This window comes from Nansenia antarctica (assembly GCF_963989245.1).
Source record: "Nansenia antarctica genome assembly, chromosome: 5".
In the NCBI taxonomy this organism is placed as follows: Eukaryota; Metazoa; Chordata; class Actinopteri; order Argentiniformes; family Microstomatidae; genus Nansenia; species Nansenia antarctica.
Genome location: NC_137690.1, coordinates 21,309,446 through 21,447,022, shown reverse-complemented (window position 1 = coordinate 21,447,022; position 137,577 = coordinate 21,309,446). Strand labels below are relative to the sequence as shown.

Genomic DNA, 137,577 nt, shown 5'->3' with positions numbered 1-137,577 from the left:
CCCTACCATCTAGAACCGGTTCCAGGCTGACTATGGCGTGCTACGGCAGTCTGATCTCACCAGTCCTCCGAGAATCAACCTGGACCTCTGGCTTGAGAAGCAGAGGGGGCCAGACACAAGACTCTCATTTCTCACTAAGCAAACAAATGACCGTTTGTGTTGTCGTTGTATGTTTTCCCGCACACACCATTGAATGGCCCCTGTGAGGGAGCGGTCACTTAATGAGTGTGCGTGACATGAGGGGTGGAGAGTGAGGAAGGGGTTAAGCTTGCTAGAGAGTGGAAACAGAAAGGGGGGGGGGGGGGGGGCAGTAAGGGTTGATAGACTCCAGATGTGTCTGTGAGATAAACTGAAGGAACGGGGAGTGTTTGTATTGCAAGCTTAACTCAATCGTGGCTCTAGGGTTTATTGAAACGACGAGCAAACCCTCTCATAAGCTCATTACTAAACAGAATGCTTCATATGCCAGTAGTTCTTGAACACACATTCAGCAAACTTGATATGATTTCAATGGCATTTTTCTCCTCAAGAGCCTGAGGTTTCTCCATGTTTCCTTCCCCCCACTTCCGTTCTCACTCCTTCTCTGCTTTGCATCCCCCCCCCCCCACCTCCACCCCTCCTCTCCTTACCCAGTTCGCTCTCTGTCTCCCTGACGGTTCTACCACCCCCCTCTTTCGCTCACTACTTGTCTACAAGCTGGAGTACGCCCACTGGGTGAATATTCACACATTGCTTGTAATTGTTATCCTTTTCATTGATATTTTCTATGAAAGACATTGTGTGCCAGACCGTTCCCTATGGTAAAGTTGGCCCACTCTCAACCCTGAATGAAGTATTTCCAAACGAATGTCTACTAACTTATTGGCAGAGCTTTGAGAGGAGGTGGCCTATTGCTGGCTTTGTTTTTGTCTGCTTTTAAAATAGATTTTTTTTTATAGATTTACTACATTTTCATATTTTCATTGCCTGTTTTTATTTGGTCACAGATCCTTCTGTTCATTTATTACTGTATAGATATGGAACACAGAAAGACCATTTTCAGGATTAATTTCTCATCCACATAATGATGATAGACCTATTATAGACCTAGAGGGATGATGTTCAAATTGACATACACTGTACATTGTGCTGAAGACTGATTGCAATCAAGAGAGCAGTCAAAGTGAGTATCGCCCCCTTTGTAATGGGGAGAGCTGTTCCAGAAATAAGAGTTTGAGTCAATAACAGTCCATGGTTCCAGAGTTTTCCTTGGCAGAATGGTCTCCAGAACCCCTTGCAGCAGACTGTAGAAACATATAATCAACCTAAGAAATGTTACACTTCAAATAAAAGTATACATGGCTATTTCTGTATATCCTTCTCCCAACGAGCGGGCAGTCGGTACCACAGTTTAAATCACTGCCAGTGATGGCCAGAGCTGTGGGCCTTATTCATTCAGGTTTGTGCATAGTGGCAGTGCATGGTTGTCCATTCCCACTGTTGAAAATGTGTACTTCCTTTTGAGTTACACCAACTCAGATACAGTATTATGAGTATATTTCAGGTAGATCACTATTCAAGAAAGGATCTTAAATCACCTGGAAGATTTAGCTCCTTCACTGCATGTCCACCTGGGGGATGTGTGTGAGCCAGTGACCTCGTTTGATTGTATTTCCAAGGTTAATCATAGGCTTGTTTATCATTTGTCAGCAGGTCATTATCGATGTGAAAGAATAGGCTGTCAGTGGTTCCGAGCTACAGCTCAGGGGAATCAGCATGGCCAAAGTAACTGGTTTCCAGATGCACACCAGCAAACGTAGATTAGGGATCCAATCTGAGGGGAACCAGAAAAAGAAAATAAAGAAAATAATCTGTGGAAGGGGCAGGAAAGCAGGAAATTAGTAGAAAAACAAGAGCTCGGCAGATCCTGGTTTCCTGTTTTGGGGGGAAGGCAGGAGCAGGTTTGGGGGCTGTGTTACAGAGCCCCCATTGTGAGCAAGTGTGTTGAGGAGTGTAGGGGGGAAGGGGGGTCTGGGGGGCCATTACACAGGGCCGATTCTGTCTGAGTCCCCCAACCCCACCTGCCCCTCCCTACAGGGGAAAAGCAGCTAGTAAAAAAAAGAGAAAAAGGAAACTGTAAAAATAAACGAGCAAGGGCCTGTGCTGGAGACGCCAGCGAGACAGGAAATGACACGCAGCACAAAAATGGTCTCCACTGACCTCTGTCGGGACCGAGGTGCCAGTTAACTGCTCAAAGCCCTTCTCGTTCTTCTCTCTCTCTCTCTCTCTCTCTCTCTCTCTCTCTCTCTCTCTCTCTCTCTCTCTCTCTCTCTCTCTCTCTCTCTCTCTCTCTCTCTCTCTCACACACACACAACCCAAATAAACACTTGTTACATTGTGAAGGGTGATTCCCTGTGTTGTGTGGCATCTTGCAGATGGACAAAGGTACAATCTAGAATATGGGGAATGGAATGCTTTCTCTCTACCCCAAAAAAAAAAAAACTTCCCTAATGGAGTGAAACAGGAAATTCTTGATTCCAGTCTGCCGATAATGAGTGGCCGTTCCCTGGCTTCAGTCATTCTCCCAGCGCTCCCCAGGGCCACGGCCTGAACAATGTCACTGGAGCACTCCAGCCTCTGCCTCTGTGCTCCTGATAATGGAGCACTCCAGGGTTGGAGCGCTTTAGAGCCGTCGTCTTAATTATGACCCTCTAGCTGCCCTGCAAGCATGTCACTCCTCTCCCGCTTGGGCCCCAGGTGCTTGTGCCCTGTCCCGTCCCAGACAGAAATGACTCTTCAGAGCAGCGGAGGACCAGCCCCATTGATCAGGAGAAGACTGAGGGAAGAAATCGAGTCTTAAATGGCAGCCCCTGGTGTTAGGCCCAGCTGAAGCAGACAATGGCTGGTTTAGAGTGGTTGCAGGCTAGACACTGTCAAAGCCTAATCATGTGGTGTAGAGGAGAAAGGGTCCAGTTGGTAGACTGTAATTGTCATTAACATCGCCTAAGTTGTAGACACAAGGCCTCTGATATGTGTCATAATGCATGGATATAAAGTAACCTTTTTATTTCCATTATGTTCATGCAGCAAATAAGGAGGTGGTAAGTAGTATATACTGTAAGGACGTGAAATGACTCAGCAGCAGTACTTACAACACTTATTCAACAGTAATGTTTATGACATTGCAAACTCACTGAAGACCTACAGTAGGACTACAATTCCATGCTAGCAAGGTGACATGTATGCAAATGAGGCTTCTTGAATTCCTTAGGTCATTTCGTATCGTCTTCTTCTTCGGTGACAGCTGCTGTCATCAGTGTCAGGGCCATTGAGCTGTGAAGCCAATGCCTGGGAGGGTGATGCCTCAGAGGGCAGAGGGCCTGGGTGTGTGGCCTGCTGGGGCTGGGGCCGGGGCTGAGGCTGGGGCTGTAGGCTCTGTTGACTCTGGTGCTCCTCCACATTCCCCAGCTTAGTGATAAGAGAGTCTATCGGAGTGTTGGACTGTTGATATTCATAGGGCTAAAGCACACACTCTGCACTGTTGCTTCAAGGACTGTGTATGAAAGAGCAGATTGTGGGAAGTTCAGACATGTGGGGGCATATGTAACTTGATTTAGTAGCTATTTGAAAACTGCTGTTGACACATTGGGAATCGCGTTCACTTTTGAGCCTGGACGTGTGCGGGGGCTTTAGACCACAGTGCCTGTGTTTGTATGCAGCACATAGTGTGTGTTTCTTTGGCTTAGTGTCTTTGTGAAGCTTTGGCACAAGGGAGTGTCAGTCGTTGTGGAGTGTCTATGTTGAGTAATGTTAATATGTGTGTCTCTGTGGCACAGTGGAAGAATGTGTGTTTGCTCTTGGGTGCACAGATTTTGTCTATGAGGCACCATTTCTTATGGATGCACAACCTGTCTATACTGCTTTTGAATGACTGTGTGTGTGTGTGTGTGTGTGTGTGTGTGTGTGTGTGTGTGTGTGCCTGCATGCGTGCATGCATGCGTGCGTGCGTGTGTGCGTGTGCGTGCGTGTGTATGTGCGCATACTTGTGTGTGCCAACCTGCGTGTGTGTGTCTGGAACAGTATGTGTGTCTGAGACAATTATCAGCAGGAGGAAGTCGTGGGCAGTGCCCCTCTTTTCATCACTACACTAATGAGCCCCGAGACACGCCAGCCCGGAAACAGAAGCATTGTTCTTCCCTCCCTGATCAACAGCCCTACTACGGCTACTGACACACACACACACACACACACACACACACACACACACACACACACACTATGCAGGTTGAGATATTGACTCACCACCCACAAGCACAAATACTGTACATAGGCTTCTGTTATTTGCACATTCACACAGACTTCCCCCACCCTCTCTCTCACCCTCACTCTCTCCTTCTCTCTTGCCATGCATACTGTACATTGAATACTGTTTGCAGGTCAGCATTGCAGTGCATACCAAACAGATATGACAAGGTAGCGTTTTTCTGTGAGTCTGTTGTTCAGGGTAAACTTCAACCTCTATAAAGAGCTCTGAACTTGTTGCAAAGTATTCTGTCAGTGGGTCTGGCATGTGCTGAAAGAGCTGGTCTGCTCTGCCCAAGGCTGCCTTCTCTCAGACGGACACATCAGCCCTCAGGCCTCTGGTCCACAGCCAGATCACTTCAGCTCCATCATTATGATCTGTCTCTGATATATAATCCTGATTTGATTTATGGCCTTGACCAAAATGGATCCTGACCAACAAAGGCCAGATCTTACTATATTCCAGCCATGTTGTGCCCTCATATTTACTGGAAACCATTTTCAGGATGATCTTTCTCTGATTTGATGAAAATAGCTCTCATCTCCTGGACGGAGGACGAGAGTGGGGAAGGAGATGTCTGAGGTTTTAGGGACTCTCATTTTAAACAGTGTGAGGCGGTGTGGTTAGGAAAATATATCTACGATAATGCATTGTGGTATCGTGGACTGAAAAGTCCTGAAAGGTCCTGCCTACCACAATGGCATGCTGGGAAGGATTGGAATGGGGAAAAAATATGCCTGCCTAAATGTTGGTGTTGATGTCTGCGAGCTCCTGTAAGGAAATCCTCCTCTGTGGCTGTTCCTCTGGGAGCAGGCATTTTTCATGCTGTTGGAACAAGGATCACATTCCCAACACACGTCAGCCGTGTCCTGCCTATAACCATTTGTCTGATGACCCCCACCAGCCTTTCTATTCCCACCTGGCCAATAAAAAACCTTCTTGGAGTCTCAGAGGTTAATTTTCAGGCAGGTTGGCCAATGGAGAGGAGCATGTTGCTGAGTGGTTTAACACATGGGAATGGGCAAGGCAAGGGAAGAGGGTGGAGGGAAATGTGGTGGGTAGTATGAAAGTACATCTTCAAAGGTAGTTAAAGAAATTAATATTTATGGTTTGGCAATAGCTAGAGTAACTTTATCGTAGGAAGAGTGGTTTTCAAACGAGTACCAAAAGAGTAGCACTCCTTGCTAGCGAGCTTGGATTCCACCAATATTTTCTTTGGTCAAGTATTTGCATCTTTGCTTGAGCCAAGCCCAGGTGGCTGTTGGGGTAAGATTTCCAAGCCACCCCAAGGCAGAAATACCCCGCTGTTTTTTCTGGTGGGGCCATGTTTGGGGCATATGTATCCACTCCCAGTTATTATAAAGAGCACTTTCCTAGTACAGAAATGCTGAAATGGGCTGAATCTTGTACTGTGGTCAACTACTGTATTTACTGTTCATATTTACTGAAATTCGACAAATTAAACAAGTAGTTTAAGGCCTGAGCTTTTGAGTTTCTTCTCTGACCTCTAGTCTAATGTCTGTCTTTCTCCACAGGGACCTCAGGAGCAATCTGATCAGCACCATCATTCCTGGAGCTTTTCACACTTTGTCTGAGCTTCGAAAGCTGTAAGTGAATAATCCTTTAGAATCATGAAAAATGCGTATTCTCTTTATAAAATTGCTTGACTGTAGTCTTATTATTATAATGCAGCAATGTATTGTATAGTCGCCATTTTTTTCACATAAACATATTGTCATCATGCCAGTTAATGACAGATGTCCTGCTAAGCTATCTATGAGACAGCACTCTCAGTGCCACCACACAGGCCTGGGTTCCCTAAGCCTAGTGTTTTAGCTATGTTGCCGATCTCTGTGGGGGCCTGGGATGACATGTCTGGTGCCCCACTCCGCCGCCATGGAAACCTCAGGGCCGTGTGGAGGCTCCTCACATGTTATTTGATGTGACAGGGCAGCAGTTTGCGACCGGTCGTTGCTCACTCATTGTGTTTTTGGTCCGTGAGGTCTGGTCACGTCGCGGTCGCCTCTGGTCCTCTGTGCTGCACTGCGTGACTGTCTTTTTCCCTCCCTGCTTGTGTTTTCCCTGCAAGGTCTGGGGCTTTTCAAAACAAACAGGGAGAGATAAACACACGCTCTGGACAGCTCTCTACTGGGTTGTGTCAGAGGGGCATTAGGGCAGGGACCTCTTTGACAGTATCCTTACATGCAAACAGAGCATGCCTGGGCCTTAAAGTGCTTTTACTCCTTCTTTGGTGATAAGCCTCTACAGGGATCTGTATGGCCTAATGATAAGGCTAATTGACAGGCGACCAGAGTATTGCATAGTCAGTTGTGTGGCTTTTTACTTTCTTAAGTTTTGCTCTGGATAGCTAAATTAATGGAAACTACTGGGAAAGGTGCAGTCCAAGCCGCTTACGTCACTGTAAACAAATCACAATAACAAGCAGAAGTCTATTTTAGCTTTTTGGCAAATGTGCTGTAGTAGCCTTTTTTTGTCTTTTCCAATGAGATCACCAAAATAAAACAGATTTTCCCAATCTGCAACTAAATACGAAACAAATGTATGTCGATGACCACCAAAATTACAAATGTTCAATGTTATACCCCTATTTTTATCTTTCCTAGCGATCTGTCCAACAACCGCATTGGCTGCTTGACTCCAGACATGTTCCAGGGACTGACCAACCTCACCAAACTGTAAGGCACAAAGCAAGTCCAATAACAAAAAACACATCACAGTGTTGGTCTACACCTACTGGATTGATTGTTACATTGTGTATCTGTCTATTAGGAACCTATCTGGAAACATCTTATCTACCTTGGACCCAGGAGTCTTCCAGGAGCTCCCTTCTCTCAAGCTGGTGTGAGTACTGGTCACTGCCCCTCTCTCACAGCTCTTTCTCAAACATACCTCTAATACTCTAAGTATTAGAATATCACTGAAATCACTTTTTAAATGTTTGCTTCAGACAGTGTTTATATGAAGGCAAACCAGGCAATGTGAGCACAGTATTCTCCCTACACAAAGGCTTAGTGAGGCTTTGACTCGTAAAAAAACTGCAATGGACACCCTTTTGTCACATCTGACATGTTAATCCTATAATGGACCACCCGAGAATATACTCTTAAATATATCATCTTAAATGTTGTGCAACATGTGCCATTAGAGTGAAAGTGTACAACCTCCTCAGAATTATCTCCCATGATAAATTATGTTGTAAAACCTCCCCCCTGTTTTAATCAGGAACTTCAACTCTGACTTCCTGTCATGTGACTGTGGGCTGCGCTGGGTGCCAGGGTTCTTCCGCACTAGTTCTGCTCGGCTGGGGGATGAGACCCTCTGTGCCTATCCCAGAAATCTCCATGGAAAGCCCCTTCGTGGACTGAGGGAAAGTCAGCTGAGCTGTGGTCAGTGTCTGATAATAAACTAAATCCATTATGAATGAGATGGTTCACCACTATCGCTCCTCAGATACTACGAAAGCTTCAGTATGTGAATGACAGACAGTGTCTTCTCAAAATGTCCCAAAATGTGCGTACGTTTTTAGATGTCCCAAGTATGTTAGTTGCATATACAATATATATAGTGTAAGAGACTCAATTGAAAAAGAAAAGACCAATGTTTGATTGTGTTGTGTCTTCTGATCTACTCTGTTCCTACCAGGACGTTTAAGTTCTTCTCCTTGGCTTCTTCACTCAGTGGGCTGTATTTCCAAGTGCATCTCACTGTGTTTGCCTGTGTCTACTGTGGTTTTCCTCTATGAATTTGTGCTGTCTGCATCCAATATTCCTAAAACAGCAGACTCATAATGGCTTCCTCGAAAACATTTAGCTGAGGTTGAGTAATGAAAGAGAACCAGAAATAACCCAGAGTTATTTGATTTGGTCTCATCTGCCTTTCCTCTCTGTGTGTCCCTCAGACGGGCCTCTGGAGCTGCACACCCTGTCCCTCCTGCCCTCCCAACGCCAGGTGGTCTTCAAAGGGGACAGGCTGCCCTTCCACTGCACTGCTGCCCTGGTGGACAAAATCACTGCACTGCACTGGCGCCACAATGGTCAGCTGGTGGCCTCTGACCTTGAGCTGGGCGTCCAACTGGAGAGCAGTGTGGTACATGACTGCACCTTCATCACCAGGTACTGCATCACTAAGTTGCACGTTTTCTCTACTCTCATTGTCCCTCTCACCCTACGCCTGTTCTTTATATCAGCTGTGGTATATATGTATGTTTATTCCACATATCAAATGTGTTTATGATTTATGGTGATTTATGAGGCCAATATTTGGTTCATATAAATTGATGAAAATTGATGCGGTGTATGTGGTGATAGCAGTGTCTACTGTCTCCTTTTTGCAGTGAGCTCATCCTGTTCAATGTGCATGTGGAGGCCAGCGGAGAGTGGGAATGTGTGGTAGCCACTGGGCGGGGCAACACCTCCCGCAGTGTTGAGATAGTAGTGCTGGAGAACAGCGCCTCCTTCTGTCCAGAGGAGAGAGTAACCAACAACCGGGGGGAGTTCAGGTAAGGAGGAAAGCTCAAAATAACCACAAAAGTAACTGTCTCTTTGCTTGAATGCCCTTCATCATCCTACTTTGGCGTTGTTCCTAGGTGGCCGAGGACACTGGCAGGTATCACATCCTATCAGTACTGTCTCCAGCTGCGTTACCCATCCCTGTCAATGGGGGGCGGTGTAGAGCAGAAGAAGGCATCGCGCTACTGTGATCGCACAGGGAAATGGGAGGAAGGAGACTACTCTAAATGTCTCTACACCAACGACATTACACGTGTCCTCCACACCTTCATCCTGGTAAGAGCCAGTCATAGCAGGGGCTTATTGTGCTGTCCCAAGTTTGTTTACTCCACTGCCTCACCAACTTCAAACCAAATACTGTGCTTAGTATTAAACACATAAACAGTTTCCTGAAAGTTCAAATGTAACCTTACATCCAGCACTTACTAACAAGGTACTTTTCTCTCTCACTCTTTTTCCAGATGCCCATGAATGCCACTAATGCAGTCACTCTGGCACATCAGGTGCGCACGTACACCCTGGAGGCAGCAGGTTTCAGTGACACAGTGGATGTGCTCTACGTGGCCCAGATGATGGAGAAATTCATGGAATATGTCCGACAACTTCGAGAGGTGTGATGACTCTGCTCTGTAAAGGATGAGACTGTTATAAATGTATAGCGGTGCATGTCGCTTTTATTCATATTTTCCTTGTTTGTGCGTGTGTCAGCTGTCTGAGGTGCTGGTGGAGATGGGCAGTAACCTGATGCAGGTGGATGATCAGATCCTGGCTCACGCCCAGAGAGAAGAGAGGGCCTGCAGCTCCATAGTCCACTCTCTGGAGACCTTGGCCTGGCCTCAGCTCCACAGTCATAACCAGGACCTCTCCATGGTAGGACAAAAACTCATACTGTACTGTACCCTCAATACCGTTAACATACTAATAAGAGGTACTAGACTTCCGTGCTCCTCAATTTCAATCTATTGCCCTCTATCATGAGAATTGTTATGGATTTAATTAATCTATGTCCTATATGTATATAGGCTTCTGTAGCCATAACAGTATAGGAAGAGAGGAAGTTATAGCTTTCAGCTAACTTATTTCCAACTGATATTTTTACAAAGATCTCCAGGAACATTGTGATGGAGGCCCATCTCATCCGACCTGCCCACTTCACTGGCATGAGCTGCACGGCCTACCAACGGCGTGAGAGCTTAGTGGCCAGTCTGGGCATGGAGGGGGCAGAGCCCACCCACGAGCAGCAGCTCCGCTTCCGCTGCACTACAGGCACCCATAACACCTCCCTCAACTCCTTCCCACTGAAGGTGAGCAGTGTCTCCTTCACCCACACCTAAGCATTACCTACAGTACAACCAGACATGGCACAAGGAGCAGGGTTGACATACAGCACTGTAGATACTGTAGCATAATGTCAGCATGAAGCTGATATATGTATTAAATCCTGCTGAGATGAAACAAGTATAATATCAACGTTTATTTATTTATTTTTATTTCACATTTTGTTTCAAATTCCATATGACCAAATATCTTTGAAAACTGAAATCTTTGAAAACAAAAAGAGTGAGTTTCTCCTTCTCTCTCTCTCTCTCTCTCTCTCTCTCTCTCTCTCTCTCTCTCTCTCTCTCTCTCTCTCCAGAATTATTTGGCCCTGGCATCTGTGTCTCTCCCTGCCACGTTGTTCCCTCCGGATGCCCCCTCAGACTGTAAGCTCCAGTTTGTAGCATTCCGTACAGGACGGTTCTTTCCCTTCACTGGGAACTCCAGCAGTCCTGGAGAGCACACCCGCCGACGCAGCGTCAACACTCCTGTCATCTACGTGGGCCTAGGTATGGGAGCTGGCAGGCTGGCGCTGTGGAGGCACTCTTTCTACATGGACTGAATTGTTCGCTCCACCAACATAGCCGCAGATATTGTTTCATGTATAATGTTTACATAGTTCAATTCATTTTTCATAAACAAAGCAAACTGCTTTAAAAAAAAAAAGGAAAGAAAAGTGATCTGAAACTAAAATTGTCAGCCGGTGACAATGCTGATCATTTCCTTCTTTGCCTTGGCAGATGGGTGTAGCATGTGGAATCACTCAGAGCCCATCGTCGTGTCCCTGCGCCACTCGTCCCCGGGAAGTGACCCTGTGGCGGCCCACTGGAGCATGCAGGCCCTGGAGAAGCATGGGGGGTGGAGCCAGGAAGGCTGTCAGCTGGCCCACACTGACAGCACAGCCTCCACCCTGCGCTGCTCTCTGCTCAGCAACTACGCCGTGCTGCAGGTAGGGGAGGCGTGCCCTGTTCACTCACTCATGACAGATCTTGGCTGGATAACTTCACTGAAGGACTGTGTTCTTTTATCACTGTCCTCAATAACCTGTTTAAGACCAAGCCTGTTTGTACTTTTATTTCATTGCCTTTATTTGTTTTTCCTATAAGGTTCCTGATTTTCCAGACTCACTACCCATCTCAGGGAGGGTACTCCACCCTGTGGTCTACACTTGTACTGCAGTACTGCTCCTCTGCCTCTTCACAATCATCATAACACACATACTACACCACAGGTACAGTGTGTGTGTGTGTGTGTGTGTGTGTGTGTGTGTGTGTGTGTGTGCGTGTGTGTGTGTGTGTGTGTGTGTGTGTGCACGTTCATGTGTGTGTGTGCGTGTCGGTTTTATTTGAATTTGAGTCCTTCTAATACACTTTGTTTTCTTCGTCTGCAGCTCTATTCAAATATCCAGAAAGAGCTGGCATACATTACTCAATACCTGCTTCCACATTGCTATGACCACAGCCATTTATGCAGGGGGCATCACCCTGACCAGCTACCCGGTGGTGTGCCAAGCAGTAAGTTACTCCCCTCTCAGCCTGTTTTCTACTATGTAATGTGTGTGGGCTCTCTCTAAGATCTTCTATGATTTGTGGCAGGTGGGCATCGCTCTCCACTACTCCTCCTTGTCGACTCTGCTATGGATTGGGGTTAGTGCCAGAGTCATCTACAAAGAGGCTGTCTGGAGAATGCCACGGCAACCAGATGGAGAGTCTCCTGTTCCACCTACTCAGCGGCCAATGCTCAGGTCAGTGATGTCATAAGGGTGAGACAGACCTCGCCAGAACACTCTGTGAAACAGGTTTTTGATTGAGATGGATGAGAGAATTCTTTAAATGACTGGATTCATGTAAATGGACACCCAGACTGTGTCATATCAAAGACCACCATTGTGTGCAACAACCAAAGACCTTCTGTTTTTAGAGAACCTTGGAGGGAGCGAATGCTGCTAAGGCACAAAGGAGCTGTAGTGACAGATGCACAGAGCCCAGAGTGGGCTAGGAGTAGAATGTATGAGCAAAGGATAACAGAGGTTGAGGAGAACATCATAAATCTGGGCAGGGTGATACAGGGGGCACACTGTCCCTCATTAATGCCCCTCCCCCCCCTCCCCCCAATCTGCCCTGTTACTCCTCTAGTTGTGATCATGCACTGTACTGTTGACCTCTGTCACCCACATTCCAATTTAGGGTAGCCCTCCATGACACCTGACCCTAGGATAAATCCCCCCCCCCCACACACACACACACACACACACACACACACACACACACACACACACACACACACACACACACACACACATACAGTACATTCCCTGTATGTGGCCTTTTGCCCTTTGTTACACTGTCTCAGCTCAGAGAGGTAGCCCAACAAACAGCTCTGTTTAGATCACTGACAGCTATCTGCTGGGCCTTGGAATCACAGAAGCTTTGAATAGTTTCACATCCTAGCCTAAAACTACACAGATTACAAGAAATTGGACATCTTATTTGTCATGCACTCAAACATGTTTCATTGTTTTGACTGCATGACAAATCTCTCTTGTTACAATGCTACAGTAGTTTGCTTAGTGAGTTTCATTCTCAGTAACTTCCTTTTTGGTGTTTGGTCCCTCTAGTCTGATGGCGTGTGTCTGTCTTGATTTCAGGTTCTATCTGATAGCTGGTGGCGTTCCTCTGATCATATGTGGGATCACTGCAGCTGTCAACGTCAATAACTATGGGGACAATAGTCCTTAGTAAGTTCTGTTCATTTTACCCACTGGCACATTGACCCTTGACATTGTATCTTTTGATTTAGAGCTGAATTGGACATGTATGCTAGATATTTGAATAGACAGAGGTATGCTTGTATTGCTATGACCTTACTGACTTTTTTATTGCCTTTTTTATAGCTGCTGGCTGCTATGGAGGCCTAGTTTGGGAGCCTTCTTTGTCCCAGCAGGCTTGGTGGTGTTGGTGACTTGGATCTATTTTCTGTGCACTGTGTTCCGCTTGAGGCACCGGGTTTCCAAAGAGTGCACAGGATCCTCCCTGTCCGCCCCTCTGCCTGAAAGCCAACCAGCTCTGAGTGGAAGCACTAGTGTCCTGTCAACAGACTCTGTGGTGGGCACCATGCACGCAGTAATGGCTCCAGAGGACCAGTACTCCCTGAAGGTGCAGTTCCTGGTGCTGGTAGCCACCCATTTCCTGTTCCTGGCTCTGTGGGGCTGTGTAGCCATGGCCATGTGGTTTACAGGGCAGAGGAGTCTGTTGTTCAGCTGTTTCTATGGAGTGGCTGCCATAGTGTTGGGAGTCTTTTTAGTGGTGCACCACTGCTTCCGACGCATGGATGTGCAGGCATCCTGGCTGAGCTGTTGCCCAGGGTATCGCCGCTCCCAGCCAATGGCAGCCTACACACACACCTGCACCACTGGAAGTGGGGTGCAGACCACTTCTGAACAGGGATCTCAACTTTTCATCGGCTGCCATCCTCCAGGCGATCCTCACAACTCCTCATCGGCCAGGTCGTCCTCCACCCCCAGTGGGATCAGTATTGTGGGCCCTGGGCCCTGCAAGCTCACCAACCTGCTGCAGGTGGCACAAGACAATACCAACAATACTACACGTGCCCCTGCAGGCACCAACACCAGCACTAGTACTGACAACAACACTAAGCCAGCAAACAATCTGCTGCCCACGATAAGCTCTGCAGCCCCTGTGCAGCCCCCTCAGAGGAGGAAGGTCAGTGGCAGAACTAAGCAAGGGAGCAGCCAGTATCACCACCGGGGTGAAGGCAGAGGTCATTACCGTCTGAAAGCCCTGAGGACTGGTGGCGGAGGGGGCAGTATGGGAGCACTAGGACCCACAGGTATAGAGCATCACAACTCTGCCCATCCAAGTCACAAACAGGCCACTAGTGAGAATGGCAGCCTCCACCACAGCCACTCAGAGAGCCAGGCCAGCCCGCTAACTAATGGGAGGCGTGTAGGGGAGGTGGTGGCCACCAGTCCTTCTGAGGGTAGTGATGGGGGTAGTAGTGGCAGCCGTAAGCCCTTTCCCTTGCTCCCATCTGTTGCCAGCAGGATGGCTATGCAAGGTGCTCAGAGGCGAAGTGCCAGCCGAGACAATCTGAAATTGGCAGCGGCTGCTGAGCGGGATGCCAAGCGCTGCTCCTACCCCCTCAACTGCGTCACCACCACTGTGCCAGGGACCGCCCCTAATGGCACAGTGAAAGGACCTGTGCTGGAGCTGGAGCATGACACAAGCGGCACTGACCAATCCCAGAACTCTGTGGGGATGAAAAGTGGCATGTGGAAGAGTGAAACTACAGTGTGACACGCACCCTCTCAGAGCACCGCTCTACTGTGGGCCTTGACAGACATTTGATATGATTGGATTACAGTATGTCGTAATGGTCTCTTACACCTGATTTGAGGTTGGAAAAAAATCATAAAGGCAACCAGGACCGTAAACTCATACTCTTGCCTCTGTCACATGAAAAATAAAAATGGTCTGGGTATGAAATGCAACAAAAATAATAAGACCTGTCTTTTGTTTGTCATATTTCATCTAAAATGCTCATTTGTTATACTACATTTCACAGGAATTCTTACAAGCTATAGTAAATCTAAAATTGGCATGAGATGTTGATTTTGGATACCTTAAGGAAAACTATTGTTTCATTTGTATTATTTTTCTATGCATACCAACTATAGCACAAAATGGAGTCCAAGATTGTCCATTTCCACAGTACAACTATACGCATCTCCTCTGTGAAGAACCTTTTGCTCTTATATGTTTTCTTGTAGTTTGTGTAATTGTGTATGCACTTGTGTGTGTGTGTGTGTGGGGGGGGGGGGGGGGGGGGGGGGGTGCATGTGCGTGTGTGCATGCACGAACAATTGTGAATGTGTGGATCCAGAAAGCTAGAGAGAGAATATGCTTTTGAACATATAAACCTTCATTTTTTACAAAACATTGAGATACTCATCAGCACTGAGAGGGAACTCCCCATGCCTGGTAAACTCATAAGCAGGACTGACAGATGTCATGGTCTAGCAGCATTGGGGAGTTCTCGACTGCCCTATCCTTTTTGAGCGTTTTTTCTTTTTGTTGGTGCTCTTCCCAAATACCTTGTTTCTGGAGTCTCAGAATTACATCCAAACATAGACTGCCCCCTCCTGGAATTTAAACAGCACTGCTTATGCACTGTAAAGGACTCCACCAGATGTGCATGTTGCAATGCTTTATCATCTAATAATGTAAAGCATACAATTTTGCAATTATGCAGTTTTGATCTTAAGTATTGTTATGCAATACTTGTTTTAACTAATTTTACGGTGTTTACAAAACATTCTCAGCCCATCTTAGTGGAGCTTCTAAATTCAAATGTGTTCAGGGAATTATTATGCCAAAGAGTGAGAATTGGATGTGTTTAGCAAATGGAATGAGCTCCTTATAATGTTTATTCCATGAATATGTATCCTCATTCTAGACCAGCAAAATTCCCCTTCTGTCAAGTAAAACATGAAGAATCTAAGCTCAGATTTGTCGTAGTCTACAAAGTAAAACAAAATAGATCGATGTGCCCTATATAATTGAAAGACAAAAAAACATTGGTAGTGGCTGGCCACAACATAACATTACCTGTGATATGCCATTTAATTTTGTATGAGTGCCTTTCAAATCAGAACTGTAGGTAAATGTTCAAACAAATAGTTTACTGTAAACCTGCAAGCCCTTGTACAAATAGTTGAACATTTTAACTAAATGATGTGTGGAATGGCTTTCAGTGAAAATGTATATTTAGGGGGAAAAAAAATAGAATTTGCAAAACAGAGTCCAAAACGTGCCAGAACACAATGGTAGAATGTGTCTGTTTTTATTTTTCTATCATGGTTTGATCGTTAGCATATTTCATTCATTTATTAACATTCATTTGGTCTTTGAATGAAGTTATGTGTCCACTCTCATCTAGAAATGAAAAAGGGAGATTTCAAAACTTGTATGTATATTTATATTTTCATTTGTCACAATGATACCAGTAAGGAATGTTTGTTACAAGAACCTGTTTTTAATTCAGTAATATATTGTTCAAGAAATTCAAACTGTGCCTTATAAGAAAGTCTGATGCAACATGAAAATAAAAAATCAAATGAGTATCGTGTCAGTTTATTTTTACTCTACACTGAACGGATTATTTCTCGTATTATTCTTACATTCCTGAAATATATCCCCTGAATGCATTAGAGAGCTGAGGTCTCCCATGTAGTTTGGTTTGCCCTGTCACCTTATTTAACAACTGAGGGATGGGGCTGGATAAATGTAACCACTTTCAAATACACAGATGGAGGTGAATTTAAGGTCTCACCATCCATAAGATAAAAATTATATTTTTAAATGTACATTGTTTGTTTACAGTGTGTATTTTGCGTTCTGAGTGGGTAAGGCGGAGAGTTGAACGAAGCTCATGTCATGACTCATGAGGCATTATAGTTAGTTATATTCTTCAAGTCAATGTAAGATTGTATTATATCAATCATTTTTAACCCATTGATGTACCAATATATGTACCCCTAAATCATCATCAATTTAATTGTAGTCTGACATTTCGGCTAGTATAGACCATGCCAAGAAATACACCTGTAATCTACATTATTATATTATGCATGGCTTTCCCTAGAGGCGTTTATGAATATTACTATCATGGAAATGTAATTCATTATAGAATTCAAGGGGATGTCTTGCAAGAGTCGTTACTTTGGCAACAGGCACCACTGTCCAATAACAGAGGGCATTTACGTTATTGACGCACATTAGAGCCAATCAGAGAAGAATATCTGTGGGTATGGGCGGGAACCACCTTTGTTGATGAGGAAGTTTATTGTTCAACAAAGTCGGTATTTTAGAAAGATAGCTTACCAATAGCTTAGATATTGTATGCTATGGACAGGCGTGTTGTTATTTCACATGTTTGTTATTAGCCAGTAACATTTACGTTTACAGCTAAAATAATTCATGATAATACTTTTAGATTTTTGGGGGACGATATTTGAGCTAGCTAGCTAGAGAGCTATCTTGAATGCTAACAATAACTCTAGTTAACCAAATATTACTTGCACCTGTGATGGCTAGCTAATTGATTTGATGATAAATGGTAGTCTGCTGTGAACTGGCTTTATCGCTCGTGCTGGTTTGTCGTCGTGTAGGCCTACTAGTAGTGTAGTATTGTAGTAGCTATTCGGTTGTTAAAGAGTAAACTGGGGAGGAGTGTGTTACGACATCGCGGACAGGCTAACGTTGCCACCCTGCCTGAGTCATCTATCAGACGGCAAATGAGATAGCAGTCTTGCTCGGTCGCTCGAAGTGGATACAAAGGTCGTTGAGTTGTAATTTTAAAAACTATAATTGTAAAATCAGTCTGAGGAGCAGCTGTTTGCCAAAGCTTTGAGAATGTCTTTAGCTGATCAAAGCCAGCAGTGGTATCCCACGAGTATACAGGTAACCGTGTTCCAAGCTCGGAATTTGCGGATTAAGGGCAAGAATGGAACCAACGATGCGTATGCCATCATGCAGATGGCCAAAGACAAGTTTTCCACTTCTGTTGCCGAGAAATGTGTCGCACCGGTATGGAAGGAAGAGGCGACGTTTGACCTGCCACTCTTCCACCAAAGCAATGCTGAACGCTGCACACTTCATATCATTGTGATGCACCGTGCTCAGGTCGGACTGGACAAGCTCCTGGGACAAGCTGTGGTCAACCTACTGGATCTGCACGACAACACATCCCGCAAAAAAACAGAGTGAGTAACTCTAATGTTACATTGTCACCAGGGGAATTCCTTTTTAATTAAATTCAGGAAGTGTTTTGAAACTCCAAACTCCAACACTTACAATTTGCAGTAAAATGTAAAGAACACAGTGTTAATGCAGAGATGATTGTAGCTCTCTAGACAGTATACAGTATTTTCTCTTAAACACAAACAAACTGATTAGCACAGTATGGGGGAATTCCACCTCATTATTAGTGAAGCCTATCTCTGGTCTGGCCAGCTGGAGCAGCTCTGGACTGGCTCTATATCTCAGAAGGACTGGAGGTATATTACTCACATTCCTGGCATTCCCCATGTTCTTCCAGGCCGTGGCTATTTAAAGTTTTTCATCACACTCAACTGTGCTTAATGACTAGGGCTGGGACCCAGGAAGACACACAAACAATGATGCGATGTCATGGGTGTCATGGGCAAGCTAAAACAAAACAAACTTTTTTCAAGATGAGTTGAAGCAAAGTATACACACCCAACGCAAGCAGTGACTCGTCACATCATTGTTGTATTCACTGTTGTACACTGCTTTCTCACTATTGGCTGTTTCAAGGGCAGCCTTTGTACAGTACTTAAGTTACCTCATTCACATGTTGACTACTCTCTTATCTGGAATCTTATCTAATGTTTGCTCAGTCAGTTTGTGCAGCTGATTTTGTGACTGTTTATAGATACTGCCTTGTACCTTTCTCTCTTAACATGCCTCTCTTTTACCCTCTACCCTTTGTACTTGTTCTTTCTGACTCATTTTCTCTCACAGAGGAAAGGGTATTGAGTGTTGCTGTTTTCCCCTTGTGTCGGTGTTAGATTACTGCCCTCCTTCAGTGTAATACTGATATGTCAGGGTTTGACATTGAAGTAAGGCACTAGGTTCTCCTCCATTGGAGCACTTTGTCATCTCAATGGAGCTGAATGTTTTCTCAGCATGAGACAAAAAACCTGGTCTAGGTTTAAGTATTAGACATTTAGGCTATAGCTTATTATCAGTAGGCTATATAAAATGAAGCTTATTTGTTCTCCTAAAGGCACCAAACTGAAACAATTTATGATACAGTCGGTCCCTCGTCAACATTTAGCTGAATCTGAACCTCACATGTTAATCATTATTGCAGGGGAAGTGATTCCATCACTTTCTCTCACTGAGAGAACTGGTCTAACAGGACGGTCATTTATACTCTTGTATCAGGGGTGAGATTTTGTTACTCTGTGTACACACCATCATGTGTGCCATGTTAACTCATTGTTTCCCAAGTTCTCTACAGTGAACCCATGTTCAGACTAATGCCACAGATGCCACATATTGGAAACCTTTTCTTGAAAAATGGGACGCACATGAACAATGCACAGTTAATAGTTGCTGTTTTACTTGGCATAGCCTATTTAGAGTGAGTGCTAAGGAATGTTTGGAGAAAGCATAGTGCAGCTTTAATTACACCTCTTAGAAGGCCTCCCTACTGGTCTACTAGGCTTCATGGAATGTATGTTTACTCCCATGCCCATTTCCCAGAGGTTCTGGGAAATATGCATGGGAGTAAACATGCATTCCATGATGAAGCCTAGGCTTTCATAGCCTAATGTCTGATAAAGACCTAGGCCTGGAAGAGAGTAGGCAGAGCTGCTACACGTCTAAAGAATAACATTTGAGCAGTCGCTCTTCACGCTCTGGGGCAGTTTATTTGTTCATGGTGGTTTTCTTCTTCTATGGACATGAGGTCATCCAGGAAGAATGTGTGATATTAGATCCTGCTTATCTGTCAGAACTCTGACCCTCTGGATATTCTCCTTGTCCTAGTTGACTGAAACCATAAACCTGAAATTCAATGATGACGTTATCTATTTAACCAGGGTTTCACACCCGTACTAGTATCCTGAAGGTGAACACAGCCCCTCCTGAAAGCATAGTGTATTAATAAAGAGCTTGGGGAAGTTCAACTCAGTGAAGCTCAGCATAGGCCTAACATTACTGGATCAACCTGTCTGCTAATCAACTGCCCGAGATATGAGCAGCACTCTTTTGTTGTACAATAGCAGTCTCTACAATCACAGAAATGCACACAGTGTTATAGGGAAAAATTGCTTGTTTTGTCATGATTATGAAAAGGGCTCTCCAGAACACTCTTACCTTTCCTTTGTGCAGAGCAATGCTAGTTTTGTTGGACAGGGAGGAGATCAGGGCAGAGCCAGAACAAAGCTATAATTGTCTGCTTTATCTGTGGTTGGCCTGATGTTCCCAGTTGGTGCTGGAACAAGCGTCAGTAGCTGGCAGGTAGCAGTCTCAGGTCTTAAGGAGGGCTGTGATGGTCATGGAATTTAGGCTATGTTTTTGTAATTCTTTGTTTGCTCACATTTTCTATACAAGGGAGTTTTCTTTAACAAAACATAATGAACTGTTATTGCTAGTTCACTGTTAAGCTTTGGTGGACATTCCTGCAATTGCACACTCCCTCAACTAATTTTAGAGTGGCCTTTTATTGTGACCAGCCTAACATGTGCATTTGCTGTCTAATCAGCATCTGGATATGCCACACCTGTCAGGTGGATATGCCACACCTGTCAGGTGGATGGATTATCTTGACAATGGAGAAGTGCTCACTAACACAGATTTAAACAAATTTGTGAACACAATTTGAGAGAAATGGGCCTTTTGTGTACATAGAAAAAGTATTTGGTCTTTGATTTCAACTTGTGAAAAATTGGAGCAAAAACAAAAGTATTGTGTTTATATTTTTGTTCAGTGTAATTATAATTTTCTGACTCTATCCAAATGTCTTTTTGTCATTTTTAGTTGGTTCAAACTGCTGGATAAGCATGGGAAGGCAGACAAGGTCAGAGGAGAGGTGCTGTTGGATATACAGTTCATGAGGAATAACATAACAGCCAGCATGTTTGACCTTTCAATGGTGGATAAGCCTCGCTCCCGTATCGCCAAGCTAAAGGACAAAGTCCGTGGGAAGAAAAAGGACAGCTTCTCTGACTCTGCCTCAGCAATCGTACCCTCTGTCAGCCAGGTCCTGACAGACAGTGATGGTGAGGATGACACCCGCTCTGAATCGGGGGCCAAGAAGAAATCCAAGCTCAAGTCCCTCTTTGCACCTAAATCAAACTTGCACCGTAACATCTCCCAATCAATGTCCACACTGGGCTCTCTCCCTGAGAAGAACACCTCCCTCAGTAGCAGTCGCTCTTCTGGTCTCAATGTGGACTCTCCTGAAGGTAAGCTCCCTGCTATAAGTCCTTGACATTTGGCTTTTCTCTCTGTCATTGAGTAATAATAATTGACATGATTCCAATAACATCGTCTTCTACTCTTTCTCCACAGTTAAAAAGAAGTTCAAGTTCCTGACTCACAAGCGCACTGGAAGCAATGACAGCAAGGTGTCTCAGGGCCCATTCTCCTTACTGGGCCGATCCAAGCAGAGTGCTAACGATCAGAACAGCCTGTGCATCAACGGGAGCCATGTTTATGCAGAGGAGGCAGAGCCCAAGACTGGATCCACTCTCAGCCTCAACAGCTCAGGCCAGGGTTCTGTGGAAGATGTGCACAGGCACAACTCTGATGTCTCTGTAGACTCCCTCAAAGGCGCCTCTGTCCCCTCCTACAAGTGTGAGCCTGCAGATAGGGTTCTGCAGGAGCAACAGCGCCACCAGGAGGAGGAAGATGGGAGGCAGACTGAGGAGAGACGCAGGGCAGAGGCCAAAAGACAGCATGAAGAGGAAGAGGAACGCAAGCAACAGGATGAGCAGGAGATGAGGAGAAAAGTCCTGGAGGATGAAACTAGGAGGAGGAAGCAGCAGAAGGAGGTGGAGGAAGAGCGGAGGAGGCTCGAGGTGGAGGAGCGTCAGAGGCTCGAGGAGGACAAGCAGAGACAGCAGGAGGAAGCTAGGAGAGCAGAGGAGCAGAAACAACAGGAGGAGGCCTCAATGACTGACAGGCTGTCCTCTCTGTTTGGTATAATCAGAAAGAAGGATGAGAAGAAGGAGGAGGTGCAGCCGAGTAGCACTAAGGAAGAGGCACCCAAACCGGCCCCCCGTAGCTTTCCCAAAGATTTGGAGGTCGCCAGCCCTCACCATTCCAACAACCCATTTGAGGAGATCCCCCTCAATCCAGACCTACCAAAGCCCCTTGAGGAGAGCCAGGCAGATCGCCAGAAGACCCGCAGCAGCCCCCAAAACCCCTCTGCCATGGTCTTCCTCAACCGCACTGCTAAAGTGTCTGCTGTCAAGCCCAGGTAGGTGTCTTATTGCCCTGTCTTCATATACTCATCTTATATAAGGCCTTGAGATATCAGCCCACTGCTTTGATGAACCTTCTCACAGCACAACAGCTGGGGGGGGTTAGAATACACACAATGCACTTCATAACTTATCTAGTAACATTAAACAAATGTGATTTTGACGATGGGCTACATATTTCATGTAGCTAGATGTGGTTTCCAGTCCTGTGTATTCAGCTGTAATAGAATTGAGGCTCATTTAGTCACATTAACTGTCTTGTTATACCCAGTCATTTAACCATCTTCATCATGCTCTCCGATTGCCTGAACTCCTGTACTGATCTACTCCTGATCTGCTATCTGTTACTTCTTGTAACTCTCTCTGTAAATCTTAAAATCCATATTCGTCTTTCTTATTGTCCAACACCAGTGCTTTAGGGGTTTATTATTTACATATGGTTGTTGAGGATTAGTGATTAATATGGTGGTTTAGGATTCACTAATCTGTCTGACCAGATCATCATGTCTGACCAGGTCATGTCTCTCAATCTGAACTGGCAACAATTAGTCAATTGTTTCCTCTTTGTTCATCTTTTCTGTCTTAAAGCTCATAACTTTGACCAACATGAGCTTGGATAGCCAGAAACTTGCATTCCATTTGGCGCGTGATGGACCTGTTTGGCCGGTTTGGCGGCTGTGCTGATTGGTCCGCTGTGTGGAAAATGGGCGGGTGTGTTTGATGGGGTAGTTGGTATGATGTCGAACTGGTTGTGGAATGATGAACTAAGCTCACCAGGGTGACTATCTAACATTGTGACTGTCTGCTTAGGCTGATGAGGGCTTTGTTTTTCCACTCGTATAACTCTTGTTGTGGGATATTTTTAATCATTGCATCCAAATGGTGAGTGATTCATGTTTTCCTTCTACACTATCCACCGTATGATTTAGTTTTAAGGAAGGAAGATTGTTAGTTTTATTGACCGTCTATAAAGATTCCTTGAGTATGTAATTTAGAGACAAGTTTGATCCATTTACCAGAACATTATGACATAGGATCTAGGCTAGGCTAAGATAGCTTCTGTGTGGTGAGTTTGCAGAGGCAAGATGAAAGCTGTCTGATGTCTGCTAAAAATTATTTGTTAACAGAACAAACTTTACTGTTTGTACTCCCTTATAACCTTTCATTCCATCACAAAGACCTTATCAGGTGTGATGACTTGACCCTTATAGGAAATAATGTCAGGGAATACCTTCTATATGTATGATTTTACTTTGCAAGCATTATCTTAATCATCACTCTTGATAAGAGATTAATGGAATTAAATAGCCAACTCTTGCAAGTCTTCCAAGAGGTAGGCCTATTGGTTTGTTCAGCTGTGATGGACAGGCTCATAGTTTTGGGATGATGTGATGGTCAGACACTGACCCTTCAGGCTTTTGTTTTCACTCCCTGACAGATTGGTCGAATCTCTGAAGCCTGAAACCACTGACTCAGACTCCGATAGGCAGCAATCTCCCACTTTGTCCTCCACTGAATCCTCCCTCAGTTCTGTCCCCTCTGAGTCCCCTGGTATGTTCTCCAACCTTCACTCCTCCCTGGCTCCCCCTAAAACCAGGACGAGCACTTCAGAGTCTCCCTATGGCAGTACTGAGAACCTGGCTACCCTGGGATCCTCCTCAACTGTTTCTGAGAAGAAGCGGCGAGCTCCTCTGCCACCTTCGCCAGCTTCGACCAAGAGTGAAAACCGCCAACTTGCACATGGAGTACATCATGACATGCCCAACCAGATGCAACCACAAAGTCAAGCAGCTTCCAGAGGTGTTTCTGCTAAACCCGCTGCTGCAAATAGGTATCTGGCGCCTATTAGAGAGAACATAGGAGACACTGCAATGACTGGATCTGGCACAAGACCTCCGCTACCTCTTCCAGACTATGATTCCTTGTTCCCTCAGAAGAGGCATGGAGTACAAGGGCAGCCTCGGTGGGACCATATCATCGCAGAGGTGAATCAGAGACAGAGGGAGTACCCACCTCATCTTATCGGTAAAGAGATGAGTGTGGATTGTCCAAATGAGCATCCACACATTGATGAACCCTCCATCATGCAAGAGACGGCTGCAGGGCACCTAAATCAACAGCAGACACAACCTCAGGGAGCTCAAACTATCTCTTTGAAAAAAGTAGGGACCAGCAGCAGGCAGGCTCCCACCCCCCCGAAACCAATAGCTGCAGCTCCCCCTAGACTAGCGACAGTCTCCAACACAAGGCAAGATCGAAGCACTTTACAGGTTAACTCACCTGTAGAGCAGTCCAATACCTTTGTCTTGGGTTCTACAGACCGTGTGGCTTTAAGCAAAAAATCTCCATTTGCAAATAAGGTGTTCCTTACAGCTGTTACAGCCAGTGGTGGCAAATCTGTACTATCAACAGAAAAGCCGGAACCTGCTTCACGAGTAGTTAGGGATTCAAGTTCTGCCGCTGACCACAAAGGAATGACAGTCAACATTCCCAAAGAGATTCCCACAGCCAAACCGAGACAAAGGGTAGTCAAAGAACCAGTGAGGGAAGCTGATATTGTCAGAAATGAACCAGCGAGAGAAGCAGATATTGTCAGAAATGAACCAGCGAGAGAAGCAGATCCTGTCAGAAATGAACCAGCGAGAGAAGCAGATCCTGTCAGAAATGAACCAGCGAGAGAAGCAGATCCTGTCAGAAATGAACCAGCGAGAGAAGCAGATCATCTGCTGACATCACCAGGGTCTACCACTGAAGAGCAAGAGAACATACCAGTGATGGGGGCAGCTGTGACTGACACTTTAGACATGAGAGGGAGTGGTCCAGTGATGGCAGAGAATACTGAGAACGACATTGAGAAAAATCAAGAGACGTTTGCTGAACCTGGCCCTTTCTCCAGTGGTGAGGCCATTTCCGAAGACTCATGGGCACAACCAGAGCAGAGCCACAGTGGACCTGATGACCTGTTTACTGGGAGGATGCAGAAAGATGAGGAACTTGAAGAACAGGGAATGTCACCAGATGACTTGGATAAGCTTTTCATGCCAGAAAATCCAACAGAACCCTTCTCCAGATGTAATACCAATGACACTGAAAAACAACTTGAGCAGAAAAAAACAGATGACTCAAACAAGCACAGTCCTGCTTTACAAATTAAGAAACGAGCTCCCCAGCCTCCCACTAATTCAGATAACAAAGGAGCCATGGGGAATGGTGCACTGGATAGACAAGACCCTACACCTATGACACACATGGTAACCACTACTGGATCTCACAGGCTGGAACCACAACAGGATGCTACAAGGCAGAGTAATCTCTCTGGTAAAAAAAGAATGCAAATCCAAGCCAGGGAAGAACAGTTGGCAGCTAATCCTTTTGCCTTGTCCTCCACCCCCATGTCAGTGTTGGGAGAGCCCACCTCCCAGCCTGGGGTTCTGTCTGGGGGCAAGAGCCTATTACAGGCCAGGGTCTCACCCTCTGAAGTACAGCCACATGCTGTGATAAGTAGCAATGGAGGTGGGCCAGCCTCAACTCCACGCAGGTGAGACTGAATCCCTTTGAGGCTGTAGTGTTGTACAACCAACCTGTAGCAAATTGTATTACAGGACATGAGTGATTTCTGTTCGGAATGTAACAGTGAGTTGTGAAATTGCCATCATTCAAATGACTCATTTGTTAGAGGAATTAGACCTCACACTTCTAATACTTGTACTGCACAGTATGTGCATTTAGAGAGTAATATATTTGTTGCAAGTAGTTGTGTCAGTATTAATTCATTCACGGGCTGTAAAGGACATTCCCTTGACAACTTGATAATTGAAACAAAGCATTCAGGGAATATTTTGAGGATCTGGGTAGCTTTGGTTAAAGGGTATAATTGTGCTTTTGGTTGACAGTTGGTATGAAACGATATGCTGTTGGGAAAAGGGTATTGTTTTTTCTGTGCACATCTATATGATTCTAAATGTGCTTGGCTCGCAGTGAGGCTGAAAAGGCAGCTACGTAGCTCAAGAGTTTGAAGCAAATAGCAAATTAGTTTTCTCTCTTTCTCTTTCCTTCATTCCTTCAACTAACCTGTCTGCCATGACACATTTCTATTCTCCCCAAATGCAGCATTGTATATGTAATATATGCTTTGTTTTACAGACCTCACCCAGTGAAGCCTATGAGCTCCGCCGAGAGCCAGCCTTCCATCAGCACCCCTGCAGTGAGAGAGCTAAAGACTCATGAGAGCACCCTGGGGAAGATGAAGGTACAGCATGTTGATACTGTATGTGTAACAGCTCTATGAAGCAGTTAGCCCAGTCAACCATGTCAGTGAAATCTCCAGATTTGTATAGTTTTGATGGCTTCAACGTGTCTGCATGTAACGCCATAACACCATGAAAGCAGAATGTGATATGTGACACTGACTGTCCCATTTCCCTTAGCTGACAGGCACAATTATGGATAGTGGGCCATACACTCAGCTGACACAGGAGGAGCTGATCACACTGGTGGTGAAACAGCAGTCTGAGCTCTCAAAGAAGGACAACAAGATCGTCGAGCTGGAGGAGTACATAGACAACCTGCTGGTTCGTGTCATGGAGGAACAGCCCAGCATCCTGTCTGGCCTCACCTCTGCCAAGCAGGTCCAGTAGGGTGCAGGGAGTGGGCTAGGGATAGAGGGAGAGATTAAAGTTTCAACTCAAACTTTAGTTGGTGTAATCTTCTATTGCTGTCACTGTGTATTGGATCAAACAATCTCTGAAGGTCTTATTTCCTTCTAGCATATGCACTTTTTTTTCCTCCATCAAGAGTCTGACTGAGACTCATTAACTAGGTTTGTTTCAGAATGCTGGAAATTGTTTCTAGAAATAATGAACTAATGATCATGCATGGCTATATCATGTGAATCATCTTAATCAGTAATGATTTAAAAACTTTTGTTCCAACACTAAGGTACTGGAATTGCTTTTGATACTAAATTACTGTATGTGACAGTTTTCTTGTTGATTTGTGCTTTATTTATACAACTGGTTTAGCTTTCCTCATTATTCACAATAGAACTGGAATAATGTAAATTTCATTTATTATGCTGTTCCTTGTTCGGTTTTGTAGTCATTCCATGCTGCCTACAACCCGGTGACCTTATATTTGTTATACTATGGTATGTGCTTATTCCAAAGCCTTAACACAGCACATCAACTATAACATTCTAGTTGGAAGTGTAGGAGTTACAGTATACCTAATTCTCTTTGAATTGTTCACCTCCTCGGTTGTTTTTGGTAGGATTGTTTGCCATTGCTTTCAGTTTTAATTCTCATAATGTGTCTTGGGGCTGCTGCTATTCTTGGTGTTATCAATCAAACACAGCAGATCAAAGACTGAATCTGGTGTATAAAGATTAGGGCGACGCATGGTACATAACATCTAGCTTTACGTCCATGTTGCATAATGCTAGTGACATGCTGGACACACTGTGGTCTTTTTTGGTTTGTAGAAGCATTATTGAACCTGTCAAATCTGGCCCAAAACAGGTTTGAAAGGAAATGCTTATCCTTCGACATTCCTTACTTGATTTTGATCTTACCTCAATGTAATGTAACTAATGTGCTGCCATCTCCCTTAATTTTTTTTGCTGAGAACCTGGCACTGTGTAAAAGGAGAAGGCCAACATTTTGTAAAACCAGTGATTTGATTCAAATGGCCAGCCATGTAGTCCAGGTTTGAGGTAATATGAGTGGAATTGGGTCACTGATATTTCTTTTATTTATTATTGATTTATGTACTACTATATAATGACTTTGTACTCACTTGTCTGTGCAGAGCACAATCTTTTTCTCTTGTCAAATATATGCAATTTAACTAAATGCACATAATGATGTAAAATATTTATGCAAGTTTAACCAATAGTACGAAAGAAAGAGAATCTCCCAATATTATGACATTTTAAGCATTATGAATGTGGTTTATTACTGTAAAAATGATCCATACCATACCAAGATAAATTGAATGTTTGAATGTGATTTGTGATGTGTATGGTGAAAGGATCCTGCTACTATGCCTTCGAGTAATGTCATAGCAATAAGACGTATGCCTAGTAATATAAAATCATTAGAATGTCCTGAATTGTGCCTTCAATGATTTTCAATGTATCTTTTTGTGATTGCTGTAAATCTGGATTTCTTGACTTTTTTTACATTGGCTGGAGTTCAATCTTAACGGATCTGATGAATGTATAATTTAATATCAGAATATATGTATTTGTTGTCCCAAATTGATACTAGTCATACAATTTGAGAATTTCAGAATAGGGTGCCACTGTGTGCATTTATCTTATCTTTTCAATTGAAATAAAAGGACTCCTCATGCAATCTGGTGTTTGTGAATTCTATTGAAATACTGCAGGGTAAAATGCAGATGTAACCATGTTAAGATGGTAAACTCACTCCTCAAGTTGCAATACCACAACTCGTACCATCGATGTGTCAGCTTTTTGTGTAGCTGGTTTCCATCAGGTATTTTGGTGACTGTCGTGTGTTGGCAATACAGAGGATGCAAGTTCGAGAGAGCAAATTGTAGACAAATGACACTAAATATTACTCCCTAAAAATAGTAACATAACATCTGTTTCCATTATGCTGGGTCATTTTCAATAAATGCATCATTCTCTATTCTTCTCAAAGGTAGCTTCACACTAAAAGCACAGAAGAGTCTAATGAATCTGAATGGCTGAAAATGTATCTGATAAGTCTTGCCTGCCCTCTAGAGGATATTGAAGGTATTTGTGTGCTATACACAAATACCTATATTACATACACAAATTACAACACATTACAAAACCAATGAGAGGTCAACTGTCCAGTTGTCACCAAATCCCATGATAACTAAATTACCCTACATTTTGAACCATTCAGGTTGCTCAAATAGACATTCTCCGAATCTGCCGCTGTTCACAATTGAATTTCACGAAACACAGTTGGAATATTTTGCTAAATAACCCATTAAGGGAACCCATTCTTCCTTAATATTTTGTCTATTTTGTCTTTCGTCTGAAACTGGTCATGTCCAAATGGGCAACCACCTGCCCTCTCGATCATATCCTCTCCCCCCTTCTCCAATCCATTTCCAAAGACCTCCTTCCTTTCCTTACCACAATAATACATTCCTCTATCCACAGGATCTGTCCCAGCTACCTTTAAGACAGCCAGAGTCAAGCCTCTTCTTATGAAACCGACTCTTGACTGGTCTGTTGTCCATAACTACAGACCGGTATCCCTTCTCTCCTTCTTATCTACAACACTTGAACGCAGTCTCTAACTAAATGTCTCACTATCTCCTTCAGAACAACCTCCTTGACCCTCAAAAATCTGGCTTTAAGGCTGGGCACTCTACTGAAACTGCTCTTGGCTCTATACTTTTCTCACAGGGTTACTCCTACCAGTTCTACGCAGACAACACTCAACTCTTTCTCTCTTTCCACCCCTCTGACTCACAGATGGGGGCACTTGTCTCTGCATTTCTTCTTTGTGTCTCTGCATTTCTTCTTTGTGTCTCTGTGTTTCTTCTCTGCTTGGATGTCAGCCCACCACCTCAAGCTGAACCTTAACAAGACTGATCTACTCTTCCTCCTTGGGAAAGCATCACAGTAGATACTTCTACGGTGACCTCCTCACAGACAGCCAAGAACGTTGGAGTATTCTTTGACAACCACTTATCCTGTGCGACGAACATCACAGCGACAGCACGCTCCTGTAGATTCTTCCTCTCCAACCAAGAGGATACCTCCATTCGTCATCAGAGAAGCAACACAACTCTTGGTCCAGACACTTGTGATCTCCCGCCATGACTACTGCAACTACTGCACTTGACCTCTGCAGCTCATCCAGAATGCTGCAGCCCTTCTGGTGTTCAATCTCCCCAAATTCTCCCATGTCACCCCCCTCCTATGCACCCTTCACTGGCCCCCGGTAACAGCTCGCATCAGATTCAAGACACTGGTGCTCGCCTACCAGGCAGCAAAGGGAACAGCCCTTCCCTACTTGCAAGCGATAGTCAGACCCCAAACCCCTGCCCCCCTGGTCACTCCGCTCTTCCACCTCGGCTAAGTGCAGTCCATTTACCATTTACATGGATGCAGCAGTCGTTTTCTCAGTTTGTTAATCCTCTTTGATGTGTCTGCAAGTACACTATTCATAGCTTTCAGTCACGTGGTTTCTTCCCTAGCAACCACCAACCTGACGGGCAAAAAGTATCATAGCAACATCGCTCAACATGGCTGCCTACTATTTAGACCACCTCACTCATGAAGAACTATCAAGATACACGACGGTGATAGGAGTGGAGGATTGACACCATTCAAATAGTGTTGGATTCCCTGTCTTCTACTCTATCCGGACACGTTATTTTCCTAACCCCCGGAGAATCAAAGTTATTGACCTGCAAAGGGTGCCTCCTTGACCGGCTTTTCCCGTGAATAACACCGGTTATGGAGGTGGTACCAACATAAGACTATTATTGCTAAATTCACCATCAGTATACGGTCATTTTGAGCCCTTAACCACCGCGCTGACACCCCGAGAAGATATACTTTTAATATGAAACTCGATCAACCGGGCGTTCACCGGCTGCTGGACGAAACTCCCAACTCCCGCTGTCAGCGAGGCGAGGGAATATTTATATCCGGGAATTCGCTCCTTGCTGTGTCCACGGTGATAGGAGTGGAGGATCGACTCCATTCAAATAGTGTTGGATTCCCTGTCTTCTACTCTATCCGGACACGTTGGAATTATTTTCCTAACCCACGGGAAATCAAAGTTATTAACCCGCAAAAAGTGGGTTTTGCCCGCAAAAAGTGCCTTTTGCCCGTCAGGTGGGCGTTTCCACTATGCTGTGACGTCACATGAAAGCTATGAATTGAATACATCAAATCCACCCATACAGAAGGATGAGAGGAATATAGTATTGAATGTGTGTGACCATGGCAACAACTCTACTTCTCACAAATCGTTTATTTTTCTAATGTTCTTTTGGAGTAAAAACTCCAACTTGGAATAGACAGCTCCATACATTATTGATTACAATTAGATGTTAGTTAGATGTTTTTGACGACATTTGAAAAGGGCATTACAATCATGAACAATTAATTCACAGCTTTTTACAATATAAGTCAGTGCATACATCTCCCCATATTGTTGTACAGTTGCCTTATTTTATGCATGATGTCCTAACAGGACAACATAACAGGACAACATAACCAAAGAAAGTTAGTCTGCAAATACTGTGTGTTTAACCTAGAAACTCTTTCAAAATGAAAACTATTTTATTTTTCCTCTTGAAATCAATTTCAATTATCTTTGTCATATCAATTATCTTTGCTCAGAGACCTTGGATGCTCCAGTTAGGGCTTTAAGAATAAAGCACATACAAATCACCAAACAAAAATTACCTATTCAACCATCACTGTGCATGAGGAAACTGTATGATACTGTACTGAACATGTCCATATCTTGTTACAAACTGTACATTCACAAACCATTATGAATCACACCCATAGGGAAACATAGATGCTTTACAGAAGAAAGGGTCAGACAAGAATGAGCTATTAGGAGAATGAACATAGTAACATAATAGCCATTCTTATGCTTGACACAAAGCTCAATAGTGATCTAACATACACTGTGATCTAAAATACAGTACAGTACAGATGAGAGCGATCTTGCACCCCTGATCATTTCAAGACTTCCAGCTGCTTCCAAGCCTAATTAGCTCAGGGCAAGTGTGCGGGTGGGATGAAGGCCTTCACAACACCACACTGGCTGTGGTACAGTTGTTGGCAGGGATGCCAATGCGGCGGTGGCAAGTGAACATCTTGCGCAGCTCGGCACGGAAGCGGTCATGTAGCCAGGCATATAGGAAAGGGTTACAGCAGGACGAGCTCATGGCACACAGGTGGCACAGCAGCTGGATGAGCAGGAAGTAGCGCTTGTGGATGACGTCAATGTCGATATCACGCAGCACATTGAACACACTGATGGGCATCCAACAGACCCCGAAGGCAGCCACCACCAGGGTCACCAGACGGAAGGTCTTGCGTTTACGTGCGCGCTGGGCCTCGGCTTGACTCTGAGTGCGGTGGCCAGGTGCCACACAGTTACGCAGCTTGACAGAGATGCAGAGGTAAGAGATGCAGAGGGCAGACAGAGGTAGGACGTAGGTGATGAAGAGGGTGCTGTAAGCATAAGCCAGCCTCTCCCTCTCTTTGCCCATCCAGAACTCCTCACAGATGGTGAAGCCCTCACTCTTGAACTCCACATGGTAGGTGTGGGCCACGGCCGGGGCCACCAGCCCACAGGAGAGCAACCAGATCCCAGACAGGAGGTAGGTACACGCCAACACAGAGATGCGCTTCTTCAGAGGGTGTACTGTGGCATAGTACCTGAGGAGAAGGGGGAAGTTAGACCGTAGTTTAACACTAGAACATCCGTACCCATTTGACTTACTATTAGAGCCGCCTCAGGGGTCAAATGACCATAGTCTTTACAACGGGAAGCTGCTACTTACACACAAAGAGCACTAGTTGGTGCGTCTTGTAAATTAGCCTGCCTCCTACACAGAAAAACTGCAAAATAGCTTTATACTAGCTTATCCTAATGTGATTTTGAAAATGTAAGGATACTGGGTGGTAGAACGCACATATCTAGGAAAAGTCATGAAAGGAGAGTCCTGAAATTTGATCGAGTGCAAAGGTATACATTTTTTTTACTCACTTGGTCAAATGACCCCACCCATGGCTGTTCTATTGTTAACAGTAGTTTCCAAGCCTGAAAATATCAAACATGTAATTTGATACCTTCGGTTTTGAGTGCTCTTTTTCATCTAATCATAAGAATTTCATGTAAAACTTCCTGCTGTATATTTTCTCTGTTACTGACATACAGTACAGTACTGTATGAATCATCTCTGAGTTGTGACCAATTATAAAACCGAGTTACATTATGGTGCCCGAATAGATGAGGTTTTTCAAAAGTGCCTACGGTTGGAGTACTTGATTACATTTGATTATTCCATAACGCATTCCACAACTACCCAGACATCATCAAACCATGTACTGTATCTGTACGCAAGTTAAATTATTAATGAAATGGAAATGCAATCAAATCAACCAGTAGTTTTCACCAAACCGTACGCGTATGAGTGTACATTTATTTGAATCAATGTGAATCAACCCCCAGGTTGAAGCTAAAGCCACCCTATCTTACCTGTCTACGGCAATAGCAGTGAGAGTGAAGACAGACACATAGACGGTCACCGGCTGGATGAGGTACACCAGGTAGCACATGAAGCGGCCAAAGACCCAGCCGCGTGGGTTGAAGGCATATGCTAGTGTGAAGGGGACACAGGTGGCGCACATCAGCATGTCAGAGAAGGCCAGGTTGCCAATGAAGAAGTTGGTTACGTTGTGCATCTTGCGGGTGTGGCAGATGACGTAGAGCAGCAGGTAGTTTCCGAACACGCCTACCAGCACCACCAGGGCATAGCAGGGGATGATGAGCAGCTTAAAGGACTGCAGCAGCTCCACCCCCACAAACTGAGGGCTGCGTTCGGAGGAACCATTCTGCAACGCCACCTCAAAGACTGGCCCACTGCCGTTCCCCTCCACGCTGGACACACACGGTGGGGCCAGCTCTGCAGCCCACCCACTGCCACTGCCCTCCATCCCAGCAGGCAAATCGCGTCGCACTGGAGAAAGGTTCTGAGAGATGCCTAAATAGATAATACACAAATGAGACAATACATTACTATATCACTCCTTAGTTAGTTCCTGTAATCTCGTTTGGTCAGGTCAGGTCCATACAAATACCTTGTATAGGAGCCTTTACCCATGCTCTTATCCTTTCATGTCACACAACTCTTTCAGTAGCACATGAGAAGAAAATGTATATTTGAGCCGTCTGACATGCAATGTCTATATGCTGTTCAATTAGTATTATGTGTGCATTGATTGTAGATCTACTAAACTCAACTTGCTCAACTCAACATGTAATAAGTTAAAGATGTGCACTGTAAAGTATGAACTGAAAATTTGTCAAGAAAATATACATTAGCTTTTCAAAGCTAACAAAGGCATGTTTGATTAGAAAATGTTCTGTATTAAGAGTGCATGGACACAGCACACACAGTAAATGTGTCTAGTCATTTGAATTACTATAATTCACCGAGAAATCCATGCAGTTTTTGCTTTGAATTGTGACTGAAATGAGCAATTCAGCACTCAGACAAAACTGTGCAGTGACATTAGGTGAGCAGAAATCTCTTTAATTCAACAAGCCTCCAAACGCATAATCAAGCTTTGCTTAACAACAACAGAGTTATTGTGCCCTAAATAGCCAAGAACAAAAGCATTGTGTCACAGCCCCATTAGAGTAAGGTTCTACATACTGTGTAATCAGGTTGGTAAAACAGAAACTCATTATGATATTACAGTAAGAACAGAAACACAGATGGCATGAATTTGAGGAGTAACACATCTTTGTGACCAGCTTGTCAGGGAGCATTGTAATCCTGAAAGGCAATGATGCATTGAAGAAGAAACTGTAAACATGGGCTTTTCAATTAACATTTGGATGTATGAGGGTGGTAATATTGACAAGTCTTTTCAATCGGCCTAATCCTCATTCAGTGTGTTCATAAGAGAGAAGCTGCCTAAGAGACAGTTCAAACCACTACAACAGATAGATTCACTATTCTTTCTCACATTGTAAAATTATACTTACAATGCGTTTTTCTCAAAGGCCTTGGCTCTTCAGACATTGATTAGTCATGCTTCAAGCACAAGGAGTCCAGTGACAAGTGATGCATGGATATATCCTATTTAGAATAGAGTAATAATAATAATAATAATAATTCATTGGATTTATATAGCGCTTTTCCGAGGCTCAAAGACGCTGACAATATAGGGGATACGGAAAACACAAAAACAACAAGTAACATGGAACACAGAGTCAGCGAACGGGGAGGTGGGGGGGGGGAGGTGGTTAGGGGTAGGGGAGGCTGTATGCATATCAGGGGGGTGGCATGGGAGAACAGGTAGGTTTTGAGGTGGGATTTAAAAGTGAGAAGTGAGGGTGAGTCTCTGAGTGGTTGGGGGAGAGAGTTCCAGAGGCGGGGTGCAGCTCGTGAAAAGGCACGGTGACCGAAGCCTTTGAGTTTTGAGGGTGGGACAGTGAGGGGAACAATGGATGAGGATCGGAGGGTACGGGTAGGGCGGGGGAGAAGGAGGTCAGTCAGGTAAGGGGGGGCCAGGCTATGGAGGGCTTTGTATGTGAGGATGAGGATTTTGAATTGGATGCGTTCTTTGATGGGGAGCCAGTGGAGAGAGTGGAGGACAGGAGTGATGTGGTCACGGGAGCGGGTGTTTGAAAGGAGGCGTGCAGCAGAGTTTTGGACCATCTGGAGTCTATGGAGGGAGCGGGAGGTGATGCCGGTGAGTAGGGAGTTGCAGTAGTCAAGGCGGGAGGAGATGAAGGCGTGGATGAGGGATTCAGCAGCGGACGGGGAGAGGCAGTGTCTGATTTTTGCTATGTTGCGGAGGTGGAAGTAGGAGGTCTTGACGATGGAGCTGACGTGGGGATCAAATGAGAGGGTGGGGTCCAGGATGAAGCCGAGGTTGCGAGCCAGGGCCAGGGAGCCAGGGAGTAGGCTTTGTCCTTCGAAGTTAATTGACTTGTTGAGGCACTCTGATGGCTCTGCTGCAATGGTACCAAATACACACACTGTCTGTTGTTGGTCAGGAAGATACAGTATGTGGTATAGGGATATATACCTGTGGATATGGATGTTTCCTCTCTGTCTCATCATTACACCAAAGACCCACAGGTGGTCTAAACAGCCTCTTACTCTGAGATAGTCATGACTGGATCACTAGATATTCAAATCTGTCCTCTGACTTTGGTCAGAGCCAACATAATGTATGATGCTTCAATAACTAAATTCAGGGCAGAACATTCCAACAAATGTGACACGGTCTGGTGAAAAGATCTGTATATATGCAATCTCAAATGACCAAAAAGCGTCTTTTAAAAAATTAAATAAAAGTGTTTTCAGTTTTTTTCATATTACTAATGTTTAAGTGTTGAAGAGCCCACTCGATATAACAAACAACAGTTTTAGGATCACTAAATAATTTGTGAATTGGATTCACTGTGTCATCTGCTACTGGGTAAGTGATACATGGCTTGTAAACAAACGGTTTAGGACGTGTTCAAAAGCAAGGACTGTTTGATCATCTAATTATGTGTAGTTATGTGGTTTAGCATGTTGATGGTCTAACAGCATGTTGCGATTTGCTGAACATGCACTTAGATGTTCAAAGCGATAATATCATGTTATGCCTTCTTAGCTGCCAGCTACAAGCAGCTGTTTTGCGTGTGTTTCTCCCATTCTCTGAGATGTACCAACATTCGAATAAGCATACCTTCTTCACCTATTTTCAGATTTCAATGTATGACACATCATTTGAAAGTTTACAATCTGCACTTTCATAATCTGGCAAAAAATGAAAAATGACCGTGCCCTACTTGAGGACTTTTTCACCAGACCCAATGGTATTATATGATTCAATGTGATAACTCAATAGATGGAAACCATCTGCATCAATATAGGCACATTGTGAAATGTGTTCAAATCACTCTGTATATCAGTCTACTACTGTATCACTTTATATCTCTACTGTATATCTTGGTTATCTGGGTGCTTTTCGGTCTATGATAATGTCATGCCCCCTGCCACTCAAACCTTGTCCCTAATGAGATACGTAGGTCAGTTATATGTCTCTCTCTACTAGAGTGAGAGTGAGTCATTTATGACAGCAAATATAGGTCTCTGGCAGTGTTGAGCTGATAATGAATGTCTGAGACACAATACTGTACATTGATCTAAACAGTGGTTAAACACAAATGCTTGTTAGTTATAATAATATACAGCATTGTTCCCTTTTCCTCAGATCAAAATCGGACACAGAAAATAGATAAGATAGATAGATAGATAGATAGATAGATAGATAGATAGATAGATAGATAGATAGATAGATAGATAGATAGATAGATACTTTATTGAGGGGAAATGAAGGCGTTACAGCTATAATTGTCTACGCTCATCGTTAGAAAGGTCTAAAATCCATTGTACTGTATTGAGAGCTCTTATGTCTTATTTTGTCACTGGAACATAGGATTATCTTATTTCTTTACAACTCCAATTATGTTTTATTCAATAAATGTGCGAACTTTGTACGGGCACAAGGTAGACAGCATTTTCATGCAATGAATAGAGGGAAGTCTAGAGAAAGAGAACTTAATTTGGTCCTAACTGCCCAGACTACTCTAATTTTAAAGGGATTCCCCTTTGGATTTCAGGCAACATACACACCTCTAAAGCTTTTCGATTGTGGTAAATCGTGACGTTAGAATTATAAGGTTCTATCTCCATTTTGGTCAAAATTGAGTTTTTTTACATAATCTGATCCATTAGGTGTTTATTAATGCCTGTGTGGTGTTATTTTTAAAATGTTTATTTTTTTATTTTTTTTAGTAATTCATAAAATACAAAGGTTCCATCTCACAAAACATAATGGAATGTAAACACTTTGACGCTCAATATCTCTGAACTGCCCTAAACGGAGATAGAACCTTATAATTCTAAGCTCACGAAATGTTGTCGGTAAACCTTACCTTTGCAGCTGCCGTAGTCAAATATCGGTGCGAGACAGTGATTGTCAACTTCAACACATTGACATGGACAAGGCTCCACGCGTCCCGCGACTTCGGTAAGACAAGGATGCAGCACGAAAAAACAACAACATTGATACAGAATAACTTTTTGACAACGTTATTCAATGGATTTACATGATAGCCTGAATTGCTTCAAAGTATAATGCTGCCTGCCATTCTGTCTGAAAGTCCTAAAGATGTACAATACGCAGCGCTCTCTTGCAGACAGTGTGTCGTTGGCAACAGGTCGACAGAGTTGATACTGTGCAGGTAAGTCCACTCCAGTTGAAAACCAGAAAACTAACGGTCCAATTTCCAAAGCACTGAGAAACCATCTGTGCGGTGTCGGTCGCCTGTCCCTCAACTGTATGAAGACAACACGTACTGACAGCTCTCATAGTGCTCATAGTGTTTCATAGTTTTTTTTTTTTTTTTTATGAGTCCTGGTCCGGAGAATCCACCTGACTGTATTACAGTAGATTAAACATACAGCCTACACAATTCATATTTCAGGCTAACTTTTTTGGGTCTATTATTGTTTTACTTTGATCTACTTTAATAAGCAGTTCTATTGTAACATGTAACACAGTGCACTTCTCCTTACCTTGCAAGGTTTTCCCCTCAAAGACTTAGTCCAGCAGATAGAAATAAATCCCTGTATTTGTTGGAGGGATTTACTTACTGGTCGTGAATTAATGCACTAAGGACATCAGGACTAGCTGTGGTGTCCTGGGTGACCGGGGGGTGTATTCTATGTGACAGTTGCATTAATATCCTGCATTAACATCACGTTTGGGATCAATAGAGGTTAATTCTTTCTTTCGCTACGTGCTCAAACACGGTGGTCCTGTCTATACCACCTGGAGTGGGGGGCTGTTGAGAGGAACAGTGAGTGTGGGGTTTAAGTGTTGATTGAAAGTATATACGTAGGCAGGGATCCATGTAGTGCTGCATAGCAACAGCCCATTGCACAGCGAGACTAGAGCAAAACACCTGTGTGTTTTGTGACTTATCGTGCTCCTAAGAGTGAGAAGGCTGTATCATGCGCCTACCATAACAATCCAGATCTGTGTTCTCTTTATTAAGTATAATTAAATTATATAAGTAAAGCAAGCCATGGCAAGCAGTTATAATTATAAAGTTTTAAAGTTATTATTAACCATGGCAACAAATAATTGAATAGTTGAATTAAAGTACTTAGTTGTAAGATTTAGATTAAAGTCTGTCAAGACATTTGCTGACCAAAGGGTACTCCATGATCTCACAAGCTGTCCCCATCCTCATGTCCTGGTTTTTCCAAGTGATGGATGTGGCTAGTGGTGGGGAGTCCACCCCAAAATAGTAAACCCTCGACTCGAGTCTACTCCAATTTTGAAAGGGAGTAGAATTGACTCCAGCTGGAGTGACATCTAAGTCCTCTGCTACATAATTAAGGATGACAAAAACAGTAGATAATGTATTGTAGAGAACGGCACTCTTCTCCCAATGCATAGCTAGCCCAGTCAAATTGTTTTAAAGCACATACTATAATGCACACACCTGACAATGGAGTTTTAGTCATTTTGGGACAGTTATTACACTATTTTGGAGTCTGAGTTGAAAAAGAGTAAACTCCTTCGACTCCTAAAGCAGGAGTCTGAGTCAGGGTCGACTTCCAAAATCGAGTTGTACGCCACTAGATATGGCAGGGACAGCCACACAATCACATTGTTCTGACTGTGAAGTCACAGACATAGCCAGAGGCATCAGATATAATGAACACCCCAGGCACAAAGGACTCAGGTGTGAGGAGAATAATATACTTGCCCATAGCAACAAATAGACAAGAACATTTGACAAGACAAGGCACAGGGGATGAGAAACAGAATAGAATATCAATTATTCTAATATCCTATCCTCTAACATGTAAGGAGAGGCTAAGATGGTCATATGCAGTCCATAGTGCTAATAAAACATGTAATGAGTGGCAAAGATGGTCATATGCAGTCCATAGTGCTTATTGTAACATCACTGTCATTTGTCTGTCTACATTAAGATAAAGTTTGTTGTCCTCAAGAGGGAAATTGTCTTGCCGTTAATGTGGATACATCTCATATACATACACTAACCCTAAACTTACACTTTGCCCATTTTGTCACTGATTCACTGCACATACACAGTATGCATGTTTGCCCAGAAATATAGAGCTTGTTGCTTCTTATTACCGTTAATGTTCTGTTATTGAGGTAAAACATTTGGGTTATTTGTTCATCTTACATTGTGGGAGCTTATAGTTCCTGGCTGAGGGGAAAAGCTTGTATTCAAAATAAATGTAATATACAGTCTGTAATTACTTTCTTAGCTTGCCTTACTTGTATGATGATTAGTTCAAACTTAGCTTGAGGGAATGGATAGTGTCTAACATCTATGTCTCACTGCAAGTGTATCAGACGGGTAATTTGAGGAGTCACACTTGAATGAATGAATGAATGAATGAATGAATGAATGAATGAATGGTCTTTATTGTCATTGCTATAGTACAGGTACCAAACAACGAAATTTGGGAGGGGTGGCTCCCCTGGTGCTAGGAAAAAAAAGAAAGAAAAAAAAAGAAAAAACAGGAAGGGAAAGGAGCTGGAAGGCTATGTACACTGGAAGGCTATGTACACAGGCTATGTACACTGTCCACTATACTATACTGTACAGGTAAGACGACTAGGGTTGTCATATTGCACATAGTGTTATTGCACATTCATTTAAAGTGTCGCAGTTTGCAGGCTTGAAATGTACACATTTGTGCCTCAGCACTACACTTGATTTTTTCAATCCAGCAGCTGCCATCAATCCGTCCAGACTGTCCAGGGCCCAGAACCTAGGTCTTTGCTGTGTTCAGGGCCTGGATGGCCCTGGGGTAGAAGCTGTGCTTCAGTCTGTTTGTCCTTGCGGCCATGGTCCTGTACCGCCTTTTCGAGGGCAGCCGGGCAAAGTGTTCGTACCCAGGGTGGGTTGGGTCTCTGGAGATCTTGGAGGCCTTCCTGAGACAGCGTGTGTTGTACAGCTCTTCCAGAGAGGGGAGGGGGGCGCCGGTGATCTTCTGGGCTGTTCTCACGACTCTCTGTAGCGCATTTCTCTCCGCGGTTGTGCAGCTGGAGAACCAGTTGCAGATGCCGTAGGTGAGGATGCTCTCCACTGCGCCGCGGTAGAAGGCCACCAGTATCTCCTGCTTGTTGTGTTCCTTCCTGAGGACTCTCAGGAAGTAGAGCCGCTGTTGTGCCTTCTTGATGGTGGCTACTGTGTTGTTCTTCCAGGACAGGTCATCCTGTATGTGCACCCCCAGGAATCGGAGGGTTGAGACTCTCTCCACGCTCTCTCCGTCGATGAGCAGGGGCTGGATCTCAGATTTGTTCCTCCTGAAGTCCACGATGATTTCCTGGGTCTTTGACTTGTTCAGCAGCAGGTTGTTAACCTTGCACAGCTTGCTCAGCTGCTCTACCTCATCCCTGTACGCCGCCTCGTCCCCCCCCGAGATGCAGCCCACCACAGGCTTATGCCTAGTCTACATAAAGTGTGCTTTCCTAGTAAAAACATTGTAATTACATGTTGTTTCGCAGAAATATATTAAATATCTTCTATAGCCTGATATACACTCACCAAACACTTTATTAGGAACACCTGTACACCTTCTCATTCATTCAGGTGGTGTAATGGTGTGGGGAATGTTTTCTTTGCACACTTTGGTCACAAAGCAAAAGTAATCTCAAACTGGTTTCATGAACATGACATTGAGTTCAGGGTTCTTTAGTGCCTTCCCAGTCACCGGATCTGAATCCAATAGAACACCTTTGGGATGTGGTAGAACGGGAGATTCACAGTTTGAAAGTGTACCTGAAAAATCTGCAGGAATTGCGTGATGCAATCATGTCATCATAGACCAGAATCTCAAAAGAATGTTTCCAACATCTTCAATCAAAGAATTTAGGCTGTTTTGAGAGCAAAGGGAGGCCCTACCCAGTATTAGTATAGTGTTCCTAATAAAGTGTCCAGTGAGTGTACACTCATATACTTGAAATAACTGCCTTGTGGTACATTTTTCTTTGGATGACCACAGACTATTCGTCTCCTATAGATGTATTTCACCATTCCTTCATAAGGAGTACCATGAAATATTTATTCGAAGGGATCTCATTCCTTGATCGCTACTGATTAGTCATTACAACCATTAGGAAGACTTTTAGAACGCTTGAATGTTGCATTATTGCATATTTTGGCTAATTCATTATTAATTATTATTTCTAGTTCCAACCTTCATGATGAACCCTTGAAAATAAGGAGTTTGTCTGAGTTTGAGTAGGCTACTGTCACACAGTAATATTGAGTTCTGTGGAATTGAGGCTTTTAGGCTGATTAGAGGCTACATTAACCTTGAGTGTTGTAAAGACTCACCGGTGCACACAGTAGTGGAAATTCATTTAGTTTTACTAACAAATGTATTATCTTTTCCTGGTAGTTGAATAATGATAACACACACACCTAAGTTACACATATCACATGGGTACAGTAAACATGTTGTCTCCCACGAATGATTTAGTGCCCCTCTATGAAAGGAGAGTGATGAGAAGCCTGGGAAAGAAGCAAGATGTTTATTCTAGATTGTTTTACTATGACACTCTGGTTGTCACTGTTTTACAATGCTGTGTCCCCGTTGCACAAAGGGAGGGCTTTTTTCTTGGTGCTATCACCTTCTATGACCAAAGAGACCACCATTAGGCTACTATCGTTATTGATATGAGATGCCTTTACTTCAAACACCAATCGGCAAAGACTAAATATTTGCACAGGCAAATTATTTCGTTACAAATGTGACTGGCTATAAACCTTTCCGTATTTATATAGTTTCGGTATATATGCATAACAGACGCAGAAAATATTATTCCCAAATGCTTTAGGCTATAGACTTGCTGCATTAGGCTACGCTCCTACAGCTGCATTCATAGCCAGACTGAAAAGTTACCAGAACGTGTAGTGCTTATCTGATTCATTATCAGTCTCAAAGTGTGTGATGGCTACTAATCATTGATCTTTGCACCACTGCCCCTACTGAGCAACCCCACTCCTGAGGTCTAGGCCTGCTGACAGATCAATGGAGTAATTTACACCAGTGTTTTGTGGTGAAGAGAAGGTGTCATCTGCTCTCTGTGCACACTATGTGGTAACATATTTAAACAGATTGCCAGGTTAGGTTTCTTTATGTTCAATTCAACCATCAGCTTGACTACTACTTTGAAAACTGTTCAGAAAAAACTCCTTCAGAACAGTGGTCTTCACCACTGCTGGATTGAGAGAGAGACAGACAAGGTGGCAGGTACACTGAATTACTTGCTTGGATACAGCGAAATGTCTGGCTCCATATATGACCTGCTCAAGATTTGACCAGCTGTGCTCAGACTGAACAAATACTGCGTAATTAACTCTACCGTAACCCGTCAGCCTGATCCTCTCTCACTGTCTACTAAATGCACTTCAGTTAGTGGAGCCTCAGAGGAGAGCAGGTGTCCAGGGTGCTTTTTGAGATGGTGCAGCAAACCAAAGTGCTCTTGGACAGATTGCTAATGGCCGGGGTTACGGTAGATGTTAATTATGATCGTTGTTCCCCCTGTTAGTGCACTGGAAAAAGTGGTCCATTGCTTCCATTATGGGTCCTCTCTTCTTCACCTTTTTCTGTTGATGTTTTTGTGGTAGCAGCAGTGCATCTGAGTTCTTTCATTGTAAATGTGGTTGAGATCGATCTAGTACTAGACATCGGAACAGCCTGTCTTTAATTTGGTCCAGTAAAATAACAGACAGCAACAGTATCTAGTAGCTTTTTATGAATGTGAATTATGAAGTGATATACAATAACATCTTATTTTCTAATAAAACTTACCAGATTTATTAAACTTGCCTGATTTATTAAAGTGGATGCATCAAACTGCATTTTTTTATGTAGAACAACGTAAACAATGACATAAATAGAAATACTGTACAAGCATCTTAAATAGATATGACTGTAGCCTACTGTCAGTGTCAGGAAGCACAAACAGGTATTTCTGAAGAAGCAATTTATTCAGTAAACCTTGTTGTCTTGTAATTGGGAGCTGTGATCTGCTATATACACAAGGTCCTTTGTTGGGCACATATATCTTGGTTTTATATACGTGGGTGATATTAACAGCTGCAGAGTTGCTGCCACAGGGCTGGAGAGCATTTTTACGTGTCTCAGTGAGAGATTAATGTGCACTAGCCAGAGGCTTATCAGCTCCTATTATTTTCCTCAGGTTGTTTTCATTCTCTTGATTTAACATATACTGTAGATTGTGTTTGATGTCTCAATGTCTAGCACCACAGAACACTGCTGGCATACACATGACATGACTAAACAAAGATAAAGAAACTATACTGTCCTCTCTGTTGATTTCTACTTGTTTTATATTATCTTTCTTATTTCAAAGTGCTACTCAAAAATTATTGATTAAATAACATATATTTTCCTACATTTCCACACAGGCAGACTAGACAAAAGCCACCCCAAAAAGTGTCAGAGAATTATCTTTGTGTAGGAGTGAGGGGTGGTTTGATTTACCTTTGCTAAAACCATGTTTTATTTGAGGTGTAGGCATCTGTCTTGGTTGTTTCTTTTGTAAGTGATGTGATGTCTCCACACTGTCACACTGCTCATAATGTCACACTGAATTTAGAGACATTACGTAAAACAGATATGTCAGTTTCAATATTAGGGTTGAATAAAGCATTAAGAAGGGAATATGGAACAGGATGAAACAGGAAGGACTCTAGAGAGAGTTAGGCCTCCTGTCAGTAGCTTTCTTAGCATTTCTTGCCAACAAAGACTACATTGACCTGAGACTTGAACTTCTTGCAGAATTGGAGAGGATTGTGTGTAATATTGCTATGTTAGATGCAATTCACTCTTCACATCATCTGTTCTGCCCTGATTAGCTTGCAAATTAAATGTGTGCCTGATGCCTCCTCTCAGCAATGGATGGGGTGTTGCTCAAGGGTACAGCAACAGTAGGCCTATAGATGTTCATGTGCATACATTGGCAAAACCATTTGGCAAAATTTGAATTGAAGAGGATGTATTCAGAATTATTCTAATAAAGCTGAGACAGACCATGGTAGCTGTAGCCTTATCCTCAGGGGTGCTATAGTCATACCTTTCAAGTTTGTATGTGTCCAGTGCCATAACTGCTAGAAATGGGAAGATTTGGTTGGCTGTCGGAATACAGAATTGAAAGATCCAGCCTGTCACCTAGCTTTAGCTAGCAAAGAAATGATATTTAGGGATGTAGGGATGGGAATTTATAAGATGTTATCGATACCAATGCCATTATCGATTCTGCTTATCGGCCCGATTCTTTATCCAGTTCCTTAGAAATAACAATGTGCATTTATTTTCCTCAAACCATGAGAGCCACCTCAGTGTGGAAAAAGTACATAATCACAGTACAGTGTAGATTTTGTAATATGGGCAGGTCATGTATGTACTGTTTATTACCGGTAGTCTGCACTGTTAATTGCTGTTGCCAATAGCATCTCCAGTAATAGGTATATTATGCATTTCAAGGTATCACAAACAACAGGCTATGGTACTGTATATACAACTTGGAAAACAAAATACAGAAAATTACATTTTGTAGAGTCATACGGTATCAATTCATGGTCATATGCAGGACAACATAGATACAAGAGAGTTTATTGTACAGCACTTTGAGCTGCATTCTTATGTATGAAGGGTACCGGTACTATAATAAAACGTATAATAATAATAATTATTATTATTATTAATAATGGTTATTATTATTATTATTGTTCTTATTATTATTGTTGTTATTATTATTATTATTATTATTTAGTATTAACACAAAAATACCCACAAAACAATAATTTCCCAAGGTTTTCTAGTAGGCTACTGTACATGTCTGGACTGACAATTGGGCAGTGTTTTGTTCAGCACACACCAGTTATGCAGTGGAGAGGATTAGTAGCTCAAGGGTAATTCAGTGGTAGATTAATAGGATTCAGCCAGACTGGGAATTTTCCCTAGACACTCCTACTCTCTCCATGAGTGCCATCATAATAATCTGATAATAATCACAATCAAACAAGTCAGAGCCTCTGTTAAACATTCCAACCAAAAGATGGCACTCCTTACAGTGTGTGAACATGCCCATTGCTGGGGCATAGTATACATACTGGGGCATAAGAACTGGACGGGAGGAGAGAATACTCCCCTCTGAACCACCACACAAGCAATGTATTACTGTATATATTACAGTATGCAAACTACTGTGCAGATAGAACAGGCCAGATATGTCATAATCCATATTACCTGTGTATTACTGCACATGTGTGAAAGCTTGATTTTACACTCTACATTCTATTATTGTGTTGTTTCTTTGTTAAAATATTATTATATCATTATTATAAATAATAATGTGACAGAATACAAATGTGCTAACTCCATATGATTTAGTCAAGCTGAATAATGCTTTAGGGAGACTGTCTGTAGATCTTACAGCTGGGACCCTGAGGTCAGAGAGGAGAGGTCAAAGCCAGGTGGATGGACTCAGCAATGTAGTCCAGGTTACGGCTATTGATTGCACTCACATTGAGACAGCCATTCGGAAACAGGTAGATGTGTCTCCTCCTTGCTAGGAATTCTACTTGTTTTACTGAAGGAGAAGGAGAAATTACAATTTCATTTTTGATAAAAGAGTGAACATTTCCAATACTAACATCAATATTGCAACACAGATTGTATGCTCACCATTCAGTCCAGTGCAACTGTACAGTCCACCTTGCTGAATCAGGTGATCCCACCTTCCAGTAGATCCTTGAAGCCTCAACTTCTCTCTCAACTGCTCCCTGATCAGCATACTCCTCTCCACTGTGCTCTTCACTCCCTCCCGCCTGGAACACAAGAGGGCGTTTAACAATTCAACTTACTCACTCATAATTAATTGCTAAGAATGGACTCGCTGTATCTTACCATTCTACAAAATGTGCAGGGTTACTGAGCACCATAGCAACCATTCGTGCACCTCCCACAGATGGCTGGGACCACAGTGCCCTAACAAGCTTCTCTGCTTGAGACTGCACAGCTATCAGAGTGGAGTTCTGCTTCAGGACACACAGCAGGTGTCCAACCCGCTCACCTGCAGTAAGGACAAAAGGGAATAACATGAGAGCACATGAGAGCAGTATCTCAGCTCATTACAGAGATATTTGATGAAAGTGTGAGAGCTGTCTGTTAGTATGGCAATACACATGGGCGTCACCACCATATATTTGGGGGGGGACGTGTCCCCCCCACCTTTGAAACAAGGTCGTTTGGACCCCCCCACATTTGCCATCAAAAATATGTTGCATGACTGGTCAGCGTTATTTTCATTGCTTCACAATCAAATCCGTTCCACTTTATGAGTAGGGGATTGCCCATATCCAGAAATCCACTCCGCGTTTTACTTCTGTTTTTAATGGCACGCAGCATCAGACACGCACGCAGATTCAAAACATTCAGACTGAGGCAAGACGATATTTAGATCATCCACCAAGATGGATATAAGGATTTTTTTTTTTCTAAGAAGAGAAAAGTAAGTCAAAGTCATCCAAGTTTTCCCGTGAGTGGCCAAACAGCAACATTGCGTTCTCCCAAGGTCAAACACAGCCATCTTTTCTGATAAGAATGTTAGCACCTTATGAGACATTCTCTGTATTAGCAATAGAATTAGCATAGCCTACTAGCAACCAAATACGAGCTAGATCAGCTATATGGCACTAGCAGTTTTGTTAGGCATTACTAGTGCGGTTAGACATGTTTAAATGCAGAACAGACACAGGCGAAATCATCGTCATCAAAGGCACAGAATGGCGACAAACACCTCACAGTGCTTACCTGTCCTGTCATTATTGCATCTCCTGCCCGTGTTCATTGCCCTGAGCATTTGCACTATTTAATTTGGCCATTGCACCCACCCAAAGAATCAATTTTGCATCTGATTGCTTGAGCTAGGGTTAAAAAAATAAGAAGAAAACACCTGTTCCATTTATTTTTCTATTTCTAAAATGCTTGTGATTGTATTTTTTGTATTGATGATTGTATTTCTATGTCAAATGTTCTATTAGAGAAAAACAATATGAACAAGTGCTCAATGCATCCCCATTTCTCCTGATATAGGTGGTTGAGAGTGAGAGTGAGTCAGAGGCAGGGGCAGCAGGCAGGGGCAGTGGAGACAGCTCTAATTCACTCTTTGATTTTTGTTTGTTTGTTATAGTTGAATGTTCTGCAATGCACTGAAGAGGGCTAAGTTTGATTGTAATAGGCTCTGAGTAGCCTAGGTACATATGTTATGTTTCCTCATAACTTTTTATTCAATTTGTTGACTCAAAGTTACCTCATTCTTTTCTAATTCACTCTTTGATTCTTTTTGAATCTTCATATTTAATAAAGTACCTAAAAAGTGCCACGTGTCAGTGTCAGGCCTCTGTGAGTTAAACCAAAACATAATAGTAGTCAGTAATTGCAGACCATGCCAGCTCCAAGGAAAAACAAAGAAAGAGGGAGATTATTTTGGGTGTAAAACGCACCAGAATGCAGGAAATTGAATCTACTATTTAAAAAAATTCGGGGGGAGGACCCCCAGACCCCCCGAAAAACAAGTGTCCCCCCCACATTCAAAAAGCTGCTGACGCCCATGGCAATACATTTGAAGTTTGAACTATCATACCATACAGTCCAAAGCTGTGGGAGAAGGACTGGGCACACAGAAGCTCCATCCCTAGAGATGCACAGTGTCGCACTGCCCAGGCATCTTGTTCAACATCCCCATGACATAGGCCCTGTGCAGGCAGCAGGAAGAAGGGGAAGTACCTACGCCTCTGTGAGAGACAGGGAGACAAAAAGGGGTAGGCCTACTGTAGACAGCATCCACTCCAAAGAAACCAAATAAATTACATCTATAATGTTCAAACAGTGGGGCCTTGCAGCACTTACCACCATAAGCTGTGTGATGAGTCTCCACTGCTTTTGGGAGAGGTCTGCTCCAGTAGGGCAGTGAGCAGAAGCAGACAGAATGATGACACTCTGCTCTGGAGCCTTCTCCAGGTCATCTAGAAGCTTCTGCACACACACACCCCGATGCTCCATATCCCAATACCGGTACTGACGGACATCCTGGATCCCTGCTGCCTCAAAGATACCCACCAAGAAGTCTGCAGAAAATAACAAATGCAAATGCCGAAATTATGCTTTTCTCTACAGTATATCCAGTATGTCTGTCTGTCTGTGTGTGTGTGTGTGTGTGTGTGTGTGTGTGTCTCACACACTCTCTTTTCTACCAGTTCTACCCCACTTTCTACCAGTTCTCTCAACCACTTAACCAACCAACTCCACTTATTTACCCTATATATATTGTGAGGAGCATGCAGCGTCTGGCCTGTAGAGGAAGCTACAGGACTGTGGTGGAGTGTGAGTGGTGGGATAATTGGACGCCGGCTGGGGCTGAACGGGCTGAAAAAACTGAAAGGGTTGAGAACCGGTTGCGCTGCTGCGTTTTGGACATTATTATTGGAACTTGCTGATGCTGAACGTGCTGAGCGTACAGGAGTGACAGGGGCCAAATGCAGCGGCAGCAGCAGGAGGTCCTGGTGGAGATGGCACGTGCCCAAGCAGAGGACCGATCCCTCCTCCGGGAGTGCCTCCGGGCGTCAGCGGAGAGTAGGGGCATCTACTCTCCGCGTGGCAGGCAGCTGGCCCCAGATCCGACCCCAGAAGATGGGGGAACACGACGACCCGGATGGCGTTCTTGACCATGTTTGAGGGGATGGGGAGGGCATGTGGCTGGTCAGCCAGCGAGTGGGCCCACCAACTCCTTCCCCTCCTGACAGGGGAGGCCCAACAAGTGGCCCACACCCTGGCGGCATCCTCCCAGCTGGATTACGTGGCTAGGGAAATCCGGGATCCAGTCCAGAGGAGCACCGGTGCCAGTTCCGGGCACTGGCCTACGAGGACGCTGGCTGCCCCTTTGCGTATGGCCAGCAGCTGCTGGATGGGGCCCGACGGTGGCTGGTTCTGGAGCATGCCTCAGGTCGGGTTGTTCCACGTTTCAGTGGCTGATGGACCGCATACTCTGTGTATGCTGCGGCATACCTGGAAGACATCGTCATCTACGGTGATACCTGAGTGCAGCGAATGATGTTTAAGTAGAAGCACAGGGATGTGGTGATTTAAATTGTTTCTGGTATTTGAAGTAGGTCTACATTAATTGATGAATTGATTCATTGATTTACTGGTTTATCTTGGATCACAGTTGTGGACATCTGAGTGATGAAACTGGGTTTGTTGCTTAGGCTTTTATCTACAGCATGTTGGCTTAAAGATGGAAGTGTTAGCTAATTGACTAATTGATTGAATTAATAATTGACTAATTGAATATCATTATAAACAATTAAGTGACATGAGGCACAGAAGCTTGATAGGTTTTACAAGTGTGCAATGTTACAGATGTGTATGTTGCTGTTACAATATCGTGAAATGGTGTATGCATGTGCTTGAGTGGTGTTTGTCTTATTAGGTTTTTTACCTAATAACTACTGACCAACTGCAAAAGATCAAATGAAATGAAACTAAAACTTCTAAAATTGGCAAAATAAAAAGTGAAAAGAGGAAAACGTTGTTTGGTCATTATTGAGTGGAATCCAGTTAACCCTTCGGATGGGCAAAAATATCTTTCAAGTGGGGACAATGCACATGTTAAAAAATACATGACTTTGACACTGAGGCAGGCGGGGTTGACGGCCAACCTGGTGAAATGTGTGATTGGGCGGAGGGAGATACGGAATCTGGGGTACCACTTGGGGAGAGGAGAGGTACAGCCGCAGATGGAGAAGACCGCAGCAATTGCGGCCGTCCCGCACCACAAGTCGCGGAAAGAGGGGCAGTGCTATGTGGCGTTTGAAGGGATTAACCCTCTGTGGTGAGACAGTGCTGTATGCTCCTAACTTTGATTTCCCTTTTTCTCAACAGACGGACGCATCAGACAGGTGGTTGCGGCTGGTGGTGTCCCCTCCACCTGATGGGACAGACCGGCCAGTGATGTACCTGAGCCGCAAGCTGCCGGCGCATGAGGGTAGGTACTTTATTTAGGTATTTTATTAGGTATTTTATTTACTTTTTTACTTTTTTCTTTCCAACCTTATCTGTTCTAACTTTTCAACTACCCAGCAATCATCCTTTCACCACTAATTTCTATCTAAAATTCTGTCCATCCAACCAACCAAACCATCTCTCTCTTTATCCCTTACAATAATAAGACCATCTCACTTTCTTTCAACTACCCAGCAGATCTGTCTATATATCTATCAAAACATCTTTTCCACTTACCAAAATAAGAATTGGCAAGCCCACAACATTTCTTCTGCAACATATTTTTCTAATTTAATTTATTCTCAGTCTAACTTCTTACAGCTTTACTTTTATTTGAAGGCAGTCCACAGATTTTAGATGAAAAGTTACTTGTAGTACTTGACATGTCACGTTGACAGATCCACAGTACACTTGTCTGTTACAGTACATTTCCAGTCACTACTAGTACTTACCATCACATGGGAAGGGAAGATAGACTGGTCCACACCAGGCAGTGCTCACATTGTACCAGTGTTTCAAGAGCTCAGCCCCCAGGCGCACAGCCCCAGTGCATCCGACAGTCTGAATACCCAACACCTACAACATATAAGCACAGGGCAACAACTTAGTTTAGTCACAGTCATCATTCTTTATCTGCTGGCTCTTCAGCCAAGCATATGGCTCCTGTTGATAGGTAATGCAAACAGTATAATATAGCCTGCTGGGGGAATGGGCTGGCGGTGTAAATGATGTAGGCCAATGTGTAATTACATGCACTGTAGGTGATTACAGCACTGTTGAATTTGTGATATCTGTGTGTGCAGCTAGCTGGTCTTGACTGATGGTGGTAGGCCGGGTGATGCATACCTCAGGTTGAGGTAAACATCACCAAGACGCATATAGGCTATAGAAAAAAAACATGATGGTCAAGTCTTATTGAAAGTTTAGTCACATTACCCTGTTCTCCACAATGGCATGGCAGTCCTTGCCCAGTGCCAACTCTGTTGCCCTCCTGGTGAATTCAGGAAGGCCAAGGGATGACTGATATTCTGGATAGAGAGTAGGGTCTTTACCAATCTGTTGCTTTATTTTCCCAATGAGAGGGAGCACAGATGTCTGGCCTTCCTCGTTGAGATACTCTGGACATAAGTAAAGAAAAAACATGACCATGTCAATATCTTTGACACCTGACATTTTTGGTGTAATTTCACCATTTAAAATTGTTTATGTAAATAGGCTAGGTGCACGATCTCCACTACTTCCTGAAAGGCACCTTGCATGAACATATCCTGTCTCACTCTATTGGTTTAATTGATTAATCAGCTGTGCACTGTGTGTTCCAACAGTTTACCGCACAGCTGATTAATCAATTAAACCAATAGATGATGTATGTCCCCACCTGTCCTACCCGCTGTACATACCTTATGTTTTGTTGTATTGTTCTTCCCATGATGGATGTACGTTTATCTTGTAGATAGTAATAGTTATTTGTCTGTATTATCATGTAGATAGTACTAGTTCTTTTCTTATGTCTGTCTTACGTAACGATGAATTGAAAATCAAGGACCCCAATTGAAATAAGCCAGTGGCTTTCTTGGGTTTTTATCCTCTTAGTTTGACCGTGTATGTAATATGTACTTTCATGTACCTACTTCTGCAAACATTCTAATAAAGTTTTCAATCAAAAAAAACGAGACAGGATATGTTCATGCAAGGTGCCTTTCAGGAAGTAGATCGTGCACGTTGGCTATAATGATTGTAGTGCTGGCCAAGCCTGCGCATGCAGGCTCAGAGAACAATATTTCTATACTATGAAAACTTCTCTAGGCGCAGTGCGACTGCAATGAAGACGTCCTGGAACTCAACCTTTTAAAACGCAACTGAGACTCACCTCTTCCCGCCAGGTAAACCTTACTGACATGAGTATCTCTGTTAAAGTCAAAAAATAATTTAGTTTCGGGATTCGGTGTCGCAGTAGGAGTGTCAATAAATGCGGAGAGAAAAGTTATTCTCTTCTCTTGTGCATTGTCGGTGGTCCCTCCCGCTGCACCGCTATGAGCGTTGCCGGTTTGCCGCATTTTGAATCATCTCGGTCTGTCATTAAGCTCCGAGGTCTTTTGTTTAGAGTTGTTGCTAAGCTACACAATAAGTAGTCAGCATACAGTATCTTGGCAACGTTTGCGATGGATGGGGTCTTATCTCATAAAACAGGGGATGGCAATTAATTTTCACAGTGGGCCACATGAGAAACCGGGACTTGTGGAGGGCCGGACCAGTGCCTATTATTTATTAACATTATACATACATACAACATTACGAGTCACAGTGTAGTATTTCTACCTTCTGAAATGATGGCTAGGACTGGTGATATCAAGCAAAAGGTTCTTTATATAAAAATCTTCTGACATAGGCCTACACTTGTGTGATCACTTTCTTTTTCAATAAAGCGAGCTATTAGCTAGATATTCACTTTCAATTCAATGTACAATTCACATTTCTCAAAAACAACAAACTGTCAACTTATAGGCCTACGACGTCTTTCTACAAGACATTCTGGAACCTGCAGTTCTTCTTAGCTAATACAACAGAAATGTACTTCTGTCAATCAATCATGTAACATATTTATCAATCTCTTTTAACTGTGAATCAATCATGTAACATATTAATCAATCTATTTTATCTGTGAATCAATCATGTAACACATTAATCAATCTATTTTAACTGTGACAATCATGTAACATATTAATCAATCTATATTAACTGTCTAACTAACTATAAAGTTACAACACACAGAGCTAAGCATCTGAGTAGAAAAAGCAACAAGTGCTTTTGATATTTTTCAGTTCTTTTTTGTGTTCAGTGAGAAAAGTCCAGTCTGCCTTGGGCTTGAACAAGTGCACTGAAGTCTGGTTGAATGTCTGAGGTGGAGATGCGAAGGACAGCTGACAGGTGATCATCAGTGAGAGAGGATCTGTATCTGGATTTGTTGAACTTCATCACTGAGAATGTTTGTTCACATGTGTAGGTAGATCCAAAGAGAACTAGCATCCTCTGAGCATGCCTCCTCATGTGTGGAAAGTTCTCCTCTTTGAGAGAAGAGTAAAAGTCCAGCAGTGATACTGACTTAAAGTGCTCTGCCAGTAGTGTATCAGACTGCAGGTCAATGAGTTCGAGCTGAACGTCGCTGGGTATATTATCCACACTGCAGGTTAAGGGAGAACAAATCATGTTCATTTCATTCTCAACTGTTTTGAAGTCTTGAAATCGCCTTGAAAACTCACCATGCAGAGCTCCTAACATGGATGAGTACCTGCAGAGGTGATCAGCTGAGGGTGTGACTTGCTTTAGTGTTGGCAAGTGGGTGAGAATGTTGTTCTCAATTTGGCTGGAGAGAAACTGCAACTTTCTCATGAAAGCCTTCACCAAGCTGTACATTTCATGTACAAAAAGGCCCTTGCATTGAAGTTTGGTATTTAGTTCATTCATTAGTGCAGCAAATCCAAAATCTGCCATCCAGTCTGCATCTGAGAGCTCTGGGATGTCCTTCCCTTTCTTCTCACAGAACGCTTGAATCTCTGCTCTGAGGTCCTATACTCTTTTAAGCACTTTGCCCAGGCTGAGCCATCTGACAGCTGTGTGGTAGCCTATGTCACGATGTTCAGTCTCATGCTCCTCCAAAAGTGCAACAAACTGACTGTGATTCAATGCCCTTGCCCTGATAAAGTTAAGGCACAGCACATCGATTTGCCATAATAGCGATTTTTTTGTTATGCTTGTTGTAAATAAAAGTTCTATGATGCATTGAAATTACATTAAACTAAGATAATAAGATGGTTATCATCATTTTTCAAATCTTTATTAATAAGTTATTACAGAAACAGTAAGTGACATTTTCTGAGAGCGAAATCTGTTGTGGTATTTAAAAATGGCGGTTAAGGGTGAACTCTGAACATGGGATGACGATGTTGTGACTTCCATTGACCAATCAACGGTCTGCAGCATCACACGTCACACACAGCCTGGCAAAAAGTACCTCTCGCTACCCCTCTGAAACGAGAACTAAAACGGCCCGGCTCGGCCCGGCTCGGTTAGCAGTGGAGAAAGCAAAACAAACCGGGCTTACACGGTACGCACGGGTCGGCACGGTAGTGGAAAAGCGCCATAACATAGTCACGCATACGTAAATTGAAAATAAAATTGTCGCCCTCAAAATAAAAGCAATGCAATTGTACTGGACGCATTGCCTACACTTATTTACATGTTATTTCTATTATTATGAAAAAACGTTAGTTTTTATTGACCTCACACAGGGCCGGCCAGGGACAGCCATAGGGCCGCATGCTCACACAGGGCCGTACAATGCCCAGGTCTGTCATAAAAACAGCTTTTATGGCGACAGGTCACGAGACATTACTGTTTTAAAATCTAATTATGCAGTCCTGCATGGAAGAAATGCACTATATTTAACAACTAAGAAAACAAATAACAATGCATAAAGGCCACTTGAGCGTTTATTGATAACCATGACAATTTGACAAATTTGAGACCTCAAGATAGTTTGTTACACAATGTTGATTACCAACAATCTTAAAAAAATAAAATAAAATAAAAACATCAATATCAATTGGTTAGCAATTCATTTGTTAATTCATGGCTAATCCTTTGCTGATTTGCCACTCACCAGAGGATGAACACCTGTCCTCCACCTGGCCTCTTCTTCCTCAGAACACAGACACGCAGATCAGAACGCATTCAAACAAATGTAAGACATTGTATGTAGGACCTATTAGGCCACTGAAGTTACAGTTACATATTGCCTAGAGATAAACAAGGGATCCTGTCCCGGATGAAATTTGAAGACGACTGGTGGACGACATAAACTACTATAACTGAACTAAAGAAAATACTGGAATTACCATACATCTTCCCCTCTTCTACTCGAACATATTGTGTTAAATGCAGTAAACATCCATTTAGTATTGTTCCATCTACAACATCTAGAGGTTTTTTGTGCCTATAATGAGTCTCCATTGGTTGGCACTTTGGGTGGATGGTACACTGCAATCCTATCCTGCATTTCCACCATGTTCATCTCATCATTGGCCTCTGCTCCTAGACAAACTTGCACAACCAAGAGGCAAATGGAACTCAGAGCACACAAAACAACGTAACTTAAATTAAGTTTCAAATGCGTTATTTACTTGAGTCTGAAAACATGATACTGCCATTTGGTGTTTGTCACTGCCATTCAGATGACAATTACATTCTCACCAATGTTGATCATATTGCATAATCTATTGGATCAGCAAAAAGACTGACTGTTGGGAAGAATTGTTGCTCCATAAGCAAACCACTTCAAACTTCAAGCTCCACTTCAAACACTACTGTCCTCTTTGTTTCACTTAACCCACAGCCTAGCCAAGTGGCAGAGAGCACATCACAGACTTATGATACTGCACTGTGCACGTCACAATGTTATTTGGCTTTGACAGCTCCATGGTATGCTAATGCTAATGATTAAAAACAGATGGATTTCTATCTCCAAATGTTTAATACATTATAAAATTAGTTGACATTTAGCCCAGTAAAATAAGATAGCACTAGAAAATCTTACCCCAAAACACACAAATTCAGATGTCAGATATTGATGATGAAGATGAGATATCCATCTCCAGAATGTACGGTATCAACTTATACTGTATGTGAAACCACGGTCACTCAAACTCCAGTGTACTTTACCGTGCCACACAATTTAGTAATGGTTGCCAATCATTCCTTGTTGCAGGTGTTAGCTAATTGGGTAGCTGATTGAAGGGATTATAGTTATAAATAGTGCAGGACCATCAGAGCTGTAGATAGAAATGTAAATTAAGTAAATTAGTCACCATTGCCTCTCATACTGCATGAGAATATTGCACCCTTTTGTTGCAGAGCTTTTGACTCCCAAAAAAACAAAACTCAACTAAACATAAACATACAATGAAGTGTATTCGGTTTTAGTAGTCAAGTCAAGGCAGTGAATTAATTAATGATGAAGTCTTGCTGATTGTCCAGAGCTCTACTGTACACTAGGTGGCACTGCATAGTTGCTCTCTCCAGTTAGGCACTTTATAGACTTGTGTTGTGCCGCTGGTTATTAGTAGAAGCCACTCCTTTCTACCTATTCCAGTACACACAGGCATCCTTTTGATCTCGGTGGGCAATGTAAAGATGAAACTTGTGTTTATTTTCCCTTAATGCTAGGCCTCATTTAATCTCATTTTGATGGGATCTCAGTCTGGTAAGCTGCAAAGTCTCAGTTTTGTGCCAAAGGACATAATTTCGGGTTTTCTCACATGCGCAGTGCCTGTTCTGAATGACTCTCTCTCTGCCAAAAAGAAACCTGGTACTTGATGAAAAAGTTAAGTAAAGTAGCCTTGAGAACCGATGGGACAATGTACAAGTACACCCCCTGGACATGACGCTGGTATGTCGCAGGGTCTTAACCCCAATCCAACCCTTAAAGCTGAGTGCCAAGCAGGGAGGCATCGGGTACCATTTTTATAGTCTTTGGTATGACTCGGCCGGGAATCGAACTCACAACCTCCCAATCTCAGGGCGACAACTCTAACTCCAAGGCCACTGAGCTGGTAGTTGATGAGCACCACCCATATTATGTGCACAGAAAGGTATCGGGAGAGCTAATACATTAATAACAACCAAACTAAGGTTAATATATTAGTCAAGTAATACACATGTCTACTTCTAAATGATTACAATACCTATAATAATAACAATGAGTGATTTGTAATTTGTAAGAGATGACAGCCTTTCTAGTATCTGGACGTATGCTACCTGACACTCATGTACTGTAGTCAAGGCCAAGGTAACTTGGCATGTATACTGTAAACGATTGACTTCACTTTTAGAATCCTTAAATACCTATCGCTTGAGAGGTATCAATGTTGCAACGGTTTGTTGTCCTAAACGTATCGATACTTAACGATATTAGCCGATTAACATTAGGCTATCATGAACCATACAGTCAACACTGAAGCCAGAATTTGATGCAAAGAATTAGCAACACAAAGCCTATAGCATCTCTTAAAGAGATGGCCTTTTGAATACTCCTCCTGACCTATCAAGTTCCTGTTCTAGTTTGACCCACATGGGGCAATTGGTGTTGTGTGAATATATTATTTTTTGTGTATCACATTTTTCATCTGTCTGTTCTTCAGGATTATTAGATACAATTGATATCACTGCTCTTATGTACATACATGTAACTATGCTGCGTCATCTGTGTCTTTGCAGGGCAAAGTTCTGCATTACAGTGTCATACTAGCCCCCTCTTTTTTAGATGCTATCGGCTATTTTGACATCACTTTCAGGTTGACTTTTCTAAGAGGGGCTCAACCCCGACATTGAATGTGTATACCATTCTGTACTTTGTCATGGGGTTACATCTAAATCAGAGTGCCTTGCTTGGCTTTAGCCACCTTTTATATGGTTTTGTTATAACAAAGCTGTTAAAGGTTATTTCAGTAGGTTGTGTGAGATTGATATAGATTTAAAGGCCCCCCACTCTAAGAAAACACTATTTGTAACAGGAATTACCTGATATGAATCGAGCTGAACTCTTGAATAATTGTTTCCATCCCAAGCAGTTGTGGAGATAAGGATGTTTTTGCAACATGAGTGTTTCTTACCCCACACAGTAACTGCTACAAAGTGAGGGTTGTCATGCTCATGCACATTCATGAAAACCCTGTCATTTATTTCTGTTATTTCTGTACAGTCATACATTTAGTGAGAGCTATATAGAGGTACCACTTGTTGAATTGTAGTTCATAGTCCTGGTTATTTTTGTGAATCATATTACATATTACTGTAATGCCTTGTCATCTTCATCCTGCTGTATGAAAATAAACATGTTTTTGAAATTGTATAACACCTACAATGACACACAGTTGCACACAGCTGAATAAATATGGTCGGAGTGAGTATGCTGCACGATATGCAAGGAGAAAGTGTTACTTGATCACACAGACATGCAGGCCAGAGTATGTCTTGTGTTCAGTGAATCAGGATGGAATATTCCAATCACACGTAATAAGGTGAAAGGCACCATGTTTTATTTACAGCTACTTATCTGTATCTGTGTTGTGGCCATAAATCATGATTCATTCTACAACTAGGTCACAGATTACATCAACATCAGATTGTCTGGGATAGAGCTCAGAGGTAGAGCAGAGATGTAGACCTGCTCCAGGAGTATTGTAGGAAAATAACATTTTTGTGCTGACCTTTTCTGCATTGACACAGCTAAAGTTGATCCAGTGAGTATCTTAAACCGAGCATTAATAAGAGCACATGAAAGCCAGTACATTAAACCCTATTGTAGATACTTATTGAGCTCTTCAAGACAGCCACCATGCCACATGAATCAGCTGGTTGGATTGAACTGAGTCAATCAATAGAATATAATCAGATCTGGTGGTACTCATAGTACTCCTGGACCAGGGTTGCTTACTCCTAAAATATAATTAACCTTTCCTGCAGATGGATTTTTTTTTTAGGCCAGCCAAATTAATTAGTGTGTGTTGAGGGGTGTGTCTGATCATAATCAACAGGTGTGTGTTTGATATGAGTAATGTACAGAAAATAGGTATGTATGTATGTTTTTCCTGGACCAGGGTTATTTACCCCATTTCATTGGGTTGATTTGCAATGGAAGGCATGATTATGTGAAAGTGAATAAAACCCTGGACAAGTTATGACATGACGGGCCTGTAAATACATATCGCATGATATTCTTGTATTATTACATTAACAAGTCTTGCATTTACAGATAGAGTGGGGATATAATAAATAAATAATTTAGCATTAGATAATGTACAACATTTATTTTGCCAATTTAGACCATAGGTCACACACACACACACACACACATTGTGCTTGAAAGTCTTTCTACAGTGTATTACTGTTGCACATCCAAGTAAGAGCTACTGAAATCCTTTCTGATTGTGTAGAAAGAGTGTATCCTATTGCACACTGCATGCTATGAACCTGTAGGTTCCAGAGTGATGAGTTAATGATGACTATTTTTAGTGCTGGATTGCAGTGACCAAACATCCCCAGGCCTACCATTATGTGGCAGGGTGTTGCCATAGTGCATCTTTAAGGTTGTCAGTCAGGACCTAGTGCTACATTATGTCCAGACCAGCCAGGCCATGCTGGATCTCAACTGCCCGATCCTGTGCTCCTCCTCAGGGGACCGACAGAAGCCAATCAGCCTTATCCATATTCACCAGGGCTAACACATCTCCCATCCCTTTTAGGTGTCCTCTATGCAGTCTCCTCTTGGCCATTCCAATCCCTGCTCAGTCAGCAATGATGTTGGAGTCTATTGTTGTTTTCAATAGCTTGAGATTCCAAATCCCTCATCCGTCCTTTTCCTGTAATGTGAAACTGAATGCATAAGGGGAAATTAGTATTTTTGGTCACTGTACAGTATGAGCACTGGTGAAATAATGATTCAGCACTACCTCCAAAAACACATTAATAAAAAATATGACATTTAACAAAAAGTAGATTCAAAGCACATTTTGTTTTGTTTTCCCTGAGAAGAGGGGTTGTCTCATTGGAAGATACGGTAGAAGGCGACATTGATACAGTAAAGGAAAGTACGACATACATTTGTTTTAAAATATTCTTTTTTGCAAATGATGGTAAGGAATTCTTAACACTGAGATTCCACTCTGAATACGTTCCAGCTGTCAAATATAATCATGTCACTGCCATGTACATTTGCTTTGCAATATCAGACGTTCATCCCATTGCCCCCATAAAATCCCAAACACATGATCTTTTTTATTTCTTTTACTGTTGAAGCATCCCAACACTAAGGTCAACTGATTGTCTCATTAAGAAACCATTGTTTCCTTGACTTGGCAAGCAGCCGTTGTGTGAAGTGACCCTGACATGTTAGGCTAGAGGTTGAAATAATATTACTGAATAAGAACCGTGTGTTATTGTTTTTACCCCATCAGGCACTAGTGCTCTATAGAGGTTCAGTGCTGACTAGAGAATGATAATAGTGGATTTTACTTTTGATTCAACTTGCTTTTGATTTAATTATTTACCATCCTTCACACCAATCACTGAATGGAAGTGTATTTTTCTGACAGGTTTCTTACGCTCTGATTCCCTGCCTTACATATCCTTTATTTAAAAATTCCTGAAATTCTGATCCTGTCAACATAACTGCACATGTCTCCACAGGAAAATAAAATATAAACAATGCACACAAGTGCTGTGTTGGAGAAATCTGAAGAGAAAAAGGTGCGTGCGTGCGTGCTTGCGTGCTTGCGTCCGTGCGTGCTTGCGTCCGTGTGTATGTGTGTGTGTGAAGACTCAAATAGGTGTTTGTGTGACAAGTTTGTGTACAGTATGTCCGTGTGTAATGGAGTTCAGCGACCGGGGAGCATTATGGGGGCATTACGTTTGAAACACATCACAGAACCTGAATTTACAACATGGAAAGAATGAAGGGACAGATTTAGCCTTCCTGCTCCATCCCAAGCTGGCTCTGTACCACTTTTTAAACTGGTAGATAAGCAATTACCAAAGGTGACATTGATGGTATTTCTTTCATCTTCCATGTTCTCCTTTTTTTCACAGAAATCAACGTAGTCTAGCACTAGTCACATGATTGAAAAGGAGGGTGAGGTAAGTACTGTAGAGAGAACTATAAGCCTGTGTTACACTACTGTGCTTCCTCAGTCCATCTAGTATGCTGTAGTTGGATCATCCTTATATAAAGCCCAGAGAGTTCATGTCTCCATCTGAGTGGATAGACTTTAGTACAGCAGACTGTTCAAGCCCAAGCATCCATCCATCATTTGAGCTAAGTGTACCTGTCAACAGGATACGGTGGACTTTGTGGTCAGTGATTGAGGTCTCACCCTTGGCAGGTTTTAGGCCAAAGGTTTATTGATTAATTATCTCCAGTGGGATACCAAGTACAATATGTTGATTTCAATGATTGATGGCACTAAACTATTTCAGTGAAATTGTTTGCTGTTTCTTAACATTCTTAAAACATGGTTTCCCCACATGATGACCCTTCTAAATCCTTAATTTTTCTCAAGAGGAAAATAAAGGAACAATGAGGTGCTAAATTAAGTTACTTTCTTCTTTACTCAGCTGCAGCCATTAGAGCTCATTAATGACATTGTTCACCTGTAAAAACAATATTTAGAGTTTCTTAAATTCTTCTCATGAATTGTATTATACTATACTATAATATTGTAACGATCCTGTATGAGGCCCCGTTAACAGCTCCCTTGGTGTTGTGGTTAGCGCGGCCGGCGGTTATGCGGGAGGTCGGGGTTCGACTCCCGCATGGGGCGAGTTACACTACCAGTTCCCGTTCGCTACACTGGTGTCAGAAGTGGGATGGAAGGAAGGCCATCGGAGAGCGTGTCCACGTGAGGGACTTGACATAGTGAAGCGTGAGGGCACGCTTTCCCGAACGGTGAGGATAGTGTAACGATCCTGTATGAGGCCCTGTTAACAGCTCCTCCAAGGGAGTTAACTCTCTTGGTCTAATGGTTAGCGCGGCCGTCGGTTATGTGGGAGGTCGGGGTTCGACTCCCGCATGGGGCGAGTTACACTACCAGTTCATGTTCGCTACACTGGTGTCAGAAGGTTGGGATGGAAGGAAGGCCATCGGAGAGGCGTGTCCACGTGAGGGACTTGACATAGTGAAGCGTGAGGGCACGCTCTCCCGAACGGTGAGGATAGTGTAACGATCCTGTATGAGGCCCCGTTAACAGCTCCTCCAAGGGAGTTAACTCTCTTGGTATAGTGGTTAGCGCGGCCGTCGGTTATGTGGGAGGTCGGGGTTCGACTCCCGCATGGGGCGAGTTACACTAGAAGATTCCCGTTCGCTACAATATATAATATAATGAACTCCTCAGAAAAAGTTCGGAAACGTTATTTCCGTCGATTATTCTTCCCCTTTAATAATACCAATTGGTATTTTATTTCATATCGTTGGAAAGCCTGATTAGTCACCTTTTCAACGAGGTACAACTTATCATGCATTCGTGGAATAAGCAACACAGCTAAACGTGTGGGTAACTCTCGTTTTGAGTTGCTTGGTGGTTTGGATGATTGCACTCTCCCACAGTAATAAGGAAAAAAACAACACATATTGGCCACTTTGTATGGATCTTCCACACGCTACTGAGGTCCCTGACAGTGTAAAAAGAATAAAGTGTAAAAGTGGCCAATATGTGTTGTTTTTTCAAAACGAGAGTGAATACCAACAGAAGAATATTGCAGGGGATTTTGGCACATTTTGGGCCGCTACCCACACGTTTAGCTGTGTTGCTCATTCCACGAATGCATGATCCTTACAAGTTGTACCTCGTTGTAAAGGTGACTAATCAGGCTTTTCAACGATATCAAATACAATACCAATTGGTATTATTAAAGGGAAGGAATAATCGACCGAAATAACGTTTCCGAACTTTTCTTTTTTTTTAGGAGGATCTATTCAGGATTTCTAATTCGCACCAGTTTGATCACGTTTCTTACAAAGGTTTTGGATGCTTAGTTTATGAGGTGGACAAATATGGCAAGTTAATAGGCCAATTGCAAGTTATGGGTTGGTTGGTGCCTTTTTTATCTCGGAAATCTAATCTCATCCATTTGTCCCATACTGACCTACTTATCCAACTCCCAAAGCCCACCAAGTCCTTGATGCTGATTTGATCAGATATCCAGCCCTCCTTTGAAAATGAGTGTTAAAGATCGTTCATTAGGCTACAGTGTTGCTCTGATCTTGGCCCTCATGTAATGCTTTACAAGGCTTGATCTCCAATTAATCTAACAAAATACTAATATTGGAGAAGACAGCGTGTGGAGTGGAGTTCAGTCAGTGGCAGTGTTCGCATGTTTAGTCCGTCGACGGCACGTGAAAAGAGCGCTTCTGCAATGGGTAAAGCGGCATCAAAACATGCGCAGATTGAACCACACCTCACATCAACAGATTAGACTGGAAATTGGTAGCTTTGAGATAATAAGAAGGTACACAGTATACTGTAAACTGCCATATGGTTCTGCTATGTGTAGATTTCCCTAGACAATTGACTGGTGCTGTGCAGTTTTCACAGCGTAAAATCACAGCCATATATTTGAAATACAATACTTGTCAGTCATTGTAAACTGGGAAAGTTACCATTGTGTTAAAGCTTATACAACGCCGTTTGGTAGACTGCTGTGATTTATTAGAGACTGGAATGGAAAAGCTGCATTCATCTGTCAGCATATCAATTTCCTGTTTCACTTGTTTTACAAATGGAGCTTAATTGCTGAGCGTATTTTCTGTGGCCATCCTGTATGCCTGTTATGCAACTTGAATGTACAGTACAGTAGGCCCTATGTATGTTAATGTCTTTCATGCATCATTGATTATTCTTATCTAAGGTTATATTACCTAAGGTTCTCTGTCTATGGTACTCCGACAATAATTTGACAGCATGCATGAGAATGCAGAACAGCGTTTGGATTACTCATGAGAATCTGCTGTACCTATTATGGTTATGTTTATGGGAAATCAACCATTATGATTTATTTCTGAATATTTCAGTTCATACTTTGGTATTTTAAAGTAAATAATCTAGCTTCATTGACAATTTGAAACAGAGAGGCTCATGCTGTATATTGTTAATTCAGATTACGTCTACTTTCAGACAGTAGGCTACACCCTCCAGAACCAGAGGTTTAGATGTTACACTTAGCTTGTTGTCATACCAACTCAGCATTAATATCATACATGTATCACCAATGTCATCAACATTGGTGTTGTCAATGTCACCTAATGTGTGTATAAATATTTAGACAGTCATATGTAGTCATACGCCAATTGTGGCGAGAGCCCTGAGTCACTCAGTATATTAGGCTAGGCTTCAGATATTTCCACCGTCTCTCCTTTTGGTGGATTCTCTCCAAGAGTTATTTCTTGCCGATATACAGTGCTTGCCATGCCAAACAAGTGGAAGCTGAAACAACAACACAAGTTCACAAGTTGAAAGGACAGCGTAATGTGTCTTTTTCTAATGTATGCAACTAAGTAAAAGAAGTTCATTTTCACTCTTAATCCAATTACAACATTAGCGCAGTAAGAAGGCCTTCTTTGCTATGACTAACAGTTATGTGTTGTGACACATAACTTTTCACTCCAATAATGAAGTGAAAAGGCACAGTGATGTATTAGCCCAGTGACAGGGTTGACTGGACTTCATGTGATACCCTTCCCTGGGATGGTATGCTTGTTTGGAATGGGGAGGCACAGTTATATGACTGTATGTAACACTGGAAAAATGCAGATAGAGTGTCTGCATTCCGCAACTTCTGTAGGTTGATTTCTTTCTCTTGTAGATCTTTAGATGAGTCTTTAATGGGTTGAGTTTTGCGACTTGGGAATAAAACAATCATGCCTTAAAATTCTCTGTTGAGGGACATGCCATTTGAATTTGGATACATTGAATCTCACATATCTGTTTCTGGATAGCCCCAAGGGCTGCCTCAGTCTCAGTTACTTACAAGGCCAGAGTTGAGTTCATCAGCCATCAGATAGACACTGTTCCAGGCACAGCCCACAGTTCCATGAAGAACTGCATTAGGGTCCCATTTGTAAGCCATGGTGCTGTATGACTGATTTGAGACAGCTATAAATTGAGACAGCAAATCAAATCAATCTCTCTTCTGCTATGCTTTTAATGTAATTTGTATTCACATGCTTTGCCTGGTTGAAGCATAGACAATTCAGTTTTACTAGCTCCCTAATTTTGTCCCATAAAGTCCTGTTAAATCTCAATGTGGCAGAACAAACTCACATTTTAAATGAAAATCTATTCAGATAAATTCTATTTGATATTAGCCTTTTGTCAACTCCAACTCAACCCCATATCTACCGTTTTGCGATTTTCTAAATTTCAGTCATCAATTATTGTAAGTTTGAGAAGGGATGACCTCTGGATGTCTATACAGAAAAATATAATCGACCATTCTTCCGGACTAACTGGTATTTTGCTTACCTCCTATGAATAGGTGAAGTGTTCAGAATGATGAATCTTGAATTCTCTCTGAAAATAAATACACCACTGTCATAGCTAAAGACAAGTTTAGAACAGAAGCGTTTGTGTTCTGCCCCTAAGTGTTTTCACTCATGTTATGTAAACTGTCATGTCTTCCTCCTCGTGCCCTAACACTGAGCTGAATGCAGACCAGTGCTTATGAAAGAACACAAGTGTGTGACAACTATAACAAGATGCTGCAGTGCTGCTGATGAGGGCAACACAGCTGTTTTATTATCTCTTGAACACAGTGTAGAATGTGTGCCTAATAACATTTGAACATGTTGAAATGAATTCCAATGCTCCTTTTCTTAAAAGGATATAACTTGGAACAAATCTATAACTGACTGATAAATTACACAATTCTTCTTTAGAAAAATAGGCATGTATGCCTAGTAACATTTGAATAAATTCCAATACTCCTTTTCATAAGGGAATAAGCTTGAACCAAATATTACATTTAACTGGCACATAAAATTCTTCTTTAGAATTTAGAATGTGTAGCTAAAACAAGATCATGTGAAGACTGATGTCTGTCCTATTTAGAAAGGAGGCTACAGTGCAGCCAGTAGTATCATTATGCCATACATACTGAAAACTATGCGTTTGTCTCATTAATTAAAGAGTAACTTCATAATATAATTACCAAATTACCATTACCTGCAAGATATGAATAACATATGTGACACTGGTGAAAGGGATAACAAGTCGGCAACCAATCAAAATGTTCAGACCTTTGTTTTGAAACACAGAAATACATTTCAACTCTTGAAACAATATTTCAGTGCAATGGATTCAGTGACTAATCCCCACTGCTACCTAGTTAAGTTTTCACAGTAACTATAACACTACTTTACATTGTTAGCAGGCTCACAAAACAAAGTGTGTTAGTTGACTAACAAGTATGTCACTGATTTTCAACAACGCTGAAATGTATTTAAATTTGTCTAAATAAAGGTCTGAACATTAAATCGCCTGCTGACTTGTTACCCCTTTCACCAGACTGTGTCACATATGCACGATTCCTTGACCTCACTTGAGACAAAGAAACGTTAATACATTGGTAGTACTATGTGGCACGGAGCGCAAAGTATCAATGGGTGCATTATTATTCAGTGACAACGATGTAGAATCGATGACGTTGCATTTCGTTTTTACTTTGTTTGTCACATTTTAAATAGATAACATGCTACTTTATCAGCTTTGCGAACGGATACCAGGTGTTGTGGCATAGCCTGAGCGATGCAATAATGTACTTGTTGCAACCAAATAAAACTTTACACTCTAAACATACTATACCGCAGAGTTTGATGTCAGACGCAGAGTTTGACATCATGACGCATGAGTGTTTGCAAAGCGCAACTGTCTGATGGATCAAACAATTTGGAACCGGTTCTCAACTGGAACCATCCCTAGGCACCAATGAATTGCAGTTCTCATGCAGACTCTCAATGACAATAAAGCATCTGTTGTCAACATTCTCTCTAATCATGAAGTAACTTAGGCCTATGTTCAGCACCATTAACCTAATTTAGAGAAACAATTATTGCATGGAACTGTCCATTTGGAGTTGAGTGGGATAAAATAGTAATTGAAGTAATTGAATTCATTAGTTGAACAAAACAACGGTGTTTGTCATGCTATAGAAGAAGTAAACTGATAGACAAACTGCCAACACCTTGTGTGGCTAACGTGTCATGTCCTACAGTATACTGTATGTCTAACAAACTGTCTCTGCTGAAATCACTCACTCTGTGTAACCTGTGACACTGGTGAAAGGGATAACAAGTCGGCAACCAATCAAAATGTTCAGACCTTTGTTTTGAAACACAGAAATACATTTCAACTCTTGAAACAATATTTCAGTGCAATGGATTCAGTGACTAATCCCCACTGCTACCTAGTTAAGTTTTCACAGTAACTATAACACTACTTTACATTGTTAGCAGGCTCACAAAACAAAGTGTGTTAGTTGACTAACAAGTATGTCACTGATTTTCAACAACGCTGAAATGTATTTAAATTTGTCTAAATAAAGGTCTGAACATTAAATCGCCTGCTGACTTGTTACCCCTTTCACCAGACTGTGTCACATATGCACGATTCCTTGACCTCACTTGAGACAAAGAAACGTTAATACATTGGTAGTACTATGTGGCACGGAGCGCAAAGTATCAATGGGTGCATTATTATTCAGTGACAACGATGTAGAATCGATGACGTTGCATTTCGTTTTTACTTTGTTTGTCACATTTTAAATAGATAACATGCTACTTTATCAGCTTTGCGAACGGATACCAGGTGTTGTGGCATAGCCTGAGCGATGCAATAATGTACTTGTTGCAACCAAATAAAACTTTACACTCTAAACATACTATACCGCAGAGTTTGATGTCAGACGCAGAGTTTGACATCATGACGCATGAGTGTTTGCAAAGCGCAACTGTCTGATGGATCAAACAATTTGGAACCGGTTCTCAACTGGAACCATCCCTAGGCACCAATGAATTGCAGTTCTCATGCAGACTCTCAATGACAATAAAGCATCTGTTGTCAACATTCTCTCTAATCATGAAGTAACTTAGGCCTATGTTCAGCACCATTAACCTAATTTAGAGAAACAATTATTGCATGGAACTGTCCATTTGGAGTTGAGTGGGATAAAATAGTAATTGAAGTAATTGAATTCATTAGTTGAACAAAACAACGGTGTTTGTCATGCTATAGAAGAAGTAAACTGATAGACAAACTGCCAACACCTTGTGTGGCTAACGTGTCATGTCCTACAGTATACTGTATGTCTAACAAACTGTCTCTGCTGAAATCACTCACTCTGTGTAACCTGTGGCTTGTTCTCCCAGGAGTAGGGAAATAATGGTGCTTAACTGTTACTGCTTTCTCCAATGCCGTCTCCTCTTCTCCTCATGGTTTATCCTCTGTCTCCAGTGCGTGTGTGCCACCTCTGTGACTTTCACACACATAAAACAGACGAGGATGAACGAGGCGCGCATGGTCTCTCACAGTTCTCATCTTGAATAATAATATTAACAACACAAGTTCACAGGTTGAAAGGACAGCGTAATGTGTCTGTCATCTAATACAATTATTTATTAGCCCAGTGACATGGTTAACTGGGCCTCATGTGATACCCTTCCCTTTTAAAAAAATATGCTGAAGACTTTTATGTTCTGCTCGGCTTAATTGAGTGTATTTTAAAGAGTTAGGCTATAGGCTTTTTTTAACTGATTGATTTGTTTTATTTATTGTTTTTAAACCTGAACATTTTAAATTGTTAGTATCTGTATTTTACTGAATATTATATGATGACTCATTTTATTTTTCACTTATGAATTGTTATTTTATCTCATGTATTCATGTAAAGCACTATGAGTTGTATGAATACATATATTTGCCTTGCCTTGCCTTGTCTTCCCTGGGATGGTTATGCTTGTTTGGTTTTTCAGAAAACAAAGAAAACAAACCCACCTCTGTGACCTTCACACACGAGAGAGACGAGGATGAATGAGGAGCACATGGTCTCTCACAGTCTCGCCAAAGTTTTCATCTTGAATATTATCCTCCCCAATCTGATGAGTGCCCAGTGCCCAGCTGATGTTGACCGGCACAGATCCCTGATTCATGTAATGCCCGGCAGTCAGACAGGCAGTCTATGGGCTAATGGGCAGCACATGATTCGTCATACACATTTGTTATACTCTTAGATAGACTATCAAAGCCACAGGCCCGTCTGAGACAGCTCCTGCAATGATCCCCCTGACATTTTTCTAATCCAACTCAAAGCAGTGCAGTACACTGTTCCCTCGGGCTGATCAACTACAGAACATACTGGGCTCCTTTTAAGGAATGCTTTTATATGCTCCTAAATGTCTCCCACGTTACAGCTCATTTGATTGCTTCTGTAAAAGCACACAGAGATGGCAGCATCTGAAGGGAAACATTTGAAGATGTAAATAATGTTTGAATGAAACAATTCTTACAGAGTGTCTCTGGCTGATTCATATATGGCTAGAGCTAGACAAACATCAGCTATGAAACTTTTTGAATCCAGTATGTGCAAGTGTGAGAATAACGTATACAATGCTTAATGAGTCATATGCCCCTGAACTCACTGAACAAGACAGGAAAGATAACACAGCCTACTACACTTCCACTGTAAAGACAGTATTTACCTCCAAACAGCAATGACTGACTGCTGATTCATTTTTATTTGAATTAAAAGTGAAAACTTGTGGTCTAGTATAATGGAGGGATTCTCTGAAAATTGCAATTGAGCAATATTGGATTGAATCAGTGACACACGTCTAGCTGTCCCACCAAAGCTGAACCATGCTCCTGTGTGAGCTCTCATAGGCTATTTGTATAGTAAACAGGCTCTCCCGGTGAACGGAAGTCTTGTGCCCCAGTGATAAAGGTTTATCAGCTGCAGGGGGGGGGGGGGGGGTGTGTTGGACAGGCTTCAGTGAGGCCGTAGTAGAGGCACACTGTAACAAACAGCTACTGAACTCACACTGTTAAGAAACTCCTCCAAAACCGCCATATATACCAGCCCTTGTTGCTCTTATTCTTGAGACATTTCAATTCTGTCTTATGTTGATTTGTTTGACTGCAGTTTCAGTACTTATTTCAGTTCTTATTATACTGCCCTAATATTGCACTCATGTGTTTTCTTAGCTAGTATTGTACTTCAGCTACTTAATTCATAATTAAATAGTTGTGAAGGTCAAGTAAAGTGAGTATATAAGTGTAATACAATAACAATTCGTTTTTACACCAAGGGTATACATTGCACAGTATCCAGTGACTTTGGTTCAATTGCGGATTGACGAACCTTGCACACCTGTTAATAATTTGTATACAGTCTATGTGACATCAGCGGGATTCCAAGATTGATTACAGGTATCAGAAACTACAGTGTTAGTTAATCTACAGTTTTAAAATTAATTATGGAGGTTCAGAGATTATATTTCACATTCCGTTATGTATTGTTTAAATATTCCTGCTGCAGCTAATCTTTCAGTAAGTATTTATTTTCCTACATTTGTTCTGAATCTATTTTAATCAGACACAGCACCTTGATCAGAATCAGAACATTTCCAAATATGGATTCTCTCTGTTATTCAATGTACATACTTAGCTTAATTCCTTTGACGAAGAGAAGGATTCATAGAGGTTTTATGATATCAAAGGCACCCTTTCTCTGCTATACTATATCACTGAAACCTCTCCTGAAAAATAAACATGCTCTCTGTATTACTCTGCAGCAGAACAACTCCTGATGTCTTAAAATAAATTATACAGAAATCCCGTAGCATCTCTTTCTCCCATAGCATAGCATAGCATAGCATAGCATAGTTTCCATTTGTTAGCAGAGAGGAATGTGATATTGGGTGTTGTGTAAAAATACCCTATTCACCACTTACAGTATTTGTGGCAACATTTTTAAATCTAAAATACATGTTGTAAATGTAAAGTTACACACACACACACACACACACACACACACACACACAGAGTTATTCCTTGTTCCTTGTTTTAACTTCTATGATAGGATGAAGTTGCAATGTTATTATTGTTAGTTTTAAACCATGATTAGTCTAACATGTAAATGCATTGGATTTGTTAAGTTTTTAACAGTTTTAATCTGTCACAATTGAATTAACTGTGTCACAATTGGAATTACTGTTTTGTAATATTGTGAAGAGACGTAAGTGAATAAAATGCATTCTTCAATTTAGTTAGGGGATGAATCGTTTTCAGTTTTGGAATTAACTTTGATATTTTTAGTTTTGAGAATTGGGCGTCTCACATTAATACAAAGAGCGGGTCTGTATCTCTGCAGTTTGGAGTTGGAACAGCGTATTAAGTTATTTTGACAGTCATCAGTATCAACAGAGAGTGGAGGTTCTGAGAAAAGAGCAGTTGTGATTCCCCATGTCTTCGCTAAAGATAAGTGGAGCCCCAAAAGTAATGCACATGCATTCATGCTCACATGTCAGGCTTCTGATGTCATGTTTCTCCAACGAACTACCACAGAAAAATCTGAGGAGTGGTACATAGATTCCCAGACATACCTCCCTGACTCTTCTGCTCAGTGCTTAACTGTGAATCACTAGACAGCCTGAATCAGAGCTGAGATGTCCCCACAGATCTATATTATTTCGACCACACTAATCCGATTAAAGTCTTAAGACTAAAGTACATATCAGGAGATAATCTATCTCTACCGAATATTACATTGCCATTATGTGCAAATGTAGTTACTGTAATTTGCGTAAATTAATACCATTACATAATACCAAAATTGCCATAATGTTACTTAGATGTTTCAGTGAATTGAGACCTAATAAATGGATTTAACCGAAAACTTACAATTCTGTTTCTGCCTCTGAGAAGTCAGTGAACTGTGTGCTGCCGTTGGAGTATGGAGGTACTGGGGAAGGCTCCTCACTTTTGTAGCTGCTCTGACTGCTGGCCAGGCTCTCGTTCCCCTCAGTCTTGGCAGCAGGGGGCTTCTGGAAGGAGCCGGCCGCCCCTGCCTCAGCTGATCCGAGGAAGCAGGGGCAGCGGGTCCGCAGCTCCTTGTAGAATGTGTTCAGTCGTGGGGTGGCCAGCCAGGGGCAGCCCAGCAGGTTCTTAAAAGCCATACGGAACTCGGGGCTCCTGCAATAGATGATGGGGTTCAGTCCCGAGTTGATGTAGCCCAGCCAGTTGAGCAGGCGGAAGATCTCTCCTGGGGGCACATTTCTGTCAAACACGTTGATGATGTTAGCCACAAAGAAAGGCAGCCAGCAGAGGGTGAAGGTGCCCATTATGATGCCCAAGGTCTTAAGGGCCTTGTGCTCCTTGACCATCGTTAGCCGTGAGGGCCTTCTCCTGGAGTTCTTCCTGCGGGCGGAGCTGCTGCTGCTGCTGGCAGAGCCTCCATAGCTCGAAGGCAGGATGGTGTTGCTGTGTTGGACTGGCTGCATCTGCGGTGCTGGACACTCCGCCTGGAAGCGGAGCCGGTTCTTATCTATTAGCTGTACCTGCCGCGAGGCTATTAGGAAGACTTTGGCATACACAAATATCATAATGAGCAAAGGGATGTAGAAGGACACCACAGAGGATATGATGGCAAAGGTCCTATTGGTCACAAAATCACAGCAGGCAGGGTCTTTATAGCACTCCATGGCATCTGGATCGTTCTCTGCCCGCCAATACTGGTTCATGATTGGCACAAAGGAGATCAGAGCAGACACAATCCACACCACACACACTATTAGCCGCGCACGCCACTTGTTGAGCAGAACCTTGTGTCTGAGGGGCCTTGTAATGGCAATATAGCGGTCCACTGCAATCACACAAAGCGTCTCAATGCTGGCTGTCACACATAGCACGTCCACCGAGGTCCAGAGCTCGCAGGAGGTGTCACTCAGCTGCCAGTTCCCTGTCACCACGATGGTGGCCCCGAGAGGTACCACTAGGACTCCCATGATGAGGTCAGCACAGGCCAGAGACATGATGAAGATGTTAGTCATGGTCTGTAACTGGGATGTGCGTGCTATAGCAATGATAACCAGCAGGTTTCCCACCACTATGGTAAGGATGATGATGACCAGGAGTATTAGACTCCAGTGTCCAGCTGCAGGATGGTAGGGTCCTGTGCTATTGGCCACTGGGACCAGGGTACTGTTGACGAGGTAGAGCAGGGTGCTATTTAGATTAAAATCCATCTTCAAAAGGTGAGGCCAGTAGTCCAACCCCCAAATCATACATAAAGTGAAATGTTATTTTTTTATGTGTTGTAATTTAAATAAACCCCAAAGTAGGAAAAATGACATTTCTTGCTAGCATTTCGAATGATTTGCCGAATACAAATGCATATGAATATGCTCTCTCTGTCACATTCTCTCATTTCTGTTAATTCAAAGGAGCAAACCTTATTCTCCTGTTGACATTTGTATTAGCTCTCATGTCACTGATCAGTGTCCAGGCACCATCAATGGTTTACAGATCCTTAGCTACTGTATGTCTCCGAACACCAAAAAAGGCAAGAGAAAAGTTCCTCTGCTGTAGATAAAAACAACATGCTGTCTTGTCAAAGCATCCAATATATCCAATAGGTAGCAAAAATACTTTACAATCCTTTTGCTTATTTTGAGTGGGTTTTATAAATCCCTGTAGGATATTGAAAAATCAACCAATTAAAGTAAAACAAATGAAGACAAACCCATGTCCAGTGGAACAAGCTGGAGAACTTTTGGCTGTGTTGTATGATAGCGATGCCACTGCCGAAGAGAAGGCAGCTGTGACGCTGCAGCAAGAACCACAAGAGTGCACCAAGTGGCTGCCCCCTCCCTCTTTTGCTGTATCTCCCCCCCCCTTCTCTCTCTCTCTCTCTCTCTCTCTCTCTCTCTCTCTCTCTTTCTCTCTCTCTTTCTCACCCACACACACACACCCACACACACAGGGCTGTAGTCGGGAGTGCAGGTCGCCCTCAGCCTCCCTTCACTGTCTTTAATCGCACCCAGGCCGAGGGGAGGAGTTGTGAAGTGTGCCTGTCTGTGTTCTGAGACCCTGCCATTAAAGACACAGGGAGAATACAGTTACACACACTGAATACAGTAACACTCAAACCAATCAGGCCACTCATGACTGCAGAACAAATGCCAAGAAAGATAAGATAATCACCATCATCCCCACAACACCTGGCAGAGAAACAACATACTGTATTTTTATGGCTGAGATGAGTTGAGGTTTTGGAGACATAATTAGATACTAATTTAATGAGGAATTGTACCTTTTTTCTTTTTCTTTTTCATTGTCAGAGGTTAGATTACTGTACTGTACATTTGTTTACCCATTCCTTTTTGCTATCACTTGATAGTTCCCACAACTTGACTGACTTGTTTACGACAGTCTCCACAGAGTAGACACAGAGATATCGATCTCTCTTTCCTTCTCATGCTTTGGAATGTATGCAACCTTTTCCCTGATTCACTCTAATTCCAGGCTGTTTTAAACTGAATAGTAGCAGAGAGAAAAACTGTCAAGAGCTAAATTCATTAAATTAAATGATCATGGTACTCAGAAGTTGAACTATCAACATTACAGATGCAGAAAATCCTGGATATAAAACATATATATACATAAAAACATCTATTGTTGTTTTACATTAGATAGCCTACTGTTCCTTGTTTCTGTATTTTCATAGAGCAGATAAGACATTTTAGGTTTGGAAATAATCAACGGTATATCACACACCTTTAGTCCTCCTCACTCACTGGAAAATACCTTCTCTGTTCTATTCATACTTTCTCTGTTCTATTCATACTTTCTCTGTTCTATTCCTACTTTCTCTATTCATTCCTAAGAAAAGTAGATAACAGGTTTCTTAACAGCATGCACCTCAGTTGTTTGTTTATAACGTCTAACACAATTTGTGGTCAAGTCTAAGTGCAGACCGCAAGACACGTACAACATGAGACACCTTCAACTGAACTGGACAGGAAGTCAGTGCCCTCCCTCTGACACTGAACACCAGCACTAAAAATAATAGATTGTTATCTTGCCACGACTCACGCCAACACATGGAGGAAGAACAATCAAGCAAATGCCTGGCATGCCATCCGCTACAGATACCCACGGGGTGCTACGTTGACTTGTCATCGTGTCGTTCCATCTTTGGCCAGTTCTTCAACAGCAGTTTCCCAATGGCTGTTCCTGAACCAGTGTGTGTCTGTCACTAAGACAGAGTCATATCCCTTTCTCTGATTCATTGAAACTCAACAGTATAGTCTTTATGCACTCCAAAATAGTATTTACATAATATATTGCCAATGAAGCACTTTAAGTTAAAGTACAAGGTACCACGAGCATCAAATTAGGATTTGTATGTTTGAATTATGACTGATAACCACTGCAATGTTGAATCATGTTGTGTACACAAGTGTGTAGAGAATGCAAACAGAACAAGAGGGACTCCACCACCATAACAAATAATGACAACTTATGATGAGATAAAAGCATCACAAAATTCAACACAATTTTTCTCTCTTTCTCTCTTTCTGTATAGCTGGATATTGAAGTAATACCTACTGCTCAGAAAATCTACCATAAGAGCTCTCTGTAGCCTATTCTCATGCACAAAGGTATCTTGAAGCTATCTTGACAACTTTTGCCAACAATGTGTGCTATCATTGTCTGCCTCACAGCTGTGCTTGCTCCAGGGAGTACTAGCTAGGTGATTTTAATAGAAGAGATATCAAACTTCAGATCAGTTGACTGGCATCCATTCTCAGACAGAAACACATGGGGATTTTGGGGGGAAGTCAATTTAGGACATGGTTCATAGGGGATGACTATATGTACTTTAAATTGCTTTGATAAAGTGTTGTTTAAGAAAAACATGTTCAGATTATTAGGTGTACTGTATCAGTAGGCCAACAGAGAGGGTCTGCTTTGGTGACATTGGTCTTGACCACAAGACACTGTCAAACTATGTTCTCTTTAATACACAGTGTATTGTGCACTTGTGTCAAATTCAAATCAAATCAAATTTTATTTGTATAGCGCATTTCTTACAAGATGTAACTCAATGCGCTTCACACAATGAAAATGTTCAGTCAATCAGTCAATCAATCAATCAATACTGACAGAGCCGCGAGCAGGTAAAAGTAAAAAACCTGTATACTATGTAGCCAGGAAAAAATTCCCTTGCAGCCCTCTACCAATAGAGCGACTACTAGCCAGTTTGCTTACCAGTACCCAGCGGTCCAGGGGAGGCCAGGACCACCGGCACAAAGCAAGCAAGCAAGGGCAAAAACCTGTACACCATGTATCCAGGAAAAATTCCTTGCATATTATCGGCGTACACACTGTCCATAAATTTTGTGTTGTATTTGCATCGTTCTGCATCCAGTATGGTCACAGGTCCTGCCAAAAGAGAAACTTAAGCACAGTTATGATGCAACAACACAATAGAGACAGTAAAGATGACAGCAATACAACCTGATGGTGGTCCTGGTACACCCTTGTACCGGTTCCAGTACTGCTCTAGGTGCTATTTGGAGCTGACAGTGCCTCATCAGCACCTGGGTCCATTTTCCTGTCAATACAAATCTCAAAAGCACGAGTATGGTGTAATGGCCTAGTGATCCTAGTTCTATAATGTCCAATGTCTCCCTTAGTATCAAAAGGCGACATTGAATAAGCAGGTTTTGAGGTTACGCTTAAAAATGTCCTGAGTTTTAGACAACCTCAGGCCCTCAGGTAGGGTGTTCCACAATCTAGGAGCATATATGCTAAAAGCTGATCCTCCAAATCTCTTTGTCCTAGCCTCTGGCACTATTAAAAGTTCCGTGCCACTAGACCGTAGGGGTCTAGCTGGTGTGTATCTTATGAGCATGTCCACCATGTAATTGGGTGCATCACAGTGAAGTGATTTATAAACTAGTAAAAGGATCTTAAAGTCTATTCTATGACTGACAGGGAGCCAGTGTAGTGATCTCAAGACAGGTGTGATGTGCGCTCTCCGTTTGGTCCTAGTAAGGACACGAGCAGCAGCATTTTGAACCATTTGTAGTCTATTTATCATTTTTTTGGGGAGACCTGTCAGGAGAGCATTACAGTAATCTAGCCTACTAGTAACAAACGCATGCATTAATTTTTCAGTGTCTGCCTGGGAGAGAAATGATTGTACCTTAGTGATGTTTCTTAGATGGTAGAAGGATGTTTTAATAGTGTTATTAATATGAGTTTCAAAATTTAGATCTGGGTCAATTATGACACCAAGATTCCTGGCCTGACGCTTAGTGTTAAGAGCTAGTGTTTTCAAGTGTGCAGATAATTTCTCTCTCCCAGTTTTCTCGCCAATGATCAATACCTCTGTTTTTTCTTGATTGAGTTGGAGAAAGTTTTGTGTCATCCAAATATTAATATCGGCAATACAGTCTATCAGGTGGTCGATCATCTTGTAGTCGTTGGGAGTTACTGAGATATAAAGCTGAGTGTCGTCAGCATAGCTGTGGTAGTTAACGCTATGCTTCTTGATAACAGAACTGAGGGGTAGCATGTATAGGCTAAAAAGCAACGGTCCTAAAATGGACCCCTGGGGAACTCCACAGGTTGTGCTATAATTTTTTGACTTATGGTCACCAAGGGCTACAAAGTAATCACGGTCAGCCAGGTAAGTCCTGAACCAGTTTAAGACCGGACCTGAGAGGCCAACCCAGTTTTCAAGTCTCTCAATAAGTATGGAGTGGTCTACCGTATCAAAGGCTGCACTTAAGTCTAAGAGTACAAGAATCGAGAGTTTTTTCGAGTCTGCATTTATCCTAAGGTCATTAGTTACCTTAAGCAAAGCGGTTTCTGTGCTGTGGTATGATCGGAAACCTGACTGAAGTGGGTCATACCTATTATTTAGGACTAAGAATTCATGAAGCTGTCTATACGCTGCCTGTTCTAAAATTTTGCTTAGAAAAGTGAGATTGGATATTGGTCTACAGTTTTTTGGATCAGAAGGATCTAGGTTACTTTTCTTCAGGGTGGGTCTAACCAGGGCAGTTTTTAGCGCCGCTGGAAATATCCCTTTAAGTAGGGAGTGATTTACAATGCCTAGTATGTCATCAGACACAGATTCAAAAATGTCCTTAAAAAAGGTGGTAGGAATAGGGTCAAGAGGACACGTAGACGGTTTAAGCTGTGACACAATTTTACCTAGTGTTTCCGTACTAATCATGGTGAACATGCTCATAGTCATGTTCTGTGGTGGTGGATCTGTGGTGCTACACAAACCTAGTCTTTCCTGAGTAATACACATTCTAATATTTGTTATCTTATCCCTGAAGTGGGCTGCAAATTCCTCGCATTTGGTGACAGAGGCTGCGCCGTCTAGAGTCCTAGGAGCAGGGTTTACAAGGCAATCAATTGTCGAGAACAAGACCCTGGGGTTATTCTTGTTTGTAGATATTATCTTTGAGAAGTGATTTCTCAAAGATGGAAGTCTGGCTGTCTGCATCCAAACACATTTGTTACCTGGCTAATAAATGCTCTCTGTAAGGCAAAAGTTCCATTAGAGGGAAACGAATAGGTAGCTTCTAGATGTCTAATTGAATTGTATTTCAAGCATCTACTTATTTCTGTCATTATGATACATTGCGAACAAATCTCTTGGTGCCCTTTCTCTAGTCCCTCTCTCTTCCCATCCAGCCTCTAATGTAATTCTATGTCCAAGGTATGTTGGTACTTTTCTCTTCAGTGAAGGAAGCAGTGCACTGGGTGAGAGCGTAGAGGGGAAGTGGACTGAACACTTTTAAAACATGATGACGAGAGGCCCTGTTTAGGGCACCAGTAGGGAATGGCTGTGCTTTGGGGCTGACAGCTTGACAGCCGTTCATTTGTCTATGCGTGAGAAGATGCCATGGATGAATCTGGAGCTGGTTCTAATCCAGACTGGCACAGGCTGAGGTGGTGATGGAGCGATGGGCCTGATAGGGGTACCATTTTCTTACCATTTCACACCGGACAGACTGTTGACAACTGCATGCCCTATCTGTATGTGATTTATTTTACTCAATTGTCACTAGGGAAACTTCTGTATTGCTCATATGCAACAACTGTTTTGACTAGGTTATTACAAAAACAATTTATCATGCATTTTATTATGTTTTGATGAATTACCTTTCCAATGCTCCCACTTACTCTGGTGCATGTCTGTTTAGGTTCTGTCTAGTGTCTACACACTTGCCCTTCATGTAGAACTAACTATCTGTGTCAAGACAAGGTTTGAGAACAACAGTATTCGTCAAAGGAAGGCAAGAAACCCCGTTTACATAATGCAGAGCTCCACAGGAGCTGCTCAGTACAGTCTAGCCTGTTATAAATCACAGAAGCAGTCAGAGAGCCTGTTTATCACACTCCTCTCCCTGCCAATTACCATGGAAACATTTAAGATGATGGGATCCAATTATTAACTTGGTGCTTTTACAAACTGTTGTCTCTGTTATTAGACAACACACTTAAGTGGCCTAAAAAGTAGATAAGGGGACTGTGGAGAAAAAAAAGGGGTATGTGGATATTTTTCTAATATGGCTTTCATTGTTTGTAATGTAATGTAAATGCATGTAACACATTTTTATTCTGTGTCTCAGATGGACTTCATGAGAAATGTACTTGTCAGCATGTCTTTCCTTGTCAGCATGTTCATGCTGAAAAGTGACTCATAGGCAGCTGTCTGTTCTGGTTCCTATGACCATACGAGGCCAGCTGTGCTGACTCGAGTTGTCCCCTCACAGTCAGCTTGCTCTGGGAGTAATGGCATATAAATAAATTGCTCTCTCCAGCAAGCCTATCCAATAATTGCTCAACAATGCAATGAACTCCATGAACTCCAAACATAAAATACAAAGCGTGTTCTACAGTGCATTCCTCATTTTCTGGAGAGATCTGCCATCAATAATATTCACTATCATTTCTCCATTGACACACTTTTATTTTATTTTTTAACCCTAACCCTTTTTTTGTTATTTTGAGAGTAGTCCAAAAGTATTAGAGGAATACATAGAGAATTACTGTACTGTATGTTCAAACACCAAGGATAAATGTACAGTAAGAGTAACCCTAGAGGAGGATCCATTCTAATTTATTTAAGGTTGAAACATCATCCTGGCACACAAATGTATATTCGATAAATAGATAAACGACTCTCTTGGGCCAATCACTGTCCACACAACCCCCACCTCTCCCCCCTCCCCCGCCTGTGAATGTCCCTGTACAGTCAAATCAGAAACAACAAACTAGCAGGATTCCTCTTTGGACAGTGGGTGTGTACCCTTAGGGGGTTAAAGCCCACGAGCAGAACCCTCTGTATGAGCAGATGCTGGATGAGATCATGTACAGTGGTGGTGCTGGTGGTGGTGGTGTTTGAACACAAAGCTGTTTAGCGTTCCACAGCTATCAGGTCGTGGGGAAATCATACTCATTACCCTGAGAGTGGAAACACATGCTGGGGCTTCTGAAGTCCTCCATAGAGAGGTCTGTTGTCCAAGAAACACTGTGGGCTCACCAATGCTCTCCATCCCATCAAAGTCTTCCCTGGAGGGACATCCAGGTCAAACTACATGATTATTTTTTCGGGGGTCATCAGAGCATGTAGTTCTGATAACCACCAAAATGCATACATATGGGTTCTCTCTGAATCTTAAGCTGCAATGTATTTATAGTGGTTTTTCCGATGCACATCTTGCACATGTTGAAGAATGGTTGTCCTTCTTGGTAAGGGTTTCAATTGCATTATCTTACAGAAGAATCAAATGAGTGAAACATACAAGTAGCATACCACACTATTTGTGCTTGTGTTGGACAGTCGGTTAATGTTCTTCTGCATGCATTTATTTCTGTGCACATATGCGTCTGTATCGACTGTTTAAGTGTATGGAGGAGGGCTAACAATATCAACTATGAGATGATACGTAGCTGTTAATCAAGTTGTAACCAACTCAGGGAAACCCTCCTCCACAATGTCACTCCCTCAACTTCTAATTACTGTAGATGTAGAATAAGTGGGGAGCGGTGCTTATATTTCTGTTGGGAGTGACTAGGTATGACTGGCTTCCTCAGCTTCCAACTAAGAGAAGCCCATGGCCCAGCCATGGTGCAGATAAAGTGGTCAGAGCACCACTAAGTACAGTTATCTTTAGAAAGGAAACTGTCACAACATGTCATTGAAAGCCCCCTTGTGGCTATTACTATTTGCCTCACAAGCTCACACATAGTTAACACTGGCTACTGAAACCATACAAACCTCACAAGCTCACACATAGTTAACACTGGCTACTGAAACCATACAGTATACTCTAAACCACATATCCCCCTGTGTTGGGCTAGGATACGGCCTCAGCTCTTCAAGAGGGTCACATCCCCCTGCATTTCCTCTAGATGAGTGAATGTGTCATGGAGCAGAGGAAAGGGTAGGAGGGCAGGGTTCGTTTGGTCTGGCGCCAGCACAATGGCAGCAGATGACAAGAAAGGAAGAGAGAGAGAGAGAGAGAGAGAGAGAGAGAGAGAGAGAGAGAGAGAGAGAGAGAGAGAGAGAGAGAGAGAGAGAGAGAGAGAGAGAGAGAGAGGATAGGATACATTTTTCAGCAGTGGTGGTTCAGCTCATCCTCTGAGATAGATCACTGGGGATGGTGTCAGCACCCTGGTCTGTTGCAGTCAGCATGACTTCTGTGCACATTTATCATTGTAATTGCTTATTACCGTTCATGATCTAACTGAATTATGGCAGAAAATGTGAGTGAAGGTGAGACCACCAGCCATAATTTAACATCAGGGAAACGTGACAGCCTAATAAAGCAAGTTAAAAGGTCAAATTTGAAATGAAGTTACTGTGACATAATGACTTGAGATGTGCATCCATTATGAGCATCTCAATGTCAACAAGGAGGGGCAGAAGGACACCATTATAGCGCCTTGTATTGAGCAGACACAACCTAATACAGGCACAATAATGATATTAATGTTATGCTGGCAGTGTAACTTGGAAGGAAACTACTGTACCATCAAAGGTCAGATAAGATTAACTAGATTGACTGTCACAACAATTGTTAGGGACTATAGTTACTACACATTTATAGGGGCAACATAATGTATAAAAGCCACATTTGTTTCCCAAAATAACAACAGCATCCAGTGTAGCCGTGGTTGTCTTTCAAAAAAACTGAAAAGTTGCTGTAATCAAGATACCTTGGGTTCATTTGAGGTTACCTTGATTTACCTTTACCTTTCAGGTTACCTCTTATTCAGTTTCAAGACATCCAGTATAGCAGAGCAGAGTCAGTGTGTTGTTATGCATACAGTACTATAAGCAGGGGTGCACATAACTTTTTGGGGCCAGTGCTCAGAGGAGCACCTAGGGATGCTGCTTGGTGCTCCCCGAGCTCGCGAGTCACGACCCGTCCCACAGGATGGATAAAAAAGGGATACATGGATAACTTATATTAGCAAAACGACATTTATTCATAAATAAAGATGAACGAACAAATTATTGTGTGCAAAACAAAAGAAACAAATGCAAAATCAAATGACTGCTCTTTAAGCATGAACGTCTGTCAGACTCCTTTAAACACAATGACTCTTTAAGCACTAACTGAATGTCTGTTCTTTAAACACACTGAAATAAACGGACATCTCTTTAAGCACTGCTCTGTTCTGTAAACACTGAAATCAACTTTTCAACAAAAAGTTACAGCCTAAGCATTTATTTATGCTACAAGCTTAATCATCATCACTGCTCTCTTGACTGCTGTTAATACTGTCCTCAATTTCAACCACGGTAGAGGATGTTGTAATGTAGGCTATCACTTTAAATAGCTCATTATTTTGATTGTGCAACAAAGTCTTTTTTTTTTCTTTTTTCTAATAGAATTCCCAACCATATTCCTGGGTCAGGGGTCTAGGTGCGATAATGAAGCTGTAAAACAAACGTCTGAACGTTTGAAAGCTTCAGAGAAAAGAAACGTGTCCCTTGGTGTTGTTTTTCCTTTTAGCCACGAGTCGGGACTGAATTTTCACGTGGCGGCGAGATAACCGTGCGATACGCGATATGCGGAATGAAAGTACGAGTTACGATACTTTCCGAATGTTTTCGTGAGGGGAGTCGCCGTGGTCGTGGTCGGTTGACTGTTGTGATGGATTACTCGTCGGGCCTTCGGCTGAGGGGACGGCAAATAGTTACTTAGTGGGGCTTGCAGTGATGCAGCAGTCAGCAGTCAACAGTTGGATTTTGAGGAAGTAAATTCCTCTCCCAGCGCTTCCAGCTGTTGGTGCGCAAGAGCGCGTTCATGCGGCTGATCTGCCGCGCAGCACGCATTTTGGCGACGCATGCGCACTGGCGCACCAGTTATGTGCACCCCTGACTATAAGATACAACTGGATTTGTAATCACCACCACCACAGTGGTCACTAAGAGGAGACTCTGGGGATGTTGGTGGTCAGACTAGATTATTCCGTTCTAGAGTGGTGAGGGGATTTTGTCTTCATTCCCAGAGGTTCTAACTCTGAAAGAAAAAAACATTTGCTTGAAAACATGACTATACAGAGTCACTTTATACAAGTTATAATAGTAATATACAGTATAGGATTAGAACACCAATGTGATGTCTATCTGTGTTTATAAATGGACTCTCCAAAAATGTCATTAGGCATCAGAAAGTGATCACATATTCCAGGGCAAAGTGACATATCTGAGACAGGTTTCAACAGAATCTGAAATATGATCGTTCAAGATTTCCAGATATGGATCGTTTCTAGGAATTGTAAACATTTCATTCTTATTCCTCCAGTGTTCTTGATCTCCAGATAGTATTCATATTGTGTGTTCCAATGCATTCAGCCAAGCTCTTGTTTGTGTTTGTTATAGGTGTGTCTATTCTAGGCTTGTAACTGTACTGCACAACAGTCACATGTGTACTGCACAACAATTGCATTTTATTCTCCTGATGACCTAAGCAGAGCCAAACTAAAACACCCATTTACACAAGACCCACACCCAATCCTCAGCCTGCCCTGCGGTGGTACTGCTTGTCTTGTTGGAGACGTTAGGAGTTCTGTAGACATTACCTAGTCTGACATATTGACATGCTGCTCTAAGACATACAGCAGGGAGGAGAGAAAGTGAAAGAGAGAGACACTCGTTTTCCAGTCTGATGTCAGCCTTCAAAATAAGAGTACACAGGCATGACATCACAATCAGTCACTGCTGTCGATTCAGACTGGACCCCACCTTCACAACCACCCCCACCCCTTTTTGTTAACTGTTTAAAACGATTCCCCTTCACTTATAGCATAATTAATATGCGGGAAGCCCCTTAATATAATATGTTTTCACAACAGCAATATAAAGACCCTTTATTCAGCCCCACAGAGCCTCTATTGACTGGTCTTGGTCCTCAGTGACCATACTCTCCTAAGTTGTAACTAAATGTTTCCAGTGGCTGGAGCTTGAGTATGTTTTTGTTTTGTGCACAGTGCACAGACCAGGAGTGTCCAAGCTGGGGAATGTAGCAAGCCTCAGCAGAGCACCCCACCACCCACATTAAGTGGCCTAGCAATTACAAGCTAGTTTTTATGATAATTGTACTTAAAGGGGCCCTATGCAGAACAACTTCACTGTACGTGTGGAATGCTAGGTCAGATAGTGCCATGTCCGGTTAGGGGAGAGATCATGGCAGGTGCCTCAGGTGACCTAGTGACTCTTCATAGCATTCATTATGTTAAGTGCCACTTGACTGTACTGGAAAAATTAATACCCCAGCATATGATGGACCTCAGTGTATAGCTACAGTGGGTGAGATACACACCCACACACACAGCATAACCGCTGTAGGCTACGCCTGATCAGAGCATCACTGTGGACTACTCTAACCTAGATCCTGCCACCACCCTAGCAGTAAACCCTGTCCAGCTGCTGGCACATGTTTGTCCTCAAATGGCCTCCTCCACCCACCTGTGCCTATCTACCTCTCCATCTCCTCAGCTGTGGCTTCCTGAATGCCCTGTCTCTGTCTACACCCATGGCCTCATACCACTCCAGGGATGGGCAGGTCATTGGGCGCCTTCTCATAAAAACAAGTTCAGAAAGTTCCGTTTTTTATGGCTTGTTTTAATGAGAGTATGTATAGCGCTCTGTGTGTGTGTGTGTGTGTGTGTGTGTGTGTGTGTGTGTGTGAGAGATATATCAAGAGAGCAATAGAGAGAGCGCATCGAGAGCAAGAGAGAGAGCGCAACAGAGAAAGAGCAACAGAGAGAGATGGACATAGTCGATTGTGGGGTGGGTACTGTGTATCCGTCAGACTCCAAGTAGCATTGGCGTTGGTGTTGTAGGGAGTCAGGGCGTCAGGGGCCTTATCTCCCACTGTGTACAGGCTGATTATCTGGCTGTCTGAGAGTACCAACGCCTCAGGCACCATAATGACCCAGCTGAAGACACACAGTATGTCAATCCCTTGTACCCTTGGTGGGATGAAGGTGACAGTCTTTATAGCTATGCCCTCCATTTCAAAACCCATTAAGCCCACACACAGGCAGAGATATTGCAGGGGAAGTATTACAGAAGAACCCCAAACTGGAGTTAACTATTTTTCATTCACCCTCTTTTTCATTTGCAGACCCGTGAGAATGGCCTTTTATGGCATGTATTCATTCAACTCTAATTGCCCTTACCCATGCCTTATCACGTCCCCATCAAACAACATTAGTCTCAGTACTTAGTACAAACCCCATTAGGACATGCGCTGACACAACCGTTGATGTCTTTTACACTCAGCAGCACCATCAGTTCTTTCACATTTTCAAATGGTGGCCTTTTTACTACAGTATCTTTTACCTTATTACCTTATCGATTACCTTTGACAGATTTGTAAAAATCCTCACCTTTTCCCAGTTTTGTCACACTTTGAACAAAATGGTTGCTCATAAAATCTATCAGATAATACTACAGAAATAGTTGTTGGAATATCCATGTGTGATTTTATCAATTGATGGACATGCTTAGAAATATATTTTTGCAAGGGAAATGAGTGCAATTAAAGAATGTTTTGCTCTCTTAATCTACATGCCTATCTCATCTCCTCAAATTGTAGCATTTATTGCAATTGAAGCATTCTGTATAACTCAACTATGCACTACATAAATCAGAGAACCAGAGAAAGAGACTGGTCAGTGAACATACAGTATATCTGTAAAATGTCTATAAAGTTGACATATACTGTAGTCTGTAGTGTATTGGTCATTACAGTATCTACACTGATCAAGTGATTCCAAGTTTTTGCTCTGAGCTGTCTGAAGAGTGTGGGTTCTGCCCGTGGCGCCAAGCCGTGCATATTGTAATAAGGCTTAACTGTGCTGATGGCAGATAAAGGTACAAGGGGAACATGGAAAAAAGGAGATGAGAGGCGATTGCATTATACAAAGAACTCTTTTTATCTTTCATTTTATTCTAGATTTCATAATATATTGCTTAATATTGTACATGCATTCTGCGATGGTATGTTTTTACTCTCTATGGTTCTTGGAAAGCGTTGTGTCAGTCTTTCTCAGTGCTCTTATGGTGATCCCTGGGGGCTCAGAGATAAGGAGAGGAGGGGGGGGGGGCTTGGACGTTTTTTTCTTTTGTTGCTGAATGTTTTCGCGGCACGCAAGTCCCTAAACATGCTCAACTCCTTAACACCCATCAGATCGAGAATAGGAGTGGTACATCAACACTGCTTTGTGATACAACATACATAGCCTGTTTACCTGCACGAACAAGAGAATCCAGCCTGGCCAGTTAATGCTTCAGTTGAGCTGGGGAGACAGACAGAGTCAAATGGAGACCAAGAGGAGAAAGGAGGGTGTCTTAAGGTGGTGGTGTCTGGGGGTGGTGAAGGCTAGGCATGGCAGCAGAGAGAGTGAGAGAGAGAGAGAGAGAGAGAGAGAGAGAGAGAGAGAGAGATAGCTTGGTTTATGCTGTAGGTTGAGACAGGAGGGGGTGACTGGGAGAGAAAAACATGAGAGCGCGGCCTGTGATGGTATCTCTGCAGCCCGCTTCCTTTTGCTTTGGAACATTACTCAGATCGCAAATGGTATATGTAGGCTGGCAGGCGACCTGCTCAGACCTGTTCCTCTGACTTCTAAAATAGAACAGCCCGTCCCTGTGTACTGTATAGTCCAGCCCTCATAGAGGCCAGCAGACAGGTTGCCAGCCCAAAAATGCAAACAGGACATCTCATTGCACTAGGGAAACAGATCGTCATTATCTACATACAACAGCAACCGATGCCAATTTATGGGGGGCATTTGCCGATAACCGATATCTGCCAATACTTTTTTTTATAGAGTTCCTTTTATCATAGTTTTCAATAAACAATGGCAAAAAGGTGTTCTTAATGCTGATAAGGCAAAAATCTGTATCTCAAATCAGATTTTCTATCATTTCAAAATGTGAGGCTGATTATTGGAGTAATATGCTAATATATGCTAATATCAGCCGGTAATATCGGTGCTCCAATATACAGTGTCTGTCGGGCTTCACTGGCTATTCATCAGCCATTATACCACATCTGGTCACTGAACTACGGGACATGAACATTAACTGCCTCCAGGTTTTTCAAAGATTGACACAGAAATGGAGCTCCAGTGTGAGCTCTTTTGCAGATACATGTGATTGAGAGAGCAAGAAAGTAATCCCTTTTCGATGTCTGTAGCGTACATGTAAAGAACAGGGTTTTTCTTCAGTGTACTTTTAGGCCATCATGTAGCAACAGAGAGACCCTCTACCTCCCAAGGTGTACAGTATTTCCTTGGTAATTACTGCTGGGTTTCACATTTCAATATGGCTTGATCTGATCTATATCCTGACATCTCCATGCTTTCTCATCAGACCCCTGTATGCAGATTCTAGCAGACAAGCTGTAATTGGTCCAGCTAAACAATTTGTCATCCTATTCCGTGAGTTTGACGTAAGGGATGTCATTTGGGCCAGTCCTAAAGTACTGCACTGGGATTTGGGACTGGCTGCGTGTAGCAGGCTAGGGTTACCCAATGTTCATTAGAGGTAAGAACACCAACGGTAGCAAAGCTGTAATGCAATTATATGTCACTGAGACTTCTATTAGCCTGTCTAATCACTGGCTTATCAGCTGCAGACTAATGACAATGCATTCAGGTGGGCATACTATAATTCACTCAACTGTCTAGCCATGTGTTTTTGTTAACTGGTCAAAACATGGATCAGCTGTTAGCACAGGATATTGAATAAACCAGGGTTGGAAATGTGATTGCTAATAATATGCACCATGAGGCCATCTATTGTTTCACATAAATGAGTGCCCAGAGCAATGTGATACATGTTCCATCCGCCGGTGTCTAGATGAGATGCAGGTTGGAAAGATGATACAAGTCACACCAAACTGTATGTCCCCTCAAAACCAAGCGAAAATAAACATTAACACAGTTCATTGTTGTAACTGTCCGTCTACATTATTTTAAATTTTTGCAAGACCGGTGGACGTTTTTTTGAATGGTGAGGTCATGAAATTGTCAGACATCTTAACCAGACCTTTTTTTCTCATGGCTCCATTCTCTGTGGGCGTTGTGCCCAGTCTCTCTCTCTCTCTGTCCCCTGCCTGAAACACATCCCTACTTCTTATTGCAGCACCAGCTCTGTGATGACAGATTACACTGGGGGTCATGAGGAAACTTGTCCCTTTAAATGCTGATCTTACTGATGCCAAATAGCACAGCAAAATTGAATGGGCTGAGTGGAGCCAAGGGGAAGTTGTTCATTGAGATATGAGAGCAATTGCTTTTACTTTTGCTAGTCTGACAACTCCTTTTGTGTACCTCATGCTTATCAGTCTGCATTACCCATTTTACTGTGAAAATGAGGTCTAGCTTTTTCGTCTACCAAAATAGGATTGTGGTAAAAATGGGGGTTTATGTTTATGCTGTTGGCAATTTCCTATTCCTGTGATGTTAGCCGTGTCCTGTTTTGCCTCACTTAGTGTTGTTGTTATTGTTTTCTTTGCATGCCATGTGCAAATTGTTTTGTTTCCACGGTTGGCCTTGAAAAGAGACAGAGCATACTGCTCAATACATGCGCTCAATTAGGCCTATTCAGGGCACATGAAAAGAGTTGGAATGACTCACTGGAGTTCAACTACATTGCTACCTGAAACTTTAGATTGAGTTTGGTACGTTCCCATGTCTATCCCGTTCACCTTAGTTTGGCCTCCCTGAGCACTATGGTGGGGAATGCAGCATGTGAATTAAATGTGGGCTAGCGGCTTGTAGCCAGGTCAGATCACCCATCCAGACAGTTTCCTCTCACACCATAGAGGTCTGAACAGCTCATTCAGGGTCATCTATCATCCTGCATTCTGGCAGAGGCGTAAGCTTACAAGCAGCCATGACTGACCACGGCCGGACGTAAGGGTACACTTATGCACGTGGGCCTGTACGTGTGTGTGCGTGAGGATACGTACCTGTGTGCGCAAAAAGCCACCTGATCAGGAATGGTTTTGTGATTAGGAGTTAAACAGAGTGGTTTCATGTGTGTGTGTAGAGAATGTGATGGATGCAAGCAGACAAAGTGAAAACAAATATTTGTCTACTGGCCCTTTTTCCATGCTCAGTTAAGTCAGTGGACAGTTGCTAAGCCAGGAATAGGAGAACTTGAGCCACCCATGGAGATGAAGAAGGGGAAGGGATGAGGGAGGGTTGGTGCTCAGGGACTAATCTCAAACTAAGTCTGCCATTGTGTGAATTGTCAAGACCACCCTGGAACAGAGGTGCTGTGGATTGAATGCATGAATCTTTTGATTTTGTCAAGAGCCACTTAGTCTGAATGAGGTGATATGAGACCAATACACCAATCTTACTGTACTGGACAAGCACTTGGCCTTTATCCAAAGTGTCTTACAACAAATACATTTGTCTAAGTAAGTGAATCATCGATCCAACAGTCATCATAAGAAAAAGTCATCTATGCTATGACCAGGGGCCATTGGCAGTTACAATGCTAGAATAAGGAAGGGATTACTTTGTTTTTCTTTGTATTAAATGTATATATAGTAGGAAAACTGTACAGAGGGGTAGTGGGGATGAGGAGGTCTTTAGGAGGGACAGCTAAGATGTAGCCTGAAGAGATGGCTCTTCAATCTACGGCGGATGATAGGTAGTGACTCTGCAATCCTCACAGCAGTGCTCAGCTCGTTCCACCAGCGGGGCACCAGGACAGTGAAAAGCTGTGACCGAGTAGCACGATTGACCCCTCACAATGGGTCATGTACTCTGTCTACCTTTTTCTGAAACACCATTTCAATCATGCCTGTACAGGTTGAGGACGCTAGCAAGCACGTAACCCCAGCTCGCTCATTTGTTTTTTTCACTCGCTGACTGTCCGAAGCGAAGTGTGTCCTCGTAGCTAGCTACAACTCCATGTGACTGCCTCTTGTCCAATCAAATTACTTGGTCCCTTTATGACGTTGAACTCAGTGTGCGCTCCGGCTAATTTAGAATTCCCCTGTTTTGTTTTTGGTTGTCCATTAGGTTGTCTCTACTTGAACCTTGCTGTTTCAGCTTGACAATCATGTTAGAGCTAGAGAATTTTGGTAATGGTTTGGAAATGCCCTGTTCGCCAGAAAGTTGCTAGTTTGGTATTTGTAGGTCTCAGACTAATTGAGCCTTTACTAGTTTGAAATAATTCCTTACTGTGTACCATTCTTATGGTCCCTAATACAAGCATCGGCTAACCACTTAAAAGATTGGCTAGCTTGAATGGGGGTCATCCCTATGTTCCCCGGGTCCTACGTTCCCCGGGTCCTATGTTCCCCGATTTCTTAGCTCCGCTTCCGAAAAAGGGTCCTATGTTCCCCGCTTCCGAAAAAGGGTCCTATGTTCCCCGCTTCCGAAAAAGGGTCCTATGTTCCCCGGGTCCTATGTTCCCCGCTTCCGAAAAAGGGTCCTATGTTCCCCGGGTCCTATGTTCCCCGCTTCCGAAAAAGGGTCCTATGTTCCCCGGGTCCTATGTTCCCCGCTCCAGAAAAAGGGTCCTATGTTCCCCGGGTCTCAAAAATCAATGAAAACCGTTAAGGATTTCCCAAAATCATATTCATAAGCATTATGAATTCATAACTCGGTAACGGTATAACCTACAGACTCCATTTAAAGATCAGTATGTTGTCCTTATGATTTTGATCACTTCACTCGTGGACTATTATTATCGAAATCGAAGTTAAAAATAGTTATTGATTTAAGAAAGGCGGGTCTCCCCCCCCTGCTGTGCGGTTTTGAGCGACATTGAAAAATATCCTTTTCGTATTATATCTCGTTAACGGTACATGACTATGACTCCATTCAAAGTTCAGTTTGTTTAGCATGCATATTGTATAAGCATATTGTGATCATGGAGAATTTTAGTTTGGAATTATAACTCATTGTGACGCTGAGATATTCGTCCATAAGCGACGGGTCCCCCCCCCCTGATGAGCGTTTTACGAGGTACCATAAATCTGCTTTGCTTATTCTATCTCGTTAACGGTACATGACTGAGACTCCATTAAATTTTTAGAGTGTTCAGCATGCTATTGTGATCATTTAGAATCTTAGTTTGGAATTCTAACCCATTGTGACGCAGAGATATTCGGCCGTAAGCGACGGGTCCCCCCCCCCCCGCTGCTGCTCAGAGAACCGCTTCCTGGTTGACGACTCCCGTTGACAGCGGGGGGTGAGAATCGTTCTACCCGGGAATTCGCTCTGCGCTGTGTCGACCGTGATAGGAGTGTAGTATCGACACCATTCAAATGGTTTTGGGTCCCTGTCCTCTCCCCTATCCGGACACATTTGAATTTTCGTTAAAACGAAGTTATTAACCCGCAAAGAGTGTGCCCCGGGCACCGTCTTTGTCCAATAATAACACCGGCTAGGAAGGTGGTAAAAATACAAGACTATGCTGGCTCACTCCAACATCGCTATACGGTCATTTTAAGCCACCCCGCTGGCACCCCGGGAAGTAATGTTTCGAACCCCGAGAGCATGCATAAATGTCTATCCGAAAAGAGTACACTCTCCTCGGCCTCTGCACGCGCCTCTCCTCGGTAACGTGGAGGTACGAAAAGCTTACAGCACCGTGTATTCCCAGGCGGTCTCCCATCCAGGTACTAACAAAGCCCTCCAGTACGAAGCCAGATGTCTGAGGCCCTGAATATATTGTTCTTTCAGCCTCAGTAGACGGGCCTCCAACTCCCTCCACGGAGGGAGCGGGGAACATAGGACCCTTTTTCGGAAGCGGGGAACATAGGACCCTTTTTCGGAAGCGGGGAACATAGGACCCTTTTTCGGAAGCGGGGAACCGGGGAACATAGGACCCGGGGAACATAGGACCCGGGGAGGTACGCCCCCCTTGAATGCTCGTCGTCCTTGAGCACATGCCTGATCTGACAGTTGCTAGATCCTTCTAGACCAAGCTCATTGCAAATGGGTCAAACCATTTCGAAGCCGACGAGGAAGAGAAGGTTGGGTGGCCGAACCTTTCTCTGATGGAAGTGAGTACCTCGACCACAAGGCTTGCCAAGAGCGTGGACCGGTTTGGTTACCACACCTAGCTCACCGACCAGCTATATACCGCAGGCGGCCCATGAGGGGAACACTAACGTGATTCTGTCAGTCTACCTGGCATAGTTGGCCCGCAACATCTCAGAGTCCTAGGAACTGGGAGCAGGTCGACACAGAAAGAGTTATGGAAGTCCATGGCCCAGTCCATCTGAAGGGTGATGATCAGGGAGTGCCAGTACATCTTAAATGCCCCCATTGACCCGGCTTGGCTGTTTGTGGTCATCTTGATTAGATTAGATTCAACTTTATTGTCATTGCAGAGCGTGAGTACTATACTATACTATAACGAAATGCAGTTTAACCAACCATCCAACCAAAGTGCAAATAGTGATATAAGAACAAGATATAAATAGAACAAGAATGGTAGTGATAGGTAACTATGCAATATACAGTAAGTGCAGAGGTAGTAAATCTGTTTAGATCAGAGGTTTAGAGGTTTAGTTTATAGGTATAGGTTATGGGCTATATACAGTTGACCGATGTACAGTTAGGTAGCTATTACAGTGAGGTAGTTTATGTACAGTATCTAATGTGCAGAAGTATATATATCAGGAGATGTGCAATGTGCAATATACAGTATGTGCAAAGGTAGTAATGTAAACATCTGTAGTGTAAAGGTTATAGAGTGATCACATTAACCAGGGATGTGCAGCCATCAAAGTAATCTCATTGTCATCATAGTATTGTCATTTTCATTGTCATAGCCAGCCTGCTGGTACGGGACTTGAGGATCCTGTACTTCCTGAGTCTCTTAGGTGGTAGGGGGTCAAACAGACCGTGGTTGGGGTGCGAGGTGTCCTTGATGATGTTTGCCGCCCTCCGACGCCGGGTTGCCTGGAGGGACTCGATGGAAGGGAGTTTGGTGCTAATGATGTGCTGGGTGGTTTTCACCCAGTGTGGTTGGCACGTTGCCATACCACACTGTGATGCAGTTGGTGAGGATGCTCTCAATGGTGCAGCGGTAGAAGTTGGTCAGGATCCTGGGAGACAGCTGGGCATTCTTCAGTCTCCTCAGGAAGTATAGGCGCTGCTGTGCCTTTTTGACCAAGGAAGATGTCTTAAGGGACCAAGAAAGGTCCTTGGAGATGTGGACCCCCAGAAACTTAAAGCTTGGAACACGCTCCACCTCCATCCCATTGATGTAGATGGGGGAGTGGGGGTGGTAGGTAGCAGGGTAAACCAATAGGAGCAGAGCTTCCCTATGGGGCGGAGCTCCACAAAACAGAACAAAGACAGTACACTTTTCATATCTGTTGGCAGATAATTTTGCTTGTTTTAAGTAATATTTTTTTCCTTGTTTTTGAGAGATGATTTTTTTGCAGTGCATTGGACTGTCAGGGCCATTGTTAAGAAGCACTCCATCAGCGGGTTGGTGGCATTGTATGCCCTGTTCAAGGGTGTCCATGTCTCAGAAATATGTACTGCAGCCAGCTGGGCGTCTCCACATACCTACAAAAGTTTAACAGCCTGGACATAATGTAGGACAAATATAACCCAGGATCTCTGTAGGAGATAAGGGAGATCCCTCACCTCATTGCCCCTCTCCTGCTAAGCAGGTGAAGAGTGGTTTGCAGAATAAATGAGCGCTCTATGCATGAGCCTTTATAGGCTGGGCACCAGGTGGAGATACGTGCCTGCAAGCGTCCTCAGCCTGTACAGGTAAGATTGAATTTCTTCAGACACAGAGTGTGTGTCCCATAGTGAGGGGTCTCCCTCATCACCTTCAGAGGAGCTGAGTTACATTGCTAACCCATAGATCTTTTATCACAGCTGTCACATTGTGGGTTCATTTGGCAGTCCCACATGTTTTCTCTTGGCTCTTGTCAGAAGATTGTGTTGCTTTTTTGCTATTTTGGTGCTTCTCTTGGCTGTTTGTGTTATCAGTCTCTGTCCATGCCCATCCAAATGTCCTCTAATTGGATTCCTCTTTTATCTGAAGAGAGAATCACACTTCCTGCTTCTGCTGAAGTCTCCTGGGAAAAGAGTGTTTAGCCTCCTCCAACATTCCCCTATCGTGTTTGGCGTATCACAGCCCCCCTCTGCCAGGTAGGACGGGTCTAGGCTTGGGGTAGAGCCATGCACTGGGAGAGATATGGTTGAATGTTATTCAGCATTCTGCCCTGGAGGAAGGCTGTGGATGAATGGTCTGGCTATTGGTTGTGAGAGATGTGCCAATGCTCATCATCAGGTCTGTAACGCCATGCAGGTCGATCAGTCATGAGTCCTGTAAGGAATCTGAGTTATCAGACAGTCAGACTGCTATTGACTTCACCTTGACCTCCCAGAAGATGACACCTGCATTCTTCACATTCCTTTACAGGTGTGTTTGTGTGACACAGTCGATCCCAGCGGAGATATGTATGTATGTTGTCTCCCTTTCACAATACCTCCTTTCTTACAAAGGAAAAGGCAATGAAGTAAAGGAAAACATTTAAATATTTTGTGGAGAATGTTGTATGTGTTTAAAAAGGACACATAATCCATGTATTTGTTCTACAGTTCTGCAATAGTTTTTCCTAATCAGGTCAAGAGGTCACAAAAAGTCCTGGCCCAAAATAAAGTGTTGTATCACACATGCAGTATTTCTGAGTTCGAGCTAGTATCTGCATCTGTTTCCTTGCTCTATGTTCTTAGTGAATTTACAGAGGTGTAAAATCCCAGCACAACCCTTTACTGATCGTATCACACTAACGGTTATAATCTCACTAATACTGTAATATTCTCTACTCTTCATATTACCATCTGAACATATTCAAAGTTATTTATTACTGTAATTAATCAGGTGCATAACCTTATGCTTATAATTGAGAATTTCCAGAGCATAGCAAATAGGTTTCCATACAAATAATGTTTTGTCCTTCGATTATGGTAGAAAGGACATTTCTAATCCTCCATGGCTGGCTGTTGAATGAATGGTGTGGTATGTTTGTCCTGTGTAAACTTGACTTGACTGTCAGTCCCAGACCTCAAGCCTTAGAGCCCAGATGGCAGCTAGTAGCCTCACAACTGACTAAGCATGGAACTCCCCTCAGGTAAAGTGTGTGTGTGTGTGTGTGTGTGTGTGTGTGTGTGTGTGTGTGTGTGTGTGTGTGTGTGAGTGTGCATGTCAAGTGTGTGTGTGTGTGTGTGTGTGTGTGTGTGTGTGTGTGTGTGTGTGTGTGTGTGTGGGTGTGGGTGTGGGTGTGGGTGTGGGTGTGTGTGTGTGTGTGTGTGGGGGGGGGGGGGGCGGGGGGTGAATGACACAATGAGACACCAGGTGTATTTTCCTTGTGTTAGAGTTAGTTTGGACAGTGTGACTGGGCAGGGAGCAGGTACTAAGTGGTTGCAGGACATGAAGATTGGCACAGAGGGATGGCTAAGTTGCCCGAGTACAGGCCTGCTCTCCTTGCAGTTCTTGAACAAACAGCCAGAGCTCTGTTCTCCTCTCTACAACAGGAACCCCACACTCTATCTCCAACAATGGACAAACTGCACAATGGATAACAAGGATAACATGAATAACACAATACAGTATATTCTGAAATCATTGAACGCTGGAAACAGACATTCTTTACATTGAACCAGCCCCTCAGGTGACGTCACTAATGATCTGGAGGCTCCGTGTTACTTTTTGGGTCAAGCCATGCATGCAGGATAGGCATCTCTTGGCTAGTATACATTTTCAAAACTAGTGTGACTAACAAGCCTTTCTTTTAGTGACAATAGAGGTAGAAATAGTATGAGTGTCCTCCAGCAGTGACAGACAGTGCTTGTCGCCTGTAGTGTGCAGCTGCCTCAGTGTGGAATAGGAAACTCCAGGCGTTGATGAGGCACTGATGGGCCCCCTGTGTTACATGTTTTGGCCCCCTCTGCACCGTCTCTCTTGGGCTTTGGAGAGTGACCTGTGTCTGTGTGATGGTATGCCGACTGCATCAGAAGCCTCTGCTAAATCCAACCGGACTCCACCAGATCTGATCCCCTGGGCTTTCATTCCAAACCAGATTTACCTGCGCCTCACCTCCACCTCCACATGCTCATGTCTGTCTGTCTGTCGGTCTGTCTGTCTGCGTTTGTCTGTCGCCTGTCTGAGTGTGGACATGGTTATGCATGAAACCCGTTATGCATAAAATAGACTATTACCATAAAGAGTTGAAGAGGTATGTGTTATACTGACTGATGTGTAACTGAATGCCCAGAGTGAAGATAATAGAAAGAGTGGATAGAATAGCTGTACTGGAACTGAGATAAATGCTGGGGTCACTGTTTTATTTCCAGACTTGCATAACCAGGTTCAGTGACATAGTGTGTATACAGAGGCTTTTCTGGTGAAATTAGTCCATAATGATTGAACAAACAATGTTGCTTAAAATTCCTCTAGTATTATCAGCAATTCAAGAGATATCGCAGGTTGTTTTTACTGGAGGAGACAATGGGAAATTGGGGAAGGCGACGGGGGGGGGGGGGGGGGGGGCATGCATGAGGCCATTGTGAACATGGTGAGGTCTGGGTTTCGTAATGCCAACATGATTAATCACAGACAGCCGCCCATATGAGGCCTGGACCAATGATTGCCTGTGGGAACCCAGCCCTCACCAATAGGAGACCTCGGTATTATTGTGCACTTAAAAGACGGATTCCTCTGAGTCACAAGGTATGCTTTCTAAATAGAAAACAAGAGATATTTTACTTAAACCTATATACAGTATTTATTTATAATGCCTCTGTGCTGATTTATTTTCAGCTCAACTGTGCAGTATGTATTCCATGTGAAATGGTATTGTCACATTCCATTCTTTTTCTCAGGCCCTGATCCAGTCCCCCCCACTGGGTTCCCCAGGGTCGCTCCCTGCCACAAAACAAACCACAGCAGTTGAGTCCGATTTAAATATACTGTATACACTGCACCAATGTAAGGGAGCCAGTTGTTCGAGAAATAGAGGTTCAGAAGTTAGAACAATTATGCACTAGTCACAGATTATGAATAAATGAGTACCATGTACATTACACAGAGGCATAGATTAAATCAGAGATGAAGTAGATATTGCTCCAGGTTAGATGACATGCTGTGAGGATGAGTGGTAAGCATTACCTCATGGCTATAAAAAGTCCCTTTGTAAACAGTACTGTACAAATTGGTTTTGCTGTTGCCATGTCTCTATTAGGAATTCAATGCAGTCTAGTCAAAGAATGCCAACAATTGTAGAAACATAGTGAACACTATTTGCATTATTTATACCTTTATGTCATAAATGAGGATTAATGGATTCCTTGCACTCTGTAACGTTCTGGAGCTACAATATGTTATTTTGTTGTTATGAATAATCTTTTCTTCACTTTAACAAATGAGTCTGGATTGTCAAAGCAAAACAATGAATTACTGGATATTACGCCAAGCTCTCTCTCTCTCTCACCCTCCACACGGTCATTATATCACTCTTTCTCACTCTGTGTTGGTTACAGTACACAAACATTAGATTGTTAAGAGTACATGATTTGTTTTTATAGCCATACTGTACCTATCTCTTAACACATCATGTTTTATATCTCTAAAATCTAAGTAAGATGAAATATCTTAAATCAAGGCAATATAGGCTTGTCTGACAAGATATTTCTTCTTACCCTTAAAAGACACTGCAAGCGTCAACCTCAGCAGCGAGTGTGTGTGCCTCTGCTGCGGCTCTCAAACTGCGGAGCTGCTACTGCCAGCCATATCTTTGGACATTGAGTTTTGCCTGCAACACACACAGAAGAAATAGGCGAGAGTCCTAATCTCTAGATGGTGTGCCGCGGCAGCCAGCGTGAGACGCGCTTGAGACGTGGGCCCAACCCTGCTTAGCTTCCGAAGTTGGCCGAGAGAATAATGTCACCGATCATCCATATAGAACAACCATGGGCACCCCCACACGCTGCCGGCGAGCGAGACTGCCCTGCCCGATCGGACCCGTTTTCAGGAGTGAGGAACATAGGGCCCTTTTTGAGCGGGGAACATAGGACCCTTTTTCGTGAGCGGGGAACATAGGACCCTTTTTCGGGAGGGAGCTAAGGTACCGGGGAACATAGGACCCGGGGAACATAGGGATGACCCCGTCTAATGTTAGCAATCTAATGTTACATGTTTTAAGGCTGATTTGTGCATGACAGGCCCGCCTTTTGACATATTTCCATGTTGCATTTCCCCCCTTTGATGGCATATGATGCCCGTAATTTCATTAAAGTTCAGCCGCGAAGTTGTTGCACTGTTGTCCTATATTAGTGCAGACTGGAAGGGTATGAGCATGGGTTGGTAGCCTACAGAACACTGCTATTCTGTCATGGCCTGATAATGAAGCATTGTTCTTTTTTATTCTATGACTTGTTTGATCGATTGATAGCGTGAAACTTAAGTTGTGAATGAATCGCGAGTGTCGATGCTTTTTCATGATACTACTGATGACGTATCAGGGTCTTGAAGGGTTATCCCATTTCATAAGGGAAGATTTTCAACCACTACCCCTTGTGATTCTCTTCCAAGGGGCAAGCCGAAAAGCAAGTGGCACTCCGAAACAAGGGGTAGTGGTAAAAAAGGGAAATGGGATTGGGCCTATGTCTCCTGTTTGCTTGACGTATCTCATGGCGTGTTATTATGCCTTTCAGCTTACATATCCTAAGTGCATTACGACACTTCTCTCTGTGCTGCAGACAGAAGACTTCTTGGATGACATCCACGACAGGGACATGACTTCTTCTTATAAAAAAAGCAATGGCCGAGTGGAAAAAAGTTCATTACTGACTAGGGTTGCATACCATTTTGTTCATTTACGGTCCTGATAACTGTGTGTATTGTGTTATTATAAGAAGGTTTAAAGCACTGTTACGTTTGTACCAAAGGCCTTTGTTATTTTTACATTTTTTGTTATGCCCATATGCAGCCTCTGGATATACTCCTCAATAAAGAAGTGAAACGAAATGAGATTCATTCTTTCTTTGTACAAGTACATTTATCTTAGTCAGGATTATTTATTTTAAGCACAACATGCTATTTTTCTATGCAAATTCCAGGGTATATAGCCTTATTTCAAGACGATTGCAATAGTATTGGATGGTAAATTTAAGAACATTTGACTACATATTGAGAAAATTATTCTTAAATTGTGTCTTTGTATCCAGACAAAATAAACGATAAACATGACAATGAGGTCAGTATTCTTCAGTGGCCTTCCCAGTCACCAGATCTGAATCCAATATAGAACTCCTTTGGGATGTGATAGAACGAGAGATTCACAGTTTGGAATTGCACCAGAAAAATGCATGATGCAATCATGTCATCATGGACCAGGATCTCAAAGGAAGTTTCCAACATCTTGTGGAATCAATGCCATGAAGAATTGAGGCTGTTTTGAGAGCAAAGGGAGGCCCTACCCAGTACTTGTATAGTGTTCCTAATAAAGGTGAGTGTACATGTATACATACACCCATACAGTATACACATAGAGTACATTCATACATACATACAGTACATACATATATGCACATATATGTTTATAGTCTACATTTACTTAGGCTAAATACATACAGTATATTTTGCTCGAGGAATTCTGTCAATATTTGCATTCAATTCATTTGTTGTCATTATAGTAGTGTAGTGCATTTTGAATGGGATTACATAATGTAGTGGAATTTGAATGGGATTATATAATACCCTCGAAATTGAGCTGTCACATTATCAGCAGTGAAATATCTTGGTCCTGTAAGCCCCAGTGCCTCTGTGCATTTTCTCACAGGTCCCAGGGGCCATCACTTCCCCATACTAATTGATGTAATTACAGGACATTTAGACATTCTGTACTGTGTTGGGAAATGGCAGTCTCTTACTTGAGGCATTTTAGAAATGTCACTATGACGCTGTTGCCGTAAGGGTCCATTTATTATATGCAATACAGACAGTGAAAAAAGGGTTGGGGTTAGTTGAATATCAATTCAGTATTAAATATTGACTGAAATCGAATTATCCAAAACCCTGGTGCAGAAGATGGTCCTTGAGTTGCTTTAAGTTATTTCCAGTATGACCAATGGCGAGCTACAGTAGGAAAATGTAATACTGTTGCTGCTTCTGTATTTACCTAGACAGAAGCATCAAAGTCACTATTCAAAAGGTAAGTCAGAGAGGTTCATACTTTTGACTCGCATCGTCGCAACATTATAAATAAAATACACAATAGTAGAGTGGGGTAAGGAGAGATGTTCTACTGAGTATGTGTATAATTCTTTGGTGTCTGGATCACTGCCGGTTTGTGCTCGGCTTGGGCCCAAACCCCAATCTCATACCTCGTTAATCCTTTCCCAGCCTGACGCTGCCTGGACCCAGTGATGAATTGGGGGAGGGGTAATTTCAAATGGTCACAACCTATTGTTGGATTGTGATTAATTAGCGTCAAGAACCAAGAAAAAACACAAGGAAATTGCTTCCATGCAGTAAAGTTTGGAGAACGATGTTGACTTTTCAAGCGGTAAATATAACCATCCACCCGTAATGTCTTTAGTGTTTGATGTTTTATTGCATTGGGATGGGCAGAGACACTAACATCTAACAATTTAACAAGAGGAACTAAGAAGGGAACATAGACACTTTAAATCACTTTCCCACCTCTTTCTCTATCAGATCTATCATCAGGCTGGCTTTAAAGCTCATGAGACCATTATCATCCCTCAGAGTCAGCATCAGATTGGAGCCAATATGGGAGCGATAATAGCTTCTCCAGTTCTATCATCAAGACAGATAATAATCTCATTTGGACAGAACCATTTGCCTTCTTTCTCTTTAGTAGCCAGTAGTTTCTTAAAAAGAAAAGCAACTTCCTCTCCTGTGACATAGATTAATTATGTATCTGTGTGCAGTCCACAGCAAATTTTGACAGCATGACCAGGCAATATGATCTACCCAGGTGTGTACATACTTAAGCAGGCTTGAAAGCTTTTACTTGATAGATGAGTCTCCTTTGTATTGGTTGTGGTGCACATGTTTCTTTCTTGTATGTGCTTAGTATAAGGAGTAGTGTCTGTGTCTGTGTCTGTGTCTGTGTCTGTGTCTGTGCCTGTGTCTGTGTCTGTGTCTGTGTCTGTGTCTGTGTGTGTGTGTGTGTGTGTGTGTGTGTGTGTGTGTGTGTGTGTGTGTGTGTGTGTGTGTGTGTGTGTGTGTGTCTGTGTCTGTGTGTCTGTGTATGAGGTCAGCCAGAGAACTGACCTCACACACACTCACTCTCCTAAGTGGGACTGGTTGTCAGTGAATGTGAGGCTCACAGTCACTGCCCAGTTCAACTGAATCCTCTACTACTCAGATTGACAGTACTGTAGTGTCTATGTACCAGACTCTTACCTGCAGAGCACAACTGGTAGTGTAGTAGACCTCAATTAAGGAATGTATATATGGTTTATATACAATCAGCTCCCTATTTACCAGTTTGTCGATGTAGCTTAACAACATTTAACATTGGCATAGAAAAATGTAAGGGGGGAGGGGTCAAGGCCTAACATAAACAATAAAGGGTCATGGGTGCTAGGGGACAAACAAATCTCATCTCCACATAATTATATGGTACCCAAGAGCTGGCCATCCGTTCTCAGCACCCTAAACAGAGCTATCTGGTAAGAGTCTGGTTCTACGGTATGTCCCACGATGTCTGATATAGTTTAGAAAATAGAGCTCCATAAATTAGACAGCCTTGGATCGAGACAGAACATAATGACTGTGCCAGAGAGGCAGAGAATTGACTGCACCGATCACATGCAGTAGGGGGTCAACATTTGGATATATTTGAGCTAGTTTGGATTTGAAAGATGGAGACAATTCAGCACTTTAAATTGTATGAGACCGTGTCTGATATAGACAAATGAGGTGTGCACCCTCTCCCTAGCCTCTGTCCATTGCTGCACTGTCATTTCATCTTATGTCTATATCTAAATCCTCCTCCCATGCCAGCTTAATATGGTCCAGGGAAACGCCTGCAGTATTATCCATGAATTTGGATTTCTTTCTCAGCTTTATAGCTTTTAAAAATATAAGATAAATGCAACATATTTGATTCCTTCTTCCTTCTTAAGTTTACATGAATTAAAATTGATTGATTATGCCATGAAAAGAAAACCCCTCAGTTTGAATGTGCATTGTGCAGTGGAACGTTCTTGAGTTTGTATTTAATGACTAATGATCTGGGGAAAGAAAAACAAGTTCTCTGTCATCCCCTCCACTTCCACCTAGCCCGTGCCAGGCTCTCTCTCCCGTGTGTGTGTGTGTGTGTGTGTGTGTGTGTTTATTTGTTTATTTGTTTATTTAAAAGGATCCCCATTAGCTTATGCCGTAGCAGTTTGCTAATCTTCCTGGGGTCCACATATAATCAACAGACAAACACCTAATACATTAATACAACATATAATACATTAAAGGGACAATGCGTGACCCTCCGCGACATCCACACACTATCCCCCCGATACAGTAGTAAATACAACAAAATAAACTAAAATAAATAAAAATTTACAAAAAGGGCAAATATTATTAATCCATTAAAATATAAAGACCTATAAAGACATGATCCTAACGCAGTCATCTCTTCTATGAAAAAAGGAATCAACCAAAATAAACAAAGTGAAATAAAACAGCTACCTGTCATCAGCCACTTAATAGGTGCCTCTTCAGTCTCTTTTTGAATAACCTTTTACTTTTTTCTTGGCGGATATCGAGAGGTAATCCATTCCAAATTGTACTAGCTCTATAAAGCACTGTTCTTTTCAAAAAATGTGTTCTTGGGTGGGCTTTCATAATGTCACCATTGCCGGCCTTCCTGGTATTATGGCTATGAACAGTATTACAAAATACTATGTGATCTTGCAGGAACTCAGGTTTGTGTGTTCGCAGTGTATTGCTAAGAAATGTCACTGTGCCTGAGGCTAGCCTTTTCTCCACATTAAGCCACGATAGGCTAGACTGCATTTTATGAATGCTAGTTCTAGAAGAGCAACCCAGAATGAGCCTAGCAGCCCTGTTCTGAGCTACTTGTAATCTAGATAGTTCTGTTTTTGAGGCCGAGGCCCACACCACTGAGCAGTAATCCAGGTGAGTTAAAACTAGTGATCTACAGACTTGTTCCAGGATATGAGATGGTACATATGGTGCACATTGTCTTGTGATGTGAATGCCAACACCCATTTTCTGAATGATTCTGTTTATATGCTCTGACCATGACAGGTTGTTATCAATGACCAAACCAAGTAACTTTACTTTCTTCACTTGTTCGATGGGTTCCTTGGCTATATATAGATTCAATTTAGGCATAGAAGCCAGTTTGTGCCTAGACCCAAAAACAATACTCTGAGTTTTGGATATATTCAAAACAAGCTTGTTCAATGTAATCCATTCATGCACCATTTCTAATTCTTCTGAAAGAACTTGATTGAGTTCGTTATACGTATTTGCTGCATAATAAATTGTAGAGTCATCGGCATACATCACAATACAAGAACTTTTTATAGCATAAGGCAAATCATTAGTGAAAATAGAGAAGAGGAGTGGTCCAAGACAACTTCCTTGAGGCACACCACAAGCTAATTTGCTACTATTCGATAAGCTGCCATTATAGTACACTCTCTGTGTTCTTGCAAAGAGATAGCTTTTAATTAGGGTAATGGCAGGAGGTGTGAACCTGTAACACGTGAGCTTTCTAATTAACAGCTCATGATCAATGACGTCAAAAGCAGCACTGAAGTCTAGCAACACTGCAGCCACTACCTTTGAGTTATCAATTTCTCCTAACCAGTCATCGGTCATCTGTGTGAGCGCAGTTGAGGTAGAATGGCCTTGCCTGTACGTTGGTATGTTGGTATTTGGTGGTTAGTCCATTTGACGTGAAATAGTCCTGAATCTGAACATAAATAATCCTTTCCATGACTTTGCTGAGTACAGGAAGAATACTTATAGGACGACTGTTAGGTCCACTGAAAGTTGTTCTACTATCCTTTGGCAGTGGTATAATTTTACCCTCTTTCCACAATCCAGGACACATTCCACTTAATATACATCTATTTAATATGACCTATAGGCCCAGAAATGTGATTAGCGGCTATCTTCAATAACTTACTGTCTAGGTTGTCAGTACCCGCCGAACCATAAGCAGGGAGGGACTCCAGCAACTTCCTAACCTCCTCAGTGTCAACACATTGAAATTCATATGAACAGTTCTTACCCTTCATTATTTCGTTGCTTATTAGTTTACAAGTGTTGGAATTGGTGCAGCACATGTTCTGTCTCAATTTGTCAGTTTTACTTACAAAAAAATTATTAAAGTAATTAGCAATATCTAGTGGTTTTGTTAGGAACATCCCATTGGCTTCAACAAATGAAGCACACCCATTTTTCCTTCTTCCCATGATTTCATTCAGAGTGTTCCAAAGTTGTTTACCATCATGTCTAACATCACTTATTCTTTGCTTATAATATTCCTTCTTTTTGGTTTTGTTCAATTTAGTTACCAGATTTCTCAATCTACAATAATTTAGTCTGTCATCTAGTAAACAAGATTTTACTGACACCCTTTTAGCTTCATCCCTTTGTTTCATTAAACATTTCATACCCTCATCAATCCAAGGGGCAGTTCTGGATTTCACTGTGAACTTTTTCATGGGGGCATGTCTATTAACTAGTTCCATAAAAACATTCATGAAAACATTTAAAGAAATCTCTGGGTCATCAGCAGTGTACACATCATTCCAATCTAAATTTCCAACATCATGTATGAAATTGTCTTCATTAAAACTTTTGTATGTCCTTTTGAAAACAATTTTAGGGCTTGCTTTTGGAATCTTTGATTTTCTTGCAGTGGCAACCATGTTATGATCACTGAATCCTACTGGCAAAGAAACTGGCTTTGAACAGTGCTCAGAGACATTGGTGTAAATATGATCAATGCATGTTGAAGAAGTATGTCCTGCATGATTGGTAAAGATTCTTGTTGGCATAGAGACTATTTGTGACAAATTACAAGCACTAATTAGTGATGACAACTTATTCTTCAAGGAGCAGTTACTAGCTAGCCAGTCAACATTCATGTCTCCAAGCAAGTAAATTTCACTCTTTGTATCAGCAACTCTGTCAATCATATCACATACATCATTCAAATACTGAGAGTGTGCTCCAGGGGGCCTGTAGCAGCAGCCCACCAATATTGGTTTCAAGTGGGGTAGATGTACTTGAACCCACAGTGCTTCTACATTATTACACATAAATTCCACACACAATTTTGAAGGAAGATGACTTTGTATGTAAATAGCCACTCCCCCTCCATATTTGTTTCTGTCCCTCCTGAACAGAGAGTAACCCTCTAATGATACCGCCGAGTTTTGAATGGAAGAGTCAAGGTGAGTCTCAGACAATGCCAGTATGTGAATGGTATTACCTTGCACTAGGCAGTTCAATTCATGAGTCTTGTTCTTGATACTACATATATTCACATGTGCAATCACCAAGCCTTTGTTTGGAAGATTTAAAGAGTTCAAGTCCATGATATTAAGCAGTAACCTAAAATTAATCTAACACCATCGCAGGCCCAGTAGGCCTGAGATGTTTGAGTTACGAACCTTCAAACTTGGCTGCGTTTTCGTCTTTGCCTCCCGCTCCTTTGCTTGAGTGTCGGGATGCAGGGTGGACGATGAGTTTATCATAGCGCAGGAATGCTATTTCTCCTCTCCCACGTGCAGCCTTCATCGCTGGTATGAGTTCTTTGCGTTTTTGGCGAACAGCATCTGGATAGTCCTCGTTGATGTACACATCGGTCCTTTTTAGGGTGTGTGTGTGTGTGTGTGTGTGTGTGTGTGTGTGTGTGTGTGTGTGTAATCCAGTTTACGTCTTCCACTCTTAAACCCTGGCTTCCCATCCACTCATCGCTGAAACTTGCATGTCAGTTTCGCTTTTGGCCGCATTATAGTATCACAGCATTACTGTACTTAGTATTTTATTAACAGCACTCTCTCTCTGTTGTTTAGTGCCACTCTCCAGTTTCTGCCTGCCTGCCTACCCAGCCGGCCTACCTGCCCTGACTACCTGCCCTGTCCGCCCTGCCTGCCTACCCTGCCTGCCTACCCTGCCCTGCTTGTCATTCTGCCCTGACATTCCGTTCCCTCAACACTTTCATTAAAATCCGATTCCTATGTGTCCTGCACTCTGTATCCTTCTCTTGGGTTTGCCAGCTCTGACCATAACAACATCCTCCTACAGTTTGTTATTTCAACTCATAGCTCTATACAGTATAGGCTGCCAATATCTTTTGTGTTATTCTTGTACTCCGTAGGTGCTGGGCTTGCAGTAACAGCGGTGCTGACGTGTAACGGCTTGTTGAATTCACACTCCTCGGCTCATTTTACAGTCGCTGGCCATTTGTCTTGTGTTTTTCAACGTCCAGTTCACAGCCAGGCATGTGTTCATGTGTGCATTGAGCCTGCCCTCTGGGAGCCCCAGTCTGCACGTACACCTCCATGGTGCCTCTGTGAAGTTGGACCCATCCCATGACCTTCTTGGCCCTGTCTCTGGTGATGATAGAAGTTCAAGCTCTGTCTGTGCCCTGTAGAGCTGAAGACACTCAGGACATGTCCCTTATGTTCAATAAACATGTCTCTGTAGACTAGAGGCTGTGGCTGGGATTTAAATTTGAATTCATGTGAATTATTTAGTTCTTAGGATAATTAGCAATGGTTTTAACTTTCAGAGGTTAATACAGAGGGGACTTGGTAACAATAAGAACTCCACTAACATACTATATCTTTTAACAATCAAGGATTAGGACAACGACACACACAAAAACACATGAAACACATAAAACACAAAATGACTGTAGATTAATAGATTAATACTGTACGTCAACAATGTAGAATCTCCTAATTTTCCATGCCAGTTTATTCCCTTGGACTGACAGGCAACATATGGTATAAGTGAAGCCATCCGGTATGGTCATGTCAGGCCATCATATCTGGTGTCTTCCCCTCCCCACTCATTACAGTGGTATTATGGTCCACAGAGGTCGGTGTGCATTTGATGAATGCAATAGGGATGAAAGCAGTGGGGTTAACTGTATCAGTCACAGAGGCTAACAAGCAGCTTTATTCTGGGCTATACTATTTCTAAGTAGAGTGGGAACTTTCTGCTTAAAACAAATTCCACTGGAGCAGTCCCTAAGCCCCTGGTACCTCCTGTCTCATTGTGGCTGTGTGAGTGATGTTTACATGTTTTCATGAAGATTTACTTTTGTCAGACAACGTCTCTAAGGAATTGTCTTAAGTGCTTGCCAGATCTGAACTCATAGTGAACATAATAAATTGTGACATTTAGAAAGTAAACAAATGTCAAACTTGGACAACAAGGAAGCAATAAAGCATTACAGGAATCATTGCACTATTAAGAGCAAACGCCATCCCACTATGGATGATTTTTGTTGCTGTTGTTTGTGTCTTTCTATCACTGTTTTCCCTTCCTTCAACACAAATAGCAAGTAATCCAACAATTGTAATTTGGAGCACATGTGATGCACCCAGTCAGCTGCCAACCCAGTCAGCTGCCAACGGATACCTATTTTGCCAATATTTGCCAGTATGAGCTCCTAGGGCCTGATTCAGTCAGACTACAGAAAAGTGCACCTTTCCATGAAGGACTGCTAGGCTGAGCTGATCTCTGCCCATGATCCCTATGTGGCTGTGTCCTCCAGGTCATCTTTGAGACAATCTACTATCACAGACAGAGTCTTCAGTTCCCTTCTGCTGTTTATCCAAAACTCTCCTCTGATGCATCTTCAAAACGCATACTGAACAGTACTTGAGAAAAATCTATTTCCCTCCACTGACCAGATATGGTTGAATGCAAATTGGTTGGTTTCAGTTAACACAAAGTTCAAGGTTTACTACAGTACATTGTTCAATGATCTCACTTCTTCATAAAGTGACTGTGTTCTAAAGAGTACTGTGTTATGGTTATTATGGAGGAATTCAAGATGATTTTATATTACATATTACTTTGTAGTACTCTGTAAATCCCTATGATAATTCAGAACAGGTGAATGCCACAAATGCGACAATGTGATAAAGGGCAGAGAGCAAGTGTCGCAGCCACTCGCATGCCTCACTCCTCCTGACACCTGTCCTCATATTCCCCTCTTTAAAAAAATGTTTTGGAAACTCACAGTCAGAATAGAATTCTACAGTATATACCTTGAACTGCCTCTCAGATTGCCCCCTTACTTTATGTTCTGTTTTCACCAAACATGGACATTTTGTAATGAGGCTGCGCTCAATTGGGACAAGATCTGACCCTCACGATGCTGGCTCAGAGTAGAAAGCATTTGTTATCTTTGTTTGTGATTGCGACCTAACGAAGACTAAAAATGGCTTTGTTACTTGAGCCAGGGCTGATATTGATCTGCAACTAGGTAGGCAGCTGTGATTGTGTTGAGTGGAGCAGGATTGATCTGAGCTCTGTGTGCTAAGTGCTTGGGCTAGCGGTGGTCAACATCTTAGTCACAAATAAGGCTGCAGATTGACAACAAGGGCACCTGCTGAGTCTGTTGTTCGTGTGTGGCCAATGCCAATCATAACAAGATAGTGTTGGTGCAGACTGAATATAGAGCTGCTCACTCTTTTTTTCTTTCTTTATACTGTTCTATTTTCAAATAGTTTGAGAGCTCAGGTGGAATTATGACGTTATGAGTACAATAGGCCTGTGGAGAACAGTTCATTATTGTCTCAGTCTCTGCTGTGGGCAAAAAAGTCAAAGGCACCCCACCCTGCTTTCAAGGAAAGAGGCACATTCCACAGGAAGTTTACTCTTCTCCTCTTCCCTTCTTCCCGTTTTCGTCCTCACTGATTTGTGCTGATTGGCATGGCTTGGGTGGGCTGATAAGAGAGGGGGTCAGAGAGACCCCTGCACATAGTGGTGGAGACCGTTTACAATTTTTAAGCCAAAATGACTGAATGCACCAAGATTATTTGTGCCAGTATGATACAGTAAAGCACACTGGTTATTGTGTCAGCTCTAATACTGCACTCCTTTCCACTTATTTACACACAGTACTTTAACCAATGACACATCATTCTGGGAAGAACTTACTCTGTGAGATTAAGTTCTATAAAAAGGTATTAGCACCTGCTCCAAGTGCTGACAATAGACAAAATTGCTGTTCCCGTCACCTGCAGTGTACGTCATGGATCCCTAACACCATCACCTTCCTGGTCAATACAGCTGTCAGTGCAATCAGCAGGAGCAGCAAAACAGCTGAAGCTGCATTGTGTAGGGCTACCATCTTACCTCTCACTGTTACTGTAGCTCTGTGACCGAGAGCACGTCCCATAGCCCTCACTAACATACACATATGCACTCATATCCAACAATGATATAACACACACACCACAACTCAAGGTTTAGATGTGTGCAGGCTCAGAACATTACAGTTGCCTATTCCTGGGAAGTTTGTATTCCCTCATGCACCTTGCTGTTACTTTGAATAAGGCCAGTTTGAACTCCCAAGACATTCTTTACTGCATACGCAAACAACAAGAATAATGTCACAATTTTCCAGTGTTCTGTATGTGAATGTAATTTCAATAGAATTAGCACTTGGACGGTTAGAAAGAGGATTGAGCTTGTGTTGGTTGGTGGTGATTATTTAAAGTAGGCAGAACAGAACACTTAAACATCATGGTCTTGGATAGAATGCAGTCTGGAAATCTGTATTCAATTCTCTGCTCTGTTGATTTCCATGTTTCCTTTTCCACAAATGTGTGTTCACAGCTTTGGAAGAGAAGAGACTGAAATGTATTCAACACTTAAGCTGTAATTATGGCTTTTCCAGGGTTAGGGTTAGGGTTACCTGAAAGAGGTCAATTGGTGTCTTATCAACTGAAGGTATGTCATCGCATCATTATGTACAACTTTGTATTTTAACCCTATGTAAACATTCATCATGTCACTCAAAATGAACCTTCTTTATTGATCAGTATCTCTATGTTTTTAGTATCCAGAGGCCAACTGCTATAAGCCACACCGTTTCTTTCTCCCTTACAGTAGGTAGGCTATCGAATCAGTAGGAATGTGAGGGAATGTGAGGGTTTGGGCCGTGCCTGTGGAAATCATTAGGTTCTGACAAATGGCTGCAATAATTACAGCTTGCCTTTAACCTCTGTGCAGGAAAACCCCAGAAAAACCAAGTGTGGGTGCTCAGGTATGTGCTGATTGGCCCTGTCTTAGGGGGGGGGATGAAATCCAGATGTGGTAATCTGTCTTCTAGGAGGGTACTCTATCCTCCAGTGTGGATACGCTATGTCTCCTTACTCCCTACAGTCTAACTGTCAGCTGCACTAGAATACTATCAGTGTGAGTGCCAAAGCAAACCACAAGATGGGAAGGAATCTGACAGTCTGGGCTGCTAAACTATGGTGTGAAATTTGCTTTTCAAAAATGATGATTGATTTCTCACCCCTACTGTCTATGTTACACAGTTGTATATATCCAACAGGCTCTGTGTAATAATTTAAAATGTGGAACTTATTAGAATGCCTGTGAAAGCATAGTGTTTTAAAGTCTTTGATTGTTGAGTATGGATAACATTGCTTTGGTTTGTACTTTCATTTGTTCCTTTTTTGTTTAGTTTAACCTTACAAACACAATTATAATAGAATTGACAAATTACTATCAGGAGTAGAATACATACGATATGTCTCAGTGATTGTCAGCATAAATGCATTAGTATCTGGATCTATTGTTTGTCAGCAGCTTGTTTTTGAGGTCAGCATCTTCAATTATTGGTGTCAATTACAGAGCTGACATCCTGTAGAACAGTGGTAGTTGGAAACACAATGTGCATTATACATCATAAAACAATTCCTTACTCAACACATGAAGCAAAAGTGGTTAGGTATGTTTACAGGAAAAATCTGAATTTCCATTATCCAACAATAATACAAAGGACATAATAATGCACAAGGTTGTTCCATTCCGACTGAATAAGATCCTTTAGATAACCAGCTTCTTCCACAAATTTACTCAACTAAAACAACAACAGGCCACTCAACCCTTGGTGGTTTATTAATCTTGTTTTATAAGGAAGTTCTCAGGAACTCAGATACTGTTGTTAACTAAGACATGACATCTCTTAAATTGATTACTGATTAGGTCAAATACATTTATTATGATTCATATCAATCCCTCTTTTAAGGAATTTTATCAAGAGTGTTTGTTGAGGCATACACTAAGTTGAACTTGAGGTGAATTCCTTGATAACAAAGCACTATAATCCCTTATGTCTCTGTTCAATAGGCTAGGTGCACGATCTCACTACTTCCTGAAAGGCAACTGGTATGAACATATCCTGTCTCACTTTATTGGTTTAATTGATTAATCAGCTGTGCGGTAAACCGTTGGAACACACAGTGCACAGCTGATTAATCAATTAAACCAATAGAGTGAGCAGTAATAGAGTGAGCAATAGATATGTTCATACCAGTTGCCTTTCAGGAAGTAGTGAGATCGTGCACCTAGCCTATTACTTTGGAGTTATATGCAAGCCAAAATAAAACAAGCACAATATGGCAAATATTATATTATATATAATATAATTTATAATATATATTATTTAAAAAGCAAGGACTCAAGTGACATGATCTTTGTAATTATTTGCATACGGTGTGATTTGCCAGTTTGATTGAGTAGCAATATCAGTCAAGTATATATTCTTGCACACTATTAGCCTTACAAACCTCCCTGTTTCCCATGCCCTAGAAGAAGACCATTATTACCACAAATCCACTGCCCCGCAATCCCAGACCTTTGTTTCACGCGGGAAATAAAATGGCCTAATAAAGAGTACAGTTTTAAAAAGAGAGACCTGCCTGAATAGACTGTAGCTCTACCCTGTGTGCTCATGTTGGGATTCACAGTTTTTGGAATGTATGCTGTAAGCAGTGAATAAAAGGACAGTAAGCATACAGAGCATACCAGATTCATGATCCATGCCATAATACACTTTTCTGTTTTACATACATTTAATGTTCTGTGAAGAAATACGAACCTCTGAGGAACTTTGTTGCCACTAAACTTCACTAACTGAGGTTTCTCAGTAGACTGTGCCCATTGTGCCTTATTTGTCAGTTCAATGTCACTCAAGTTTACCTTTGTTTCTTTGTTTTGCATTGAGGAAAGCCTTTCATGGTCACGCCCTCCACTTCCCCCTAGTCTGTGCCAGTGCCTCCCTCTCTCCTGTCTGTCCTAGTCTGTCTGTTTGTGTTGTGTGTGGCCGTAGCAAGGCTCTGGTTCCCTGTCAGACATCTCCACCTGCTCTTTCTGCTCACCTGTTGGCCATCATCTCATGACTACTCTGTATTTATACCCTGGCTTTCCATCCACTCATCAGAAGATCGTTGTTTGTTACTACAAGTTACTGGCACTCTCGGCCACTTGTTGATGCTGCGTTTAGTCTATGTGTCTAATACATTGTCTCAACGCTGTCTGTCTTTGCTTCAGGACTATGACCCGGTTCACCATCCGCCTGCCTTTCTACTTGCCCACCTGCCTACCAGTCGTGTCTACCCTGCCAGCCTGCCTGCCCTACCTGTCCCATCCACTAGTCCATCTGCCTACCTGCAGTGCCTGCCTGCCTGCCCTACCTGTCCCATCTACTAGACCATCTGCCTACCTGCACTGCCTGCCTACCTGCTCTGCCTGCTTACCTGCCCTGTCTGCCTACTACCCTACCCCATTTGCCATTCCTCCCTGCTTCTCCCGTTCCCCACTGATTCCCACTGATTAAATACCCTATTATTTATATTTGTGTCCTGACTCTGTGTTCCACACCTAGGTTCATTAGCACTAACCTTAACATTCATTTGAGGACACTTTTTGTGTCATTCACATGATATGTGAATAAAGTACTTAAATTCAGTCAACACAATTCAACACTGTGGAACGATTGTAACTCTAACTTTGTGTCATGTCACCAAAACACAAGCAAACCTCCTCATATGCTGCAATTTAATGATTCAATTATTTAGGCAGCATTAGTTATATAATTTATGATACCGTTTATCCTCACATACTTAAGCATTAGTTGTGGCAGAGTAAATGTGCTGTACCGTATACATAAATAAACATGTAGATATGTAGATCTCAGAGAGGAATGAGAACATAATCTTGGATAAACAATGTCTGTTACCAGTAATGTTTCTTCAACCAATTCCTATGGCCCAAGTAATCAATTTAAACAATTTCAAACCATATTTGAAGTTTATTTGTATGGGTTCAACAACATGATGACATCATGAGAAATAATTGGATTTCATTGGATAAATCATTGGATAAATAGAGATTTGCCTATTGGTGAGGGGTGAACCCAGGGAACTCATGAGAGGAAGAATTGTGGGCTTATGTGGATCTGAGATTCAATCCAAGCAAGTACAAGATCAAAGGGTGCCAGGTGGAAGAATGAGGCCTGAAGGCTCCAACATTACTTAGGCAGAGACATGCACCACTGACTTCCCTTACAATTATACAGTATCAGTGTCCTTATCTGAAAGGGAAGTGGTCAAAAGTCTAATCAATGAGCAAACCCCACAAGGAAGGCCCACTTTCTAGTGAATTGGTGTATGCAGAGGCGCCCCGTCCATAGAGGCAACCAAGGCAATTGCTTGGGGCCACCAAACAAAAAGGGCCTTTTTGTCAAACTGAAACTGTCCTTGGATGAATGTATTTTCAATGGAAATCATGGCATTTAGCGTTCAGTCGCTCTGAGTCTGCTCGCGCTGCGCTGCGCTCGCGCTGCGCATACATTCATCCAAGGACAGTTTTAGTTTGACAAGCTAAACAATATGAGGGTAGTTAAGAGTTTAACTACTTTTCATTGTGAAATAGCTAGTTTGGTAAAGTATTCCCTGCAATTACGGCGTTATTATATGATCTATAACACCGCGGACATCCATATCCGTAACCACTATTGGCAGTATCCACGCCGCTGCCCCAAAAACCCCCCTAGTGGGGCCCCGCCCGCTTCTAGCTTGAAATTGACTTATAGCTGCCTCTCAACTGTCAGCAGCAATCATGAAGCGATCGCACATTTCTGGTCACCAAAAAAGAAAAAAGAAACGAGAAGACAATGAAAAACGACACCAGGATAGTGGTAAGTGGATAGAAGCTGCAGAGTGCAAAAATGAAAATAAGATGCAGAGTGCAAAATAAGTAAGATATCTTAGGCAGGCAGACAGACAGACAAGCAGGCAGGCAGACAGACAGACCCAGTGGAGTCATGTAAAAATGTAAATAGGAACACCAGCGGTTTCAGAATATACTTGTTTATTGATTTTTTGATTGATTTGTTTATTTATTTGTTGTTCTTGCTCTGTTTGATATTACATATTAATGTTGCTGTTTCAGAATGTGAAAACACCAGCAGTTTCAGAATGTAAGTGTGTTAAGAGTTCTAATAAGCACCATTGTGAGTTGATATTTCATTATTTATATTGCTCCAATTTGATGTTACTACACATGGCTCCTTTGTTGATCAAATACTCAGACGTGTGTGTGACTGTTAATTAATACATTATGACATTTATAATGAATTCCTTTGTTTCAGACTGTTTTTTTACTTACACACACGAGCGCGCGCATATGCGCGAACTTCGTAAAACCGTATTATATTTTAGTGTCAGGGAAATAAATACATTTTAAAATGTCCACATCGTCACCCGCCTAAGACCCTTACCAGGGGCCTCCATAATGTTGTTTGCTTAGGGCCCCCAAAAGTCTAGGGGCTCCACTGGGTGTATGGGAGTTGGTTTGGAACCATGCTCTCAAAAAGAGTACCCCTGCCCAGACTTCTAAGCCTTAATGTTACCCTCACATCACAATGTCCCTTGGTCTATATATCCATTTGGGCTCGACCTGTGGGAAACCCAGTTCAATACCCACCAGTTACAGAGGCCTATAGGCTATAAAGACATTTTCATTACATTTGGTCTTGTTTTGTGATGAAACAGTGACCCCATGAGGAGAAAACACTGATCTGCCGAGAAATTTAGAAATGTCAAATGTATGCATAGGCCTACTGTATTCGATTTACACTATGGTTAATTTATGGTTAAATATGGCTATTGTAGCCTATTTGATGTTAATTATATTTTTATTTTTATTTTTATTTTTTGCAATTAACCAGATTAATAATAATACAACATATATGCAATATTTAACATTATCCTTTTTGTTGAGAAACAAACTGCTGCAGGAATACAGGTGAGTGCAGGTGAGCTAGGTAAGATATAATGAACAACTTTCTCTCATTATTTGCCTATTGTGTCAATCAATCAATCAATCACGTAATTTAGCACTTTTGCACTGAGAATGTTTCTGGGACCTGTAGTTCGCTGACGACGTCTTCCAGCGTTTGGGGCACTGGCGGACTCAAGGGGGGCAGGGGGGGCGACCGCCCCTCCTGGTGCCCCCACGGTTGAAAAACATCTCGCTTAAGCATGTACAAACTAAACTGTCAAAAAGCATTTTAGTAATAAATAAAGCAAAGGAGGTTCTGGATCAGAAATCACTGCACATTCTCTACTGTTCACTAGTTTTACCATATCTAAATTACTGTGTGGAGGTCTGGGACAATAACTACAAAAGTTTAATATATTCACTAACTATTCTCCAAAAAAGAGCAATACGGATAATTCACAATGTCGGATATCTGGAACCAGGGGCGGATTTAGGATCGTAGGAGATCCGGGGCTTAGCCCAGAGGGAGAATATAATGTGCGCGCAGAGCGCGCCGGAAAATGTTGCCTTCAACCTTCAACTTACCACCACCTTAAAGCGGACAAAAGGCACTGGAGAACACATATACATTCACACCCTTTAATGAAGCAAACTAATTGTGGTGGTTCTGGGCACAGAGGGAGGTCAGCACACGTAGCTCCCCCTGCCAGTCACCATCATTTATATTTGTATAGAATTACATAATTGATGGGCTGAGGCTAGTTATGTTACAGTATGTATATCAGGGCAGACTCTGTGCTCACCACTTATATTGTATTTAGAGTCTTGTCCTGTGTTATATGACGATATATTACATGTATTGTTGGCCTGTGTATAGTACTGTGAAATCAAATCCCCCCTGGGACATTAAACAAACTTAGTTAGTTAGCGTTACATCTTAGGATAGATTTGAGTCATGTTCTGTATACATACATACTACCATAAGGGCATATTTAATGTGGTTACTCCATGTTTACTAGCTGTAACATTAACGTTACATCATTCTTTTTCACTTGTTACTCAGTCAACCAGAGTGCAGATATCAAAGACTATCAGCCTGTTATTCACTTTATTTGTATAAAGTGAATAACCACTTCATTCCATCTGTTTTTCAAATAAAGTCCATTCCATTCCATTCCATTCCATAAGTATTATCCTTTGTTTGATTTCTTACCATGTACCGTAACAGTACCTTGCTATGTTTCATTTTCATTATAACATAACGTTATGTTATGATAGCCAGCTAGCATTAGCAAACCGGAAAAGTAGTGTCAGTGAGTCAGTCACCTTTCTAATAAGATTCACAAACCTGAAACATCATCTATGTCATCACTGCTGGTGATGTCATTGTTGTCAGCTGATGATACGGCTGCTGCAACAGTTCTTGGCGCTTGTTTTGTTGATTGATTGAAAACCTTTATTGTCCCCAATGGGGAAATGTTGTTGTCAAACAGCTCAGTTAGGGCAGAAAACATTCAATACAGAAAACAGAAAACATTCAATAAAATACATAAAACAGTGCAGGCTCAATAAGTAAAAAGTTCCAAAAGTTCCAGCTCCAGGTCTCCCCCACCCTGCAGGGCCTGGTTGTAGAGTCGGAGTGCAGCTGGAACAAAGGACTGTCCAAATCTTTTTGTACTTTGACGGGGGAGAACAAATCTGTGGCTGAACTTGCTCCTCATCCCCGCCAGCTCGCAGTACATCGGGTGGGAGGGATTGGCCAGCATGGCCGCCAGTTTTTTCCCCATCCTCTGTTCTGCCACCACCTCTAGGCTGTCCAGCCCGGTCCCCACCACAGAGCTGGCCTTCTTCACCAGTTTGTTTAGCTTCGCAGCATCCCTGGCACAGATGTTTCCACCCCAGCAGGCCACGGCGAAGAACAGAACGCTGGCAACCACCGACTGATAAAACATTTGCAGCAGCTTGTTGCAGACCTCAGCCTTCTCAGGAAAAACAGTCTGCTCTGCCCTTTCCTGAGAAGAGCCTCGGTGTTGTCAGTCCAGTCCAGTTTGTTATTAATTTGTACTCCCAGGTACCTGTAGGAGTCCACCCTCTCGACTTCCACCCCCTTGATGGTGATGGGGGCTGGGGTCCTTCTCTTCCTCCTAAAATCCACCACCAACTCCTTTGTTTTGCTGGTGTTAAGCAAAAGGTAGTTGGTGTCGCACCACTGCACAAAGCTCTCCACCAGGGCCCTGTACTCCTCATCCCTGTCGTCTGTGATGTAACCGACGATAGAGGAGTCATCCGAAAACTTCTGCAGGTGGCACTGGTCGGAGCTAAACTGGAAGTCGGAGGTATAGAGGGTGAAGAGAAAGGGTGACAGAACAGTTCCCTGGGGGGCACCGGTGTTGCACACCACCACCTCAGACTGACAGCCCTGCAGTCTCACATACTGACGCCTGTCTGTGAGGTAGTTGTGGATCCAAGCCGTCAGGGAGTCCTCCACACACATCACTGCTAGTTTGTCAGCCAGCAGTGATGGCTTGATAGTGTTAAATGCACTGGAGAAGTCGAAGAACATGGTCCTCACCATGCTCTGTGGCCTCTCCAGGTGTGTGTAGGCCCTGTGCAGCATGTAAATGATGGCATCCTCCACCCTCATGCTCTCCTGGTATGCAAACTGCCGGGGGTCCAGGAAGTCCTTCACCTGGGGCTTAAGGTGTTGCAGCACTAGCCTCTCCAGGATCTTCATGACCTGTGGTGTCAGGGCGACAGGTCTGTAGTTGTTTGGGGTGCTGGGCCGTCCCTTCTTTGGCACTGGGACGATGCAAGAGGTCTTCCAGAGCTGTGGCACCCTCCTCAGTCTTAGAGATAGACTGAAGAGATGTTGGAATGTGTCCGCCAGCTCTCCAGCACACACCTTCAGAACCCTGGGGTTGATGTTGTCTGGACCTCTGGACTTGTTCACATTCACCCTGGAAAGCTGCCTTCTCACCTGCTCAGATGTTATTAAGCTGTGAGTACTGTGAGTTGTTGAAAACAACTTTCGGATATCCATCCTTACACTTTTGCAAGTCAGGCACTGATTGAGATCACTTCTTCTTCAGGGCAGGGTAGGCTACGCAGTATGCAGGCTAATGTCGCGCAGCTGCTGCCTCTCTGTTGGACTCCGGTACTGCACGTTACTCACGAGAGTTTTTTTTATTTTATTTTTATTTTTATTTTTTTTAAGTAAAACATTCGGGGCTTTTCAGAAAACATCCGGGGCTTGAGCCCCAGTAGCCACCCCCTAGCGCCGCCCCTGTCTGGAACACACACTTGTGACTTGTTTTTCTGGGAGCGCGCGGATGCCTTGTGTGGGACTGCGTTCAAAGCGGGGTGGGTGCATTCGCGGCTGTTTAGAGCCGCCGGTGTGAAGAAAGCATGTCAGTGTGGGTTCAGTCTTGTCCATATAGGAAAGAGAGGGTTACACACACACACACACACACACACACACACACACACACACGTGCTGTCTCACGCATGCACAATCACAGCAAACAAGCACAACATTGCACAACAATAGCAAACTACACACATTAATCACACACACACACACACATACACAATAATATTCTTGCTCCAATAAACATTGACTTAATTTGAAGGTTGTTCAACAAGGACAAGCAATGGTGCAGACAGTGGGCGGGCCTCAGGGGGCCCCCAACTGGCGGCCAGATATAAAATTAAAAATAAAGAAATATATTTATATTTTTAAAAAGTATTCATATTTTATGTTAAATGAAGACATTAAAATTGAGAAACAATAGTGTGTTTTTCATTTTGTTGGACGGGATTCTAGTGACAACCAATCATTTGAAAGTTGAAAGTTGCACGCTACACTACGCAGTACGCACGCTGCTGCTCCCGCCATTTCAGTTGTGTGAGGCAGGCGTGCACTGAGCAGCTGAGTGAAATCTGCGCTTGGATAAAGCTTTTTGAATAAAGATCATGGATATAAGAAAGTGGATTACCGCTGGTAAATCCTCGAAAGGTGCAGCTGCACCCAGAGGCGCCCCGTCCATAGAGGCAACCAAGGCAATTGCTTGGGGCCACCAAACAAAAAGGGCCTCCACATTTTCTTCCCCAAAATTTTTTTTTTCCACAATTTTTTTTCCACATTGTTTTTTTTTCCAGATGGGAGTGTTACATTAGTTTTCTTAAGATAGGATAATAAATAAATCTGTTCAATGGGCATTTGCCAAAGTAGCCTACTGTTAATCAATATTTATCCTGTATAGAATAGAATAGAATATACTTTATTGTCGTTGTACAGTTGCCTATACAATGAAATTGTAGTGGCTCTTCCGAAGGTGCAAAAAAACAGAAAACATATTCACATATTCACAAACATATACACATATAAGATAAACATTTATGAACATGTCTTATGTCTACTGTTCAGTGTCTACTGTATGGTGTATATGAAGATGTTATGACGTTTTATCATGAAAATAATGAACAGCAAGCTAGATCCAAAACTAGGGCCGGTGGAGGAGGGCAATTGTCACATTGGACATTTATTGAATAGAACAGTCAAACTTGGCGACGTACAAAAATAATCCATAAGCGATCAAAACCAGAAAAATAACAAACAATGCGTATAGAATATGCGTATAATGCGGTCAACAAAAATACATCGCTCCCCTCTCTCTCCACTACCACCATGCAAGGTGCGCAGGTGCTTAAATTACCTTGCAATATCACCCCCCATAACCATATGACTTCTCAATACGGTGATCTAGGCAATAAACAAACAATCAAGGTAAACTCACAATAAACCCATTAGCCTGTTATACTAAATACCCCCTAAATCATATTCATACCTCCTACAACACCTCAGGCCTTTGGGTCGGGTGGTTCATGGAGGCAGACTGAAAGGACACACATTCATTGCCTATTTCATAAATGTTCTCCATATAACGACGTCGATCATTGATCGGCAACGACACTATATAATTGTTTGCCTGACTGGCAATCGGATTTGGGCAGTCTGGGGATTTACACGGCAAATCAAATGAAGAACTACAAATCCCTGATGACAGGGAGATGACGTATGACTGCTCTGATGAATCAACCCCTATTTCATTATTTTCTCTATATAGCGACGTCGATCATTGATCGGCAACGACACTATAATATAGTTTGCCTAACTGGCCATCGGATTTGGGCTCCTAATATCTAAAAAGCACTACGGTTTTCTTATTTTATCGGATTAAAGTAGCGAAGACCAGAAATTCCCATTGACCGCCAGTCAAACTTCTCCCCTTCTATCACCCAAAAAGGGGCGTGATCATTCTGATGACAGGGAGATGACGCGCAATTGCTCTGATGAATTGTAGTTTATTGATAGCTGGCTAGTCTCGCGGTGCCAGCCGTTTCCACTTCCGCTTTGCTCTCGCTCCAAACGTCTGGAGACCTTTATCCATAGAACGGATTCTATGTGCCGCCCGGAGCGAGCGGCAAATCTAGGACACTGATAGGCCGGACCGATGGGAAGCACCGACCCCCCGTCCTTCTCATTGGTTCAGCGGGGCATTTTTTTTTTCAAGTTAACTATTCATTTGTTACGTATTTATTTGACATCTGGGTACAAAATATAAATAGTTAATACATCATGTAGCCTATATTAAAGCCTTTAAAAATGATTCATGATAAGATCCATCATTTACATGCATTTACATGCATCATTTACATGCTCCATGTTGCATGTAATTTGTATGCTACTTGTGGTCCAGTATGTCGCAATGTGTACTAGGTGTGCTACTGTACCTGTGGTCATGTACTGTTTTTACTGTTTTTATGTAATGTGCTTTGCATGTTTTTATGTGCTTTTATTATGTCAAATGTAATTGTTGTATTGTGGCTGTCTTGGCCAGGGCTCCTTTGTAAAAGAGACGCTAGTCTTTCAGACTGTTTTTTTTACTTACACACACACGAGCGCGCGCATATGCGCGAACTTCGTAAAACCGTATTATATTTTAGTGTCAGGGAAATAAATACATTTTAAAATGTCCACATCGTCACCCGCCTAAGACCCTTACCAGGGGCCTCCATAATGTTGTTTGCTTAGGGCCCCCAAAAGTCTAGGGGCTCCACTGGCTGCTCCCAACCCCGATGGACATATAACCAGCATTAGCGACTGTGGGCAGCCTGACACTAGCACCCGGACGGCTACCACTAGCGAGGTGAGTTTAGCTACTAGCCCAACAAATGTTAGGGCTAGGGCTACTACTAGCCTTGCTAGCCCCCCGACGACTACTGTTCATCTTGGTTCAGTGGTGGAGCCATCGGATGACCTTGGAATGGACCAGCCTAAACAGGTTATTTTGACCAAATATCCAGTCCGGATGTTTGGTGCAAAAAAACGATCATTCGCCTCTAGCTGGTATAGGAACAGGGACTGGCTTGAATATTCGATGAAAAAGGACGCTGCGTTTTGCCATGCATGTAGAAAATTCAAATCATCCGATGCAACCTTCTCCATTAGGGGATTTAATGACTGGAAACATGCCGTGGAAACAAACAAGGGCTTAAATAAGCATGCCCTTTCAAAGGAGCATTTAGCCTGTGAAGCAATGTGGAGGGATTCTGTAAAACGTAAAGAGACGGGAAGGGAGATTTCCACTCTCCTAAACTCCGAAAAGCTGGCACGCAACAGATATTACATGTCAGCTATCATTGATATGCTCGAGTTTTTAGTGGTCAATCAGTTGCCCCTACGTGGAGATAATTGTGGTTTTGCCGGTGTGCTAGACGATGACCATGGTTCCGTTGGGCTGTTCTTGTCGCTGTTCGAGTACACCATGCGTAAAGATGCAGAACTGGCAAAGATCACACAAGCAATTCCACATAATGCACGCTACACCAGCCCAGTAATCCAAAACGAGATTATAGAAATGATGAGCAAACTTGTGACAGAGGAGATAGTGAGACAAGTAGGGGACAGCTGGTACACAATAAAAGTGGATGGGACACGGGATCCTACAGGCCAGGAAAACATATCGATAGTTGTGCGCTATGTTGATGATGAGAGCTACGGGGTCAGTGAGCGCCTATTGGTAATGTCCACGTCAGAGAAGGGGGATGCAGAGACACTAACAGGTGTCATCATTGATGAGCTCAACTATAGGCCCTAGACCTAATGGATTTAAAGATGTAAAAAAAATGGAGCTCCTGAGACCAGGCTGGGCTGCAGACAAAACTCAGACGGATGACGTCATAATCACAACAGTCGAGATGACATAATAACGTCACAATCAAATGTGGGTTTATAAAAGACAATCGAGCCAGTTTGATGTCAGTCAAGGATCATTACCTACAAGGATCAACACGCTATCACAAGGTAAGCGCCTGTGGATGTCAGCGTACTTGTGTGTGTGTGTGTGTGTGTGTGTGTGGGTGGGTGTGTGTGTGTGTGGGGGGGGGGGGTCTGGGTGTGGCTGCGCGGGTGTGTGTGTGTGGGGGGGGGGGCGGGGGTCTGGATGTGGCTGCGCGGGTGTGTGTGTGCGTGTGTGTGTGCGTGTGTGTGGGTGTGTGTGTGTGGGGGGCGGGGGTCTGGGTGTGGCTGCGCGGGTGTGTGTGTGTGTGTGCGTGTGTGTGTGTGTTTGGGCGGGGGTCTGGATGTGGCTGCGCGGGTGTGTGTGCGCGCGAGCGCTGACTCCGCTGAGTGTCAAAGTCTAGCTCGTTTATTGTTTGAAAGTGATCAAAAGTGTATGCCAACAGAGATTCTTATATAAATAAGCTTTTTCTTTACAACCCGACGTCCTAGCCATATTTTTTGAAGGTAGAAATACGAAAAGGATAATGGCTTTTTGGCACGTTGCACCTGCAACTGATGCTTCGATCACAATGTCACGCAATATCAACGTCAGTCACTTTTGAAGTTCAAACAGCCTCACAGTCATCCATGAACTCATAGGGGACAAGTCATTCTATAATAATTATATATAAATATAAAATACGTCATTTCACATTCTCTTCCTTGTTCAGTTGTTTGTAGAAAGTTATAGAAATGCCAAATAAGAAGAAGAACCAGGGAGATGACTTCAATTTCCAGTCTGCTTGGCAGCTTGAAAAGGAGATTCACGATGACGACATCACCTTAACCGAATCTCTGGCCCACAGAGCAGCCAGCCCGGAGGACCAACCCAGAGGTGTGTGGTGTGTGGTGTGTGTGCGTTTGTGTGTGCGTGTGTGCGCGCGCGCTGAGTAGAGATAAACGTGGGTCTTGTGTGTAAATTACCGGAGAGTCTTGAATTACAGATTTGCGCTTTAAAAATGTGCCTTGACAAGTAAAAGTCTATGGGTTTGACGGCCCGCCTGTATTCTCTAAATTTCTTTTATTTATCTATTTTCTGTTGGAAGTACTAGACATAATGCAAGAAACAGATCAGTATTCTTGCTAAAATTGATTTATTAATGTACTATGTTCAGGGCTGGACTTAGGGGGGTGGGGGCCCCTGGGCTTGAGTCATTGTTCGGGCCCCTACCTACACTAAAAATGATAAGCTACAACTACACCAACCAGAACCTATGACCAGAAACACACGTATCCCAATGGAGTATGTTATTGGCATAAAGCACATGAAGAAAAAGCAAGTGTTAGGCCTGAACCAAGCGGTCAAATGTGGCAGAACCCCAGAACAGACGGACACAGAGACAAGGGTGACAATAATTAAAAAAATATTTAGGCCTAATCAATACTATACTAGCCCACTGTGTGTGTGTGTGTGTGTGTGTGTGTGAGTGTGTGTGTGTATGTGTGTGTGTGTGTGTGTGTGTGTGTGTGTGTGTGTGTGTGTGTGTGTGTGTGTGTGTGTGTGTGTGAGTGAGTGAGTGAGTGAGTGAGTGAGTGAGTGACACAAAATCAATACAGCAACAGTCCAAATTACATCCATAAAATAAGAGATAGATGCTTACCATTTAGAAGTTATGCCTTCTGGATTTCTTTGCAACAAAGTCCTTGATCAAGTCAGTAAGATCCAGTTTCCGAAGCAGGTCACACTCAAGCGACATCAGAGTCAGATGATTGACCCTGTGCTGTGCCATTGTGGATCTCAGTCTATTCTTCACCAGTCCCAGCTTGGAGAAAGTGCGCTCCGACAAAAATGTCACAACCGCCACTACTCTTTTCAAAACCTCAGTCCAATACGCACACTGCGACTCAAGCTGTTTGTTCAGTTCCACGTCTATTACTCCATCATCCGATGCTCGTTTAATGTACGTTAACATAGCCTTCCTATGGCTATCACAGCTCTCGTGTTCGGCTAATCGTTCGGCGGCATGTTTCCAGTCGCTATAGCCCGTTTCAAAAAAAGACTGACAGTTTCCCTCACTGAACAGGCGGCAAGCAAATCTGGTGGAGGGAGAATATAAAAGCCATTCTCTTGGCAAGCACTCACCGTTTAAGAGTTTGCGTTTGAAATAGGATTTGGAGAAAAATCTCTTTTGGTGTTTGTAATGGCGTTCAGATGCTTTATTATCCACGTCCTTATTTTGACATGACTCCGGCCCCTTCTTAGCCCAGTATGCTCGGACTCTGTCGTCAACTTTGCCCCAGCGAGCAGGATCGGTGTTGTAAGGATCCTCGATGGCTGTAGCCAGCAGTGCTATTTCTTCTGCTATGCTCGCTGCTGCGGGTGCCTCACGCTCTGCTTCAGACTGTGGGAAAGATGAGGGCACGGCGGCCTCCTCCCGCCGGTTGTCCTCTCCGGCTAGGTTCACCACCTGTGCTTGAGAAGGTGTGGTAGACGCTGAAGCATCTACGACTGGTTTGAAAAACCCAGTACGTTTCTGAGTTTTTCTCAGTGTCTCCCTTTCGCATTCCACTTTTTCATTTTTCTTTTTTGCGCTCCACTCTCGTAATTCCTCCTGTCCGCCATGATCATGACATTGACAATCGCGCCACCAAAGATTATGCCCCTGCCCTGCGCGTGACGCGTCGATGTAAACCTCTCCATTGGCCTAAATATATAATTAAACAAATTAAAACACCTCATTCATCAGAGCGTCCAGTAGGCCTAGTGATAATGCTGTATTTCCATGCCCGCGGGGGAGGGGGGGGGCTGTATTTCCGTGCCCTGCGCTGCGACAAAACATTTTTTCCCAATTTGAACGTAATTTATGAATTCAAAATCAAAGAGCAAATATTTATTCATACATTTGGATTTATTTTGGGGCCCCTTGTAGCCCGGGGCCCCTGGGCTCAAGCCCAGGGTAGCCCATGCATAAGTCCGACCCAGACTATGTTATAAGAATGTTCATGCATACATTCTAAATATTCCATTTGATGTCATAATGCACTCCAGCAGACATCATACATTGCAGTTAATGGAAGTTCTAGATTGCACAGTAACATTCTAGAATGATTTGCAGAAATATTTTACTCCTGAAAATGTGTTGGGTACCCCAACTTTGATTGGTTCTCCTGGATTTTCCCAGTGGATTTGAGTTTGCATCTTTTTAGAGGGGTTACTAGACACCTATATGAACCCATTGGTGAAAAAAGCTATTGGTAAGATTCCCTAACTATAATAACAGGAGAAACAATAAAAGACACAACCATGACAAAACACAGACAAACAGGAGACAAACATTGCCAATTGAAAACATTGAAAACATCACAACCATAACAAGGCCAAAATGGATAACAGAATAAGGGAAGGCGGATCTACATACCACAATATACATACCGGTTACTACACTTAACAATAAACTTAATACAGCTGAAAATAATATTAGGTGTAAATGGATTGTATTAATAGGATTGTTGTAACTTTATCAGTTACATGATTAACTTTATAGGTTACATGATTAACTTTATAGGTTACATGATTAACTTTATCGGTTACATGATTCACTTTATAGGTTAAATTATTAACTTTATCGGTTACATGATTAACTTTGTAGGTTACATGATTAACTTTATAGGTTACATTATTGATTAATATGTTACATGATTGAAAATTAAAAGAGATTGATTAATATGTTACATAACTTAAAGAAGTACATTTCTGTTGTATTGACTAAGAATAGGTAGAACTGCAGGTCCCAGAAGGCCTTGCGGCAAGACGTCATAGAAGTTGACAGTTTAGTTTGTTGGTTTTGAGAAATGACTAGGGGACAAGTAATTATATAATAATAATATATAAATCTAAAATACGTAATTTCACATTCTCTTCCTTGTTTTTCATATTGTAGCCATGTATAACGATAGCTCAAGAACGACAAGAAGGAAGCATGAGCAGAAGGCACGCCTTCAGCAGGCTACTAGGCGGAGGGAGGAGGCTGCTAAGCTGAAGGAGAAGTGGAGGACCCGGTTGGAGGCCATGGAGGACAAGCTGGCGGCAGCTGAGAAGGCTCAGGTGCTTGACAGGGAGGTGGAGAAAAGCAGACAGAGAGAGAGAGACCTCAAAAGAGGCCTCCATGTTATGGAGCAGATGAAGAGGAGTCTTGTCTTGAGCAGGAGAAGAGGAGTCTTGAAGGAGAGGAGCCAGGCCCTCGCTGCCCAGCGAGAGACTGAGGGGAGCCTGGCCGGGGTCAAGGCGACCCTCCTGGAGACCGCCAACGCCACCAGGGAGGCAGAGGACCACATTAAGGCCCTGCAGAAAGACGCCCTGGAGGACAAGCTGGCGGCAGCTGAGAAGGCTCAGGTGCTTGACAGGGAGGTGGAGGAAAGCAGACAGAGAGAGAGAGACCTCAAAAGAAAAGTCCATGTTATGGAGCAGGAGAAGAGGAGTCTTGTCTGTGACAACTCCGACCTGGAGAAGGAGAGGAGCCAGGCCCTCGCTGCCCAGCGAGAGACTGAGGGGAGCCTGGCCGGGGTCAAGGCCACCCTCCTGGAGACCGCCAACGCCACCAGGGAGGCAGAGGACCACATCAAGGCCCTGTAGAAAGAGGCCCTGGAGGACAAGCTGGCGGCAGCTGAGAAGGCTCAGGTGCTTGACAGGGAGGTGGAGAAAAGTAGACTGAACTCTGTTGTGTTGCAGATGAACGGAACAAGTAGTGGCATGAAGAGTGCCAAGAGCTCAGAGAAGGCCACCAAGGCCTCCAAGAGCACTAAGAAGTGCGCCAAGAGCGCTAGGAAGAGCGCCAAGGACCTTAAGAAGAGCTCCAACACTGATGCAGGTGAGAGGGTTTTCTGTTGACTTCTCCCTGTAGAATGTTGATTATTTGAAGACTTGTTTGATGAGAAGAAAAAATGTCTTTCATTCCATTAAACATCCAATCACAGACAATGATAATGACTTGAACATCATTCCAATATCCACATCCTAACATTCATTATGAATGCAAGGCTGGGAAATGACTCCATCATGGTATGCTAGTGTGGATATTGTAACACAACCATTGATTGTCTTAATGTACTACAGACTATATGTCATAGGTGGCAATAAAACCCCAGAATCCTCTCTGTTTGGTTCTTTTAGCTCCTGTGATGTCCTCCGCTTCCGGAACGAAGTGTGAGGACAGAATGAAGCTGCTGGCGGAGTGTGGTTGGCAGAGTGTGGTTGGTGCCTTAAACATCAACACCGATATGGACTCCTTCCCCATCCTGATGACCTTCAGTCAGCCGACCAGAGACTCCAGCCACGAGAGCCTGCTGTCCACCAGCTCTTCAGAGATCTACAACGACACAGTGGATCTGTTCTCCAGGGCCATCCTATCACTGGGACCCGACACCTCCACAGCCTCGGTCACACAGCCTCAGAGGGATGCTAGTGGGAAGAAGAAGAAAGGGAAATTCAGGAAATTCTGTTCAATGGTGAAGCGCAAGGTAAAACAGAAATATACAGTGAATTTATAAGAGAGCCACATTCCACATAATTTCACATTAAGGAAATGTAATGTAAAGGTAAAGTCTTACCAGTTTATCGTAAAACAACAGACAAGCTATGCATTGTTGTTGTAGGAATACTGGGGTTTTAAGAGATATGTTCTGTCATTGATTCTTCTTCTGTAACAACTGATATAGTGCAAGAGGACCAACCAAGCTGGTGTCCAGCCTCCAGCCCCAGGACAGGAGGACATCAATGATGGTGTCCAGCCTCCAGCTGAAGGACAGAAGGACATCAAGGTAGGTGTCCAGCCTCCAGCCCCAGGACAGGAGGGCATCGAATTTGCCCACGACGATGGACACAGCAGAGGTAAGTCAACATGTAGAACACATAGACCAAGGACACTACTAACCAAACTAATGAAGTATTCTATTCTGTAGCTAAGGCCTGGTGAAGCTCATATGAAACAGAAGCGTTCCCGCCTCCAGAGGATGCTTGGGCTGCTGAGCTGCTATTCAGGCAGACAGCCTCCGTCCCCCCAGTAACCGTCTTCACGACGATGGACACAGCAGAGGTAAGTCAACACATAGACCAAGGACATACTAACCAAACTAATAAAGTATTATATTCTGTAGCTATAGGCCTGGTGAAGCTCATATGAACTCTCTCTCCTGTCTCTAGCACCCGGCACGACTCCTCCAGAGGACGCTCACAACTGCAAACAGCCTTGGCCGGAGCTGCTGTCCACCGTGAATAAAAAATAATTTGGATTCCATTCCTTTTGCTTGTGCATTTTTCATTTTTCTTATGAACTTGTTATGCTGAAGATTGTGTAACTAGATAAGTGATCTTAAATATCATAGCTAGAAGCAACTGCGATTACAGCAACAAATATAGTAGCTAAGCATGTTTACAGCTATGCCTGAGGCAATATCCCAATAGAAATGTAATCATAACAAGAATCATATACAAGAATCATAACAAGAATCATGTACAAAAATCATGTACAAGACATATAATGAATCATTAGAAATATACATGAGCTAGAAATGGTATGCCTACTGAAGAAAGATGGTCATCCATTCTCCCTCCCTCCCTCCCTCCCTGATACTAAACAACAAAGTAATTACTATTAAAGTGATTATTACTATACATTTATTAACTTTAACTTTATGAAGCAGTTTAATTGGAGTTGTGTTAGCCACATAAAGAAAATACATATCTAGAACTGAATTATGAAGGTTACTATGGGATTAGGTTAGAGAGAGAGAAGGAATGAGGATTGTGTTACAAGCAATATCCCCCTACCTGGTCGTACCCTTAAATGTCCACTAGATGGCAGGCATGTATCAGCATAAAGCAGGGGTCTCCAACCTTTTTTCATCTGAGAGCTACTTTGAAAAAATGTAAGTGGCCGAGCGCTACTCATATCTTATTACTTACATTCATTCACATAACGAATTCTTTTGTCTTTTTGTCTCTTTCAAAAAATATTGTGCATGTGTGTAATAAGTGTGTTGACTCATTCCTACACTTAGTGAGATGACTGTCACTGCATGGAGTCTACTACAGTTGTGTATGCTGGAGTGTATCCACTTAGGTTCACTCTTATAGAGTCATTTAAATGGTCATCTGTCAGGCTTGTTCAGAATGTAGATTTCATTACATTCATATCAGAAAAAGCTGATTCGCAAAGGTATGTAGACAAATAAAGCAAATACTTTCAGGGCTGCTTGGTGAATATTCTTATAGTTGTCTGGGTCTACCAGGCTCCAGAAATGTTGTGAATGTTGTTGCAATTGTAGCTGGACATTATTCTGGAGATTTAACCTCCATCTCCATCTCTACAGGATTGACACTGAACAGTTCATCTATCTACTCTCAGTGTTTCCCCTAGGTTTGCTGCCTTGGGGGGGGTGGCATGGAACCCCCCCCCTCTGTGATGATAACTCAGCATTAAGGGTTGGTTGGGGGTAAGACCCTGCGACATACCAGCGTCATGTCCAGGGGGTGTACTTGTACATCAAGCCGCCTCACGCTACAGAAACAGGAGAATCCTGCCCTATGGGCCATTAGGCTCAAGAACCATCGGTTCACAAGGCTACTTACGTATGTGGTGTTGACTACCTGTCCACTTTCTCACCTCTCTTTCTAACCTCCCTATCCTCCTCTCTCCCTCTTTTGCTGTCATTAGTAAATGGTCATTTAAATCATTATAATCTACTCTATGAGTTTATTACACAATGTCAATAGTTCCACCTGTTGTGAAAGGGATTGTCCCTGTGAGAGGGATGTCCCTCAACCAGTTTGACAGTGTCTGGGTGTCTTTTGATCATATCAACTTGAATTGATTTAAATCGACTTTACCTGAGTCCAATCAGAGCTGTAGGCACATTCTACAAATGGACAGTTATTTATTTTGAATAGCAGAAGTCTGAACAGTAACAGTAGCATTTTATTGAGTTAATCCTGGGACAGTCATCTAAAATAAAACAACATTGGCATTATCTGATGGGACTTGCAAGATCTTTTAAGTGATAGTGAGTGTGATGTGCTTTATTAGTTATAGATCCCACTTTGTAAACATACGTGGCATAAAAGGGTCTTCAGTTGGTGAATTCACTGCAGAACAAAAGCCACCTTTTGTTACACAAGGGAAGGATGAGGGGCTGTTACCTGAAGTTCCTGCCTCAGTACTCTTAATAATAATAATAATAATAATATTAATAATAATAATAACCCCCAGGAGAGGACATGGCGTGAGGACTGGAGTGCCTAGTGGAGAAATGGCGTGTGACTGTGCAGACATGACCACCCACCAAGATAAAGGTGATGATGGTGTCTGTCTGCTAGCTGAGGACACAAAAAACATTGGCCCACGGTTCCCTCTGATTTTTTTCCCATCTTTTATTTTTCAGCAGGGAAATTCCATATCTTATTATGATGTACATTCACACTACATGTTTCCTCTATTTATATTCCTATTACCTCTTTAAGTTAATTTAAAAAGGCTTGGAGTTAATTTGATAGATGTTTACCGTATTCCTCTTTCGCATGCAACCCGCAGGTGTTCTATTTACCGGTATGAACGTTTTTAAAATCTCACGCACATTTCCTGATTTATTATTTATGTCTCATTGAGTTAATTGACATAAGTGGATCTACATAGGCCTATGTTAGAAATGAGTGTAGCAATTTCTTATTGGGTTTTGGTGTGGGACTTGTATACTCTCCACATTTTTGTGTGTGAACCTTTGGCTCCTGTCCAGGTTTGAAAGCAAAGCAGTGAAGGAAGAATTTAGATGTGTGTGTTTGTGTGTGTGTGTGTGTGTGTGTGTGTGTGTGTGTGTGTGTGTGTGTGTGTGTGTGTGTGTGTGTGTGTCATTGATGTCGTCATGCAATTAGCGAAAAGGCGAGAAATTGCTAATGACAGCTGTGCCACGGATTAGTGAATGATGTGCCTGGCACACTGAAAAGAAGATGAGGTTTACCAAATGGCATCCATTATCCGTTGTGTCCAGTATGTATTTGAAATATATGATATGAAAATGAAATAATGTTGTACGTCATAAACCCTTCATGTACCGTAGGTGTATGTACTGTATCAGACCTTTTGGGTCAGACCTTCAGCCTTTAACTTCTCTTCAAAAAAGGAGACAGTCAAAAATGTATGCTCCAGTCTCTCTCCCCGTTATGAGAGTGACTCAATTAATTTAGATAGACCAGTTGAAGTTTTCCCAATTGTCCCATTGTGACGCAATAATCCGTCGCACCACAACATTTGACAAAATGTGTGCTTTGTCCCATTCAAAACGAATGGAATAGAATTTTCGCGGTGCGATTAAATCGCATGCCGTGTGCATTGGGATGAGATTTTCTCATAGACTTCAATGGTGTGAGTTGAAAATCGAATTTTGTGGTGCGACAAAATCGCACGCCGTGTGCATTGGCCTTGAGTCGCTTTGGAATAAGGCGACTGCAAAATGCCAACATTTTAAATGTAAACAGTGGATTATTATAATTTTCTATCAATCCACACACAATACCCAATAATATAGAGTTGTGCCAAATGAATAATAAAGAGCCCACCTTTGTTGTTGCTCATGTTCTTTTGTGTCAGACCTGTAAGGCAAGGAAACATTTGTTAATTTTTTGGGCTTGTGAGTGTCATACTGTATCTCTTTCTAGGATTCTATTTCCACATTTCCATATTGACATGTCCACCTCTGGACAGCATTAAAGCGGCTTGGGAGCATGATTTGGGACAGGCACTATATGATGATCAATAGGATTCCATCCTCACATCAATACACAAATCCTCACTGCACAAGACGCTGCCTATGGCAATTTAATTTAATTAGCAACTGGTGGGAGAGGTGAGGGTGGAAGGGGGGGGGGGGGGCTGTCTTATTTTACAGTTTTACTGTTAACATCGCCATTGTTCTTTTTGTTTGTTTGTTTTTATTTACATGTTGATGTGTAGCCTATTCTGTAAACAATGTGAATTCATTTGACCTGCCCCACAAGCTCTGAAAAAAAAAAAAAATCGAAATTCAATAAAACATATTTTGAAAAGAAAGACATTGTGTTAGGTTTCTTTTTCATGTTAGAATTCCCACAGGGGAAACAACAACTCTTACCCATAAATATATATCACTTTTATTTTAGACACTATTTGTATATAGTTCAGCATATCATACCTGAAAATAGCATATTCTTGCTTGCATTCTTCATACTTGGACCTGTGTTTAGAAAGTGTAAAAGAAAAATAATGACATAAATGACATGTTAATTTGTTTATCCATCCCTCACTTACCCTTTATTTCTAAATCTATCTTCCATTTATCCATATTAGCCATATCAAATATATATGATAGTCCATAATAGATTAGTAGATGTTCAGTAGATGTTCAACTAACTGTCAACAACATTTCAGCACACTATGCATTAACCTTAGCCCTAACCTGAGCCCCGACCCTAACCTTATTCCTTACCCTTAAAGAGTTGCATGTGATAGTTTGATCGTTTGTTTGAGCAACTGTGATTATAGAGGACTATCTAAATGAAGTGTGACCTGTGCTTATACAAAAATCTCATATTTATTGAAGTTTGACATACTCTTAAAAAAAAGGGGGGGGGAAATAACTTTTTATTTGAGCTATTTTGCATTTACCTCATCTCGTTGAGCCTAGTTTTCAAATCGGTTTCCATGGCGTTCATACTGTAATGAAAATGTTTTCAATAACTGATCTTGATTTCACCACGTACATGACTATATGACGATGGCCTTACCTTCAGACAATCATTATTTACGCAGTATCTAATTTTCACATCATCAAATAAAATCAAAATAATCATTAAATTCTGCATTTGTTATATATGTCTTCACTCTGTAACAGTTTTCATAATCCCTCTCAAATACAGAATTACATTACAGTGTTTTTGTCCATGTATTCTGTGTAATTATTGGAGGTGTGCCATGGTATGCAAGTTGAAAAACCCCACCTTTTCTGTGTTTTCTCACAGTTTGTACATCCCCAGGATGGCAGGAAGTTTGATAAAAATGAACTTTTGCTATATGAAAATAGAGATGTCGATATTAAATATACAATGAATAACGGCTCAGTAAGCGTTCTGCTATAACACTGCACACATAGATTTATGTGATGTAAAGTTTCTTTCTTTTCTTTCTTGGTGTATTTATTTATGTATTTGTTTTGTCAAACCTCGTAAATGATATTCAGCAGGGAAGTACATACAGTAGCCTACAGTACGTACACATATGTACAGTACATACAGCAGGCTATAGAAACAGTCAGTTGATACTGTCATTTGCTTAACTTTATACTGGACTTCACTCAGATGCAATTTAAATGAATAACCATAAGATCATAATCCCCTGGTAAGTTGTTGTAGTACAATACTGTATTCATTTCGAATATTCAACTCTTGTGAGCTCATCTCTCTCAGTATTGGTGATCCAAATTGTTAGCCAATATAGTTTAGTAAATAATACAGTACCTCTTGTGGGAAACATGTTCTTGTTGGCTTGCAACAGTTCTGATCAGAAGAGAACAGGTAATGCAGTGAATATGTTGAAACAACCATAATTACATTTTTGTACATCTATTAAGTTACCATATCCCAGCATAATAATGTTCAAATGACACAAGAGTCATGAGTTGACATTATATACATATAAAAAAACCTGTTACCGCAATTCAGTTTCCTGTAATCTGTAATCGAAACAAAGAAACAATCGTCATTAATAATTCAAGTATTAGCCATCAAGTACATGAACGTGTTTGTATGCAGAATCTGAATATTGACATCTATAAATAGTGGATAAGAACAAAGACCCAAAACACCCCACCAACACAATGCTTGGCAAAAGGGCGTGGGCCAAAGTGCATTGGCAAGTCCATGTTAGTGTCATTTGTACTAGAATACAAGTACAAGTACAACGTTTTTATACTTTTCAATATATGTATTGTATGACTTAATAAAACAAATTGTAACACTATACCTCTTTTTAAGGGTTAGGGACAGGGGCGGACTGGGATCAAAAAACAGCCCTGGCATTTGCGACACAACAGCCCTATTTCCAAACGCAACACGCAACAGGGATTGTTAACATAAAAAGCTTGAGATAACCAGACTGACTAGAATGGAATGTAGACATTTGGAATACATAACACACACTGACATACACTACAATCGCTGATGAATTCAGAGTGCCGACAACAATCCACAGTGACTGACTTAACCTGAACTGTGGCATCTATCTTAGCCAAAATATTGCAATGCATTGGATTCGGTGAGTAATCCCCACTCTACCTAGTTAACTAGAACACTACTTTACATTGTTAGCAGGCTCACAAAACAAGCTGTGTTAGTTGACTAGCGATTTGTCATTGATTTTCAACAACGCTTAGCTCGCGCTTTTATTTTGAAATCGCGAAAACGAAAGTCAATGTTGGAATGTGTCTCTCCTTGTCGTTCAGAGGACAGATGCCAAACTACCGACATGTTTGCTGTAATTATATGACTTGTCAGTAGGCAGTCATCAGTCAATAGCTCTTTCAATAGCCTTTTCACACCAAATGTACTTTGTTGTGCTATTTTCGGCCCAATACATGCGAATTTCGGTGCATCCCTACTTCCAACTACACTTGCTCCCTGCATCCAGTTGTTGCACATTAACTGCATTGCTCTCATAAAATTCCCCCATTCTGAAAATGAAAGCAGTGTAACGTTAACTGCTGTTATAAACGGAATGATGACATTAGGTGCGTGTCCACTGGCGATACAGAGCTGACTACAGAGATGGTGAACGTTAGCACTAGCTAACACTAGCTAACTATTTACCTTAGCTTGGTGCCGTTTAGCTAAATATACAGCTCGTTGGTGGACACAGCCTATAAGTTAACTTATCTAGCCAGCTAGCTAACGTTATAACACTGAACTGCTCGAACCTGCTGAAAACCCTGAGGTCCAGTTAAGCATGTACAAACTAAACTGTCAAAAAGCATTTTAGTAATAAATAAAGCAAAGCAGGTTCTGGATCAGAAATCACTGCACATTCTCTACTGTTCACTAGTTTTACCATATCTAAATTACTGTGTGCACTGAAAAAAAAAGTATTTTGAATTTACTTGATTTCAATGTGCACATCAGTCCCACATGATCAGAATATGGGCAACTGATGTAATTATTTCTTGTCAAACCAAAGTATCTCATTCACATTAGACTGCTTAAAATAATTATGTTGATGCAATATAATATTTGTCAGTTATTGTAATATCAATGTATTGTGTAATGTTTAAGTAATTTAATCTTGTCCACGGTACCTGATTTTCAACTCTAACTCCAACTTGATTTCTTAATGCCAAATTATTCAAAGGTATTTTGTAACTTTAAAGCAATTTCATTATGTCCCTGGTAGCCAAGTTAGGTCAGTAAATCAAACTTGATTTGTTAAAGTTAATTCTATACAAATGTATTGTAGACATCGGTTCTGTTTAAGTGTGTGCAAATACAAAATAATAAATGTAAAATAACTGATTTGCATTGATGAAAAAGGGCAGTCAGTTCTGCACAAAAAGTTGCTACATTTATTTTTGTAACACATCATGAGAAAAAAGTTAGCCAAAAAAGTGCACGAGAGAGAGAGAGAGACAGCGCGAGAGAGAGGGG

At 42.5% G+C, this 137,577-nt stretch overlaps 5 protein-coding genes across 5 annotated transcripts in view; 2 read left to right on the top strand and 3 right to left on the bottom strand.

Moving 5' to 3' along the window:
- The window catches only part of adgra2 (adhesion G protein-coupled receptor A2), a gene marked incomplete at its 3' end in the record, with an annotated part of 33,944 nt that extends 19,500 nt beyond the window's left edge, over nucleotides 1–14,444 (top strand). Inside the window, exons 3-19 of the mRNA XM_080531282.1 lie at nucleotides 5,818–5,889; nucleotides 6,907–6,978; nucleotides 7,073–7,144; nucleotides 7,526–7,689; nucleotides 8,202–8,415; nucleotides 8,637–8,801; nucleotides 8,889–9,087; nucleotides 9,273–9,422; nucleotides 9,520–9,681; nucleotides 9,915–10,115; nucleotides 10,448–10,637; nucleotides 10,869–11,077; nucleotides 11,235–11,359; nucleotides 11,519–11,642; nucleotides 11,724–11,872; nucleotides 12,776–12,865; nucleotides 13,022–14,444. Of these exons, the coding sequence (XP_080387408.1) occupies nucleotides 5,818–5,889; nucleotides 6,907–6,978; nucleotides 7,073–7,144; nucleotides 7,526–7,689; nucleotides 8,202–8,415; nucleotides 8,637–8,801; nucleotides 8,889–9,087; nucleotides 9,273–9,422; nucleotides 9,520–9,681; nucleotides 9,915–10,115; nucleotides 10,448–10,637; nucleotides 10,869–11,077; nucleotides 11,235–11,359; nucleotides 11,519–11,642; nucleotides 11,724–11,872; nucleotides 12,776–12,865; nucleotides 13,022–14,444 (3,781 nt within the window). The remainder of the gene's footprint in view (nucleotides 1–5,817; nucleotides 5,890–6,906; nucleotides 6,979–7,072; nucleotides 7,145–7,525; nucleotides 7,690–8,201; nucleotides 8,416–8,636; nucleotides 8,802–8,888; nucleotides 9,088–9,272; nucleotides 9,423–9,519; nucleotides 9,682–9,914; nucleotides 10,116–10,447; nucleotides 10,638–10,868; nucleotides 11,078–11,234; nucleotides 11,360–11,518; nucleotides 11,643–11,723; nucleotides 11,873–12,775; nucleotides 12,866–13,021) is intronic.
- Nucleotides 14,445–17,478: 3,034 nt separating this feature from the next.
- Nucleotides 17,479–28,508, top strand: rab11fip1a (RAB11 family interacting protein 1 (class I) a). Its single transcript, XM_080532393.1, has 5 exons — nucleotides 17,479–17,911; nucleotides 20,718–21,145; nucleotides 21,252–22,161; nucleotides 26,309–26,414; nucleotides 26,593–28,508. The coding sequence occupies exons 1-5, from the start codon at nucleotides 17,562–17,564 to the stop codon at nucleotides 26,800–26,802; spliced, it is 2,004 nt and encodes a 667-aa protein (XP_080388519.1). The 5' UTR covers nucleotides 17,479–17,561; the 3' UTR covers nucleotides 26,803–28,508.
- Nucleotides 28,509–31,945: 3,437 nt separating this feature from the next.
- Nucleotides 31,946–33,863, bottom strand: prlhr2a (prolactin releasing hormone receptor 2a; the record flags this gene model as incomplete). Its single annotated transcript, XM_080531258.1, has 2 exons — nucleotides 31,946–32,582; nucleotides 33,406–33,863. 2 exons carry the CDS (start codon nucleotides 33,861–33,863, stop codon nucleotides 31,946–31,948), a joined length of 1,095 nt encoding a protein of 364 aa, XP_080387384.1.
- A 12,616-nt stretch (nucleotides 33,864–46,479) lies between these two features.
- got1l1 (glutamic-oxaloacetic transaminase 1 like 1) lies at nucleotides 46,480–53,148 on the bottom strand (the record flags this gene model as incomplete). The annotated part of the gene is made up of 8 exons (XM_080531462.1): nucleotides 46,480–46,619; nucleotides 46,715–46,857; nucleotides 46,937–47,102; nucleotides 48,675–48,825; nucleotides 48,941–49,158; nucleotides 51,544–51,667; nucleotides 52,028–52,209; nucleotides 52,962–53,148. The coding sequence occupies 8 exons, from the start codon at nucleotides 53,146–53,148 to the stop codon at nucleotides 46,480–46,482; spliced, it is 1,311 nt and encodes a 436-aa protein (XP_080387588.1).
- A 7,344-nt stretch (nucleotides 53,149–60,492) lies between these two features.
- On the bottom strand, nucleotides 60,493–73,931 carry adrb3a (adrenoceptor beta 3a; the record flags this gene model as incomplete). Its single annotated transcript, XM_080532537.1, has 2 exons — nucleotides 60,493–60,520; nucleotides 72,589–73,931. 2 exons carry the CDS (start codon nucleotides 73,929–73,931, stop codon nucleotides 60,493–60,495), a joined length of 1,371 nt encoding a protein of 456 aa, XP_080388663.1.
- Between the last annotated feature and the right edge of the window lie 63,646 nt (nucleotides 73,932–137,577).

Bases quoted from the DNA above. Each gene is read 5' to 3' on its own strand.
- rab11fip1a (XM_080532393.1), top strand. From the start codon at position 17,562: ATGTCTTTAGCTGATCAAAGCCAGCAGTGGTATCCCACGAGTATACAG. The intron at 17,912-20,717 runs GTGAGTAACTCT...TGTCATTTTTAG, and splicing joins ACATCCCGCAAAAAAACAGA to TTGGTTCAAACTGCTGGATA. The intron at 22,162-26,308 runs GTAGGTGTCTTA...TTTGTTTTACAG, and splicing joins GTGTCTGCTGTCAAGCCCAG to ACCTCACCCAGTGAAGCCTA.